The sequence below is a fragment of the Thamnophis sirtalis genome, unplaced genomic scaffold (assembly GCF_051295495.1).
Source record: "Thamnophis sirtalis isolate CommonGarterSnake01/CBP01778 unplaced genomic scaffold, rThaSir2_p1.2 scaffold_3, whole genome shotgun sequence".
NCBI classification, from domain to species: domain Eukaryota; kingdom Metazoa; phylum Chordata; class Lepidosauria; order Squamata; family Natricidae; genus Thamnophis; species Thamnophis sirtalis.
The window spans coordinates 25737270-25881011 of NW_028261383.1; the positions used below are offsets into that span (position 1 = coordinate 25737270).

The 143742-nt window shown below is 45.4% G+C and overlaps 3 protein-coding genes across 3 annotated transcripts in view; 1 reads left to right on the forward strand and 2 right to left on the reverse strand.

Annotated features, from left to right (window-relative positions):
• Positions 1–39501: 39501 nt before the first annotated feature.
• On the forward strand, positions 39502–99346 carry NOTCH4 (notch receptor 4). Its single transcript, XM_087711741.1, has 26 exons — positions 39502–39702; positions 44876–44951; positions 46504–46772; positions 48337–48684; positions 49645–49767; positions 51632–51787; positions 55399–55584; positions 55858–55965; positions 59070–59271; positions 60863–61008; positions 61103–61255; positions 64018–64166; positions 66016–66120; positions 66615–66702; positions 68474–68707; positions 70186–70298; positions 73002–73420; positions 74450–74776; positions 80302–80465; positions 82579–82801; positions 87295–87385; positions 87476–87605; positions 91597–91838; positions 93007–93154; positions 95982–96079; positions 98254–99346. Exons 1-26 carry the CDS (start codon positions 39660–39662, stop codon positions 98599–98601), a joined length of 4689 nt encoding a protein of 1562 aa, XP_087567867.1. The 5' UTR covers positions 39502–39659; the 3' UTR covers positions 98602–99346.
• A 2950-nt stretch (positions 99347–102296) lies between these two features.
• On the reverse strand, positions 102297–109648 carry LOC106553561 (vesicle-trafficking protein SEC22b-B). Its single transcript, XM_087711735.1, has 5 exons — positions 109402–109648; positions 108206–108315; positions 107119–107279; positions 103565–103711; positions 102297–102804 (listed from the first exon to the last, which is right to left on the reverse strand). The coding sequence occupies exons 1-5, from the start codon at positions 109474–109476 to the stop codon at positions 102647–102649; spliced, it is 651 nt and encodes a 216-aa protein (XP_087567861.1). The 5' UTR covers positions 109477–109648; the 3' UTR covers positions 102297–102646.
• Positions 109649–117621: 7973 nt separating this feature from the next.
• Positions 117622–143742, reverse strand: part of GPSM3 (G protein signaling modulator 3) — a 27543-nt gene continuing 1422 nt past the window's right edge. The window contains exons 2-5 of the mRNA XM_087711737.1: positions 136361–136499; positions 134345–134492; positions 124564–124739; positions 117622–118354 (exon numbers count right to left, since the gene is read on the reverse strand). Coding sequence (XP_087567863.1) covers positions 118175–118354; positions 124564–124739; positions 134345–134492; positions 136361–136450 — 594 coding nt within the window. The 5' untranslated portion in view covers positions 136451–136499 and the 3' untranslated portion in view covers positions 117622–118174. The remainder of the gene's footprint in view (positions 118355–124563; positions 124740–134344; positions 134493–136360; positions 136500–143742) is intronic.

Here is a 143742-nt window from a genome sequence, read left to right on the forward strand (position 1 = left end):
GCTTCATTTTGTTAACAAAAATATCTTCCCCCAGAGGGTTTTTTTTTTTTTAGGAGAGATGAGTTGGGGTTAGATTTCCTTCCCCGCTACTAGACCCACAGAGATCGTTTCATTGAAAAGAAAAAGTTCTTTGTACAAGTGAATAAATTAAAGGAAGCAGAATGGAAAGAACTATAGAAGAGGTAGTCCTCAACTTACAACATTTTGTTAAGTGACCAAAATTGCACCATCACTAAAAAAAAAAAAAAGACATGAGCATTTTGCACACTTACAGCTGCTGCATTTGGATACTTGACAAGAGAATCTCATTTATGACGGTTGCAGTGTCGGGGAGTCATGTGGTCACCTTTGGGGATATTCCAACAAGCAAAGTGAAGGGGGAAAACAGATTCACTTAACAACCATGTTATTAATTGAATAGCTGCAGTGATTCACTTAACAAACGTGGCAAAAAAGTCATAAAACAGGGGGGAAATCACTTAACAAATGTTTAACTTAGCAACATAAATTCAGCCTCAATTCTGGTCTTAAGTTGAGGACTACCTTGAAGAATTGCACGAAGCGAGTGGAGGCAAAACCTATGAACAGCCGGAGCCTCCTTGGGTTGACCGGGAATAGAATCCGTGGCTCCTGCTGGAGAGGGGAGAATTCAGGGAAGAACTTGGACAGCTCCTTTGAGGGGATGGAAAAGGCGTCCTTGGCTCAGCTAGGAAGCTGCAGTAGAAATAGGATTTAGAAGGTTCTTCTCTTCCTGCGTTTACTGCCTAAGAGAGTCTCCACCTGCTCTCTGTACATGACCCCTGCCTGCCTGCCTGCCTGCCTGCCTGCCTGCCTGCCTGCCTGCCTGCCTGCCTGCCTGCCTGCCTGCCTGCCTGCCTGCCTGCCTGCCTGCCTGCCTCTCATAAGCAAGGGGATCAAGGATGCTGTGGAGGCTGTCATGTCCTCCAAAAAAAAGGATACAGGAACCTTTTGCGCTCCCGGCAAAGGTTTGGGCCACCTTTGGTGCTTTGGGTGGTGAGTCTAAGGTGGGAACGTCTCAGGCTTCAAGCAGGAAAGCCCCTTCCAGCACTTCCAGCCCTGATCCCGTACAGTGGAGTCCTCAGGCAGCCCAAGGTCTCCATGCACCTCCTGCTCTCTCCCCTTCCTCACTCAAAAGGAAGAGGGAGCCTGGGAGCCTCTTAAAGGGGCCATTCTGCACTCTCCCCCCTCCCCCGCAGAGGCCAGGGCTGCCATGCAAGGTCCCAGGAGGGAGGTCTTCCATCAAGTCCTTCTTGACTCTTCTCCTTCCAAGTCCCACTTTCCCTCCCATCACGACTCCTGGGGGACAGCATGGCTTGCACTGTTTTGATCTTTGCAGGTAGCCTGATCTCTCTTCTCCTTCAATGTCCACCATTCATGGCATGTCCTTGGTTCTCTCCCCTTACAGGGATCCTATTGGGTTTGCATCTTGGTCCCCAGCCTCCCAGCTTCCTCCTCCCCGAAAATACGGGTGGTTGAAAGTGGTCCCTGAAAGGCCAGTGGGAAAAGGACCTTACGTCCCTCTTCCCAGGTCAGGGATATGAAGGCAAAGCTGATAATTGTCCGCACTGTTAGGAAGTTTCTCCTTCATTCCAGGCTGCGTCTCTCCTTGATGAGTTTCCAGCCATTGTTTCTCATTTGGCCTTCTGGTGCTTTGGAAAAAAAGTTGACCCTCTCTTCTTTGTGGCAGAGCCTCAAATACTGGAATACTGCAATCACATCCCCCCTAGTCCTTCCAGGGAATCCAAGCCGCACCTGTCTTTCTACTTGCTACAGCTCAGTTTTCAGCTGGGAACCACCTCCAGCTCTTGCCAGTTATGCAGCTTCCTTACTGTGTCCAGGGAACTAGGATGCCAACTCCATAAGGATGCAATGCCAGGTGACACCTCCACCAAGGAGACACCCAGAGCCCATCCCCTGATTCCACCCCACACGCAGGAGGCAAAAGAAGAGTAAACTTTAATGGAGGAAGTATGAGTTTATTCTTTTTGACTGAAAAATCCTAGCACACAATTGGTCTCAACGACATCTCCAGGTAACTATTTTTTACATCATAAAATGTAAGGCAGGTCTTCGTTTTTTAAAATTGAACAACTGCTGAAAAATTGTTCTTTGAAAGAGCTCTGATACCCCATCGTAATCAAGTCTAATTTTTGTTATAGTTAGAAAGCAAGCAAATATAAATTCATTGGTTTATTTATCACATTTCAGGGGGACGCTGTTGCTCAGTGGCTAAGACACTGAGCTTGTCAATCAGAAAGGTCGACAGTTCAGCGGTTCAAATCTCTAGCACCGCGCAGCACGTAACAGAGTGAGTTCCCATTACTTGTCCCAGCTTCTGCCAACCCAGCAGTTTCAAAGCGTGTAATATATTCAAGTAGAAAAATAGGGACCAACTTTGGTGGGAAGGTGACAGCCTTCCATGTGCCTTCGGCATTTAGTCATGCCGGCCACATGACCATGGAGATGTCTTCGGTCAGCGCTGGCTCTTCGGCTTTGAAACGGAGATGAGCACCGCCCCCTAGAGTTGGGAATGACCAGCACATATGTGCGAGGAGAACTTTTACCTTTTACACGTATCTGGCATTATACGGAATATGGCTTTCACCTGAATTTCTCATATTTTATGGTCACTCTTTTTTGTTTCTGTCAAAATACTTCAACTGTAGTACATTCACATTTCAAGGGAAAGGAAATCCCAGTATAAAAATGAACTTCATGATTCAATTGTTTTCTGTGAATGAATTCCCTGAGAAATTCCCAGCAAAAATGACTTATAAAAAGAATCCCAATTTTCAAGTGCAAATTATTTCTAATAGCAGAATCAAAGATTGAAATGCTCTGAAATGTAACAGTGCAGATTCAAGTAGTCCTGAAGATCGCTATGGGGTTAATTTTGGGAGGTATTAACCCATCAGAGTAGAAAGGCAAGTGATCTTCCCGAGCATACAAAATGTTTCACAGAAAAGAAGTATTAACGTAGCCTTCCTTTTGCAGAGCCCCTGCTGATAAAAGAGCAGGAGTTGTTGGCCTTTCTTCTAACATTGGTCCTGGAGATCCTGAAGAAGCCTAGTTAGCCACCAACTGGATCTGGACATGCAGATGTAGGAGATTCCCTGGAATTCAATGTGGGAGAGGCTTCATTAGAAGGGTTTTGTGTTCCTTTTGGGGTCCCCAAGCGTCATATTTCCTCTGGCATAAAGGTTAGATTCTGAGTGATGTATAGATCAGGGCGTGAGAGGAATTTCCCATGAAAGCTATAAAAGATGCTTTGGATTTGGTAAAAACTCTGTCCTCACAGCTATTTGCTTAACTATGCCATTGATGACAGAGCCTATGACAGAGCCGTGAGAAACATTGGCTTTTGGGTAACTTGATCTCTTTCTCCCTAAATCCTGGAATCCTGTGACAGAGCATCAGCTGAGGGCCAATCTTTGTGCATCAAAAGGACTTACCAGCAAAGTTGGGGAATCTTCCTTGGAAGGCAATAAATACCTGGACGCATCCTGAAATTCTCCTTCGGATGCAAGAAAAGGAGAAAGCAGCGTGAGGCACATCTTGAACTCCAAAGGGAAAATATCCTTGATGCGATTTGAAGGCAAATATTGATCATATCTTTTCTGGATACAATCAGTCCTCAAAATTAAAAAAAATCTGTCTGGCTTCTGCCTGTTTTCATTGTGAAGAAAAAGTCTGGAGATAAGCCCATAAATGCTGACCCCAGAGACCTCCTGTTGCCCCCACAACCATCGAGAAGGATGAGGTGGGTGGATGGATAGATGGATGGATGGATGGATGGATGGATGGACGGACAATGAGAGATAATTCTTCCCCTTTCTCTTCAAACAGATATACCAAGGCTGAAAAGAGCCACTTCCTGGAACTTACCACCAATTGCCGAACAGCCCAAGAGCAGAATAAAATATGCTGCCTCTCTGAATCTGCCACGTCCTGAAAAGGATGAACAGGAGACACACGGAGGCATTGAGATAAATTGGATTTAAATGCTGGATATGGGAATATTTTTCAAACTCATAATGGAAATTGATTGGAGGGAATATCAGTGCTTGGAATGTTTAACTTTGGGCTTTCTACCATGAAATGCTCTATGAATTGGCCCACACCAACATTGGGTCCTCTAGAAATGAAAAACTGAGAATGAGGAGAGGATGGTGAGCTGGGGGTCCTATACAGGCGGTCCTGGAGGGGGGGATTCCCAGGGGAAGAATTTGGGGCAGACCCTTTCCCCACACACAGCGAAGCAAATGGGGGGTCATTCAGAACTGAGTCCCAATTCCGCAGCTGTCCAGAACAGACACCTAATACAGTTATTTAAAACGGGGAGTGGGATTTTCAAAGAATCGCACTTTGAGGACTAGAGAAAGGAGTGAGGTTTACTTAAATCCTGACTGATTCTCAAACCAACCCAGGAAATCTCCCAAAATTGGCTTACTTTTGCCAGAGAAAATGGAAGTTCCAAGGAAGCAAAGCTCCCCCTTGACCTGCGAAGAAACAGCCGTGAGGCACTTGTGACACCTGAACACCCCCCCCCTGAGTTTGAGCAAAGCTGCCCCACAAAAGACCTTCCCTCAATGGGGATAGTGAATTTCCCACCAGGACCCAGCTGTTCCCCAGAGCTCTCTTTGAATCCTCTGGACCTGTGGCTCCCCTTATGCCAAGATCCAGGGGGCTTCTATGTAAGGAGAAGGAGCTGCCAGGAAGCCCTCCCCCCAATTCATGCTGCAAACTATTCCTCTGTAGGGCAAGATCCCCACTTCTCTCCCACACTCACCTCCGATCCCAGGAATCCCAGACTGGATTTGAAGATGGGCTGCAAATTGGAATCCATCCTGACCTAATAGAACAACAAAGAAGCCCCTTCAGACAGCTGGACTCCATCAGCACTCACGGAACAGCTGTGCCACATGGGCCACCCTGGGGACTCCAAACAGCCCATTCTGCACCAATCAAAGCTTCTGAATAGTCTTCAAGGGTGGGCCCAAGGAGAGCCCATTGCAATAGTCCAAGCGTCAGATGACCACATGTTCACTTTTTATGCCTGCTTGTGTAGCCCCAGATACGCAGGGGGTGTTGAAATAAAGTCCACATACAGAGAATATACTGAGGATTTGGGGGCTTCCCCCCCTTTCTGAGTTGTAACCTGTGTTCTGGGTGGGGGAGGGTCTCTTCTGAAGGGGTCCCACCGGCTGTCCAAAGATCTGACCTTGTTGGGCTTCTCTCTTTCTAAGGTAGAGGCTGCCCACCTGTTTCTCCAGGATCCTCTGACCTGCATTGAGACTCTCAAAAATAGGGAGTTTAAGGAAGCCGGAAGTCATTCCCTGCCAAGAGTGTATTTTCCTCATTTGTTCTTGTTGTTTCCCAGCACTATTTTGCTCTGAAGGAGAGGTGAACATTCAAGGTGTAAAATGTGAAATTCTGTGGGAAAGATTGGGAGTCTGTGGAGAGAATTCCAGGCAGGGGGGAACCGGTAGCAGAAATTTTGAGTAATTTGGAGAACCGGAAAATCCCACCTCTGGCTGGCCCCAGAGTGGGCTGGGGATGGAGATTTTGCAGTATCCTTCCCCGGCCACGCCTACAGAACCGGTAGTAAAAAGGCTTGAATTTCCCCACTGATTCCAGGGTGGCTTGCAGGATCTTCTGGGAAGCACTTGAGGGAGCCCAGGGAGGGCGGAGAGCGATTGAAATGTGGATCAGATGCGGATCTATCCCGAGCGGCCCCATTGCTCGGGGCAAATCCATTGATAGGTGGGTTTTGACGTAGTGGATCCCGCCTTTTAAATTACCTTTGTTTTCTTTCTGGAAGTTAGAAACCCGCCCCTCAGTCTCATAGGGACTCTGAGCCACCGCTATAACTGAGCCACCGTTATGACTTAACCATACAAATCAAAAACCAGAAAACAGTACAATGCAATACTTGTCGTTCCTCCTTTTCGGACTTACTTTGTTGCATGGCCTTTTGTCTGTCGATAAAAATCCGAAACTCCACCAGCTTGCAAGTGACTCCCACAGCGGCTCACAGCGGCTCTGTGGTTTTCAGCCTTCTGACTCAAATGTGGAAAACGTTGGCTAATATTGCCACTCAACTCCTCCCCTTTATTTATTTTGACATTGTCACATTCTGTATTTTTTTTTGTTGAAGCGTAAGGTAGCACAGTCTGTATTTTTTTTTGTTGAAGTGTAACGGTAACGTGTAAAAGGCCTGTGGCTGTAACGTGGGAGGAGAAATGAGTCATACATCACACAAAAACACACGCTGCGTTCTATGAGCCAAGGTGGCGCAGTGGTTACCTTACAAGGTTACCTTACGGTGTAAGGTAACACCACCTTACAAGGTTACCTTACGGTGTAAGGTAACACAGTCTGTATTTTTTTTTGTTGAAGTGTAACGGTAACGTGTAAAAGGCCTGTGGCTGTAACGTGGGAGGAGAAATGAGTCATACAACACACAAATACACACGCTGCGTTCTATGAGCCAAGGTGGAGCAGTGGTTACCTTACAAGGTTACCTTACGGTGTAAGGTAACACCGTCTGTATTTTTTTTGTTGAAGCGTAAGGTAACACAGTCTGTATTTTTTTTTTGTTGAAGTGTAACGGTAACGTGTAAAAGGCCTCATAGAACGCAGCGTGTGTTTTTGTGTGATGTATGACTCATTTCTCCTCCCACGTTACAGCCACAGGCCTTTTACACGTTACCGTGTATGCACGGTAGATGCACAAAGATTGGCCCTCAGCTGATGCTCTGTCACAGGATTCCAGGATTTAGGGAGAAAGAGATCAAGTTACCCAAGAGCCAATGTTTCTCACGGCTCTGTCATAGGCTCTGTCATCAATGGCATAGTTAAGCAAATAGCTGTGAGGACAGAGTTTTTACCAAATCCAAAGCATCTTTTATAGCTTTCATGGGAAATTCCTCTCACGCCCTGATCTATACATCACTCAGAATCTAACCTTTATGCCAGAGGAAATATGACGCTTGGGGACCCCAAAAGGAACACAAAACCCTTCTAATGAAGCCTCTCCCACATTGAATTCCAGGGAATCTCCTACATCTGCATGTCCAGATCCAGTTGGTGGCTAACTAGGCTTCTTCAGGATCTCCAGGACCAATGTTAGAAGAAAGGCCAACAACTCCTGCTCTTTTATCAGCAGGGGCTCTGCAAAAGGAAGGCTACGTTAATACTTCTTTTCTGTGAAACATTTTGTATGCTCGGGAAGATCACTTGCCTTTCTACTCTGATGGGTTAATACCTCCCAAAATTAACCCCATAGCGATCTTCAGGACTACTTGAATCTGCACTGTTACATTTCAGAGCATTTCAATCTTTGATTCTGCTATTAGAAATAATTTGCACTTGAAAATTGGGATTCTTTTTATAAGTCATTTTTGCTGGGAATTTCTCAGGGAATTCATTCACAGAAAACATTAATTGAATCATGAAGTTCATTTTTATACTGGGATTTCCTTTCCCTTGAAATGTGAATGTACTACAGTTGAAGTATTTTGACAGAAACAAAAAAGAGTGACCATAAAATATGAGAAATCCAGGTGAAAGCCATATTCCGTATAATGCCAGATACGTGTAAAAGGTAAAAGTTCTCCTCGCACATATGTGCTGGTCATTCCCAACTCTAGGGGGCGGTGCTCATCTCCATTTCAAAGCCGAAGAGCCAGCGCTGAACGAAGACATCTCCATGGTCATGTGGCCGGCATGACTAAATGCCGAAGGCACATGGAAGGCTGTCACCTTCCCACCAAAGTTGGTCCCTATTTTTCTACTTGAATATATTACACGCTTTGAAACTGCTGGGTTGGCAGAAGCTGGGACAAGTAATGGGAACTCACTCTGTTACGTGCTGCGCGGTGCTAGAGATTTGAACCGCTGAACTGTCGACCTTTCTGATTGACAAGCTCAGTGTCTTAGCCACTGAGCAACAGCGTCCCCCTGAAATGTGATAAATAAACCAATGAATTTATATTTGCTTGCTTTCTAACTATAACAAAAATTAGACTTGATTACGATGGGGTATCAGAGCTCTTTCAAAGAACAATTTTTCAGCAGTTGTTCAATTTTAAAAAACGAAGACCTGCCTTACATTTTATGATGTAAAAAATAGTTACCTGGAGATGTCGTTGAGACCAATTGTGTGCTAGGATTTTTCAGTCAAAAAGAATAAACTCATACTTCCTCCATTAAAGTTTACTCTTCTTTTGCCTCCTGCGTGTGGGGTGGAATCAGGGGATGGGCTCTGGGTGTCTCCTTGGTGGAGGTGTCACCTGGCATTGCATCCTTATGGAGTTGGCATCCTAGTTCCCTGGACACAGTAAGGAAGCTGCATAACTGGCAAGAGCTGGAGGTGGTTCCCAGCTGAAAACTGAGCTGTAGCAAGTAGAAAGACAGGTGCGGCTTGGATTCCCTGGAAGGACTAGGGGGGATGTGATTGCAGTATTCCAGTATTTGAGGCTCTGCCACAAAGAAGAGAGGGTCAACTTTTTTTCCAAAGCACCAGAAGGCCAAATGAGAAACAATGGCTGGAAACTCATCAAGGAGAGACGCAGCCTGGAATGAAGGAGAAACTTCCTAACAGTGCGGACAATTATCAGCTTTGCCTTCATATCCCTGACCTGGGAAGAGGGACGTAAGGTCCTTTTCCCACTGGCCTTTCAGGGACCACTTTCAACCACCCGTATTTTCGGGGAGGAGGAAGCTGGGAGGCTGGGGACCAAGATGCAAACCCAATAGGATCCCTGTAAGGGGAGAGAACCAAGGACATGCCATGAATGGTGGACATTGAAGGAGAAGAGAGATCAGGCTACCTGCAAAGATCAAAACAGTGCAAGCCATGCTGTCCCCCAGGAGTCGTGATGGGAGGGAAAGTGGGACTTGGAAGGAGAAGAGTCAAGAAGGACTTGATGGAAGACCTCCCTCCTGGGACCTTGCATGGCAGCCCTGGCCTCTGCGGGGGAGGGGGGACAGTGCAGAATGGCCCCTTTAAGAGGCTCCCAGGCTCCCTCTTCCTTTTGAGTGAGGAAGGGGAGAGAGCAGGAGGTGCATGGAGACCTTGGGCTGCCTGAGGACTCCACTGTACGGAATCAGGGCTGGAAGTGCTGGAAGGGGCTTTCCTGCTTGAAGCCTGAGACGTTCCCACCTTAGACTCACCACCCAAAGCACCAAAGGTGGCCCAAACCTTTGCCGGGAGCGCAAAAGGTTCCTGTATCCTTTTTTTTTTGGAGGACATGCCAGCCTCCACAGCATCCTTGATCCCCTTGCTTATGAGAGGCAGGCAGGCAGGCAGGCAGGCAGGCAGGCAGGCAGGCAGGCAGGCAGGCAGGCAGGCAGGCAGGCAGGCAGGCAGGCAGGCAGGCAGGGGTCATGTGCAGAGAGCAGGTGGAGACTCTCTTAGGCAGTAAACGCAGGAAGAGAAGAACCTTCTAAATCCTATTTCTACTGCAGCTTCCTAGCTGAGCCAAGGACGCCTTTTCCATCCCCTCAAAGGAGCTGTCCAAGTTCTTCCCTGAATTCTCCCCTCTCCAGCAGGAGCCGCGGATTCTATTCCCGGTCAACCCAAGGAGGCTCCGGCTGTTCATAGGTTTTGCCTCCACTCTCTTCGTGCAATTCTTCAAGGTAGTCCTCAACTTAAGACCAGAATTGAGGCTGAATTTATGTTGCTAAGTTAAACATTTGTTAAGTGATTTCCCCCCTGTTTTATGACTTTTTTGCCACGTTTGTTAAGTGAATCACTGCAGCTATTCAATTAATAACATGGTTGTTAAGTGAATCTGTTTTCCCCCTTCACTTTGCTTGTTGGAATATCCCCAAAGGTGACCACATGACTCCCGGACACTGCAACCGTCATAAATGAGATTCTCTTGTCAAGTATCCAAATGCAGCAGCTGTAAGTGTGCAAAATGCTCATAAGTCTTTTTTTTTTTTTTTTTTTTTTAGTGATGGTGCAATTTTGGTCACTTAACAAAATGTTGTAAGTTGAGGACTACCTCTGCTATAGTTCTTTCCATTCTGCTTCCTTTAATTTATTCACTTGTACAAACAACTTTTTCTTTTCAATGAAACGATCTCTGTGGGTCTAGTAGCAGGGAAGGAAATCTAACCCCAACTCATCTCTCCTAGAAAAAAAAAAGGAGAGAGAACATTTAACCTCTGGGGGAAGATATTTTTGTTAACAAAATGGAGCAGTGGGGGGGGTGTCAAGGAAAGCGAGTCAAAAACGAGAACCCTATCGCTCAACCACATTAAATGTTATTGATAATCTCTCTTCTACTCCAACCTGTTGATTCACGTCTTTATTTGACGTATTTCTCCAATTTATATCGCCTCCCACTTTACAGACGCACACGGACTCTTTTCCTCCCCGTTTCCCCCACAATTTCGAAGGCGTTTCCTCCCAAATGCCCCCGCCCTTCTTCAGCTCGGCTTCTTCGCCGCCCAGCAGGCTGGCCGGACGCTGCAAGACAGCAGCAGTAGCAGCCGCAGCGAGGCAGGCGCTCCGAAGGCCGGAGCCAGCGAGGAAGAGGAAGAGGAGGCGGACAGAAGCTCCCTTTCCCATCCACCCAGAGGCTGCCGCGGCGAAGGGAAAGGAAGCGTCGCGACGCTCCGGTTGCCGGTAACCTCTTCGGGAGCACTTAGGGTGAAGCGCCTGGTTTCTGGTCTCCTTCGGGCGCTTCGAGCTCCGAGGACGTTTTCCAGCCTGGGAGCGAAACGTCGGGAAGCTCAACGGGAGGCTCGGAGGACACAGGAGCCGGAATGAAGCCCCGGCTGGCCAGATCGCCCCCGGTTCCATCCCGAGGGAAGAGCCGGGAAAGGAGCAGGCCAGGGGATTCCGTCCCGGGAGCTCCCAGCAACGTCTGGAGGGAATCCAGGGAACGCTGGACAGACTGAGGGCCTCTCGGCCTCCAAGAGAGCTGGGTGGCCCTCGACCTTCCTCCGCTCTTGATCCCGGAGGGTGTTGGATGCTCCGTGGGTTGATTAGCCAATTCCACGTCTGGGACTGTCAATTGTCAAAAACGAGCAGAGTCCAGCTGCCTCCCGAAAAAGCCCCTTTGGGACAAGCGGGACCTGGAGAGGGAGACTCTGCGCAGACTTTAAGGATTAGCGTGGCTTGTTCCTTCCCCTTGCCAAGCAGAAGCTCACTGGGAACCAATGGGCCCTGGACTCCAGCCAATCAGTGAGCTGGCTGGAATGGAAAATTTTCAGCACGCCGCGTGCTGAAAATTTTCCATCCCAACCAGTTCACTGATTGGCTGGAGTCCGCTTAGCTTAGCACGCCTGCGCGAGTCTCAATTTCATTTCGTCTTTTGGTTGCAGCTGCGCTTACTCACTGGTGAGTAATCGTCTTATGGATTGGTACGGGTGGGAATCGGGAGGCGCTGGGGGGAGGAGACAGCCCTCCTCTCCTCCTTCTCCCCATTTGCGGAGTTCATTTCATCTCCTCGCGTCACAGCCAGCCCCTGTGCTGCGCCGCCACGGGCGGCAGAAGCTCCGAAACCGAGTGGTTCCCTGCGCCAGGTGAAAAACAGCTGCCGCTGCCGCCCTCCTCCGCCCATCAGCTGCTAGCTCGCTGGGCTGGCTACGGTAGCGTGTGAGCGGGCGGATGGGCGGGGAACGAGTGAGCCGCTCGTTCGTTCCCCTGCCTGTCAGCTGCTAGCTCGCTGGGCTGGCTACGGTAGCGTGTGAGCGGGGGAACGAGTGAGCCGCTCGTTCGTTCCCCTGCCCGTCAGCTGCTAGCTCGCTGGGCTGGCTACGGTAGTGTTGCGATATACGTGCAGGTATGCATCTGCCATACTGTAACACGTATAGAACAGAAGCAATAATTAACCATATGATTAAATCAGTAAACTAAAAGCAATAATTGGCCATATGATTAGATCAGTAAGACAAACTGTCCAACTCCAAGCGTTGATTAAATCAGTACCCTTAACACTAAGCAGATCAGCAACCACAGACTTGTAACTAAGCGTTGATTAAATCAGGGGTTACAACTGTTTAACTCTCAAACATTAATTAAGCATTGGATGTTTGCATGATGATAAAAGGTTTATTGACTATGAGTGTTCTTCGAGTCTACATGAGAGTAAATGAGTTACCATATACTGTAAACTTGCACAATCATGATTGGTCCGCATTGGCTATGTGAATCCACCCCTCCCTTGTGTATGATCAATAAAAGAAGCCCCCAGACTTCGTTCTGGGTCGGTTTCGTCCCGAAGGAAATTCGTGTCCGAGTCTTCTTTCCTCATTGGCTTCATGAACCACCCGCGGAGAAATCGCACGGTAGCGTGTGATCGGGCGGATGGGGGGGGGAGCGAGTGAGTGAACCACCCGCGGAGAAATCGCACGGTAGCGTGTGATCGGGCGGATGGGGGGGGAACGAGTGAGTGAACCACCCGCGGAGAAATCGCACGGTAGCGTGTGATCGGGCGGATGGGGGGGGAGCGAGTGAGTGAACCACCCGCGGAGAAATCGCACGGTAGCGTGTGATCGGGCGGATGGGGGGGGAGCGAGTGAGTGAACCACCCGCGGAGAAATCGCACGGTAGCGTGTGATCGGGCGGATGGGGGGGGAACGAGTGAGTGAACCACCCGCGGAGAAATCGCACGGTAGCGTGTGATCGGGCGGATGGGCGGGGAACGAGTGAGCCGCTCCTTCGTTCCCCTGCTAGCTCGCTGGGCTGGGGGACGCTTCCTTAATAGCGTTCAGCATCTTCTATATTTGGGTTGGTTTCCCAAACGCTGGAGCCTGCAATCTCGGAGAAAGACCCATGGAGCGCGGTAAGCCCGCCGGCTGAGAGGCGGCGGTCCCTGAGGAGCGGGCATCGCTCGGGATGCTGAGCCGCCCTCTCCTGTCGCGGTTGCCCGGGGGAGAAGGAGGGCGGAGCGGGCCTCTGGGTTAGACGAGCTCCACGGTGGGGAGGGGGGCGACCGTCACGGAGGGGGAGGAGAACCTGATTGGCTGTTTTGATCGGTGTGTTGTACTTTTATTCGGTGTTCGGTTTTTCTGTTTCAATTAAACACCGTCCAGAGTCCCTCAGTGACTGAGGTGCTGGGTATTTAGAGAGAAAATAAATTTAACGGGGGTGGGGAGGAAGGATCAGCCCCAAGCAGTCGGGCTGGGCGCCCTCTTGGAGGGCTATTCTATTCTAAATTATTTACTAAGACTGTATTACTATTCTTCTTCCCATCCTTCCTAGTAGCTTTCTCTTCCCACTTATGACTATAAGCATGTTGTTTGTATCTTTACAATTTATATTATTTTATTTGTTTCCGGGCACGATTGGATTGCTTATTAGTAACCCATGACTATCACTGTTGTATCTTATGATTCTTGAAGAATGTATTAGGAAGGGGGGGCGGTGGGACCGATCCTTGCGAGAGATGAAGCCGGAGAGCAATGGGGCGAGTGTAGTCCTTCAAGGGGGCGCCCACCCACACTGCTCGGGGCAGCTCCTCCCGCAGTGGATCCTCCCCACTCCCGGTTCACTTTATTTTCTGGTTGAAGCTAAATCCCCAGCACCTCAGTCACGGAGGGGCTCTGGGCGGTGGATAATGGAAAGGAAAAACGCGAACACCGAATAAAAGTGCAACACATCCATCAAAGAGCCAATCAGGTTCGTTCCCACTCTGTGACTGCCTCCCCCCCCCCTGCACTTTGGAGCCCCTCTAACCTATCTTGGGCACCAGAGCACCAGGGCGACCGCGGCAGGAGAGGGCCGCATCCCGAGCTATGTCCGCTCCTCCAGGGACCGCCGCATCTCAGAAGATTTGAGAGTCCAGAGTTTGGCACCGCAAATTCAGCCCTCTGGAAATCTATTAACAAAGCTTCTGCGTTGGTTGCAAATATCAAATTGGCTAATCAATCATTCCACCAGTCAATCAATCAACCAACCAATCAAATTGACTAACCAATCAATTAAGCATTTTATACAATCCAGGGTGGACAATGGAGAAAGGAGGAGGATCACCCAGTCCCCCCCCCTCAGTTTTTGGCACCGCAATTGGCATCTCGAATCGAACATTCTGGAACGCTCTTCACGAAGTTTCCCCATTGGTTCCAAATCGGCAGGGGGAAGAACAAAATATGCTAATATTTACATGCGTACTCACCTCATATTGGCTAATCCATTAACGAATCATCAAACACAATCCGGGCTCAACAGCGGAGGAAGTGAGAGTGTTGGCCATATTGGAGGCCGAGAGGCTCTCGTTCAGTCCGTAGACCTGCCCGTAATTCCCGAGATTCCCTGCAGACGTTGCCAGGAGCTCCAGGGACGGAATCCCATCGCCTAGTCCTTTCCCAGCTCTGCCCTCTGGGTGGAACCGGAGGCAATCCTGGTAGCCGGGACTTCATTTTGGCTGGTGTGTCCTCCAAACCTCCCGTTGAGCTTCCCAGGCTGGGTCCCATCCTCAGCGGCCGTTCTGGAGGCCACTGGTCAATGGGTCTCCTGTCAGGAAATGGTTCCTTAGTTCCAGATTGCTTCTCTCCTTGATCAGTTCCCACCCGTTGCGTCTTCTCCTGCCCTCAGGGCCTTTGGAGACTCATGTGGTTCTTTTGATGATGAGCTGAACGCCATGGAGTTTCCCTACCTTTCGCCAGGGAAAGCTCCCCATCAATTCCTCCTCATCCTCTTCCTCGCTGGCTCTGCTGCTGCTGCTGCTTACTGGGAGCATCTGGCCAGTGTGCTTAATGGCGGAGGAGAAGGGCGGAAGGAAGGGAGGCGCTTGCGAGGCCCTGCTGAGACGAAACTTCAAAAATACCAAAAATGGGGAAGAAACGAGGCCTGTGGCTGTAACGTGGGAGGAGAAATGAGTCATACATCACACAAAAACACAGGCTGCGTACCAGGCAGAAAAGTGCTCATTCCTAACTTTTAGTTTGCTTCAGTGGTAGGATTCTCATTTTTTATATGCAGGAGGCCCAGGTTTGATTCCCAACCAATGCATCCCACTTCCTTTGACCTCCTAGTCCAGGGGTGTCAAACTCGATTTCATTGGGGTGGAAATGACCAGCTCGAGGCCCCTCGTGTGAGTGTGTGTGGGGAGGCCCTGGTGGGGCTGAGGGGGGGAATCCAGATGAGATCAGGGAGAGGGACAAGCCCTTGTCCTCCAGAGGAGCCACTTCCCTGCTGGTTTCCTGGCTTCCTGCTTGGCCTTCTGGGGGAACCAGCAGGAGAGATTGCCTCTATCGATCCCAATGGTTGTTGTGGGGCGACGGGCAATAGGTGGTAAGTGTGGATGGGTTGCCAACATCCCGATTGCAATCCCTTGTGAGTGAGGGGGCCGCACAGCCATCACTCTGGGAGACCTGTTGTAAGTCTCTTGATCATATTTTTGTTGCTGAAGGAATGGTCGTTAAGCGAGGACCACCTGTATATTCAACTGAATTGTGTCTTGTGCTGAAACTGAGAAAAGTACCAAAGTGGCGCTTATATTCGGATTGTGATTTGACAATGCTTTGTCCTGTTGCTTTCAGGGGGGTTTGTGCTCAATACAGCCAAAAAATAGTCAGGAGGGGGGAAAATGACTTTACACCTTTTCATCCTCTAACATTAAATACACATTTGCAAATATGGAAATTATGCTAAAGTCTCTGTTTGGTCCACCTAATCACCCTTTTTATCATTTATTTCATGACACGTTAAAATCCTTTGTCCACACTTTATATTACTTTGCAGCCTTGTGATACACCAAGGTCGGCCAAACTTTTGGAGGCAGCGCAAAAGCTTCCTGTGTCTTTTTCTCTGCAGGACATGCCAGCCTCCACAGCATCCTTGCCCCCTTCCTCCTGTGGGAGGCAGGCAGGGAGCATGTGCAGAGAGCAGGTGGAGACTCTCTTGTGCAGGAAGAATGCAGTAAAGAGAAGAACATGTTAAATCCTACTGCAGCTTCCTAGCTGAGCCAAGGATGCCTTTTCCATCGCCTCAAAGGAGCTGTCCATGGTCTTCCCTGGATTCTCTCCTCTCCCGCAGGAGCCCCGGATTTGATTCCCGGTCAACCCAAGGAGGCTCCGGCTGCTCATAGGTTTTGCCTCCATTCTCTTCGTGCAATTTTGCACTGGTAGTCCTCAACCTATGACCACAATTGAACCCGAGATTTTGTTGCTAAATGAAACATTTGTTGTGAGTTTTCCCCTGTTTTATGACTTTTCTTGTCCCACTTGTTAAGTGAATCACTGCAGTTGTTCAATTAATAACACGGTTGTTAAGTGAATCTGTTTCACCCCCTTGACTTTGCTTGTCAGGAGACCCCGAAAGGTGATCAGTTTGTTTGACAGTTTGTTCTGTCTTTTCTACACCAACCTGTTGATTCACCTTTTTATTTGATGCATTTCTCCAATTTATATCGCCTCCCACTTTTACAGTTGCACAAAATATGAGCAAGAGACTTACAACAGGTCTCCCAGAGCGATGGCTGTGCGGCCCCCTCACACAGAAGTCATTTCAATGGGGATGCTTGACAGCCCATCCACACTTACCACTTATTGCCAATCGCCCCACAACAACCATTGGGATCGATAGAGGCAATCTCTCCTACTGGTTCCCCCTGAAGGCCAAGCAGGAAGCCAGGAAACCAGCAGGGAAGTGGCTCCTCTGGAGGACAAGGGCTTGTCCCTCTCCCTGATCTCATCTGGATTCCCCCCCTCAGCCCCACCAGGGCCTCCCCACACACACTCACACGAGGGGCCTCGAGCTGGTCATTTCCACCCCAATGAAATCGAGTTTGACACCCCTGGACTAGGAGGTCAAAGGAAGTGGGATGCATTGGTTGGGAATCAAACCTGGGCCTCCTGCATATAAAAAATGAGAATCCTACCACTGAAGCAAACTAAAAGTTAGAAATGAGCCCTTTTCTGCCTGGTACGCAGCCTGTGTTTTTGTGTGATGTATGACTCATTTCTCCTCCCATGTTACAGCCACAGGCCTCGTTTCTTCCCCATATTTTGGTAATTTTGAAATTTCCTCTCAGCAGGGCCTCGCAAGCACCTCCCTTCCTTCGGCCCTTCTCCTCCACCATTAAGCACAGCTGGCCAGATGCTCCCCGTAAGCAGCAGCAGCAGAGCCAGCGAGGAAGAGGATGAGGAGGCGAGGAATTGATGGGGAGTTTTCCGTGGCGAAAGGTAGGGAAACTCGCTCATCATCAAAAGAACCACATGAGTCTCCATTAAGGCCCTGAGGGCAGGAGAAGACGCAACGGGTGGGAACTGATCAAGGAGAGAAGCAATCTGGAACTAAGGAGCCATTTCCTGACAGGAGACCCATTGACCAGTGGCCTCCAGAAGGGCCGCTGAGGATGTGACCCAGCCTGGGAAGCTCAACGGGAGGCTCGGAGGAAATACCAGCCAAAATGAAGTCCCGGCTACCAGGATTGCCTCCGGTTCCACCCAGAGGGCAGAGCTGGGAAAGGACTAGGCGATGGGATTCCGTCCCTGGAGCTCCTGGCAACGTCTGCAGGGAATCTCGGGAATTACGGGCAGGTCTACGGACTGAACGAGAGCCTCTCGGCCTCCAATATGGCCAACACTTTCACTTCCTCCGCTGTTGCGCCCGGATTGTGTTTGATGATTCGTTAATGGATATTATATGAGGTGAGGTGATATTAATATGAGGTGAGTACGCATGTAAATATTAGCATATTTTGTTCTTCCCCCTGCCGATTTGGAACCAATGGGGAAACGTCGTGAAGAGCGTTCCAGAATGTTCAATTCGAGATGCCAATTGCGGTGCCAAAAACAGGGGAGGGGGACTGGGTGATCCTCCTCCTTTCTCCATTGTCCACCCTGGATTGTATAAAATGCTTAAATGGTTGGTTAGTCAATTTGACCTGGTTGATTGGTTGGTTGATTGATTGACTGGTGGAATGATTGATTAGCCAATTTGATATTTGCAACCAACGCGGAAGCTTCGTTAATAGAATTCCAGAGGGCTGAATTTGCGGTGCCAAACTCTGGAATCTCCAATCTTCTGAGATGCGGCGGTCCCTGGAGGAGCGGACATCGCTCGGGATGCCGCCCTCTCCTGCCGCGGTCGCCCTGGGGAGAAGGAGGGCGGAGCGGGGCTCTGGGTGCCCAAGATAGGTTAGAGGGACTCCAAAGTGCGGGGGGGGGGGAGGCAGTCACAGAGGGGGAGGGGAACCTGACTGGCTCTTTTGATGGATGCGTTGCACTTTTATTCGGTGTTCGCTTTTTCCCTTTCCATTATCCACCGCCCAGAGTCCCTCCGTGACTGAGGTGCTGGGGATTTAGCTTCACCCACTGCTTGGGGCTGCTCCTTCCCACTCCCGTTAAATTTATTTTCTCTCTAAATACCCAGCACCTCAATCACTGAGGGACTCTGGACGGTGTTTAATTGAAACAGAAAAACCCAACACCGAATAAAAGTACAACACATCGATCAAAACAGCCAATCAGGTTCTCCTCCCCCTCCGTGACGGTCGCCCCCCTCCCCACCGTGGAGCCCGTCTAACCCAGAGGCCCGCTCCGCCCTCCTTCTCCCCCGGGCAACCGCGACAGGAGAGGGCGGCTCAGCATCCCGAGCGGTGCCCGCTCCTCAGGGACCGCCGCGCTGCATGGGTCTTTCTCCGAGATTGCAGGCTCCAGCGTTTGGGAAACCAACCCAAATATAGAAGATGCTGAACGCTATTAAGGAAGCGTCCCCGTTGGTTCCCAGTGAGCTTCTGCTTGGCAAGGGGAAGGAACAAGCCACGCTCATCCTTAAAGTCTGCGCAGAGTCTCCGTCTCCAGGCCCCGCTTGTCCTAAAGGGGCTTTTTCGGGAGGCAGCTGGACTCTGCTCGTTTTTGGCAATTGACAGTCCCAGACGTGGAATTGGCTAATCAACCCACGGAGCATCCAACACCCTCCGGGATCAAGAGCGGAGGAAGGTCGAGGGCCACCCAGCTCTCTTGGAGGCCGAGAGGCCCTCAGTCTGTCCGGAGTTCCCTAGATTCCCTCCAGACGTTGCCGGGAGCTCCCGGGACGGAATCCCCTGGCCTGCTCCTTTCCCGGCCTTCCCTTGGGATGGAACCGGGGGCGATCTGGCCAGCCGGGGCTTCATTCCGGCTCCTGTGTCCTCCGAGCCTCCCGTTGAGCTTCCCGACGTTTCGCTCCCAGGCTGGAAAACGTCCTCAGAGCTCGAAGCGCCCGAAGGAGACCAGAAACCAGGCGCTTCACCCGAAGTCCCCCTGATGAGGTTACCGGCAACCGGAGCGTCGCGACGCTTTCTTTCCCTTCGCCACGGCAGCCACTAAGTGGATGGGAAAGGGCGCTTCTGTCCGCTCCCCCCCCCTCGCCTCCTCTTCCTCGCTGGCTCCGGCCTTCGGCGCGCCTGCCTCGCTGCGGCTGCTACTGCTACTGTCTTGCAGCGTCCGGCCAGCCTGCTGGGCGGCGGAGAAGCCGGGCTGAAGAAGGGGGGCCCATTTGGGAGCCCACCTACAGCTACTCACTCCTCCCACAACTCTGCCTCAGCTCACCTACTCCTCCTCCATCTCCGCCCCGGGCCATTTTGTGTGTGTCGGAGGACAAGGAAGTCAAGGGGAGTCTTGGGGTGCCGAAGACTCTTTCTTTCTCTCCCTCTGTCTGTCTGTCAGTGAGGAGCTGTGCTACTCACTCCTCCCACGACTCCGCCTCGGCTCCCGCTCCTGCTCCCACAACTCCGCCCGAGCCCTTTTTGGCCTTTAAATTAGTTAAAAGTAGGCTCTGGTGGCCGCTCCGGCGTTTTGCAAGGCAACCGACAAAAGCCCCTTTCCCGGAGCCGGGCGTTGGGGGATGGTGGCTGTTGGAAGAGGGAAGTGGCTGCCGTTCACCGCTTGTCGCTTTCGGAGTCTCTTTGAGGCTGCCGTCTTTGCACACAGAAGCCAGGAGAGAGCGCATAACGCGTGTCATTGAAAGGGCAAAACTTTATGTGTCATCCATCCCCTAATACTGAAGGCGATTGAAACAGATCGATCTAAAGAGGAGACAGAATGAGATAAAGCGAAAGCACAGTTAGCGAGTCCCCGCCCCCCATGCCTTCCTCCTTAAAACCCCTGGGGGAATACAACTCTTCTCCCGAGCTACCTTAGGAATTGGATCTCTAGGTCATCGGAAAATCCAAGGCGGAGAATGTAGGTAGGTTAGGAGGCTGCTTTCTTCTCCCCCCCCCCACTGTCTATGTGTATTTTTGTGTGTCTGCCTCTTCCTCTCTCTCCCCCCTCCCCCCTCTCTCTGTGAGGAGCTGTGCTGTTAAGAGGTGCAAGGAGAGAAGCGGTAGCGGTACAGAATGTCCACTGCCTCTACTACTGACCGGCTACAGCTACTCGCTCCTCCCACGACTCCACCTAGACTTCTGCTAGTCCTCCCACAACTCCGCTTAAGCTCCCCCTACACCGCCTCCACCTCGCCCTCCCCCGGATCTTTTTGGTGTGAGTGATGGGGGACAAGGAAATCAACGGGAGCCTTGGGGTACCGAAGACTCTGTCTGTCTGTCTGTCCGTCTGTGAGGAGCTGTGCTGTTAAGAGGTCCAAGGAGAGAAGCGGAAGCGGTACAGAATCTCCACTGCCTCTACTACTGACCGGCTACAGCTACTCACTCCTCACTCCTCCCACGATTCCGCCTCAGCTCCCGCTACTGCTCCCACAACTCCACCTCGGCTTATGCTACTCCTCCCACAACTCTGCCCCGCCCCTTGTCACTTTTAAAATATTTTTCATTTTTATAAACAAACAAACAAACACAAACAAAACATAAAACATAAAACCATCTTCCAGTTACATACAGTGTGTCGGTTGGTTACAAACGTTTTGTGGATCCTCTCCATAGTCCTCATTTACAATTTATATAAAATCGCATATAATCAATCTAGCATATAGGTATGCATGATTATCATAATAAATCATTTATTTGACCATATCTGTTATTACACGTTCTGCTGCGATCCCTTCCCGAAAAGAAGGCACGCATATAAGACGTCATTCCCCAAAAGAAGCCTCGCAGAGCAGACGCATTCTGCTGAAATCCATTGCCCAAAATAAGCCTGGCACGCGAGACGTGTTCTGCTGTGATCCATTCCCAAAAGAAGCCTCGCAGACCAGACGTGTTCTGTTGTAATCTATTGCCGAAAAGAAGCCTCGCAGGCGGGACTCGTTCTGCTGTGATCCATTCCCCACAGAAGCCTCGCAGACGTTCTGCTGTGATCCATTGCCAAAAGAAGTCTCACACAGGTTTCTTCAGCCGAGGTGGCGCAGTGGTTAGGGTGCAGTACTGCAGGCCACTTCAGCTGACTGTTATTTGCAGTTCAGCGGTTTATAATCTCACCGGCTCAAGGTTGACTCAGCCTTAGAGAGAGCTGAAAGCCCTATGAAGCGGTATGTAAGTCTAACTGCTATTGCTATCTTCTGCGCTATTCGCAACCTGCATCGGCTTAAATAAGTGTCCGGAGGCTCCGCCCCGGGTCCGTTTCCGACGTTCCGCCTTCTTCTCAGGCTTGGATTGGAGGAGGGATTGGGATTGGGATTGGAGGAGGGATTGGGATTGGGATTGGAGGAGGAGTAGCGGCAGCTTGCGAGGCGGAGTTGTGGGAGGAGTGAGTAGCTGTAGCCGGGGACAGTAGTAGAGGCAGTCGGGATTCCGCTTCTCTCTTCGTTCCTCTTAACATCACGGCTCTTCAGGGTGCAGTACTGCAGGCCACTTCAGCTGACTGTTATTTGCAGTTCAGCGGTTATAATCTCACCGGCTCAAGGTTGACTCAGCCTTAGAGAGAGCTGAAAGGGAGGGGGGAGGGAGGGAGAGAAAGAGACAGAGAGACAGAAACAGAAGCGGTCCAGAATCCCCACTGCCTCTACTACTGACCGTCTACTCACGACTCCGCCTCGGCTCCCGCTACTGCTCCCACAACTTCGCCCCAGCCGTTTTTCGCTTTTAAAATAGTTTTTGTAAACAAACAAACACAAGCAAAACATAAAACATAAAAACCACCTTCCACTTAAATACAGTGTGTCGGTTGGTTACAAAAATTTTGTGCATCCTCTCGCAAAAGAAGACTCATACACGAGACGCGTTCTGCTGTGATCCATTGCCCCAAAGAAGCCTCGCACACGAGACGCGTTCCGTTTCTCCGTTTCTACCCTTCCCGCGGCAGATCAGGAAGTGCAAAATGGAAAGCCCTAGAAGAGAACTGGATCTGCGCGCTGAGGTTTCCTGTGGGCCTTTTTGATTTTGATTTGATTTTGATTTTATTAGTATTTGTAGGCCGCCCTTTTCCCTGAGGGGACTCAGGGCGGCTCACATAAAATCGGGGAAGGGGAATACAGACGTTAAGATAGAGACATATAATAAAATAGTAAACAACATACATTTTCCCATCCTTTTGCTCGAGGTTTCTTTTGAATTGCCAGCCCGTCCACGGGAGCCGTCTGGCAATGCGAGGAGAGAATCTGAAGCGGTCCACAGTGCTCTTTGCCTCTACTTGGACTGAAGTTAGGAGGCTGACTCGTCCAACAAGCGGCGACCATTATTTGGAGGAATAAAAAGTGGAACCAAATTTTTAAAAAGCCTTCTTTTGCGGAATGGATCACAGCAGAACGCGTCTCCTGCGCGAGGCTTATTATGGGGAATGGATCACAGCAGAACGCGTCTATGTTTGCCTTCTTCCGGGGAAAGACGTCTCCTATGCGAGCCTTCTTTTGAGGAAGGGATCGCATCAATAGCAATAGCAGTAGACTTATATACCGCTTCATAGGCCTTTCAGGCCTCTCTAAGCGGTTTACAGAGAGTCAGCATATTGCCCCCAACAATCTGGGTCCTCAGAACGTGTAATAATAGATATAGTCAAATAAATGATTAATCATGATAATCATGTATACATATATACTAGGTTCCACCACAAAACCGCGATGCCCTTATCCGCGCCGACATAAGTGCGGAGGCAAATCCGCGGCGTCCGAAGCGCTAATAAAAAAACGACCCTACCGCCGCGACAACAGCGCGGTGACAGAAGGGCGTTCTACATGCTTCGTTCTTTGCCTCCAAAGGTAGCCCTCCTCCTCCAGCTGACAGCGGCAGCGGGCACGGGGCAAAGCGGGCTGCCCAGCAGCAGCAGCCCGCGGGAAGGGTCCAGCACAGCCGCGGGGGGCATCAGGAAGCGGAGGAGGACGTGGCAGCGGCGGCGGCTGAGGCTCTCCCGGGCCGGCGAAGCGGGCTTGCCCGGCAGAGGCAGGCTGCCCTCTTCTTCCTCAACAACATCTCCTTGGACGGGCGGCCTGCGCCGCCGGCGCCTCCCCCGGAGGAAGAGGCAGGGCGGGCGGCGGCGGCGGCGGCTGAGGCTCTCCCGGGGCCGGCGAAGCGGGCTTGCCCGGTGGCGGCGGCCGCCCATCCAAGGAGATGTTGTTGAGGAAGAAGAGGGCAGCCTGCCTCTGCCGGGCAAGCCCGCTTCGCCGGCCCCGGGAGAGCCTCAGCCGCTGCCGCTGCTGCGTCCTCCTCCGCCGCCAGCGTCGGCGGCCCTGCTCGGGGCCCCCGCGGGCTTCCTGCTGCCCTCCGCGGCTGAGCTGGACCCTTCCCGCGGGCTGCTGCTGCTGGGCAGCCCGCTTTGCCGCGTGCCTGCTGCCGCTGTCAGCTGGAGGAGGAGGGCTACCTTTGGAGGCAAAGAACGAAGCATGTAGAACGCCCTTCTGTCACCGCGCTGTTGTCCCCGCGGTGATGACGCGCGATGATGACGTCGCGACTTTAGTGACGCGATTTAATCTCCGCTATTTTGCGTAGCGCGGTTTTGTCGTGCCACGTATATACTAGATTGATTATATGCGATTTTATATAAATTGTAAGTGAGGACGATGGAGAGGATCCATCCGACACACTGTATGTAACTGGAAGATGGTTTTATGTTTTGTTTGTGTTTGTTTGTTAAAAAAACCTATTTTAAAATCCAAATCCGGCCGGGACAGAGTTCTGGGAGGAATAGCATAAGCAGAGGTGGAGTTGTGGGAGCAGTAGCGGGAGCCGAGGCGGAGTCGTGGGAGGAGTGAGTACCTTTAGCCGGTCAGTAGTAGTGGCAGCGGAGATTTTGGATCAGTTCCGCTTCTCTCCACGTACCGCTTAACAACACAGCTCCTCACCGACAGACAGACAAACAGACAGACAGAGTGTTCGGCACCTCAAGACTCCCCTTGACTTCCTTGTGCCCCCCCCCCAAACACAGAAAAAAGACCCAGAGCGGAGTTGGAGGAGGAATAGCAGAAGCTTGCTAGGCGGAGTTGTGGGAGGAGTGAGTAGCTGTAGCCGGGCACAGTAGTAGAGGCAGTCGGGATTCTGGACTGCTTCCGCTTCTCTCCTCGCTCCACTTAACAGCACAGCTCCTCACAGAAAGAGATGGGTGGGGGAGGTAGAGAGAGAGAGAGAGAGTGAGAGAGCGAAAAAGAAAGAAAGAGGCTGAAGCGGTCCAGAATCCCCAGGGCCTCTACTATTGTGCCCGGCTACAGCCACTCACTCTTCTAACAACTCCGCCTCAGCTCACGCTACTACTACTACAACCCTGCCCCGGGCGATTTTGTCTGTGTAGTGGGGGACAAGGAAGTCAAAGGGAGACTTGAGGTGCCAAAGACTCACTCACTCTGTTTGTGTGTGTGTGTGTGTGTGTGTGTCTGTCTGTCTCTATGTCTGTGAGAAGCTGTGCTGTTAAGGGGGTGCAGGGAGAGGCGCTGAAGCAGTCCAGAATCCCCACTGCTTCTACTAATGCTCCTGCTCTGCTTCAGCTACTCACTCCTCCCGCGCCTCCGCCTCGACTCCCACTCCGCCCCTGGCCTTTTTGTGTGTGTGGTGGGAGACAAGGAAGTCAACAGGAGTCTTGGGGTGCCGAAGAGATTGTCTGTCCCTCTATGTCTGTCTGTCTGTGAGGAGCTGATAAAACATAAAACCATCTTCCAGTTACATGCAGTGTTTCGGTTGGTTACAAACGTTTTGTGGATCCTCTCCATAGTCCTCACTTACAATTTATATAAAATCTCATATTATCAATCTAGTATATATGTATACATGATTATCATGATTAATCATTTATTAAATAAATTTAATATTTTATCACCGCGGACCAGTCAGCCTTTGATAATTTTACCGTGGCCCGCTGAGCGCGCGCAGGGGTGGGGGGGCGTTGTTCTGCAGCGATCATGGCCCCCAGCCATTAATGTCTAAACTGCTGCAAGATATACTTAAATATTGATAAAATGTGAGGGGGTGTACTCACTTCTGTGATATCTATCCATCCATGTCTGTCTCTGTCTCTGTCTCTCTCTGTGTATGTATGTGTGTATGCGTGTATGTGTATATATCCTCTATCTATCTATCTATCATCTATCTATCTATTTATCTATTTATCCATCCATCCATCCATCCATCCATCCATCCCTCTCTATCTATCAATCACCTATCCACCATCTATCTATCTATTCTAGCTGGCTGGGCAATTTGGGGAGTTGAAGTCCAAAAGTGTTAAAGTTGCTGAGATTGAGAAATGAGGATGAAACAAAAGGGAAGAGAATGAAACAAGGTCGTAGAGAGAGATTGCAAAATGAAAGGGCAACTTCTCTTTTTATTTCCTTCCACCCCCACCACCCCCACCACCCCCACCGTGCCTCTCTGGCAATTGGCTGCCCAGGAGGTGGGGAGGGGAAGATGTTTCACAGACAGCTGCCACCCGCCCATCTCTCTCTCTCTCTCTCTCTCCGCCTCCCCATCTGACCTCGGCTGCTCCACGGCGGAGACCCCAGAAGGCAAGCAAAAAAAAAAAAAAAAAAAAGGGCTCAGGAGTGGGGGAAGGAAACAAACCCCATCACGTTCCTATCTGTGAAAGCTCCCCGCTCCCTTCCTGGGCAGCCAATTGCCAGAGAGGCAGTGTGTGTACGTGTGTGTGTGTGGGGGGGGGGGGTTGGCAGCCCGCGGCGCGCCTAGTCCGCTGTGGAACGCGCTGCCACCCACCCAGCGCTCGCTCTCTCCCCCCCTCCAATCTCCCGCTTCTGCTTCGACCGGCCAGCAACTTGTCCCTGCTTGCCCGGGGACTGGCCTCTGATTGGCTGGCGGGGAGAAAGCCTCGCCAGGGAAGGAGGCGAGGACTCCGCGGTGACGTCATGGGGACGGCGCCCCCAGGTAGCGGCGAACCGAACGCGCTCCGTCTCCACGAGCTACCAAGGCGGCCGGGCGGGCGGCCGGGGTGGGAGTGGGGTTTGGACCGGAGAGGCGGCTCTCGGGTTCGAGTCCCGGGGTTGATCTCAGGCTGCGCGTGTGGGTGAAGAGGCAGCAGGGATCATGGCCCCCGGCCGCTGCAGCGATCATGGCCCCCGGCCGCTGCGCGGCCCGGTGCCAGATACTCCACGGCCCGGCACCGGTCCGCGGACCGGGGGTTGGGGACCACTGATTTATTTGACTAGATCTATTATTACAGTTCTGCTGTGATCCCTTCCCCAAAAGAAGTCTCCCACAGGCTTCTTCTTTTCTGCGCAATTCACAACCTGCATCCGCTTAAATAGGTGCCCGGACGCTCCCCCTGGGGCTGCGTTTCTGACGTTCTCTCCGCCTTCTTCTGTCTAATAGCTTCACCTAGGGTCCTAGGATTTTATCTTGTACTAAGTGCTAAGAAGAGTCAGAAGTCAATGCCTTTTTTTTCTTTTTTCCCCTTTATCTCGCAACATTGAATTTATGTTGGAATTTTGAACGAGAGGAATTTTTATCATGCATGATTAAAAGCTTAACCAAAAATGGTTTCAAATACATACATTAATTCAGAAAATTTAAAGCTTAATAAATAACTGAAGCCAGAGATGTTTCTTTGGAACTGATTGATAAAAACCTAGGGGGAAAACGCATGGAACTTAGTTTTTATATTTGATAAAAGAACAAGATTTTTATATGCACAAGAGTGGAAAGATTTGAAAATACCCCAAGGACTTGCTGAGATGGCAAAATTGACCGTTTGGATAAAGACTTTGATTAATTGTAACACTGCTTTGAAAAAATTGATGATTACAAAAGACGGTAGATAAGCGATAAAAAGTAAGTAACAGACACAGTAAGAATTTAAATGTATCTCTCTTATAAAAGAAAGTTGGAAGTTGTTTCTGTGTGTTCTTTTTTTTCCTCGGCTCTGCTTTCTTTTTCTTTCTTTTCTTTTTTTCTAATTCCCATCCTATGTATTAGTTTTTGTTGGCTTTTATTTTCCTAGATTAAAAAAAAAATCTAATAAAACTATCTCTTAAAAAAGAACAACGGAAGATTCGGCCCTATAGGACTCCTTCCCATCCTGTCCCACATGTGAAGGGCGCTGTGGGGGCTGGAGAAGTCACGGCAAAGACTCCCAAAGAATCACCCACCCACCCCCCACATTCAGGAGTGGAGGCAGTGCTGGAGAAAAGAGGGGACTGCAAGGAGTGAGGTGGAGGGAAGGGGAATGCTGGCGGATCCTGAAAGGATAAAGGAGAAGGAACTTTTCTCCCTTGCAAAAAAAGGGGAATATTCTCCCCCCCCCATTTTCCCCCCAATAGCCGAGCAGATCTTTTCGGGAGCCCCTGGAAGAAGCTGCCACGAGTAGCGGAGCCTGAGCGCACCTTTGGTGATCTGCAGAGGACCCCAGCAAAATCCCCCACCGCCCGAGGACTGAGAAGGGGCCAGTCAGTCAGTCGCCAAACCTCGTGGAAGCAAGAAGGAGGGGGGGTCTACTCGGTGGGACCCCTTTTGTCTCAGGGGCCAGTGGATGGATGTCTTCGGGCAACTCTCAGCCCAACGGGGAGGCGGGAGAGCGAGAAACCCATCTGGATTGAAGGAAGGCTTGGCCGTTCTCTGGCCCTTTGCCTGCCTGATTTACACCACCGCGCTGTGATGTTGGTAACAGTTTGGGTAATGAAACGTCTGCAAGAAAACAACGAAGTTCAGAAAGCACTAAGGATCCCTTAAGTTTAAACATGAGCTACAAATATTCTCTGGTCTTCTGCAGTCAGGACATACGCCAAAGATTGAAAATCAGGCTTGTCAGATGCCACATCTTTTCTATCCTGCTCTACGGAGTGGAGAGTTGGTCTCTTGACAGAAAGCCCCTTGAAGAGACTAGAAGCATCTAAAATGTGGGTTTACAGGTGGATGTTACTATAAGTTGGGTTGGCAAAATCAGAAATGAGGAGGTGATAAGCCGCCTGGAAAAGCCAAGAGAAATAATCGAAACCAAAAATAGTGAAAGTTAGAATATTTTGGATATGTGATGCGACACCCGGAAAAATACGCCACTTCATCCTCCAGGGAAAGATTGAAGGTAAATGAGGTCGTGGCAGAAGAAGAACATCATGGCTTCAAAATCTAAGGGACTGGTTTGGACAAAACTCAGCAGAACTTTTTCCTGCGGCTGTTGATAAAAATAGGATCGCCAGTATGATCACCAAAGTCAGATGACGGATAAGGCACAAGAAGAAAAAGATTGATGTCTCTTCTGGGGGAGGAGCGCCATCTAGCGGAGTTTTTTTTAACAAAAGGCAACTTGAGTTTCTTAGGGTTTTTTTTTCTTCTAATTAGAGAAGCGAAACGTTTGCAAAAGGAAAAAAATAGAAAATTCAGTTGTCTTTGGGGGGGGTGCACTTTTGGGACACTTTCTTTCTCCCCTAAGTAATGATTGATACAAAATCTACGCCCCAGTTTCCAAAATTGCATGGATAGAACACACTAAACCTTCAGTTAGAGACTTTTTGGATTACATCAATAATTATTTCAGGAAGTGGGGTCGGTCAATCCAACTGCCTCTGAAAAAAAGTTTTAAAGAGTGTTGGACATCAGAGCTCGGAGAAATAGGGCCACCCTCTGTAAGATTGGCACGTTGGAATGGAGGAGCCGCTTTAAATACCCCTTCCAAACAGTGAATATTTAAACACAGCAATGCAATGCCTGGGCACCTTAAGAGGGTTTTCTCTCCAGTGAGATTTGAATAGTTGGACGCAATTGTGAAATATGGAAGGTTTAACCAACTTCTTTTTGATGAATGTAAGTCTATTTGCAGAGCCTGAGAGATACAGGATACCGAATCCAGCTGTGTTTTTCAACCTTGGCAACTTTAAGACGTGTGGACCCTGCTGCCCCTTTCCCGGCTCTTCCCTCTGGGCTTGGCTGAGCAGGAAGCCTTCGGCCAGGGCCACCGCCTGGGAACAGCTCTCGGCTCCGCACTCCCTCACCCAGCTGGCCATCTCCGGGGGCAGCACGGCCAGCAGCTGCTCCAGCACCACCAGGTCCAGCATCTCCCCTTTGCTGATCCTTTCTTTCCGGCCGCAGCCATTGACGGTACAGCCGGTGCAAGCGGCTGCAAAACTCCCGGGGCCCCTCGGCCTCCTGAGTCCTGGCGGCAGCGATCAAGACCGCGGAAGCGCCGTCGGTGGATCTCTGGGCTGAAGGAGTCCTTGGGAGGCCTTTCGGGCGACTTCTTTCCCCGGAGCCCCCTCCGTTCCCCTTATGAAGGGCGGCAGGAACTTCGACTGCTCCCATACGGTACCCGGAGACTTCTCCGCCGGGTTTTCTGCTCGAGGATAGACAAAACAAGTCCAAGAGCTGCCCTCCAACCTCCACCACGTCCCCTAATCTCCCGGTTTCCAGGAGGAGAAACGGGGCTCGGTTTAATCGAGGCTTCGGCGATTGAGGAGAGCAACTGCCAACCGCTCCCGTCACAATTTCCCTGGCACCTCATCTCCGAGTCCCAGACGATACCGGCTTGCTAGACCGGACCTTCCATTTCCCGCCTGCAGAGGGAGCTCTCGGCGGCAACTCTTGTAGCCGGAGCTGCAGCTGAAAAGCGCGCTGCACAAGCTGCTGAAGATGTGTAGGGAATGCGGAGAAGGTCCTGCGCCTTGCAGGAAAATCGGAGACCCTCCATTGAAAGTTGGGGGCTTTCTTCATCTCCGAGTCTAGCTCAGGACGGACGGGTTGGGGGAGCTAGACAGCGGAAGGCGTCTGGTAGCATCTTCCCCTACTAGCACATTTCTCTAAATAAAAAGAAGCTTCATGAATGCATAGAGGCTAGAATGGTACAGGATTTAAATCAGGGAATTGAGGGTGGGGGAGTTGGATTTGGGGCTACAAACGAGGGAAAGTCTTGCCCTCTTTCCCGCCAAGGTGGCGCAGTGGTTAAATGCAGCACTGCAGGCTACTGCTAGATCAGCAGGTCAGCGGTTCAAATCTCACCGGCTCAGGGTTGACTCAGCCTTCCATCCTTCCGAGGTGGGGTAAAATGAGGACCCAGATTGTTGGGGGCAATATGCTGACTCTCTGTAAACCGCTTAGAGAGGCCTGAAAGGCCTATGAAGCGGTATATAAGTCCACTGCTATTTGAAGTTCGCAGGTGTGGCTGGATCCGTGGCTCGCCTCGTGTCATAAGGGTCCTCTCCCCCCTATTCCCTTCGTGGACACCAGTGTTAGAAACAGTGCACATTCGCATGTGGAACTAGCCAAGACAACAACTTGAAAGCAGCAAAGAAGTTTATTCGCCTATTTGCAAACACTAGTGCACAGAAAGTGGACACCGAACAAAGCGTTCATCAACTTTTATCCCCTTACCCAAGTTCATTTCCCCTTCCCCTTTTTGACACAGCATCCTACTCAATTCTTCCCAAAGCCCCCTCCACCTTTGTTCAAATAATTTTAACAAGTTCACCAACTCCTTCGTTACTAGCATAAGCTGTTATTTTTGTACTTCTCCTTGTGGATGCAGCTGGCATTCAGGCTATAGGCTTGTGGTTCTTAGCTGTTAGTTGCTACATACTGGTAATTTTGAAACAGCTTATAAGTGTTCCATTTGACATATCAAGCTTTTCCTTTTTTAGAAACAATACAAACTCCATTTTCTTATACAAAATTCAATTGGCATCCTTCAGTCTCAAAAGACTATGATATCATGCTCTGGAAAGGTCCTAAATCTTATACAAAATAATAATACATAATTATTCTTTTAAATGACCATTTTCCTTAGGTTTAACACCAGGCTTCATTCCATTCATATTTTTCTGCTTCTCTTGTTTTCTGTGAATAAAATATCCTCTTTATGCATAAGCTCCTGGAAGCAAGCTGCCTGGATTTGGGAAGGGTCTGGTGATCTATAAGTGATAAATATTGGAATACATGGTAGTAATGATACTGCATGGATTTTTGTTCATTTGCTTAAATGGTGCTCCATCAACTATAGAGTTCTAAGCCTTTTATCCAACTGTGATTATCATAGTGTGAATTACTCCAACATTATGTATTGGCTAGGATGTTATGCTGGAATTCCTTAGGGTTGAGTTTGTCCTTGCCTAACAAGCGGCAGAATTGTAGCTCATTGTCTCTGTCAAAAGGTTCAAATATTTGGCATTGTGGCTCATGAGTGAAAACAGTGGCTGGTGGAGGTTAGACCTACAGCACCACTTCAGCAGTGACAGTGAAATCTGCCATGAGAAGACTGAAGGAATTAAAAGACCAGTAGAAATATATTCTTGTTTCAATGCTATCTTTTGTCTCAATATCTGCCAATTAAACACGGCTGTATGAAATTTGCCAGTAATGTCTTTCTGCAAATCATTATTCTATCACTTCAACAACAACAAGCAAGACTCTAACAATGTCAAAATAAATGAAGGGGAGGAGTTGAGTGGCAATATTAGCCAATGTTTTCCACATTTGAGTCAGAAGGCTGAAAACCACAGAGCCGCTGTGAGCCGCTGTGAGCCGCTGTGAGCCGCTGTGAGCCGCTGTGAGCCGCTGTGAGCCGCTGTGAGCCGCTGTGGGAGTCACTTGCAAGCTGGTGGAGTTTCAGATTTTTATCGACAGACAAAAGGCCATGCAACAAAGTAAGTCCGAAAAGGAGGAAGATCAAAACAGTGCAAGCCATGCCGTCCCCCAGGAGTCGTGATGGGAGGGAAAGTGGGACTTGGAAGGAAAAGAGTCAAGAAGGACTTGATGGAAGACCTCCCTCCTGGGACCTTGCATGGCAGCCCTGGCCTCCGCCCGGGGGCGGGGGGAGAGTGCAGAATGGCCCCTTTAAGAGGCTCCCAGGCTCCCTTTTGAGTGAGGAAGGGGAGAGAGCAGGAGGTGCATGGAGACCTTGGGCTGCTTGAGGACTCCACTGTACAGAATCAGGGCTAGAAGTGCTGGAAGGGGCTTTCCTGCTTGAAGCCTGAGATGTTCCCACCTTAGACTCACCACCCAAAGCACCAAAGGTCACCCAAATCTTTGCAGGCAGCGCAAAAGGTTCATGTGTCCTTTTTTTTTTGCAGGACATGCCAGCCTCCACAGCATCCTTGACCCCCTTGCCTTGTGAGAAGCAGGCAGGCAGGCAGGCAGGCAGGCAGGCAGGCAGGCAGGCAGGCAGGCAGGCAGGGGTCATGTGCAGAGAGCAGGTGGAGACTCTCTTAGGCAGCAAACACAGGAAGAGAAGAACCTTCTAAATCCTATTTCTACTGCAGCTTCCTAGCTGAGCGAAGGACGCCTTTTCCATCCCCTCAAAGGAGCTGTCCAAGTTCTTCCCTGAATTCTCCCCTCTCCAGCAGGAGCCCCGGATTCTATTCCCGGTCAACCCAAGGAGGCTCCGGCTGTTCATAGGTTTTGCCTCCACTCTCTTCGTGCAATTCTTCAAGGTAGTCCTCAACTTAAGACCACAATTGAGGCTGGATTTATGTTGCTAAGTGAAACATTTGTTAAGTGAGTTTTCCCCTGTTTTATGACTTTTCTTGCCCCGTTTTTTAAGTGAATCACTGCAGTTGTTAAATTAATAACATGGTTGTTAAGTGAATCTGTTTTCCCCCTTGACTTTGCTTCTCGGAATATCCCCAAAGGTGACCACATGACTCCCGGACACTGCAACCGTCATAAATGAGAGTCTCTTGTCAAGTATCCAAATGTAAATCTTGCTGCAGCGGCTGTAAGTGTGCAAAATGCTCATAAGTATTTTCTTTTTAGTGATGGTGCAATTTTGGTCACTTAACAAAGTGTTGTAAGTTGAGGACTACCTCTGCTATAGTTCTTTCCATTCTGCTTCCTTTAATTTATTCACTTGTACAATCAACTTTTTCTTTTCAATAAAACAATCTCTGTGGGTCTAGTAGCAGGGAGGAAAATCAAACCCCAACGCATCTCTTCTAGAAAAAAAAGGAGACAAAATTTAATTTCTGGGTGAAGATATTTTTGTAACACCCCCTCCTCTCTCTGACAGCCCCTCAAATATTGGAAGACTAATCTCATTCACCCCTGGCCCTTCTCTTCACTAGATTAGCCATTAGCCCAGTGGTTCTTGCAACCTTTCTCGATGGATTCAGTTCAGGTGCCAGTGGGCACTTTGGATACTCTGGAGCAGAGTTGGGTTCCTGCCAGTATGCACCTATTCGGTAGAACCGGTTTGTCAAATCTACCGAACCGGTTAGAAGAGATTCCACCAGTGGACCCGGAAAGCAGGCCACACCTACAGAAGAGGTTCCAAAAATTTTTGAAACCCACCACTGGTCCTTGGATATGATTATTCTACACTATCATGCTCATATTTATAAAACTCAGTGCCTCTGTGAAAGGTAAGGATGACTACTGCGTTTGTGGTGCAATCAGAACATTGTGTGTGTTGAAGTTGTTTTAACGCAAAGCAAAGATGCCTTTTAAAAAACAAGTTTACATCATATTCTTATACATGCCAGTGCTGAGTGTGAGGTAATTTAAAGTGGTTCTGACAAGTGTCGTCGGCATCTTCATATCCAGTCACATGGGCAGCAAGCCACTCCCATCCGGTCACATGGGCAGCAAGCCACTCCCACAAAGGAGGACACACCCACAGAGTAGGTTCGAACAATTTTTGAAAACCACCACTGGTCTGGAGGATCAGGTTAAGGACAGATCCTCATGTAGAAAACCTGGGATCGTTAGGAGCCAGGGAAAAAACCCTGTGTGGGTTGGGGGGGGGGGCAAGTGTCGGAATGACTACTTGTTCTAACTGTCAAAAAAAAAATCTTGCTTCTTGTCCTGCCTTCAAGCGCTTTAGAGAATAGGTTGAACTCCCCCCTTCTTTGTGGCAACCCCTCAAATATTGGAACACTATTAACATCTCACCTCTAGTCCTTCTCTTCTCTAGACTAGCCATGCTCAGTTCCTGCAACCGTTCTTCATATGTTTTAGCCTCCATTCCCCTAATCATCTTGGTTGCTCTTCTCTGCACTCTTTCTAGAGTCTCCACATCTTTTTTCATATCATGGTGACCAAAAATGGATGCAATTTCCCCGTGACCCATCAAAACCGCGGTCCACAAAAGCACGATCGACGAAAGCGCGCATTTGACGTCATCACAGCGCGACGAAAAAAATTAAAAATTGAAATAAAAATAAAATTAAAGCAAGCCGATTCACATAAAGGTAAGGGTTAGGGTTAGGTTAAGGGTTAGGGTTAGGTTTAGAGCGTTAGGGTTACGTTTAGCGTTACGTTAAAGGTTAGCGTTAGGTTTAGCGTTAGGTTAAGGGTTAGGTTTAGGGTTAGATTTAGGCTTAGGTTAAGGGTTACGTTTAGGGTTAGATTTAGGGTTAGGTTTAGGGTTAGGTTTAGGGTTAGGTTTAGGGTTAGGTTTGGGGGGGTTAGGGTAAGGTTTTCGCTTTATTTTTACATTTTTCGATCACAGTGCAATGTTTTCGTCGCGCTGTGATGACGTCAAATGCGCGCTTTCGTCGACCGCGATTTTGTCGTCCGCGGTTTTGTGGTGGAACCCAATTTCCCAGTTCGATACTCATATAATGTCTTGTCTTTGGAATCTGTTATTGCTCCACAGTGTCTCTAAATTAGTAGATTTGTGCAGGCTGCATATTATGAATTGTGTTACAGTTGTTCCAGAGAACCTCAAGCTAACTTCAATCACACACCTAAGTGTGAGCACAGAAATGGGTCTTTTAAGCTTTGCAGCGGTCAATTAAATCTTCAGTGGGATGATATTCCCCAGGCTAGGCTACCTATAGTATGTTACTCACAGTCTCAGTATAATCCCACACTTGGGAAAATATTAACATGCTTCCATCCAAGGCTTTTACCATTTGTCGCTTGGAAGCAAGACAAGGGGGATGGGCAAGTGCTTAAGAAGCTACTCTAAACTTCTCCAGGGTCCTTATCTCTAGTAACCGTCCAACAGGGAGAGCTGGTATCTTCTGTGATTAAATTATATCCGGTCTGTGCTTCAAAACAGAACAAGCTGACTTTTGTCTAGTCCCCAATTCCAAGATAAAACAGAAGCTCAGATAAACAGGAAGAGATGGGTTTTAGTATGGAAACAAATACATATTTTTTTAAAGAAAACCAAACCACTGGATATGTTGAAGGTCAGACAAGGTAACTGATTCAAGTCTGTAAGGCTTGTAATGTAAAAAAAAGTGGGGTAATACAATTACAATTTACAACAAAGATTGTTTCTGAATCCTGCCTATAGCTGGTGTGAGGACTAAAGATAAAGATTCCCCTCGCACATACTGTATGCTCTAGTCGTTCCAGACTCTAGAGGGCGGTGCTCATCTCTGTCTCAAAGCCAAAGAGCCAGCGCTGTCCGAAGAAGTCTTTGTGGTCTTGTGGCCGGCATGACTAAATGCCAAAGGCACACAGAATGCTGTTACCTTCCCACCAAAGGTGGTCCCTATTTTTCTACTTGCATTTTTTACGTGCTTTCGAAGTGCTAGATTGGCAGAAGCTGGGACAAGTAACGGAAGTTCACTCTGTTATGCGGCACTAGGGATTCGAACCGCTGAATTGCCGATCTTTCTGATCAACAATCTCAGCGTCTTAGCCACTGAGCCACCGCGCCTCTTAGTGTGGCCTAAGATGCTCCATATTATGGTTTTCAATTCTAAATTCTCTTTCAATTCAAGAGCCGAGGTGGCGCAGTGGTTAAATGTAGCACTGCAGGCTGACTGCAGTTCAGCAGTTCGGCTGTTCAAATCTCACCGGCTCAGGGTTGACTCAGCCTTCCATCCTTCCGAGGTGGGTAAAATGAGGACCCGGATTGTTGTTGGGGGCAATATGCTGACTCTGTAAACTGCTTAGAGAGGGCTGAAAGCCCTATGAAGCGGTATATAAGTCTAACTGCTATTGCTATTGCTATTAAATCAAATCCATTCTGAAACATTTCGGTTGATCGGCGTTAAGGCTGGGTCACATACAGGTGGTCGTGGACTAGCAACCACAGCTGAGCCCAAATTTCTGTTGCTAAGTGAGACCATTGTTAAGTGAACTTTGCCCCATTTTACGACCTTTCTGGCCTCAGTTGTTAAGTGAATTGCGGCAGTTGTTAAATTAGTAACACGGTTGTTAATTTGGCTTTCCCAATTGCCCTTCCTCATCAGAAGGTCACCAAAGGTGATCACACGACCCCAGGACACTGCAGCGGTCATAAATACAAGCCAAGCATTCAAATTTGGATCATGTGACCATGGGGATTCTGCAACGGTTGTAAGTGTGAAAAACGAACGCAAGTCCCTTCTTTTTCAGTACCGTAGTAACTCTGAACCGTCAGCTAATAAGCGATTGCAAATCAAGGACTAACGGTACCGCTTGTTAAAAAGGAAAGGAGAAAAGATTGTGTTAAAATGTGCATTGAGCTGGTTTGAAAGAAAATTTCATACGTACAATTGGTCATATAACCCCTTATAATCTATTGCGACCATGAAGTGACTCTGTAACCTGAACTGCTGCTTCCAGTTCTGCAGTTCTGGGTTGCAAGAATTTAGACAGTGGGATTCATTGGTTATACTTATCTGGTCGACTGAGTCATCTGAGAGCAAGACAATCTGAATCATCCGATTCAGACAAGGCAAGACACTCTCCAAAGCACCTGAAAGCAGGGCAAGGAGCAGCAGATGAAAACTAGTGAAGGAGAGAAGCAACTTGGAATTAAGGAGAAACTTCCTAACAGTGTGGACAATTAACCAGTGGAACAAATTGCCTCCAGAGGTTATAGGTACTACATCACTGGAAGTTGGACAGCCCCCTGTCTGAAATGGTATAGGGCAGTGATGGCAAACCTTTTCTGTCTGGCCGTGCCAAAAGTGGGGGAAGCATAGGGGGGTCATGCGCCGGCATGTCACACCCATAATGCCATGCGCGCGATCAGCGACTACCCCTCTGCTTTTGCCACAGTTTTTTTTCGCCTTCTCCACACTCCAGAGGCTTTCTAGGAGCCTGGAGAGGGGGAAAACAGCTTCCCTGGATGCCCTCCAGAGGCCTCAGGAGCTTCCCTGAAGCCTCTGGAGGGCAAAAAACGCACCTATGGGGAACCCAGAAATTCAATAATGGTGACTTCCGGTTTGTCCATAGGGCCATTTTTCGACCTCTGGAGCCTTCAGGGCCTTCAGGAGGCCTCACTGAAGGCCCCGGAAGGCGAAAAACGGTCCTACAAGCAAACCGGAAGTCCGTTCTTGAACTTTCGGTTTGCCCATAGGTCCGATTTTGCGCACTCTGAAGGCTTCAGGGAAGCCTCCGGAAGGCGAAAAATGGCCTCAAAAGAAGGCCGAAGTAAGCGGTTCCACCACAAAACCGCGTTCGACTAAACCGCGCTCGACGAAACCGCGTAGCTGACGTCATCAACAGGACGACAACAGCGCGGAGACAGAAGCACGCTGTAAACACTAAACCTAAAATTAACCCCTAATCCTAAACCTAACCCTAAACCTAACCCTAAACCTAACCCTAAACCTAACCCTTAACGTTACCCTAAACCTAAACCTAATCCTAACCCTTAACCTAACCCTAACCCTAACCCTTAACCTAACCCTAAACCTAACCCTAAAGCTAATCCTAATCCTAAACCTAACCCTTACCTTAAGTTGAATCGGCTTGCTTTCAAAGCATTATTTAAAGCGCCCTTCTTTCTCCGCGCTGGCTGTTGTCGCCCTGTTGATGACATCAGCGACGCGGTTTAATCGGGCGCGGCTTAGTCGAGCGCGGTTTTGACGGGTCACGGAAGTCAGCTGGCCAGTGCGCCTGCGTTCTCTGACAAATGGCTCTGCGTGCCACCTGTGGTACCCGTGCCATAGATTTGCCATCACGGGTATAGGGTCTCCTGCTTGAGCAGAGGGTTGGACTAGAAGCCTTCCAAGATCCCTTCCCACTCTGTTGTTCTGTATTCTATCTCATGATCTGATTTCTAACAGCATACAAAGCCAAATTGTAGCAAGATGTAGTATGTGTGATTCTAGACAGCTGTTCTGCTCCTATCAAACAAGTGCTTGGATTTGACAGAATAGCAAACCTGATATAGGAGAGTTAAGAGGGAAAACTCTAAATAATTATTATATATATTTTTAGAGCCCAGCCATCTCCTACAAACTCCCTGCAGGTTCTTTCTCTCCTCACCCTGTAGGGAATTAGCATGCCCTTTTCTTCTTCTAGGGCTTGTTTAACTTCCTCATCTACCCTGATTTCCTAGTAGTTTTCCTTTCAAATACTAAGCAAGTCTGGCCTCACTTAACTTCTTAGGGGTTGGTGGCAGCAATAGCAATAGCAGTAGACTTATATACCGCTTCATAGGGCTTTTAGCCCTCTCTAAGCGGTTTACAGAGAGTCAGCATATTGCCCCCAACAATCTGGGTCCTCATTTTACCCACCTCGGAAGGATGGAAGGCTGAGTCAACCCTGAGCCGGTGAGATTTGAACCGCTGAACTGCTGATCTAGCAGTAGCCTGCAGTGCTGCATTTAACCACTGCGCCACCTTGGCTCACAGCAAACTGTGAAAAGCTGAGAAGCCAGATCTTAGATGGTTGGAGCAAAGATAATAGAAATATTTGCTGGAGATTTCTTAGAGCAATGGCTTTCAAGCATTTAACATGTGTGGACTTCAACTCCCAGAATTCTGCATGCTGGTTGGGGGAATTCTGGGAGTTGAAGTCCATACATCTTAAAAGTTGCCAAGTTTGAGAAACACCATGGCAGTGAGAGGTTAAAAAAAAAACAGTCACCAAATCTTTGGGTGGCTACTGAGATGCTGCTTAGAAGTCCAGTTTTCCACAACATGGCAGGAACCATCACAAGGGGTATTGTGTCTCAGCGGAGATCACCTCAATAGAACCATCGCAAGGAGCATTGATGTGCTACAAGGTTTGGTGGAGCTTCATGCATCTCCCAGGCATCGAGTTCAGATCTCTGCCACTTCACCCCTCGTCCTGATGATGGGACGTCGTTGTGCATAGCCCCGTTTTCCAGCACAAGTACATCATCTTTCACAACTTTCCCACTCTGCTTTTGTTCCTTGGTCTAATGCTCCCTTCTTCCTCATCAGCCACCCACCCTATTCGTTCCCACCCTTTGTCCACTGTTGACAACTAAGCCCTGGGTAACAGGAAATCTTTCCCGTCCCAGGCATTGTGTGGGTCAGGAAGTCTTCGACAATGGAGAACAGAAAAGGCAGGATGTGTCTTGTATTTGTTAAGGGAGGGCAGTGATGGGGTGTCACACAGAGTCCTAGATTGTGTCTGAAGAAACTGGGGTGCTTATCCCGGGGTGCTCCCTCAAATAGCAGTCACCCTCAGCCCTGGCTTCAATTTGACCCCAATTTTTTTGGGGGGACACCCAGATTCTGCCTCCCAGGTCCTCTCCTAGTGTCAGATCGGATGGAGTGATGAGGGCATGAAAGAGAAATCTAAAAGAGAATGAAACCGTTGCTACTGCTCATGTTGATCCCATTTGCTGGAGGTAAGTTAAAAAGAGGAGCATAAGTAGAATGGAGTAGATTTTTTAGATCAAGGCTTTGCATAGCGTCCTTAATGAATCATCTCTTCTTCTGGGTCTGTCCAATACTTTGGAAGCCTAAACTCATCTTATGGACTGATTTCCTGCCACCCAAAAAAATCTAACCACCCGGTTTGCGTCCCGGTTTCTCGCTTACCCAATTTTTGTTAAATTTTAAGGCTTAATGTTTAAATGTTTTTAACGTTTCAGTGTTTTTATAGTCTTGTTTTTATGATGTGGTGGGCTGCCTAGACTTGCTGGAAAGTGGGATGGGTAGTATATTAAATACTTAATTAAATAACCAAGATTAGTGTATTGCAAAAATACGACCACTAAGTCTTGATCTGGTCTGGGTTTATTTGTTTGCATGTTTATCAAATTTATATAGCCAGCCATCTCATGGAACACGACTCTGGGTGGCATACAGGAATCAAATAATGACATCATTAAAAAGTAGGCAATATAAAAATATATAATGAGCACCTTGCTATGGAGCCATTTAAGCATATCTCCAGTTTCCTGGGAGGCCCATGTCTGAATGACATAACCAGATTTGGAAGGACTTCTGGAATATCAAGCATATCAGATAAGATAGATTGCAGGCTGCTAATATCTCATCTGACCTTGGACACCAGTTTCAGTGCATTTTTCAGCAGTGTGTGTGTGTGTCTGTGTGTATCTGTGCTTTCTAGTTTTGATGTCTACAAAGAGCTTGCTGGATCTATCTATTGTTAACCATTTTATGGTAACTTGTAGACTAGTACAGTTGTTATTGTGTAAATGCTGTGGATGGCAATCCACCTCTCGGTATGTTCACAATCTTTTGTACAATTGTACCACTGCTTTTTTTGGTTTAAAAAAAAAGAAGCTCTTGGCAGAATATGGAGCAGAGCAACCTGGAAGATAGAATGTTTAAGGTGTTGTCTTCTTTGTTGCTTCTGAAATATTTTTCTTAACAAGGTTTGCCTAGCAGCACATTCGGATAGCTTCTTTGCGAATCTAAAGCCCTTCTGTTCTCTTACACAATTACAATATTTTGGAATTCGAAATGTTGATATTTTTATGATGATTGGACGCAGAGTCAGACAGAAGTTTAGACCGAGTTTGGTAGCTTTATCTGCTCCACCTGGGAGAGGCAGATGTTGAGTTTTGTTGGTGTTAAAGGGGTCCTAAAGCTCTTCCAATTAAAGCTGCCTTTGGCAATTGACTGAGGATGTTTTTGTCAATGCTGATGGTGCTCAAATGATACTCCAGATGTTTTGGGATTTCCCCCAGGGTGCCTGTTACTATTGGTGCTGCCTTTGCTTTCTTTGTCCACAGTTATTCTATTTCTATTTGCAGGTCTTTGCATTTTGTTACCTTCCTGGTTTGTTGTTATTATAATATTATAGGATTATCATTCATTGCACAATCAAGCAGATGGGGAGGCTGTGACAGTCATAAGTGTGATGATTGGTCTTAACCAATCTTAAAATAACGCCATTTTTCAGAGTTGTTGTAACTTTGAATGGGTCACTAAACAAATGGTTGCAGTTGAGGACTCTCTGTAGGTGAAGATCATTCAGAACGCACACAGATAAACAAGTGTGACATATTGTCTATTTACAGGAGAAAGCACTGCTCTAGCATTAAAAAAAAGCCCAGATTGTGCTTAAATTGCATCGAGTATAAGTTAGGAATGAAGTAAAGGTAAAGGGACACGGTGGCTCAGTGGCTAAGATGCTGAGCTTGTCTATAAGAAACGTCAGCAGTTTGGCGGTTCAAATCCCTCGCTCCACGTAACAGAGTGAGCTCCCGTTACTTGTCCCAGCTTCTGCTAACCTAGTAGTTTGAAAGCACTTAAAAAATGCAAGTAGAAAAATAGGAACCACCTTTGGTGGGAAAGTAACAACATTCGGTGTGCCTTTGGCATTTAGTCATGCAAGCCACATGAACATGGAGACTTTTTCGGACATCGCTGGCTCTTCGGCTTTGAAACAGAGATGAGCACCGCCCCCTAGAGTCAGGAATGACTAGTACATATGTGCAAGGGGAACCTTTACCTTTACCTTTAAAGGTAATATGTTAAATTTATTGGCCACCCAGCGTCACCTTGTAGTTAAGATGAGCGCCAAATAAATTTAATAAATAAACAAAATAAACAAAAAAATTAACAAAATAAACAAATAAATAAATATCAGAAGAGCAGAAAGATAGAAAAAGACCCCAAACTGTCAGGATATGTTTGGGATGAAGTTAGGGGAAATGGGAGAGACTCTTACCCTGTCTTCATTTACTATGTTTTCCCCCAAATAACGCGCTACCCCAAAAGTAAGTCTTAGTGTCAGGTTCCGAAGGGTTAATGAAACCAGCCAAACACAGAAACGGTTTGTAAATGCAGTTTGTATTCTTCCTTCGGCAGGAACTGACCAACAAAGCACTAAGGCAATGAATAAATTGTCAGAGCTGCCATCCTGTGTTTCCCACCACCTTTTATAGCTACATTGGTAATTAAGATAAGCCACACCCAGCGCCTGCGCACACCCATCACCTTGTGACGCAGAGCAAAAACCACCCGGCAATTAATCATGGATTGTTAGCAGGAATTTCTTCAGTTTGTGTAGGTGGGATGGTGAGCCTTGGCAGCTGGCCCAGTCTTCTCCCCTGAATGGCAGTTCCAGGCCTCTGAGCTGGCAGGAGCTGACACCTAGCTTGATTTTTACACATGTGCTCAATATAAGCCCTACCCCCAAAATAAGCCCTAATTAAGATCCCGCCCACTCCAGGGTGCATGGGTAAAAACTAAGCTAGGGTGGGGATGGGGAGGGGTAGAGCTTCCCTACTACTTATCCTGTTTCCCCTGAAAATAAGCCCTCCCTGGATAATAAGCCCAATCTGGCTTTTGAGTGCAAGTGCTAAAATAATTTCTCCTCCAAAATATTGCAACACAGCAGCAGCCATGAGGTGACCATGCCCTCTCCCTCCTGCACCTCAAAAATAATACGACCTCCTCGAAAATAAGGCCAAGTGCTTATTTGAGGGATCAAAAGAAAATAAGACCCTGTCTTATTTTTGGGGAAACATGGTATCTTTGGAGAGTTGCATCCAGGCCTCCCATCTGCATTATCTGCAGCCGATAATAGAGTTGCGGATTGATCTGGAGCTCTGTTATTGGCTCCAGAAGCCTTTAGAAAAGCCTTGCAGGCCTTGGTGGCCACAGAAGAACTTCCTGAAGGCCTCTGACAGTGAAAAGGAAGCTGAGGGAGACACATGCAAGTGAGGTGAATCAGTGGATGGCATCCCTTCTCCCGAAAATAAGACCTGATGCCCTTTTTGGGTGGCAAAAATAAATACAGAATAGCAGAGTTGGAAGGGACCTTGGAGGTCTTCTAATCCCCTGTACAAGCAGGAGACCCTGTATCGTTTCAGACAAGTGGGTGTCCAGTCTCTTCTTAATAGCTCCAGGGATGGAGCATTCACAAATTCTGGACGCTGGCTGTTCCACTGTTTAATTTTCCTTGTTAGGAAACTTCTCCTTAAGTCCAGGTCGCTTCTCTTTTCATGGTTTCCTGTCTTGCCTTCTGGTGCTTTGTAAAATTGGTTTGTTTGTTATTTATGGCAGCCCCTCAAATATTGGAACATTGCTGTCATGTTACCGCTCGTCCTTTCTTAAACGTAATTTGATTTCTTACAAAGTTTGCAAACTTTGCACATGTTTAAATTTGAATGCACTTGTTGTGAGGGTTGTTTGATGCGGGGTGAATCATGGTTTTCCTTGGAGTATACTCTATGATTAAGCAAAATAAACCCGAGGTAGATTCTAAGAAAACATATTTTTATTATAAAATAAATAACAAACAAACTTACTGGCTAAAAACTACAAAATTCCTAACCTACCTCCTGGTGGCAAGCAAACAAAAAGAAAGAAGAAAGCAAAAAAAGACATTCGTAGTAGGCTTACAAGAGAAGAATCAGCCTACCGTATGTCTTAGAATATAAGCACAGCTGGCAAAAGAAAAAAAAACATCATGACACTTGGAGCTTGGAGCCCAGGTCAAACAAGCCTGTTAGTTCCTCCTCACCCATGACCTGGTCTTGCTTGTTGGGCATCCTGCTATAAAAAGAGCATGCACAATATGACCTACTGGGGGAGGGGGGAGAGAGAGATTATACTACCTGATCAAATCTCTAGAATTAAGGAGAAATTTCCTGACAGGACAATTAAACCATGGAACAACTTGCTTCAAGAAGTTCTGTTCATCACTGGAGGATTTTTTTTTAAAATTAGGGCATTGGTTGGAACCCTGTCAAGCCATTTGCCTGGAATGGTATCGGAGCCTCTTCCCAAAGGTGCTTTTTCAAGAAGCAACTGGACTTTCTGGTTTCTCGCTTTTCATCCAGGAGAGTGGAACACAATGGCAAAATTCATTTTTTTTAAACTAACGGTTCTGTGGGCGTTGCTTGATGGGCGTGGCAGGGTAAGGATACGGCAAAATCTCCATTCTCACCCAATTCTGGGGCCAACCAGAGTTGATATTGGCCAGTTCTCCAAACTACTCAAAATTTCCACTACCGGTTCTCCAGAACCTGCTGAATTTCACCTCTGGTGGAACACATACTCCAAGAGTTAAATTGCTTCCACCAACAGTATTGGAACAGGTCACAGAATTTATAAAGAAAACACAAATAACAACAACACAACAAGAACCAAGAACGACAAAAGGGCAAATCCAGAGCAGCTGAAGAAGCTTCTTGGATGAGAAGCGAAACATCTTCAAAGAAAAAACCAGAAAGTCCAGTTGCCTCTTGGGAAAAAAAGCACCTTTGGGACAAACCATGATCTGGGATGATGATGAATCTCCATAGACATATTGGGTCTCTTCCTTGAGGAAGGGGTTGGACTATAAGACCTCCAAAATCCCCTCCAAGTCTGTTGCTCTGTATGCTGTGTCCCTTGTCTCTGGCCCCCCCAAAAAACCAATTGCTCTGGGCACCTGATCCCTAGCTCGACATTTGGCAAAACAATGCCTCCAATTTGTTCAGTGATATGGTTTATTTTGTACTCTGGATTTAATTCCCCCAGACACACATTTCTATCTGAAACAATTAAGGTAAGATCTTTTTTTTTCTGAACCTCTTGGTGTTTACATTTTTCTAGCTGAATCTTGTCCTCGGTTGACTTGCAAGAACGGCGGGACTTGCTTGAAGCACTCCAATGGGACGTCTTCCTGCCTGTAAGTTTTATTTATTTTTTAAGTTTCCCATAATGGTCCAAATTGAAGGACAAGCAGAGCTTCGACAGGTAGAGTTTTCCTCTTTCTGTGGACAGGAAATTGCCGCTGCTATTTCTGTCCCTCATAAGAAGGCAGAAGGGTGGAGCCGAGCGAGGAATTCAATTCATGATTTTTCTGGCAAACGTTGGGCAGGAGAAATAATGTTCAGCCTATTGTACAGCCATGATCATGGAGATACCGTATATACTCATGTATAATCCCACCCATGAATAAGTTGATTCTCCGTTTTTTTAACCAACTTACAACCACAATTGAGCCCAAAGTTTCTGTTGCTGAGCGAGACAGTTTTACAACTTTTTTTGCCACAGTTGTTAAGTAAATAACTGCAGTTGTTAGTAATACTAACTTAACACTAACTTAACTACTGGACATAAGAACAGTTTTTCCCCGAATGCCACTCTGCTAAGCAACTAATTCCCACAATACTGTCATATTATTTACTAAGACTGCATTACTATTCTTCTTCTCTTCCTTCCTAGTACCTTCATATCTCTTTCCTAATGCCGATCTCTTTTCACTTATAACCATGCTGCTTGTATTTTTATGATTTACATTGTTTTATTTGTTCCTAGTGCAATTTGATTGCTTATTAGTAACCTATGACTATCACTAAGTGTTGCATCTCATTGTAATTTGTAATTTAATAAATTTATATGCCGCCCAATCCCGTAGGACTTATGATTCTTTATGCATGTATTTTATTTTTCTTTATGTACACTGAGAGCATATGCACCGAAGATGAATTCCTTGTGTATCCAATCACACTTGGCCCATAAAGAATTCTATTCTATTCTTTCTACAACACCTTACAGTCACTATGTCAACATTGTTATGTCATCATACCTGTACATGTATATAATATTTTGCTTCTATATTTACACACCTTTATACACAGTTCTATATATATTTATATATATTGTTTTGTAAGGTGTTGTAGAAGGGAAAAAATAATTAAAAAGTCTGCTAAAAAATAATTCTATTCTATTCTATTCTATTCTCTGCTCTGCCATGCCATGCCATGCCATTCTATCTTAAGTGAATCTGGCTTCCCCATTGACTTTGCTGATCAGATGGTCACAAAAGGGGATCCTACAGCTCCCAGGACACTGCAACGGTCATGAATATGAACTATTTCCCAAGCAGCTGAATTTTGAACACAGGACCATGAGGATGCTGCATTGGGCCTAAGTGTGAAAAAGGATAATAAGCCACTTTTCCCAGTACTGCCATAACTTCGAACCATAACTAAATGAACTGTTGTAAGTTAAGGACCACCTGTATTTTCCAGATCAGGTATAAATGCATTTACTTCCGATGTTTCTACTCAGCTGGGCAGCCTGAGAGAACTTGCATATACTCTCTGTACTTTCCCTAACTCCCAGCTCCAGATTAAGTTCAGATCTTCAAAAAAACATTCTGTTTCTAACAAGGCTGTTTCTTCTCCCTCCTCCTTTGGCTTCTCTGTTTCTTTCCCATCTTCTGGCTGCCGCAGGTGCCCTCCTGGCTACGTAGGAGACACGTGCCAGTTTGCAGACCCCTGCACCCCTGTGCTTTGCCAGAATGGGGGGAGCTGCTCCTCCAGGGCTCTTCCTCCTCCAGCCGCCCCCGAGTACGTGTGTGCGTGCCCTCCTGGTTTCACTGGGGAGAAATGCCAGGGCGTGGTTGGGGATCCCTGCTTCCCGTCACCCTGCCAACATGGAGGGACATGCCAGCGGATCTCCGGGAAAGAGCATCAATGCCAATGTCTACCAGGATGGACGGGTAAGGCAATCAACTGGGAACTTGGAAGTTGTCCTAGTTCACGTGTTGCAGTGCATGTAAAAAAGCCCTCCCCCGAGAAGCTTAGAGTGTATGAATCAGGGGCGGGTTTCAATTTTTTTTTACTACCAGTTCTTGGGGTGTGGCTTATTTTGTGGGCGTGGCTTGGCAAATGTATGTTTCAGATTGGGAAATAAAATAGGCTGCAAAACTTTTTTTTTTAAAAGACCAAACAAAGCAGCAACCCGAGCCGCGCCGAGCTGAACGCAGGAGAGCTGGAGGGTCCGAAGAGTGCGTGGTTTTGTTCCCTGCCTGTGAGCTCCACGGGGGCGGGGAGGGGGCAGCAGCCGAGTGAGCAAGCCAGCAATCTGCCGGCTGCCAAGCACCCTGCTCATGAGTAAACTTGCAGGTTAGAGGCAGCCGGCAGATCCTGGCATGCTCACTTGGCTGCTCGCAGCCCTCCCCCAGCTTGCAGGCAGCAAACGAAACTGCTGCCTCTTGCCTCTGTGCATCGAGGAGGCGGGGAGGCTCGATCCCACTTAGGAGGTGGTGGTTCTGAAGTCTCGGGGCTCCCTGAGCAGCCCATTCTGCTTACCTGTGTGTAGGCACTAGGAGGCAGTTGTGTGGATGCACGTGGCGAAGACGAGGCAGGGCGAGTGTTGGAGTGAGCCAGTTCAAGGGCGTGGCCAGCCAGCCATCACTACCAGTTTGACGACCCACACCCAATTACCAGGACCGGTTCTCCTGAACCGATCCGAACCGGGAGCAACCCACGTCTGGTATGAATAAAGGAGAATATTTGTACCTCAGGGTTGACATGAGGGGTCCTTGGTGCTCTCTGAGCTTGCTAGTTTTCTTGTGGACGTTTCATTACCCAAACTAGGTAACATCATCAGAGTTCATGGGGGGCAGAGATTATTTGGTTGGGTTGTTTACTGATGGCTCTTTGGCAGTTTCTTGATCGAGGTACTGTTTACTTGATTTTTGGTCTGATGTTAGCTTTGGAGTTAATGTATGTGTCACCCATAATAAACAGAACTCTGAGGCAGGTAGATTCCTCAAAGAATAGCTTTATTGGATATATCATATTGGCACAGGCTGGTGAAAACCGAGTCTGAATATTCCCACGGTTTTCACCTAATTGAAAGTAAAGATTTTCTCCCTTCCCCAAACAATCAGTCACATGGTCCAATCAAGGTGCTACCCAGTTGCCTGGTAACTTCACTCTTCCTCTCTCTGTTCCCCTGTGGAAATGTCCTTGGTTCCCAGGAGAAAGTATTTTGTTTTGGCTACAAAACCCAAACTATCTCTATTCCCCCCCCCCCGCCAGTCCCTGTCCCTCAGCTCCAGTATGGCAACACTGAAGCTGCCAAAAATGACTTCAGTCAGGTCAGCTTCAGGGCTGATGCCACCTGTAGTAAGAATGATGGTCATCTCCCGTCCTTCTGGGGACTTCTTAGAAGTCACTAATTGTTAGAAGATGCTGGATGAACTTGTCCTCTGATCTTCTCTTCTCCCAGGCTGGAGAAGAAGCTGTGAATCCCGTTGACTTCGATTTCTCTTCCAGGGAAGAACTGCCAGTTGATGGATTTCTGCCCAGCCAACCCTTGTAACAACGGTGGGACCTGTGTCATTACTTACCCTTTCATCGTCTGCCAATGCTGGCCAGGCTTTGATGGGCACACCTGTCAACATGACATCAACGAATGCTTTGCGTCTCCCAGCCCCTGCCTCAACGGGGGCAGCTGTATCAACAGCATCGGCTCCTTCCGCTGTTTGTGCCCATCCAACTTCTCTGGTCCTCTCTGCCAGTACCGACGGGGGCCTTGTTCCTCTGAGATCTGTCTCCACGGGGGCACCTGCCGTCACGTCGATGGAGGATACCACGGCTGCCTCTGTCTGCCAGGGAATTACGGTTCATTATTTATCAGTGTTGTTATCGCGTTTGTTGGCTAAAAGGCATTGCACCTCTACCCCAAGAGTATTCAAAAAGTAGTTTGAGACACCCAAGGAAGGAGATGTGAATGGATGCTCTTTCTCAAAGATCGAGCAAGAGGATAAATGGGATTGGGAAGGGAGACCCAGTCACTGTTTGGGAGCTTCATGGGAGAAAACGTCTCAGTCTGGTCAGCAATTGAGACCTTGCATGGGGGAAGTCGTGGGTGTTACCTCCACTAGTTTGCATAGTCTTTAGTATCCTGGTATGTTCGTGGTGAGATAAACATCATAAACATTCATGGGTTCAAGTTATTAATTCAGGTTGCAGATGGCAAGTTGGTGAAATTAAATTCTTCTTCCTCCTCTTCTTCTTCCTCTTCCTCTTCCTCTCCTTCTCCTCCTCCACCTCCACCTCCACCTCCACCACCACCACCACCACCACCACCACCACCACCACCCCTCCTCCTCCTCCTCCTCTTCTTCTTCTTCTTCTTCTTCTTCTTCTTCTTTTTCTTCCTCTTCCTCTTCTTCTTCTACTTCTTCTTCTTCTCCTCCTCCTCCTCTTCTCCTTTTCCTTCTCCTCTCCTCCTCTTCCTCTTCCTCCTCCTCCTCCTCTTCTCCTTTTCCTCCTCCTCCTCCTTCGATTCTCCTCCTCCTCTTCTCCTCTTCTTCTTCTCATTCTCCTCCCCTCGTCCTCCTCGTCCTCCTCTTCCTCGTCCTCTTTTTCTTCTTCTTCTTTACGGGGTGTTTTTTTTTTTGCAATGAAGTCACTCCATGTCCTATTTCTCGGTGTTTTGAGGTCAACAGCTATGCCAATGATCCCAAGTCTTTTTCAGGTTGTTTTGTGAAGAACTGTTTCATCTGGAAGTCTCCCTTGTTCTTGCTTGATGGCCATGTCTTTTCTCCCCCAAAATGAAGTTTATTGTTCTTCCAATAGGCTACACTGGTCAGTACTGCGAGGTGAATCCAGATGACTGCGCAGGGCATCAATGCCTCAACGGAGGCACCTGCCAGGATGGTATCGGGACGTACACCTGCCATTGCATCCAAGGCTGGACAGGTGAGACGCAAGCAAGAAACAAAGAAGCAAATCTGCAAAGGTTTGTTTGTCTATGCCAAGAGATATCGAATTCAGGACTTACAGAACAAACCTATAAACATACCTAATCAAGACATTGGCCTTATTGCAGAAGAACCTTCCTAACCTTTCTTTTTCTTAATCAAAGCTGCCCTGTTTATTAACATATTGCCATAACCTTTGAAAACGGCCCCCAAATAGAATATCACAACTGCTCAATCCATTCATTTGATCAGCCCAATTCGATGGGCTGTATGGGATTGCACCAGAGGTGGATTCCTACTGGTTCATATCGGTTCGGCTGAATAGGTAGTAACTTGGCCTGATACGCCTGCCAACCAGTTCTCTCGGTGGCGCCATAGGCACCGCCATCTTGGTTTTTTGCTTCTGCGCATGCACAGGAGCATTTTTTAAATACTGGCACATGCGCACGCGCAGCGCATCCCTCAGCGAACTGACAGTAGCAGCAGCCGGAACCAATCCCTGGATTGCATGGATTTTTATCAGAGGTTTTCGGCTAGAAATAGCAAGGAATGGACTTGGAATCTGGCTGGCGTGAAGGAGAAGCGCCTGTTCTTCTAAGCACGCGGCCCTCAGGCCCAGCCCCTCCAGAGTGAATGGCGGGAAGGAGGTTTGGCGGCAGCAGGAAAGGAGAAATAGGTTTTATCCCTCACCACTCACGCATGTCACCAGAATTGCCTGGCTTGTTTCCATTGGTCACGAGTGACCTTTCCCATCTTGTAAACCGGGGTGGTGGTGGTCTTCAGACTTGACACATTTAAAACTTGTGGACTTCAATTCCCAGAATTCCCCATGGCTGGCTGAGGAATCCTGGGAGTTGAAGTCCACGAGTCCTAAAGTTGCGAAGTTTGGAGACCTCTGTGTAAACTAATGCATATACAATAGGTAGTCCTCAACTTGCTTAGAGACAGTGGTGGGTTTCAAATAATTTAACAACCAGTTCTCTGCCCTTACAACCAACTGGGTAGGCGGGGCATAGTGGTCATGTGACTGGGTGGGCGTGGCCAATTTAGCGTCACTCAGGTCGATGGGCGCTTCACCTTAGCTGTTACAATGTAATAAGGGTTAACCGGAGAGGCAGTTTCTGTAAGCAGGGCAATAAAGATTAGGCTAGAAACAACACCAGAATGTTTCCTTCCTGCCTTCATTACAGGATTAGCCCTGTAAAGTGGAGAAAAACAAAAGGAGATTTCTTCCAAAAACCGGTTGTCCAAACTGCTTAGAAAGTTAACAACCGGTTCTCCCGGATAGGTGCGGACTGGCTGAATCCCACCACTGCTTAGAGACCATTTAAAGTTTTGATGGACCTATCTGTGTATCAGATTTGAAGTTCTGATGGTCCCCCTCCATAGTCACATGACTGCAGTTTGGGCATTTGTGAACATTTGCAGTGTCCCCTGGTTACATAAGCACAATTTACGATGGCTTTATCCAAAACTAGCCTTACTTCAGGGTTTTGGCAAAACTGCGCCTATAGCAAACCATTGGTTTACTTAACGACTATGTCATTCACTGAGTGACCATCACAAAAACGGTCACAAAATCTTTTTTATGGTTCATTTTAAGGTCATTTCATAACTGTCATGAATTACGAGTTATGACCATGATAGGCAGGCTCCATTATGGTTGTAACTTGAGAACTGCCTCTATATACTATACATTCTCTGACATCTCAAATAGCAGCTGGTAACCTTGGTTGGAGCTTGGGGATATGGTTGCAATGCAGGGAGTTCATTTCGAAAGACCCCAAAAGATGGATTTGAAGGGTGGGATTTATCTCTGGAGACAAGAAGATTTTGTTTATCTTCCCTACCTCTTTCTTCAGGGCTTCTTTGCCACTTGCCTGATGCCTGCCTCAGCAATCCGTGCCATCCTGATGCCCACTGTGACACAGACCTCCAAACTGGCCATGCCATCTGCACATGCCAGCCAGGCTACGCTGGAGCTCTGTGCTATGAAGATATAGACGAGTGCCGGATGGGTAAGACGGGCTGAAGGGAGAAGGGACAAGATATAAGATATAAGATGAGGGGGGGAGATATAAGAGATGCCACAAGATATGATATAAGATAAGCTATAAGATAAGATAAGGTAAGATAAGGTAAGATAAGATAAGATAAGGTGTAAGGTAAGGTAAGAGAAGATAAGAGAAGATAAGGTGTAAGGGAAGGAAAGAGAAGAGAAGGGGTAAGGTAAGATGAGATAAGGTAAGGTGTAAGGTAAGGTAAGGTAAGGTAAGGTAAGAGAAGAGAAGAGAAGAGAAGAGAAGGGGTAAGGTAAGGTAAGGTAAGTTAAGAGAAGAGAAGATAGAGCCGAGGTGGCACAGTGATTAAATGCAGCACTGCAGGCTACTTCAGCTGACTGCAGTTCTGCAGTTCGGCTGTTCAAATCTCACTAGCTCAGGGTTGACTCAGATTTAGATTTTTTTAGATTTTATTTATTATTTATAGGCCGCCCTTTTGCCTGAGGGGACTCAGGGCGGCTTACAATTCATAGGAGGGGGAGTGCAAGACAAAACATAAGACAATACGTGAGTAAAAATAGAAATAAAATAATAAAACACAACATTCATTCAACATTCGGGTGGGGCGGATTAAAATCTTTATCCCCAGGCCTGACGGGATAGCCAGGTCTTGAGGGCTGTGCGGAAGGTCTGGACGGTGGTGAGGGTGCGAATCTCCACGGGGAGATCGTTCCAAAGGGTCGGAGCTACTACTGAAAAGGCTCTCCTCCGCGTAGTCGCCAGTCGGCACTGACTGGCGGATGGAACTCGGAGGAGGCCCAATCTGTGCGATCGAATAGGTCGAAGGGAGGTAATTGGCAGGAGGCGGTCTCCCAAGTCTTCCATCAGCCTTCCATCCTTCCGAGGTGGGTAAAATGAGGACCCGGATTGTTGTTGGGGGCAATATGCTGACTCTGTAAACCACTTAGAGAGGGCTGAAAGCCCTATGAAGCGCTATATAAGTCTAACTGCTATTGCTATTGCTAAGATAAGATAAGACAAGACAAGATAAAATATAAGATAAGGGGTAAGGTAAGGTATGAGAAGAGAAGAGAATTCTTTATTGGCCAAGTGTGATTGGATACACAAGGATTTTGTCTTTGGTGAATATGCTCTCAGTGTACATCAAAAGACAAGATACATTCGTCAAGAATCGTAAGGTGCAGCACTTAATGATAGTCACAGGGTACAAATAAGCAATCAGGAATCAATATCAATATAAATCCTAAGGATACAAGCAATAAAGTTACAGTACCTGCAGTCATAAGTGGGAGGAGATGGGTGATAGGAAGGATGAGGAGCTTAATAGCAATAGTAATGCAGCCTTAGTGAATAGTTTGACAGTGGTGAGGGAATTATTTGTTTAGCAGACTGATGGCGTTCAGGAAAAACTGTTCTTGTGTCTACATAAGATAAGGTAAGATAGGTTAAGCTGCAAGGTAAGGTAAGGAACAATAAGATAAGATAAGGTGTTAGGTATGGTACGATAAGGTAAGATAAGGTAAGATAATGTAAGATAAGTTGCAAGATAAGCTACAAGATCTGATATAAAATAAGCTACATTATAATAAGGTAAGGTAAGGTAGGATAAGATAAGATAAAAAAAAGATATAGGATAAGCTACAATATAAACTAAGCTAAGCTAAACTAAAATAATCTTTATTATCACTTTATTGTGTACACAATGGCATACTTTGTAATGAAATCCCGATACCTACTCATGAAAGAAAAAAACCCCATCCACCAAACTATGTCACCATCCGAAGGATTACAATAATAATATAATAAACGGTTCCACCACAAAAGCGCGTAGGACAAAATCGCGCTTGACAAAAGCGCGCTGTGACGTCATCACAGTGCGACGAAAAAGTTCGAAAAATGTAAAAATAAAGCGAAAACGTTACCCTAAGCCCCCCAAACCTAACCCTAAACCTAACCCTAAACCTAACTCTTAACCTAACCCTAAACCTAACCCTAAACCTAACCGTTAAAGTAACGAAAAACCTAACGCTAACCCTTAACCTAACCCTAACACTAACGCTAACGCTCTAAAGCTAACCCTAACCCTTAACCTAACCCTAACCCTAACCCTAACCCTAACCCTAACCCTAACCCTTACCTTTATGTGAATTGGCTTGCTTTAATTTAATTTTTATTAATTTTTATTTGAATTTTTCAATCTTTTTCGTCGCGCTGTGATGACGTCAAAGGCGCGATTTTGTCGATCGCGCTTTTGTCGTCCGCGCTTTTGACGGGTCACGATAATAAACAGCAGCAACGGCAGAGTCCAAGATGTATCACAACCCAGAAGTTTACATTGTTCTTCTGGAGGGGGAAAAAAAATACTCAGACACCCAAAAGTGAGCAATACGGGTAGTCCTCATTTAGCAACCATCATTTAGTATGAGCAACGTGGATGTTAAGTAAAGCAGTCGCTCAGCGAAACCGCGCTTTTGCTTGCCGTCTTACTTCAGCTCTCCTTTGCAAAGGACACAAATGTAAGGATGGGTTGCCAAGTTGCCTTTTTCATTACTGTGAATGGGCATTAAACGAGGTCGTCACTAAACGAGGACTACCTGTTGCTGGACCAGACCCCAAACACCTTCATTGCTGCCTCAGACAAAAAACTGCCTTGGCTTTTGTGCCGAGACAAATTTCGCAGTGCACCAGCGCCCTCTTGTGGTAGAATACGATTTAAACGCCACCTCCTCCAAGAAAATGTTTGGCAAACTTTTCTCCTTGAAATATAAAGTTAGCAGAAGACTAAGGCTTAGAATAACTTTATTGTCACAAAGCAATCTCTTTTCTACCCTTTTTCTCCAGTCCTGATTTTCTTAACTATTTTGCTTGAATAAGAAATCCAGAGATCTTTAACCCCTGCATATTTCTAATGGCATTTTTTTTAGGTGGCTTGTTGAAAATACTGCTCTTAAATGAATAAGATGTATGTTCACCCACTACTCGGCATACATTAAAATGAAATTTTGTTGCATACAACTCTCAAAGGGTCTCCTCCTCTAATATACACTACCTAAACATGAATGAATGAATAAATGAATGAATGAATGAATGAATAAACAAACAAATAAATAAATGCAATGCAATGTAATGCAATATAATACAATGCAATGCAATAGAATAGAATATGATATAATAGAATAGGATACAATAGAATAGAATGCAATATAATACAATGCAATGCAATAGAATAGAATATGATACAATAGAATAGAATACGATAGAATAGAATAGAATATGATACAATACAATACAATAGAATATGATAGAATACAATAGAATAGAATAGAATAGAATAGAATACGATAGAATACAATAGAATACAATAGAATGAATAGAATACGATAGAATACAATAGAATGAATAGAATACGATAGAATAGAATACTATACAATACAATAGAATAAAATAGAATCGAATACGATAGAATCGAATACAATAGAATACAGTACATTACAATACTATACAATACAATGCTATGCATATACCCACAGATATTAAATGACATGAATTGGGCAGATCAGTGTTTTTCTCTGGACTCTTCCTCTTCCTCTTCCTGTCTCCTGCTCCAGGGAGCAACCCATGTGAACACAGAGGAAGCTGCTACAATACGCCCGGCTCGTTCACCTGCTCTTGCCTCAGGGGCTACACAGGCTCCAGGTGCGAATCGAACCTCAATGAGTGCCTCAGCCAGCCTTGCCAGAACGGGGCCTCCTGCTTGGACCTGCTGGACCGTTTCCAATGCCTCTGCCCCTCCGGTAAGAAGGCCTTGGCTCAGGCGAAAATGCAGATGGATTCCATGGATCTCTTTTTTTTAAAAAAATTTGAACAGATAGGAAATCAGTCTTTCGTTCGAAACGAACGAAACGAAACGAAACGAGAATCGCTTGACTCCCTCTTCTTCGTGGCAGCCCCTGAGATAGTGGAAGACTGTTTTAGGTTTAACCGATAGACATGTATGCAGCACAACATTTGACAGACGCTCGTTTGGTCCTCCTCCTTCTTGGTCTCTTAAGATCTTTCCTTTACAGGGTTTGGTGGGCCGTTGTGTGAAGTCGAAGAGTGTCTCCAAGGCCACTGCCTCAACGGGGGAACCTGTGAACTCCAGAGCCATGGCACTGCCTGCCTGTGTCCCCCTGGTGAGTGAGGATGATGAAGAGAGCCCAGAGAACGTGGTCCAAAGAGGAACCATCCCTCCATCTTCCCTAGGGAGGATCCTCTCTGGACTACCATCTTTCAGCTTCGTACCCAACTGCATAGATCCATCCTGGGCCACCTAGGATCCTCCAGCCTCTGCTTCAGGCCTCTGTACCCATAAAGGAGAATATTTGCAGCTCAGAATTGAAGTGATGGGTGCTTTCTAAGCTTGGTTGTTTTCTTGGAGATGTTTCATTACCCAAACTAGGTAGCATCATCAGTGCCATTAGTATGAGCTGTGGGGTGGCTCCAGTGGTGGGATGCGGGCGGTACAGCCCCGTATGGCTGTATCGGAAGCGGCCAGGAGCAGCGGCCACCATACCAGTACGGTGGCTCGTTTGGCCCATCCGCCCGCCCATGTTCCATAGCTGTTAATAACGCGACTGGCCAATTGCACACATGCTAACAGTGCGCAGCGCCTGCACGACCTCTGGCAAGCAGCTGGGTGTTGCAGGGTGGTGGCGTGTGCATGCGTGTGCAGCGCACGTGCCTGACGAGGACGCCTGGCCCCTTGTTCAGCCTAACGGTTGCGACAGGATCCAGAACCCACCACCGGGTGGTGCAGTGGTTAGAATGCAGTATTGCAGGCTGACTCTGCCCACTGCCAGAAGTTTGGACCTGACTGGCTCAGGCTTGACTTAGCCTTCCATCCTTCCGAGGTTGGTAAATTGAGGACCCAGATTGTTATTTTCCAAAGCGCCAGAGGGGCGGGAGAAGGAACCATGGATGGGAACTCATTGAGGGGAGAAGCAACCTGGAATTAAGGAGAAACTTCTTAACAGTGAGGACAATTAACCAGTAGAACAGCTTTGCCTTCAGAAGTTGTGGGTGCTCCTTCACTGGAGGTTTTTGAGAAGAGACTGGACTGTCTCTTGTCTGAAATGGTAAAGGGCCTCCTGCTTGAGCAGAGAGTTGGACTAGAAGACCTTCAAGGCCCCTTCCAGCCTGTTCCTGATTGATTTGAATACGCTGACTCTGCAAAGCGCTTAGAGGGGACTGTAAAGCACTTTGAAGCTGTATATAAATCTAAGCGCTGTTGCTGGGTGTTACTGGATAGTGTGTCACACGACTTTGTGGCTGAAAGTTACAGATTTCCTTCTGCTTTACAGCAAGAAACCGAGACAGAGATTGTATCTTAGACACCCTTTGAATGCCTCAGCCTGATAGTGCCTAAGATTTTTTCTAAGGTTGGCTGGAGTTCAGCATTTATTTAACAGATTTACTATATAACCACTCATCTTTTAAACATCTCTGGCTGGCTCCGTTGCACTGATCCCCAAAGTAATTGTATATATGGATGTGGAGATTCTAGAAAGAGTGCAGAGAAGAGCAACAAAGATGATTAGGGGACTAGAGACTAAAACATATGAGGACACCAATTTTATGGTTGGGGGTCACCACAACATGAGGAACTGTATTAAAGGGTCGTGGCATAGGGAAGGTTGAGAACCACTCAGTGGTGGGTTTCAAAATTTTTTAGAACCTCTTCTGTAGGTGTGGCCTTCTTTGTGGGAGTGGCTTGTTGGCCATGTCACTGGGTGGGAGTGGCTTGGCAGTCATGTGACTGGGTGGGCATGGCCAACTTGTAAAATGTGGTGAAACTCATTTAATAACGCTCTTGCTTAGCAACCAAAATGTTGGCTCAGAAACTCTGGCATTTGAGGCACGCAAGTCTTAAAGCTGTCAAGTTACAAGACACTTGCACCCCTAACCCTTTAGGAAAAAAAAATCCAGGGATGTTCAAACTTGACAGCTTTAAGACTTGTGGACTTCAACTCCCAGAATTCCTCCTCTCGCTCTTCATCTTGATGATGTGCGGACAGTCAGGGGGAGGGAGCTGGAACCGGTTCTAAACGGCACTGTAGATTTGTGGAACCTCTTCTATAGAAGAGGTTAGAACTGGCAGGAACCCACCCCTTGGACCACTGCTCCCAGGGGTTGTGCAAGTAGTGAGCCTTGTGTCTTTTGCTATTCTAATGGTGACGAGCTAATCTTATTATACCCTAGAGGTCCTTAGAATTTGGGTTGAGGATGTAAATTCTTAATCCCAACAGCTGGAGCTGGAGCTGTTTTGTTTGTGAATAGGCTAGCCCAGTCTTTCTCAATGGGCACAAAATATCCATCTGTAAAGACTTCAGGGATCTACTGGATGCTATTAAGATAGACTGGGGGCTGCTTTCTGTCTTTAAGAGCATGTTTCTCCATTCCTCCTTTGGGAAAATATAATATTTTGCCTCTATTAATATTAAGAATAAAGAATATTTAATCTAGGGAGGGGAGCTTCCTACAGTTGTTTAGCAGAGCAATAGCAAGGGGGGGGGACTGTCTTTGTGTCTGGTTGTCTTGGCATGCAATTCCCTATAATGTCATCTTGAGGGAAGAAGTTGAAACAATTTATGTCCAGGGTGTGAGGGGGTCTGTGAATATTTTCACAGCCTTCTTTCTGGCTCGTGCCGGATACAGGTCCTCAATGGAAGGCAGGCTGGTTGCAATTGTTTTTTCTGCAGTCCTAACTCTCAGTTGAAATCTGTTTGCCTGTCCTGTTTGGTTGCTGTGCCAAACCAGGCGGTTACAGAGGTACAGATGACAGACTCAACAATTCCTTTGTTAGACCTGTATCATCATCACCTCCTGAGTTGGCTCACAATAAGCTTTGGATAAGGGTAATGTAAAACGCGGTGTCTCAGTGGCTAAGGCACTGAGCTTGTCGATCAGAAAGGTCAGCAGTTCAGCGGTTTGAATCCCTAGTGCTATGTAACAGAGTGAGCTCCTGTTACTTGTCCCACCTCCTGCCAACCTAGCCGTTGGAAAGCCCATAAAAAAACACAAGTAGAAAAATAGGGACCACTTTGGTGGGAAGGTAAAAGTGTTCCGTGCGCCTTCAGCATTTAATCATGCCGGCCATGTGACCATGGAGAGTCTTTGGACAGCGCTGGCTCTTTGGCTTTGAAACAGAGACAAGTACTGCCCCCTAGAATCGGGAACAACTAGCAAATATGTGCGTAGGGAAGGCAGAAGATTGATGGTGTCAACATTATGTCTCCAGGTTTCGAGGGACTTCGGTGTGAGAGAGATGCTGATTTCTGTCGCGGTGCCCCTTGCGAGCATGGAACCTGCGTGAATGTCCCCGGCTCCTTCACCTGTGTTTGCGCTCCGGGGTTCACAGGAGCCCTCTGCAAGGAATTCAATGACCCTTGTTGGGCGTTTCAGTGCCTTAACGGAGGCAGTTGCCATGGGACAGAATCTGGGTAAGGATGGATCCATCAGTTCTTCAAGGTAGACTGGACTAGAAAACCAACGTCTAAATATAAATTTATTTTTATTAAACTAAAATAAACATGCCTTTATTATAAGATTATAGGAAGAGAACCCTGCAAGTGTCAGTGGCGAGCTTTCCTCCCTCCCTCTAACTTTGTGAGAACTAGAATACACCAAAATTTGTAGATCACATTGTTCAAATTAATACCCTTCATTTATACAATAATGCAATAGCATTAAATGTCTTGATTTGAACAAGGAGAGAGAAAGAGAGAGAGAGAAGAGAGAGAGAGAGGAGGGAGAAAGAGAGAGAAAGAGGGAGAAAGAGAGAGAGGGAGGGAAAAGAGAGAGGGGGGGGGAGAGAGAGATTATATAGAGATAGCTATAGCTACCAAGAGATTGATATACTATAGATATTATTAAATAAATGAATAAAAATAAAATAAGTAATTAAATAAAAAATCAAATAGAGAATAATAAAACAAAATAAAACAAAAAATATAATGTGAAGTAAAACATCAAATAAAAAATAAAATAAAAACAAGATTTTAAAAAATAAAACAAAATATCAAATAAAATATCAAATAAAGGAATAAAAATAAAAGAAAATAAGTAATAAAAGAAAAAATCAAATGCAAAATAATAAAATCAAATAAAACAGAATCAAATAAAAAGAAAACAAAATAAAAGTAAAGTAAAACATCAAATAAAAAACTAAAATAAAATATCAAATAAAATATTAAATAAAAGAATAAAAATAAAATAAAATAAAATAAATGATAAAATAAAAAATCAAATGCAAAATAATAAAATCAAATAAAACAGAATCAAATAAGAAGAAAACAATAAAAAGTGAAGTAAAACATCAAATCAAATAAAAATAAAATAAGATATAAAAAACTAAAATAAAATATCAAATATTTTAGTTTTTTACATCTTATTTTTATTTTATTTGATGTTTTACTTTACTTTTTCTTTTCTTTTTATTTGATTCTGTTTTATTTGATTTTATTATTTTGCATTTAATTTTTTATTTTATTACTTATTTTATTTTATTTTTATTCTTTTATTTGATATTTTATTTGATATTTATTTTATTTGATAAAATAAAATAAAAATAAGATGTAAAAAACTAAAATCAAATGAAAGAATAAAAATAAAATAAAATAAGCAATAAAATAAAAAATAAAATAAAAAATAATAAAATAAAATAAAATAATAAAATAAAAATAATAAAATAAAATAAAAACAAAATAAAACAAAGTAAAATAAAATAAAATAAAACAATAAAAAACAAAACAAAACAAAATAAAAAGCAAAGTAAAACATCAAATAAAAATGAAATGAAATAAAAATCAAATAAATAATTAAATAAAAATAATCAAATAAAAATAAAATAAAATAATAAAAGTAGTAAAAATAAAATAATAAAATATCAAATAATCAAATAAATATCAAATAAAAATCAAGTGAAATAATAAATATAAAATAAAATAAGTAATAAAATGAAACATAAAAGATGAAAAATAAAATAAAATAAAGTAATTTTCTCTTTCTCCCTTCCCCTCCCTTTTTCCCCAGACCGCTGTGTATCTGTTCCCCTGGATGGACCGGCCAGAAATGCGACACAGAGATCAATGCTTGCAATTCCAACCCATGCCACCAGAGGGCTACTTGCTTGAGCCGCCAGGGATCCTTCCAGTGCATATGCCCCAGCGGCTACGTAGGTAACACGGTCTGAATCTGCCAATTCCTCCTTTGGGCAGCCAAACACAGTTGCTCCCTTCCTCCCTGGATCACTGACTCTTCCCTCCCTCGCAGGGGCAGCGTGCGATGCAGATGAGGACGAATGCTCATCGGGCCCCTGTTTGAATTCTGGAACTTGCCTTAACAGCCCTGGAAGTTTTCACTGCCTCTGCCCCAGGGGTTATTCAGGACTCAAATGCCAGATTACTCTGGACCTCTGCTCAGACTGTGAGTATCTAAGCAGCAACAGCAGCTCTGCACAATATCTAAAAAAAGCCCCTCTTGGCTGATTCTCTCACATGTCATTGCTGCTCTGTAAAGTACATGTTAAATGTGAGAGTCCATTTTTTGGGGAATATTTCTTGTATGTCAAGTGTTTTTCAAACTGGGCAACTTTTTAAGATGATTGGACCTCAACTCCATGCTGACTGGGGAAGTCTGGGAATTGAAGTCCACCAATATGGCTCAGTTCGGGAAAAAAAAACACCCATTGCTTTAAGCGATGGAATACTCACTTTGAAAGTACCAAAAATTGGAGAGGATCCCAATGTCCATTTTATTACTTTTATTACTATTTTATTAGCGGTTCTAGTCACCAATCCTTAGTATCCATAAGGGACCTCTAGATCAATGTTTCTCAACCTTGTCTATTTTGGGATGTGTGGACTTCAATTCCCAGAATTCCCCAGACAGCATGCTGGCTAAAGTATTCTGGGAGTTGAAGTCCACACATCAAAAAGATGTCGAGGTTAAGAAATGTTATATATGTCTCATACAGAATGGTGACCTAGGATTCTTGGAATATGCAGGTACATTAATAGGAAATTTTGACAGAGAGAACAGATAGAAAGCAAATGATAGGTAGTCCTTGATTTACATCCTTAATTGAGCCTGGATTTACAATTATAAGTCATGGTTTGTTTATTTACTATTCAATTCTTATAGCTTCCCATCTCAGTCAATGACTCTGGGTGGCTTATAAAAAAAAATACAATTAAAAACATTTTAAGACAATAAAAACACTAAAAACATCCAGATTAAGTATACATCTGGCACCCTAGACACAGGAAAATAGCCATGCTTCATCAAGCAGATCACCATATGCCCAATTTTGCCACTGCTTTTGCGGTGGTTGTTAAGCAAATACCGCAGTCATTAAGCAAACTCGCCTTCTTCAGTGGGCAATCTTGGCGGGAAACTAGAAGTAAACACCAGAACTTGGGGGGAGGGGGGGGGAAACAACAACAACCCACTGAAAATCACAGGGTGCTACAAATAGCATCACACACAGAGTTGCACGTTTGCATTTTGGATGCATCCAAAATGCAAACATGCACCTCTGTGTGTGAGTTTTACACAAGGCGGGATGGTTCATAAGTAGCCCTGAGGAGGTCCATTGTAACTTTGGCTGGACACTAAGCAAGTACTGCTTGTTACCATAAAGGAAGACGCCTGTGTGAAAGCATGACTGATATAGACACAGTTCCAACTCAGCTTGAGTTCTGATTCTAACTATTCACAGTTCATGTCCATTTTCAGTATATCACAGAAGTAATATGTGGACATTATCACGTAGGGTTCTACTCACATTTGTTGCCAGCAGTTTAGACATTAATGGCTGTGCGTTGCGTTATTTTGAGGGGACAGCACATTTACACTGTTATACAACCTGTATACTCACCACTTTATATTGTAGCCAAGTGTCATTTCTTCAGTGTTGTCACATGAAAAGATATCCTTAAATATTTACAAAATGTGAGGGGGTGCACTCACTTCTGTGATACTGTAACAGAGCTAGTCAGACTGACATTCAAATGTTCTGATCCAAACTCTGCTAAATAAATGATAAATTAAAGGACACATTCCAAATTTAGTAGTTTTACATTCTTTAAAACCATCATTCTTGTTCCATTGGAAAGTAAGGCATTTATTTACTCTTGAGAATAAGAATTACCCGTATTTTTCTGAGTATAAGACACACTTTTTTCCTTCAAAAAAGAGGCTGAAAATCTCGGTGCGTCTTATACACTGAATACAGCATTTTTTTGACTCCTGAAACCCCACCCCCTTCACAAAAATGGCCATGCAAAGCTCTTAGGAGCCCTGCAGAGTGCTCCGGGGCGGGGGGAAATGAGCGAAGAATGGGCTGTTTTTTGCTTGTTTTGGTCCCCCCTCTGGCCCAGTGGTGGGCTACAACCAGTAAGCCCCAGTATGTGCGTACCGGTGCCTGCTGGGAGCACCAGGTACCATTCCGGTACGGTGCTCCGGAGGGCCCACCCTCCCGCCAGCACTCCTTAATGGTATTTGAAGTTTTCGGGGCTTCCGCGCATGCGCACAGAGCGTACAATGCCTGTGCGACGCTCGGCTGAATAGCTGGAGTGTCGCGGAGCATCACAGAAGCATTGCAGAGTGTCGCGGGTGGTAAGTATGCATGCCCAAGCTGTGTGCAAGTGTACGTGCTGCGCACATTCATGTGGTGGACGCCTGCCCCCTTTCCACTGTACCAGTTGCAATGGGATTCGGAACCCACAACTACCCCAGTCCACTCTACAAGCCTCCTAAAGGCTATTAATGCCTCACTTTTTTGGAAAAAACCAGGCCTGTTTCCCCGAAAAACGCATCATTTTTGAGAGGTCTGCAGAGCACAAAAACTTTTTCTTTTATTTGCCTCTTCAAAATCTTGGTGCGTCTTATACTCCGGTGTGTCTTATACTCCGAAAAATACGGTATATAGAATTGGCAAGGATGCTACTTTCTTTGCACCCCTGCCCCTGTGCCTTTAACTCCATTGTAACAGAAATAGAATAGGTAAAGCTTTTCTTATTATCACCCAGAGAAAGGCTCAAACGCTGAAATTCTGCATTTGGGACACTTTTTCTGCACATTACAGAATGCTGCTGAATAAGCAGGTGGCATCTCAAAATCCTTCCTGAGCTAAATGCCTGAAAACCTGGGTCTCCCTATCTGTTTCTTTCTACCACATGCCACAGACCCTTGCAAGAACGGAGGCCAATGCAGAGTGAAGGAGTCTTCCCCCCACTGCCTCTGCCCTCCCGGATGGGGTGGCCCCCAATGCCAACACAGGACCCAGCAGAACAGAGACAACTGCACAAACCAGACTGAGGAAGGTGGTTGCCAGGTGAGTTTAGAACACAGAGGTCACAGAATAACAGAGTTGGAAGGGACCCTGGAGGTCTTCTAGTCCAACCCCCAGTTTCTGAAGCAGGAAACCCTACACCATTTCAGGCAAATGGTTGTCCAATCTCATCTATCAGGTGGGTGATGGCATCTGCCTGATGGATCACTGAGGGTGCGGTTTTGGGGCTTGGCATCTCAAAATTTTGGAAAATGCCTTATTTGACTCTGCTGTTGTGTGTCATTCCTCGCTCCTCCAAACAAGAAAATTCTCTATAATATCATTTATATTTTAAAAAATAGTCAAATCATATGCTAGCAATAGCAATAGCACTTAGACTTATATACCGCTTTACAGTGCTTTTACAGCCCTCTCTAGGCGGTTTACAGAGCCACCATTCCCCCAACAATCTGGGCCCTCATTTTACCCACCTCGGAAGGATGGAAGGCTGAGTCAACCTTGTGCCTGGTGAGATTCGAACTGCAGGCAGCCAGCAGTCAGCAGAAGTAATCTATACTACTGCAATCTAGCCACTGCACCACCACAGCTCCTGCTATGTACTTTATACAGAACTATCAGATAATTACAAAAGTGACATATAGCTGAAACAAGCTCATTTCCAGGGCTCTGGAGGTTGCATGAGAACACGATCCTCTCGCACAAATTCCGGACCGTTTGAAGGCGGTGCAAGACCTTATCTCATTCTCACATGGCCTCCTTGGCCTCCAAAAATTGTGCAAAGGCATGCCCCATTCTCACACAATTTTTAAAGGTTCTGTAGGCCACATAAGAGCATACCCTATCCTCCCACAGCTGCCACAACCTCCAAAAATTGCATGAGAACATGCTTTGAGAATAGTCATCGGGTGTGGATGATCGGTGGCCTGTCACCCAAATGTGGCGTGTCACTTCTGACATGTGTCATAGCTTCGCCATCACTGTGATAGATCCTTGAAAGTCTCAAGGAGGGAATATAACCCTATCAGAAGTGGTGATGGTGGATAAAATCTTTCCTTTTAACAGTAGCTGCCCCTCTTAGAATGAGCAAAGAAATGTCATTGCTTGAAACTCCCATTCAAGAATCTTTGATCAGAGGTGGCATTCAGCCGGTTCAGGAAAACTCTCAGCGAAGATCATGGTTGGGCCAGGGATGGACGATCAGGGCTTCATAGGAGTTCGGGAGAACTTCTAGATAAGATTCTGTGCAATTTGGAGAACCCTCAATTCCCACTCCTGGCTGGCCCCGCCCACCCCACCCCTCCCAGGAGTCCCCACACAGCCCGTTGTAGATACAGGTAAGTGCAGGGTACGTGTGGAGACTCGTGGAGGGTGAAAAAACTTACCGCAAGTTTCCGAAGGCTGGAAATGGACCTGTTTTGGGCCGCCAGAGCCCGGGGAGGGCAAAAATGCCCAGCCATGGTGCAGAAGGCTGACTTGGCCACGCCCACCATGGCCACGCCCACCCAGCAACCGTCAGAGAACCCGTTGCTAAAAATTTTGAAGTCTACCCCTGGACTGGGCCCGCCCTCCACCCCACCCCACCTCGACTCTATGCTGTCCTATTTAGCCACGTTTTTTAGGCCGGGCGCATACGTGGAAGGCGAACGCGTGAGCAAAGCACAGGTGTGGAAGGTCCGTGTGTGGGGTGAACCGGTGGTAAAAATAAGTGAAACCCACTGCTGTCTTTGATGTTGGTTTGCCAAGCTAGCAGCTGTTAAAAATGCCTGGGGTTGGTGGTGTGACTTGCTCTGCCCCACGCAGGGGACACGTCCCGTTCCTAATTTCCAGTCCTCGTTTCGGACTCCATTTTCTTCCCAGTCGTTTGTGTTGCTCAATTTGGCTTAAATTCTAGGTTAAACGTCCCAATCCTAAGATCAGATCCACCATGGAACCGAGCGATAAGGGAAAGAGGCTCCCCTTTGCTGGGCGCGTCCTTGGAGAAGCTGACCAGACTTCTGTAAGTGAGACTTGAACTGCCTTTGTTTGCTTAAATACTGCAGTAACCAGTTCCAGGGTTCTCGGATTTTATCGCTACTGCAGGTAGTCCTCGAAGTACGACCACAATTGAGCCCAAAATTTCCATTGCTAAGTGAAACATTTGTTGAGTGACTTTTGTCCCATTTTACAACCTCTCTTGCCATGGTTGTTAAGTGAATCACTGCAGTGGTTAAGTTAGTAACATGGTTGTTAAGTGAATCTGGCTTCCCCACTGCCTTAAGGTCATAAAAAGTGTTGGCATGACATCCCTCCCCAAGACACTGCAATCGTTGTAATATGAGTCAATCGCCAAGTATCACATGGCCATGGGGATGCGGCAACAGTTGTAAATGTGAGAAATGGTCATGTGTCGCTTTTTTCACTGACTTGTGACTTCGAACGGTCAATAAACAAACTGTTGTAAGTCGAGGACTACCTGTAGTGACGAATCTACTCACCACTGTCTCCTTCCAGTGCCCGCCAACACAAAAATGTCTCAATGGAGGAACCTGTACGAAGACGGCAGGCGGTTTTCGATGCTTGTGTCCGCCAGGAACAAAAGGTGAGGGAGAGATTTGTGTAGGCTTGAGCAAAACATACACAGCCAGGAACAGTCAACTGCCTCCCACAATCCAAGTGGCAGAAGGCTTGGGGGGGGGGGTCAAGCCTCAGGCGGAACACCCCGTATTAAGATAAATTGAGGTACTTTTTCAAAGTATAAGACGCACCCAGGTTTTGAAGAGGCAATTTTTTTAAAGTAGGTAGGTAGAGGGATAGAGAGGGAGAGAAAGAGAGAGAAATACAGTAGGTAGGTAGGGAGAGAGAGAGAGCAGTTAGGTAGGTAGGTAGGTAGGTAGATAAAGGGGTAGAGAGAGAGAGAGAAATACAGTAGGTAGGTAGGTAGGGAAAGAGCGTGTAGATAGGTAGGTAGGTAGAGGGATAGAGAGAGAAATAGAGATAGAGAGAAATACAGTAGATAGGTAGGGAGAGAGAGAGAGTAGGTAGGTATGTAGGTGATAGAGGGGGGAGAGAGAGAAATAGAGTAGATAGGTAGGGAGAGAGAGAGTAGGTAGGTTGGTAGGTAGATAAAGGAATAGAGAGAGAGAGAGAAATACAGGAGGGAGGGAGGGAGAGAGCATGTAGATAGGTAGGTAGGTAGGTAGAGGGATAGAGAGAGAGAAATAGAGATAGAGAGAAATACAGTAGGTAGAGAGAGAGTGAGTAGGTAGGTAGGTAGGTAGATAGAGGGATAGAGAGAGAAAAATAGAGAGAAATACAGTAAATAGGTAGGGGAGAGAGAGAGAGTAGGTAGGTATATAAGTAGCTAGAGGGGAGAGAGAGAGAGATAAATGCAGCAGGTAGGTAGGGAGCGAGAGTAGGTAGGTAGGTAAATGTTTCCAGGTGTATTTATCCATGTGCTGGAGAAGGAAATCGCTGACAACCTGTAGCACCTAAAACTCATCAACCATTATAATAGCTTTCCGAAAGGGAAAAAAAAACATTTTGCACTGCAAACCTCCCCAAAACGTCCTGTTTTTTGTGAAAACTGACCGTTTTTTGTAAAAAAAATAAAAATAAAAATAAAAATGCACGCATAGCCTTATGGAGGCTTATAGAGTGCGGCTGGGGGCTGGGGGGCAAGAAATGGCCCATTTTTTGCTCAATACTGCCCCCCCCCCACTCCAAGGAGCACTCTGCAGAGCTCCTAAGGGCTCTGCACGGCCATTTTGGTGAAGGGGTGGGGCTTTAGGAGGCAAAAAAATGCTGTATTCGGTGTATAAGACGCACCCAGATTTTCAGCATCTTTTTAGAGGAAAAAAGGTGTGTCTTATACTCCAAAAAATATAATTCTATGGCCCCAAAGAGCATATGGGGCTGGGAAGGAGCTGCCATGTCAGCCCAGGGAAAATGGGATGTGTGCGCCCCACACAATATGAAACAACCAACACTTGCAGGACACTCCCCAGAGAGGGATATATCACTTATAATACAATATATCACTGATGTGATGGATATGTATTTTGTATCCATCCAGAGCGATTTACTGACGTGATCAGAGCAGTGATTCGCAACGTCAGCCATCTTAAGCTGTGTGGACTTCAACTCCCAGAATTCCCCAGCTGGCTGAGGTTGAGAAACGCTGGATTAGAGCCGCTCTTCGTGCTGGATCACACAACTGCGTTGCCAGTTTGGACCCACACTGCTTCTCCCAACCCAGCCTCTCATCGTTTTAATTTTAAAGGACCTTTTGCCTAAAACAAAAATGAAAACTAGTGAGGTTGACTGTGTGGGCGAAGAACAGAGGACTCTGACGGTTCTTTTTGTCCTTCCAGGACCCAATTGTCACCTGGACTCCTGCTCTCTAGCCAGCCCCCCCTGTTACTATGGCGGGACCTGCGTGGCTCAGCCGGAGGGGTTTTTGTGCATCTGCCCCCCTGGATATGTGGGGGAAAGGTGTCAGGGGGTGGTGGATGCCTGCTTCTCCCAGCCTTGCCACCGGCCCGGGTCCCAGAGCTGCCAATCTGATGAACATGGTTTTCATTGTCTCTGCAACCTTGGATATTCAGGTAAGGTAATAGCACTATAGCAATAGCACTTATATACCTCTTCATAGTGCTTTTACAACCCTCTCTAAGCGGTTTTACAGAGTCAGCATATTGCCCCCGGGCAACCTGGGTCCTCATTTTACCAAATTTGGAAGGCTGAGTCAACTTTGAGCTGGTCAGGATCGAACTCCTGGCATTGGGCAGAGTCAACCTGCAATACTGCATTCTAACCACAACTCCAGTCTTTTGGCAAAACCGGCCCATACAGAACAATGATGAGGACTTGATGACCACAATGGTCCTTGGACGGATGTGGTGTTTGCTTGACAACTATCACAAAAAAGACCATAAAATCAGATGAGTCATATGGGCGACTTGCTTTACGACCATCCCAAGTTATGTCCGTGATGGGCTAGATCTGTCATGGTTGTAAGTCAAGGTCTATCTGTACTTTCTTACCCAAAATAACATTGGTTCCTTCATTATCTGTGCGTGTCAAATTCCAGCTGTGTGTGTTGTAGATGGTCAAAGCAGAAAGTTGGTACAAGAAGTCCTTGTGCCTTGTATGCGCACTGAGAGCTTATGCGCCAGAGACAAATTCCTTGTGGATCCAATCACGCTTGGCCAATAAGGAATTCTAATTTTTTAAATATTTTTTCTCGACTTGTAACCATTCGTTTAGCGATCTTTCAAAGTTACAACAGTACTGAAAAGAATGACTTAATGACCATTTTTTTTCACACTTAACAACTATTGTAGCATCCCCACGGTCACATGATCAAAATTGGGATTCTCTTGCAACTGACTAGTATTTATGAGTGTCCCCCAGGGTCATATGATCCTCTTTTGCGACTTTTGGATAAGCAAAGTCAGTGCAACCCTGTTACTAATTTAACAACTGCAGGGATCCACTTCACAATTGTGGGGAAGGAAGGTTCTAAATTGAGACAAAACTCACCTCATAGCAGGGGTGGGTTTCAACCGGTTCGCGGCGGTCCCTGCGAACCGGTTGGTCGCCGAACCCGGAAGTAAGTAACTTCCGGGAACGGCGAAGGGCGCGCCCGCCCGCCCGCGGTCCTTACCCGGTTTTGACGAGTTCTGCGCTTCCACGCATGCGCAGGACGCATACAGCGCCTGCACGATCGTCCAGGAGCAGCTGGAGCGTCGCGCAGACGCTAGTATGCATGTGTGCACCGTGCGCGTGCACGAGGACGCCGCCGGCCCCGTTCCAACCGAACCGGTTGGAACGGGGCGAGAAACCCACCCCTGCCTCATAGCTATCTTGCCTAGCAACCAAAATGTGGGTTCCATTGTGGTTGTAAGTGGAGAGCTACCTACAAACCACCAGAAACTGACCTTGTAGCAGAAACTGCTAAGATCAAATTTCCAGACATTTAGACCAAAGAAAGGGACAATGCTGGTAGATTGCAAAGAAGAAACCAACTGAAATAAAAAAATCAAAACGAACTCTTTGGCACCGTGTTTGTTCTTCCCTCCAGGACTTCTGTGTGAATCAATGATTGACAGTTGCCAATCAAATCCTTGCCTTAATGGTGGAAGCTGTAGTGTGCTGCCCAAGAACCCTCTTGAATTCATCTGCCATTGTATACAGGTATGAATGGGATCAAGCAAAAAAATAAATAAATAGTAGAATTGTAGAGCAGAAGTCTTCCAATAACTCAGGGGCTGCCACCAAGAAGAAGCAGTCAAGCTATTCTCCAAAACACTTGAGGGCAGGACCAGAAGCAATGGGTGGAAACCATGAAGGAAAGAACTTAGCTAGAACTGAGGAGGAATTTCCTGATAAGTGAGAACAATTAATCAGTGGAACTGCTCACCTCCAGAAGTTGTGGTTGCTCCAACACTGGAGGATTTCAAGAAGAGTTTGGAAAAGTCATTTGCATACAATTCATTAAACTTAATGAAAAGAAGGACTAGAGGAGACATGATAGCAGTGTTCCAATATCTCAGGGGCTGCCACAAAGAAGAGGGAGTCAAGCTATTCTGCAAAGAAGCTGAGGGCAGAACAAGAAGCAATGGGTGGAAACTAATCAAGGAGAGAAGCAACTTAGAACTGAGGAGAAATTTCCTGACAGCTAGAACAATTAACCAGTGGAACAACTTGCCTCCAGAAGTTGTGAATTCTCCAAATACTGTACGTTTTTAAGAAGGGATTGGACAACCATTTGTTTGAAATGGTATAGGTTTTCTTGTTTGAGCAGGGGGTTGAACTAGAAGACCTCCAAGATCCCTTCCAACTCTGTTCTTCTGTTAAGTTAGATGATTGGGTATTAAAGTTTAATAAAAAAGTTAGTAACTTTTCACCCATCAAGCTTGCAAGAGGCCCAATCAATCACTGTGAAATAAATCAATGATGTCCCTTAACATTCCAAAATCTCATAAGACATCATGCAAATTTACAGTATTTATTTGGGCATAATGTGGACACAAACCCAGCTATTGGGTTTGGATGATCTGGGTTTAAGGTTAAGCATGTTGTGTGGACTCAATCATAACCTAGTTTATAGAATCCTTTTGCTCAAATAACTCAGGTCTCTTCCTTGCCCAGATGGATATAAAAATAGTGGCTAATTCTGCTTGCTAATGAAACTTTTCCTGGGTGATTGACTCTTGTTAATTAACACTGAGGACCAGATGGAGATTTAACGAGTGAAGCCATAGAAGGAGGGAGGTGAAACAAAAAGCTCTTGAAGAGACAAGGTTGGTGGCCATTGGTCAGACAGAACTGAGAAGGACCATTTTCCCAAGAGAAGCTAAACCAGGTGCCTCCTAAATATTTTGGACTCCAGTTCTCTACTTTCCTAATCACACAGTCCTACATCTGTACTGACTAGGAATGATGGCAGCTGCTCATCGGTAACAGAGTTGGAAGGGACCTTAGAGGTCATCTAGTCCAACCCCAGGCTCACGCAAGAGACCTATACTATTTCTGACAAATGATTGTCCATTCTCTTCTTAAAAGCCTTCAGTGATGGAGCATTCGCAATTTCCAAAGGCGATTTATTCCACTGGTTGATTGTTCTCACTATTATAAATTTTCTCCTTAGTTCTGGGTTGCTTCTCTCCTTGGTTAGTTTCCATCCATTGCTTCTTGTTTTGACTTCAGGTGCTTTGGTAAATAAGTTGAACCACCTCTTCCTTGTGGCAGCCCTTCAAGTATTGGAAGACTGCTATGGTGCCCCTGATCCTTCTTTTCACCAGGCTAGACATACCCAGTTCCTGCCATAGTTCTTTATATGTTATAACTTCTAGGCCCCTAGTCATCTTTGTTGCTCTTCTCTGAACAATTTCCAAAATTTCAACATCCTTTTTGTTCCAAATAACATAGTCCGGTATCATATAATCAGTTCCGTTAGCAAACTCAAAGTTTGCTAACAATTGCAAAACTTACAATAGCTCACGGCACTTTCTAACAGCCAGCTTCCAAAACACTCAGATCAGAGCAGCCCAGCATCTAATGAAACAGAGAGCTAACAGTCATTCTGGCTCCCTCTTATGGCTGATTGAGGAAAACAGCAACCAATCACATTTTACAGTATGATTTAAAGGAAACAGGTATAGCATTGTTACATGGTTTATATATTGCCAACCCAACTGTTAAATTATATTCCTAACAATTGGGGTGACCCACACTGGATGCAATATTCTAAGTGTGGTCTTTAGGGCTTCATAAAGTAGAACTAATACTTTGCATGATCTTGATTCTATTCCTCTGTTAATTCAACCTAGGGTTACATTGGCTTTTTTGGCAACAGCTGCACACAATGGGCTCATAGTTAGATGGTTGCCCACTAGGACTCCAAGATCCATCTTGTAGTTACTACCGTTGAGCCAGAATTCACCTAGTCTGGACTTGTATAGTATAGCCTTTATTGTCATTGTACATCATGCGTACAACAAAATTGGTTTTAGCCTCACTGGTGCAATCCATGACCAAAAATACATAAATAGCATAAAGAATAATCCCTATGCAAGTAATTAGGGGGGAAATACTGTACTTTTGGTTTTTCTTGCCTAAGTGTAAGACCTTGCTTTTCTCTACATTAAATTTCATTTTGAAATTGTTCATTTCATCACCCAGAGAGAGGTCTAAGCTTAGGGAACGCTGAGTTAAATGTCTGGTAAGAAGATGGGATGTTCTTTGGTTGAATGGGTCAAGAATCTGATCTAGCATAAGGTTGCTTCTGCCTCCACCCAAGAGCTAAGTGGGAAAAATTCAGAGGTGCCACCCAATTGCCAGTGACTTGAATGAAAATAATCCAGCAAGACTGAGAAAGGATCTCCTCTACCCCAGGGTTATGATGGACCAACTTGTGATCTGCCCGCCCCGTTGTGTGGGTCCTCCTACTGCCACAATGGAGGAATCTGCATTGCCCGTCCATCTGGACCTCGATGTCTCTGCACGGAAGGCTTCTCTGGGCCAGACTGCCGCCAGCCTCCATGTTCCTCGGCCTCCTGTCCTGCTGCCAATGTCACTGTGCTCTCCAGGTGCCCATCGTTGGCCGGAGATGCTCACTGCGACCGGATCTGCAGCTCTCCAGAGACCAGCTGGGATGGGGGAGACTGTGCGCTGGGGTTGCTCGATCCTTGGAAGAACTGCCCGAAACGAGATGTGTGCCAGCGGGTTTTCCGAGACGGTCACTGCCAGCCCCCTTGTGACAACGAGGAGTGCCTGTACGATGGATTTGACTGCGTCCCACAAAAGGAGTGCAAGTGAGTTATCCCCAGATAGTACCATGAATTGCGGGGAGGGGCATAGGTGTGTGTGTATGTGCAGCCAGGAAAGATTTCCCCCTGCCACAGTATCAACCATCCTATTTGTCACCTCCAAAAAAGGGTAACTCCTGGCACTTAGAAATACCAAGAGTAAAACTTTATTGAAAGATCCATTAGGCAGAGCAGAAACAAAGTTCAGCTCTGAGGTTTTCCAGCGAAAACTCAAATAGCTAAAACTCCCTTTTCACCTCTGGACCACCCACGGTTCATTGTCCACCAATCACACTCAGTACTTTTGGTTTGGGAAAACAGTCTGTGCCAGCTGGTAACTCCAAGAACCTGCCCTTGGAGGCTATCTCCTCTCCGGGCAGCAGAAGGCTCTCATGCGTTCCTTAGCCTCCCCCCACCCCAGCGTAGGAATTTACCGACCCCTTCCCTCCTGTTTCTGTTTGGCAAACTGCAAACTGGAAGTTGATGCAGGCAATGATGAAAGCAAATCAGCTTTGACACACAGCGGGAAACAAATGCACACCTACCACTGGTGCTGTGTAAAGGTAAAGTTAAATGTTTCTCTGTATAATTGTGTCTGACTTGAAGGCCCAGAGCTTATTTCTATTTCTTGGTTGAGGGAGATAGCATTGTCCAAAGACTTTTTCCATGGTCATGTGGCCAGCATGGCTATGTGTCAAAGGCACCTGGAATACTATTAGCTTCTAGCAATAGCACTTATATACTGCTTCCCAGTGCTTTACAGCCCTCTCTAAGAGGTTTACAGTGTGAGCATATTGCCCCCACAACAATCTGGGTCCTTGTTTTACCGACCTCGGAAAGATGGAAGGTGGAATCAACCTTGAGCCTGATGAGATTCGAACGGCCAAGTTGCAGGCAGCCGGCAGTCAGCAGAAGTAGCCTGCAGTACGGCACTCTAACCACTGCGCCACCACAAATTTCATAGAGGAGGGAATGGAAAGGATGTATGTCTGCCTTTGCCCAGTGCGCTCCCCATTAAGGACCCCTTCTCCTTAGCCCTTCCTACGCGCGATATTGTCGGGACCGCTTCTCGGACGGATACTGCGACCGAGGCTGCCACTCGGCATCCTGTGGCTGGGATGGTGGGGACTGCGCCTCTTCTGTTCCACCGGCAGAGTCCACGTTGGCGCTGGTGGTCCTGCTACCCCGGGAGAGCGTGCCGGAGCTCCTGCGTTCCCTGGTCGTCGCCACGCGGGCGGAGCTACGGATTCAACGGGACCGTCAGCAGCGGGAGCGGATTTACCCTTACACAGGGAAGGAAGAGCTGGGCAGCCAGAGCAACTGGACAGGGATTCGGACAAAAGATTTGGCAGAGACTGTCGGGTAGGATGGGTTCTCTTATTTCTCATTGATACCTTTGCCCGAAACTCCCTCGATAGGGCTGCCACTTAAAGGGGAAAAAATTACAGTCCTCATTTAGTGACCACAATTAAGACCTACAATTCAGTCATTCAGTTGCTAAGTGAGGCCACAACTGTGCTTACAAAATGACTTCATCTTTTCCTTGGCTTTACAGAACTTCATGGGCTGTTAATTGCAAAGTATTATTATTTTTAAAAAGTTTTTTATTAGATAAACATTAAAAACATTGGACATAGTGTGACATTTCTGGCATAAACGTTTCCATATAGTGATTAGATCTTACAACAATTACAATATCCATTACTGTTCTGACCCCCTTCGTCCCACATCAACACACTCCGAGTCAAAGATATTTTACGGAATTTATTAACAGACAGACAGGTCCTTGGCAGCAAACTGGCACAGATAAGCCTTGGCAGCAATCCAACACAGATAAGCCATAGCAGCAATCCAGCCTGCCAGACTCACAAGACTGTTCTCCAACATTCCTTCCTGCGTTGACTTCTGCAAGAGGGGCGTGTGCACAAGCAGTCTTTTTATAGTCTGGAGAGGAGCCTAATTACCACCAGCTGAGTGCAATTACCTCCTGTACTTGCGCAACTGTTCCTGATGCCTATTAGCTCTTCGGTGCTGGGCATCCAGGAACAACTCACTGCTGATGTCAGGAACACCTTGCCCTTGTCACCTCAAGTCTGGATTATTGCAACGGGCTCTACATGGGGCTACCCTTGAAAAGCATTTGGAGACTGCAGCTAGTCCAGAATGCGGCCGCACAAGCGATATTGGGTGCACCGAGGTACACCCATGTTACACCTGTCCTCCGCGAGCTGCACTGGCTACCAATTGGTCTCCGGATGCAATTCAAGGTGTTGGTTATTACCTTTAAAGCCCTACATGGCTTAGGGCCAGCGTACCTTCGAGACCGCCTACTGCCACATACCTCCCAGTGGCCAGTAAGATCCCACAGATTGGGCCTCCTTCAGATGCCATCAGCCAGACAGTGTTGGCTGGTGGGCCCCCGGAGGAGAACCTTCTCTGTGGCTGCTCCGACTCTTTGGAATCAGCTACCCCCAGAGATCCGGACCATACCCATTCTCATGGCCTTCAGGAAAGCTGTAAAAACCTGGCTGTTTCCGGCAGGCCTTGGGCTGTTGACTTCATTGTTGAGGTCCAGCCCCGATTAGAACGAATGTATGTGGTGTTGTGATTTTAAACTCTCTTTTTTTTTCCTTCTCTTTTTTTTCCCTCTTTTTTGTAAGCCGCCCGGAGTCCTTCGGGATTGGGCGGCATATAAATTTTGATAATAATAATAAATAAATAAATAAATAAATAAATAAACAAACATACTCCCTTGTCTCCTCCCCACTGGTCCAAGGCTCGGGCACCTCCTGGTGGCCAACTAGCCTCTCTGCGCCCTGCTCGGAGTTGGAACCCTGTCCAGGGTTCTCCACATCCTCCAAAGCCGACTCATAGGGCCCCTCGCTGTCAGAGTCTGGTGGCAGCTTCAACGGCTCCTGCTGGGCCACAACACATTATATAGGTGTATGTAGTCAGTCCAATTACCTGTCCGTTGATCCTTTCTTTTGTATAATTACTAATCATACAAATGCATATCCAATTCCTACCTATCACACATTCTTAGTACCATATTTTCCAATTCTTAACTTGCCTGTGTTTTTCTGTCCCGGCCTCTTTCCCTCATTTCTAACCATCGGTACCATTTGTCCCAGATTTCGTGATATTCCATCTCACCCTTGTCTTTGAGCTCTAGAGTCAAAGTTTTTTTTTTTTTGTCACCATTTGTAAATGAATGGTCATTAAATAAAGAAGTTGCTAAGTGAGATCTACTTGTAGTTGAAAAACTAATTATCAATCAATCAATCAGAATAGAGCTGGAGGGCACCTAGGAGGTCTTCTAGTCCTGTTCAAGCAGGAGACCTTATACCATTTCAGGCAAGTGACTGTCCAGCCTCTTCTTAAAAACTTCCAGTGATGAAGAAGCACCTAGAATCTCTGAAGGCAAAGCTGTTTCACTGGTTAATTGTCCTCACGGTCAGGAAGTTTTCCCTTACTTCCAGCTTGCTTCTCTCCTTGATTGGTTTTTATCCGTTGTTTCTTGTCCATATTTTTTTTATATTTTTTTTTATATTTTATTAAGATTTATAGGCCGCCCTTCTCCCCTAGGGGACTCAGGGCGGCTTACAATCACAGGGAAGGGGGTGCAATAATAAAAGACAAGCAGTGAGTGAACAAAATAAAATAATAAAACACAACTTGCATTCAACAGTCAACACTCGGGCGGGTAATTTAAGAACTTATCCCCAGGCCTGCTGGGAGAGCCAAGTCTTAAGGGCCGTGCGGAAGGTCTGGATGGTGGTGAGGGTACGAATCTCAACGGGGAGATCGTTCCACAGGGTCGGAGCTGCAACAGAAAAGGCTCTCCTCCGTGTAGTTGCCAATCGACATTGACTGGCAGATAGAATCCGGAGGAGGCCCAATCTGTGCGATCTAATTGGTCGAAGGGAGGTAATCGGCAGAAGGCGGTCTCTCAAGTACCCAGATCCACTACCATGGAGTGCTTTAAAGGTGGTCATCAATACCCTGAAGCGCACCCGGAGATCGACAGGTAGCCAGTGCAGCAAGATGCTGGCATCTTGCAAAAGAAAGTGTCAGCCACACATCTTAAAGTTCCTGAGGTTGGAAAACACTCAACTACTTCAAAGCAGTTCAAAAACAAGTTTGTATAATTTCAGCCTTGTTACAATGCGGACGATCATGAAATGCTCACATGCATATCCAAAAGGTGCTTTTTTTCAAGAGGCAAGTAGACTTTCTGATTTTTTTTCCTTTGAAGACATTTTGCTTCTCATCCAAGGAGCTTCAGCTCTGACTGGATGGTGGGGAATGGAAGGACGTATGCTCCTTTCGGACAGCTGGTCATTTGCATCCTTTTTAGAGAGTCATTGAGGCCACCTGGAGGTTTATCTGTGTCGTCCAGGTCTCCTCAACGACTCGCTAAAAGGATGCAAATGACGAGCTGTCTGCAAGGAATAAAAATCCTTCTATTACCTAGCATCCAATCAGAACTGAAGAAGCTGCTTGGATGACAAGCAAAACATCTTCAAAAAGAAAAAAAAAAAACAGAAAGTCCGGTTGCCTCTTGAAAAAAAGCATCTTTGGGACAACCATGACCTGGATGACAGAGAATGGATGACTGAGAATCTCCATATACACATGGATGGTCGATCAAATGATGTTCTTAGGTCCTAGCTAGATGCAATTGCGATAAAGTTCAGGTCAACATTTATTTCAGGATTTCATCATTCTCAGTAATTTATAAAGAGCAATGCTCTTTATAAATAGACACGTCTTTATGAGGTTTTCCAAGCAGGGCTGTTTTAATGCATGGGCCTGATGGGAACTTGCCTGTGGCCCTACAAGCATAGGGCCACCATACTAATCTGTGTATCAGGCATGAAATCCTCTTATCTTTCCTACCGGTTCAGTAGCAGGAGCGTACGTGCATGTCTGGGTATGCACAGAACCTTCTGCGCATATGCAGAAGGACTGTGATGACATCAGGGTGGGTGGGTGGAGCTTCATGCCGCTGCCACTCCCGGTTCACTCAAACCGGTGCAAACTGGCAGAATGCCACTTCTGCTGTGTATGCACCTTCAATGCACCTTGTGTCATATAAATGCAGAAATGGCTTACTGAATATTATTTTTTTAAATGTTTAAAAAGTTTTTTATTTTTATTTTTCAAAACAGACACAACACACAAAAAATTCTCTTTCATTACATACTGTAGAAAGTGTATCAGTTGGTTACAAAAACTTTTCGTGCGTTTCTTTCACAAGTCACCCATGATTCATATTAATTCTAGTATTTTAAATCAAATAAATTTGTTCATATTACCTTCATCCTACCCCCATTCTAGTTTGACTATAATTGCTTAAACGTCCTTCATCATAAAACATACCAAAACTCAATGCTGGCATCTCATTTGCTATTTCTAGTATCCCAATAACACTATTCCTTATGGCCTATTCTAGCTAAACATCAATAATATTTAGTAAGCTTACTGAATATTATTAAGGGTGAAATTCAGCAGATCCTGACAGGTTCTGGAGAACAGGCAGTGGAAATTTTGAGTAGTTTATAGGAATGGCAAATGCCACCTCTGGCTGGCCCCAGAGTGGGGAGGGAATGGGGATTTTGCAATATCCTTCCCCTGCCATGCCCACAGAACCGGTATTTAAAAAAAATTGAATTTCACCACTGGTATTATTGTGTTTATTAAGCTTTGTGTATTGTTCAAATGTTTATCATGTTGATTACCCATATTTTTCGGAGTATGATGCACCAAGGTTTTGAAGAGGCAAATTAAAAAAAAAGTTTTTGCACTCTGCAAACCTCCCAAAAATGGCCCGTTTTTCGCAAAAATGGGCCTGTTTATTTTGCAATAGCAATAGCAGTAGACTTATATACCGCTTCATAGGGCTTTCAGCCCTCTCTAAGCGGTTTACAGAGAGTCAGCATATTGCCCCCAACAATCCGGGTCCTCATTTTACCCACCTCGGAAGGATGGAAGGCTGAGTCAACCCTGAGCCGGTGGGATTTGAACCGCTGAACTGCTGATCTAGCAGTAGCCTGCAGTGCTGCATTTAACCACTGCGCCACCTCGGCTCTTTTCCAAAAAAAGGAATGAATAACTTTAGGGGGCTTGCAAAGTGCTCCTGGGGGTGGCCCCCCCAAAAAACGAGCAACAAATGGCCCATTTTTCACAAAAATGGGCCCGTTTTTTGTAAAAAAAAATTGCATGCATAGTCTTTAGGAAGCTTATAGAATACTCCTGGGGGCTGGGGGGGGCAAAATTGAGCAAAAAACAGCCCATTTTTCACTCATTTCTGCCTTCCCCAGCCCCCAGGAGCACTCTGAAAGCTTCCTACAGGCTCTGCATGGCCATTTTGGTGAAGATGGCAGGGTTTCAGGAGGCAAAAAATGTTGTATTCAGTGTATAAGACCCAGATTTTCAGTCGCTTTTTTGAGGGAAAAATGTGTGTTATACTCCGAAAAATACGATAGTTGTTGCTGCACAGCATGTTTTTAATGTTTCCACACAGATTTCATTGGAAGGGCCAATAAAATAAATATATGTTTAATTTTATTCGACCATTTCACATTTTTATTCCTGTGAGTAGTTGTCATAGGGGCGCCAGTAACTGCTTTGCCCGGGGTCCATAATGCTATTGAGACGGCCCTGTTTTCAAGCTCTGTAAAATATTACGAAACTTCCCCTCTGCAGGGAGAGAGCGTTCCACATTAGCCTCCAGAAATCTCCCCTAAATAGGGGTGGAAAACCCCACAGCTCTGGCTGTACCAACTGCTGGAAGGACAAACACTTGGTTGATAAATGGAGGAATTTATTCCAGGAAAATATAGTCACTGTATTGATCAGTCACCTTGGTTTCTTTTTTACTGCAGATATACCGTCTTCCTGGTTGTGGAGGGGAGCTCGTGCCAAGGGCAATGCCCCACTTCTGCCAAATCTGCCTGGAACCTTTTGGCCTCCTTGATGGCCAAAGGGATTTTATCATCCCTGATCCCGTACCAAGTGGTAGCAGCCTGGCTTGAAGCTGTGGAAAACAGTATGTGTGAACACAATATGAGTTTCTCAGAGAGAGACAGAGAGAGACAGAGACAGAGAGATGCACAGAGAGAGAGAGAGAGAGGGAGAGGGAAAGGGAGAGACAGAGACAGAGAGAGAGACACACACAGAGACAGAGAAAGACAGACAGACACAGACACAGACACAGAGAGACAGACAGAGACAGACAGACAGAGAAAGAGAAAGGCAGAGAAACAGAGGCAGAGAGGCAGAGGCAGAGACAGAGACACAGAGAAAGAGAGACAGAGACAGAGACAGAGACACAGAGAGACAGAGAGAGACACACAGAGACAGAGAAAGACAGATAGACAGACAGAGACACAGACAGACAGAGAGACAGACACACAGAGAGAGAAACAGACAGACAGAGACAGAGAGACAGAGGCAGAGAGACAGAGAGAGGGACAGAGAGAGAGACACACAGAGACAGAGACAGAGACAGAGAGACACACAGAGAGAGAAAGACAGAGAGACAGAGGCAGAGAGAGACACAGAGACAGACAGACCGACAGACAGAGACACAGAGACAGAGAGAGAGAGAGAGACAGACAGAGAGACAGAGAGACACACAGAGAAAGACAGACAGAGGGAGAGAGGCAGAGGCAGAGAGAGAGAGAGAGAGACAGACAGAGACACAGAGACGAGACAGAGAGAGATAGAGTCACAGAGAAAGAGACAGAGAGAGATAGACAGACAGACGGGACACAGAGACAGAGACAGAGAGACAAAGGGAGGGAGGGAGAAGATGTGACATGCTCCCCAGCACACACGGTACCTCCTGCACACTCCTCTAACACTCTTGTATACAAGTAGTCATTGACTTACGACCACAATTGAGCCCCAAATTTCTGTTGCTCAGCGAGAGACATTTGTTAAGTTTATTTTGGCCCATTTTACAACCCTTCTTGCCACAGTTGCTAAGTGATTCACTGCAGTCGTTAAGTTAGCGACACGGTGGTTAAGTGAATCTTGTTTCCCCATTGACTTTGTTTGTCAAATGGTCGCCCAAGGGGATCACGTGACCCCTGGACATTGCAACAGTCATAAATATGAGTCAGTTGCCAAGCATCAAGGTTGAGTCAGCTTTCCATCCTTCTGAGGCCAGTGAAATGGGGACCCAGATTGTTGGGGGACAGTAGGCTGACCCTCTAAAGCACTGTGAAGCGGTATATAAATCTAAGTGTTATTGCTAAGCGCTATCTAAATATTGATCGCCTGACCATGGCGATGCTGTAATGGACTTGAACTCACGGTCTTGTGCCTTAACCACTAGACAAAACTATTGCCCACCACTTTGGCTGACCCTCTTTACGACTGCAATGTCTTACGAGTCTATTACAATTGTAAGCTGAGGACCATCTGTACAGGTGTTTTATTCTGTGTGGAAATTCAACAAGGTTATTTGACAGGGAATTCTCAACAGTCCCTCAAACCCAAATTCTTGGCTTTAGAAGAAGAAGCTTTGATCATTGAACTACTATGAAACTGAGCTAAGGTCTGTAGTGTAGATCAGCAGTCCCCAACCTTTGGGACACCAGGGAGTGATTCCATGGAGAGATGTGGAGTGGAGAGGCCCTTGGTTTCGTCTGCTGCCTGCATCCCGCAGGTGGAGCTTCACTTGTTTACCTGCCCCAGTGGTGGGTTATAACAGTACGCCCCGGTACGGGCATACCGGTGCCTGCCGGGAGCACCGGGTACCGTTCCGGTACAGTGCTCTGGAGGGTCCGCTTGCCCACCCGTGCTCCTTACCAGTATTTGAGCTCTTTGGGGCTTCTGTGCATGCGCAGGGAGCGTAAGGCACCTGCGCGACGCTCCTCTGAGCAGCTGGTGTGTCGCGGAGGCGTCACAGAACGTCGCAGGTGGTAAGTACGAAGGTGCGCGCTGTGGTGGATGCCGGGCCCCGTTGCACCATACTGGTTGCACTGGGATCCGGAACCCACCACTGACGTGCCCCCAATTTTTGGCCTGCCACAGACCAGTGCTAGTCCACACACTGGGGATTGGGGACCCCTGATGTAGACAGGTTCAAAAATGAGGGCAACGGGGAAGAGAATGAGACAGACATTTGACAATCTTCTTTTTCCCTCAAACAGATTCCCAGGTCTCCGTCTCCCACTTTTCTGGGCCCCTCATTTATTGCGTGGGTGTTGGGGTGCTCGTGCTAGCTCTGGTGATCTTTATCGGTGTGTGGAGAATCCGTCGACCACAGCCACGGGAGCACGGATCTCTTTGGCTCCCGCCAGGATTTGCACCCCGCCAAGGCAAGAAGCGTCGCTGTAGGAGGGATCCGGTAGGAGAAGATGCGATCAGACTGAAGTGAGTATTGAAAAGCGGTTTGGGTTTTTTTCTTGGAATGGAGCATAAGTAAGTCCTTAGGTTACGACAGCAATTGGGACCAGAACTGCTATTGCTAAGTTACGCAGTTGTAAAGCATGACATCTCATGACTGCATCATTTAGCAACGGAAATTTTGGCAGTCCCAGTTGCTGTCATTAAGGTTGTTAAGCAAGGACATAATGTGACCGCAATTTCCGATTTCCTGATGGCTTCCCCACTGACTTTGCTTGTTGGAAGCCAACAGAGAATGTTGGAAATTGTAATAATACGACCATGGCTCACTGCAATGTTGTAATTACAAGCTGGAGAATCACCATCACACGACCAGAGGGACGCTACAATAGCTGGAACTCTTGACAACCCCTTGTTCAGCACCATCACAAGTTTTAACAGTTGCTGAATGATGGTAATAATCCAAGATCCATGCAGATAATTAAAATTTCCCTCCAAGTCCGGGTGAATTTAGGGTTATGTCCATGTCTTCTTTAAAACCATAAGGAAGTGGCTGTAAAGGTATATGGGAATGGCTTTGGAACAACGGATCAAGTAGCAATAGCAATAGCATTTAGACTTAAGTGTATTTTTCGGAGTATAAGATGCACCAAGATTTTGAAGAGGTAATTTTTTTAAAAAAAGTGTTTGTACTCTGCAGGCCTCCAAAACTCTCTGCACACCTCATTTTTTTGTGAAAAACAGGCCATGCAGAGAGTTTGAGAGACCTGCAAAATACTCCTGGGGGCTGAAGGGGGGGGCAAAAATGAGCAACAAATGGCCTGTTTTTTGTAAAAAAAAAAAAAGGCATGCATATCCTTTGGAGGGCTTGTAAAAAACGGCCTGTTTTTTGCTTGTTTTTGCCCTCCCCAGCCCCCAGAAGCACTTTGCAGGCCTCACAAACCCTCTGCACATCCATTTTTGTGAAGGGGACGGGGTTTCGGGAAGCCAAAAATGCTGTATTCAATGAATAAGATGCACCCAGATTTTCTCTCTCTTTTTGGGGGAAAAAGGTGCATCTTATACTCCAAAAATATGGTGTATTCCGCTTCACCCTCTCTAAGTGGTTTACAGAGTTATCATCTTCTCCCAATAGTCTGGCTCCTCATTTTACTGACCTCAGAACAGGGGTGAGTTGCTGCCAGCATTACTGCCGGTTTGGTATGCTGCCACCAAACCACTAGCAGTTCGGTCAAACCGATCGGAACCGGTAGGGACCCACCACTGCCTCAGAAGAGTGGAAGGCTGGGTCAACCGGCAGTCAGCAGAAGTCAGCCAAAGTAGCCTGCAGTACTGCATTCTAACCACCACGCGGTGCTGCCTAGGGCGGAGATCTCCAAATTTGGCAACTTTAAAACTTGTGGACCAACTCCTAGAATTCCACAACTTTTAGACCACAAGTCTTAAAAGTTGCCAAGCCTAGAAATGTAGCTATATTGTGAGGACAGCTGAGAAGATTATAGGAAGCTCTCTTTCTGTCATTCAGGATATGGCCTATAAGCGCTGTGTGCTTAGAGCTAAAAGCATTGTTAGAGACCCCGCACGCTTACTTCACAGTCTGTTTCTGTTGCTATTTCAAAGTATCTATCTGGAGCATACAAAACCTTTGCCAGACCAATTCTCAAATACAGTTCATCTGGAACTGCACTGCATATTGGACATTAAAACAATTGAGCGAGTCCAGAGATATTTCATGAGAAGAGTCCTCCACTCCTCTGCTCGCAACAGAATACTTATGCCACCAGGCTTGAAATTTTGGGCTTAGACAATTTGGAACTACGTTGCCTTCGATCTGACCTAAGCATAGTGCATAAAATTACATGCTACAAGGTCCTACCTGTCAATGACTACTTCAGCTTCAACCACAACAATACATAGCACACAATAGATACAAACTTAAGTAAACTGCTCCAAACTCAATTGCAGAAAATATGATTTCAGCAACAGAGTGGTCAAAGCCTGGAATGCTCTACCTGACTCACTGGTTTCTTCCCCAAACCCCCAAAACTTTAACCTTAGACTGTCTACTGTCGACCTCACCCCATTCCTAAGAGGTCTGTAAGGGGCGGACATAAGCACACCAATATGCTTACCATCCCTGTCCTAATGTCCCCATTTATTCGTATCCATTTCATGTATTCAAAATCATGTTTATACTTATAACTGTTATCTTATACATGCTTGACAAATAATAAATAAATTAAAATGAATAAATAAAAACTGTAGCAGGACTGCCAGATTCTCTAATAGCTCTGCTCCCTATGCCACCCATCTGGTAAATTCCAAGATTCATTTTGTTGCCATATACACGGATACATCCAAACTAGACTGTGTCTTTTCTCTGTGTCGTATAATATATATTTATTTTATTTTATTTTATTTATTATTTTATTTTATTTTATTTTATTTTATTTTATTTTATTTTATTTTATTTTATTTTATTTTATTTTATTTTATTTTATTTTATTTTATTTTATTTTATTTTATTTTATTATTTTATTTATTTATTTATTTATTTATTTATTTATTTAGTTAGTTAGTTAGTTAGTTAGTTAGTTAGTTAGTGTACATGACAGGTGGAGACTCTTTGAGAGCTGTATGCAACAAAATTTCTTTTTAATGTATGCCAATCGATGTACATTCAAAGTGACAATAGTTATTCTAAGTCTATATTGCCCCCTTGTGGATTTCTTAAAACATTGCCACAGATTGCAATTTCTTTTTGGTGGTCCATTCAAGAATTAACCTTTCTTTTTTTGAAGATCAAACATAAATACATTTACTTCCAATGTTTCTACTCCATTTAGGAGGCTGGGTAGCCTCCTAAATGGAGAAAAGGTGCTTTTTTCCATTTAAAATTAACCAGAATTTGCAGTTTGACTCCCAAATCACAGCCACCCCGCATGTTTGGACTCTTTAAGTCCTATAGAAAGCCTGGTTAATATCATCAGGAAAACATCTCTCTGGGGAAGGCAGAACCCAAGCCATTTATGTAATAATGGCAAAAATAAAAATGCAGCTAATGACTTAATATTTCTGGTATTTAAAGAAGAAAGTGATTTTTTCCCCTTGGGAGGAAGGAATTAGACACCTAATTTCAAACATATTTTTTGTAAAACTCGAGGGCTGATGAAGTCTCTCTTGCAGGCTTTGTTTACAAGTTTGTATTTCTACTTTTTTTAAGGTGGAAAAAAAGTGGAAGAGTCATCAAAGGTGCTCTAAAAAATTTCCCTAGTTCAGATCTGAGCAGCTTCCACTTGAAAACTCTCCAGCGACTATCATGGAAAGAGCTTTTACTGTTAGAAGCCAAAAGAGAGTACTGATGTGGATGAAGAAGATGTTTTGGCCTAAATTAAGATGGTTTCAAATCTTCTAATCCAATATTTCTCAATCTTGGCTACTTTAAGACATATGGACTTCAACTCCCAGAATTCCCCAGCCAACATGCTGAGTTGAAATCCACATGCCTTAAAGTAGCTAAAGTTGAGGAAATGGTACTGGTCCAGAGGTGGTATTCAGCAGGTTCTGACCAGTTCTGGAGAACCAGTAGCAGAAAATTGGAGTAGTTCGGAGAACTGATAAATACCACCTCTGACTGGCCCCGCCCCCATCTATTCTCTGCCTCCTGAGTCCCAGTTGATCGGGAGGGAATGGAGATTTTGCAGTATCCTTCCCCTACCATGCCCACCAAGCCCGTGACCCGTCAAAACCGCGGTCCACAAAAGCGCGCTCGACGAAAGCGCGCATTTGACGTCATCACAGCGCGACGAAAAAAATTAAAAATTGAAATAAAAATAAAATTAAAGCAAGCCGATTCACATAAAGGTAAGGGTTAGGGTTAGGGTTAGGTTAAGGGTTAGGGTTAGGTTTAGAGCGTTAGGGTTACGTTTAACGTTAGGTTAAGGGTTAGTGTTAGGTTTAGTGTTAGGTTAAGGGTTAGGGTTAGGGTTAGATTTAGGGTTAGGTTAAGGGTTAGGTTTAGGTTTAGGTTTAGGGTTAGGTTTGGGGGGGGTTAGGGTAAGGTTTTCGCTTTATTTTTACATTTATTGATCACAGCGCTATGTTTTCGTCGCGCTGTGATGATGTCACGTACGCGCTTTCATCGAGCACGATTTTGTCGTCCGCAGTTTTGTGGTGGAACCCACCAAGCCACACCCGCCAAGCCATGCCATGCCCACAGAACCGGTAGTAAAAAAAAAAAAATCCCACCACTGTACTGATCCCATTTCATTGATAAAAGCTGACTGAAAAATTAGAATTTTTCTTCCAACTTTCTGCATTACATCTGCAGACAGTGAGCAAATTTAAGGGGTCCGTGGCAATCCCAAGATGTGGAGAACAATTTTTCTGCTTTGGGCGGGGGGCACCCATCATCTTCTGTTGCTCAAGGCAACTGCTCTGCTATCTGAAGACCATGCTGTCCTTCATAAAATAATAATCTTTCTTCTTCTCAATTTCTTTTGCTCTCCTTGCAAACACAGGCCAACAAAACTCAGTACTGAATTTGCAGAAGATCATGATATCTTCTCCAACCCTCAATTTGATGGGACTTTGAACCCCAAAGATATACAGGTATTTATGCTGGATGAAGAGGACGTGGGAAACGTCCATTCCACAGATATTTTTGGGGGGATTTTCTTTACAATCACCTCTTCTGTGCAGGAGGATCTTGATCCCGTCCCGATCTCTGATCAAGGCCACGTGAAACCAAAGACACAGATGTTGGGGAACATCGCGGTCCCAAACCTGGGAAAGGATACCAGGCCAAAAGCAGCCAGAAATCAAGAGCCAGGTAAAAGAAGAAAGCTAATTAATAATGGAGAATTCTTATAGCCCAGGAGTTGACATGAGAAATCCTTGATGCTCTCTGAGCTTGGTTGTTTTCTTGCAGACGTTTCATTAACCAAACTAAGTAACATCATCAGTGCTTGCAAGGAATGGGTCTTGCTCTCCGTTTATATTCTAGGGCAGGGCTGTCAAACTCGCAGCCTACGGGCTGGATGCATCACGTAAACCCGCCCCCGCCAGGTTTTGCAAAGTGTGGGAAAGTCCCGATATATCATGTGACACCACATGACGATGCGAGTTTGACACCCCTGTTCTAGTGTCTTGTCCTGTTAGTCTTTGTGGGAGTGGTGTTGGAGGTTCTTTGGTTGGGCTGTTTGCTGTTGGCTTGTTTGCTAGTTCAACAATCCAAGAAATAACCAAAACCCCAATCAAGGAACTTTCTGACTGGAGAATTCTGGGAGTTGAAGTCCATACATCTCAAAATTGTCAAGGTGGAGACATTGTCAAGGAGAGAAGCAACCTGGAATTAAGGAGGAACTTCCCAACAGTGAGGACAATTAAACAGTGGAATAATTTGATGCCAGAACTTGTAGCTGCAGCCTCACTGGAGATTTTAAAAAGACTGGACAGTCACCAGTCTGAAATGGTATAGGGCCTCTTGCTTGAGCAGGACGCTGGACTAGAAGACCTCCAAGGTCCCTTTCAGCTCTATTCTGATTGATTGATTGATTGGTTGGTTGGTTGGTTGGTTGGTTGGTTGACACTGTTCTTTTTTCCCCCAATATATTTTTTATTATTTTTACATTTAAAACAATGCAGTACCACGAAGTCGAAGTGACCATACATTCACATTATATACAGCTAATCTCAACCATTAACAATTAGCCTACTTAATACATTGTCCATCCTTCTGTCCAATCACAATATACGCAGTTTGTTCCAGTCTTGTCACCTTGTCTTATACCAGTCATAAAATCTGCTCCAGACTTCAAAGTATTCTGATTCCCCTTTATTTTTAAGTTCAAGAGTGAGCCTATCTGCTTCCGCACAGGCCAACACTTTTTTGATTATATCTAGATGGTGTATTTTCTTTTTTCCAATATTGTGCATAAGTTATGCGTGCCGCAGTTAGTACATATTATACCTAGGAGAAAGATTTCCGGTTGAAACAAGATTTGGTGGTTGACACTGTTCTAATCCCTTTGTGATCCAAAACCTACTGGGCAAACCCAGGGAATTCAGGAACCAAAGGTAGAATTGTGCAACCTGAGTGAATAAGCAGCATGCCAAATGTTGTCCCAGCTTTTGCTGATGGTGTGGTAACAAGCCAGCATTTCGGCTACGATTTTATACAAATCAAGCTACATTTTTCATTGTCCTGTTTAGTAGCCAAGGAAGAAGAACATCCATTTGCTTCCTCCTCCAAAAACCCAAATCGGGTGTACATTTGAATTATTTTCTTTGTATTTACAATACAGTACACCGAACAGGAGTAAGATCTATAAAACAGGACCACTTAGTTAGATGAGATCAGATCATGTTGTACTTGCCTAGGAGGCATTGGGTTTGTTTCTTTGTGAGTATTTATGATGGGTGGATCTCAGACTGTATTTTGTTGTTTTTTGTTTCTGGTGGCAAAATTCAGGAAATTGGCAGCCATTGCATTGCATAGATTCCAAGAACAAATTGCTAAGCATATATACTTCAAACAGCCAGACTAGCAAACGATTTTGTTCACTCCCCAGACTAAATAATAATAGAATGAGATTTTGGCTTAGAGCCACATGTGAAACAAATTATTGTGGTTTGTAATTTAGGGATTTTGGCTGAGTTTTACATGGAAACACCTTGTTAAGGATACAGGGACTGTGTTTCCCCGAAAATTAAGACAGGGTCTTATTTTCTTTTGACCCCCGAAATAAGCACTTGGCCTTATTTTCAGGGAGGTCTTATTATTTTTGAGGTGCAGGGGACGGTGAGCGTGGTCACCTCATGGCTACTGCTGTGTTGCAATATTTTCAGGAAGGGCTTATTTTTGGGGAGGGCTTATTTTAGTCCATGTGCTTAAAAGCCCCATTGGGCTTATTATCCAGGGAGGTCTTATTTTCAGGGAAACAGAGTAGTCCTTGACTTACAACCACAGAACTTCTATTGTTAAGCAAGGCGTTTGTTAAATGAGACAGGCCCAATTTTACGATCTTTTTTGCCTGTTGTTGTTAAGCAAATCACTGTGGTTGTTAAGTGAATCATGTGGCCATTAAGTGAATCTGTCTTCTGACCCATTGATTTTGCTTGTCGGGAGCCTGCTTTTTCCTATTTCTACAGTGACCGTATTTTGTTGGAATAAAACATGAATTAACAACAAACAATGAACAAAATTGAAAAATAGAAATCTTCAAATCTGAAACATTTTCATAAGGATTAAATGTAAAGAAATTAAATGTTTATTTAATTTATGTTTATAATTTTGCTTTAAAAAGAAAAAATTAAGATGAAAACCAACACTGCAACACTGAATAAAGTGATTTAATGCCATTGCCATGGTCATCTGATCAGAAATTTGGCAACTGACTCGTATTTATTACATACTCGCATTGTCCTGAGGTCACGTAAACATCTTTTGCAAACTTCTGACAAGCAAAATCAATGGGGAAGCCAGATTCGCTTAAATAACTATGTTACTAACTTAACGATGGCACTGATTCGCTTAACAGCGGTGGCAAAAAAAATGTTGTAAAATGGGGCAAAACTCATTTAACAAATGTTTCACCTAGCAATTAAAAATTGGGAGTTCATAAGTGGAGGATTACCTGTAAGAGACAATTCTTTGGAAAGGAAAAGTATTGTTTAGTTTACTTTACTTTGCTTTATTGTCATTGCACCTTGTACAATGAATTTAAATGCGATCTTCAGTGTACAATGAGAGTTTAGGTTGTGATTGTTAAGGAATCATGTGCAGTCAGTAAGCACAACATCAGGTGGTGGCTGGTTTCCTCATTGACTTGATTTATTGGAAGCTGGCAGTGAAGATCACAATTGGTGATGATGTGGGAAGCTGTGACCATTGTAACTGTGTGCCGGTTGAGAAAGAAAAGAATAATATAAGAGGTAGCAGAGGGAAATTCACATATTTGTTGTTATATCCTATAAAAGTAGAATCAAATTCCTGATCTGGTCTACTTCAATTGAGATCGCAATTGAGATTCACATCAGATCAGATCAATAGACTAACAGAGTTGGAGGGGACCTTGGAGGTCTTCTAGTCCAACCCCCTCCCCAGGCAGAAACCCTATAGCATTTCAGACAAATGTCTTCCCAACATCTTCTTAAAAACTTCCAGTGCTGGAGCATTCACAACTTATGGAGGCAAGTGGTTCCACTGATTAATCATTCTCACTGTCCAGAAATTTCTCCTTACTTCTAGGTTGCTTCTCTCCTTGATTAATTTCCACCCATTGCTTCTTGTTCCAGCCTCAGGTACTTTGGAGAATAGCTTGACTCCCTCTTCTTTGGGGCAGCCCCTCAAATATTGGAACACTGCTGTCATGTCATCTCCAGTCCTTCTTTTCATTAAACTAGATATACCCAATTCCATAACTTTTAGCCTTCAGTCCCCTAATCATCTTTGTTGCTCTTCTCTGCACTCTTTCTAGAGTCTCAACATCTTTTTTACATCATGGTGACCAAAACTGGATGCAGTATTCCAAGTGTGGCTTTACCAAGGCCTTATAAAGTGGTATTAACACTTCACGTGATCTTGATTCTATCCCTCTGTTAATGTAGCTTAAAACTGTGTTGGCTTTTTTGGCAGCTGCAGCCCACTGCTGGCTCTTATTTAAGTGATTAAATCCCATTCACAGTTACTACTATTGAGAGACCAGAATGAGAAAGCTCTCTATCCAAAACCTTTCAAAGTTGGCTAAAGATTGCAAACCGAGCTAAAGTAGACAATCCTATCTTCATGTGTGCTTCATGTATGCTTTTTATGCTTCCAGTTTGTGGCCTGACTCCACCAATGTCCTTGGCTTGTTCTTCCGGGTTGAAGGTGGAGAGTTCTTGGACAGACAAGCAAATGGAGAACTTCGGAGAGACGCCTCTTCACTTAGCAGCTCGATACTCTCGCGCAGATGCTACCCGCAGACTCCTGACAGCTGGGGCCGATGTTAACGCTCGGGACCAGTGGGGACGGACCCCCTTGCACAGCGCGATAGCAGCCGATGCTTTGGGGGTATTCCAGGTCAGAAAAAGAGAAAATAGTATTAATATAAATAGAACCGAAAAACGCTTGGTCAGGCCTTCCAGATTCTGTTGTTATATATATAGCTAGTCCTTGATTGAACCACTGGTAGCTCAGGGGCTAAGACACTGAGAATGTCAATCAGAAAAGTTGGCAGTTTGGCGGTTCGAATCCCTAGCGCCGCATAACAGAGTGAGTTCCTGTTACTTGTCCCAGCTTCTGCCAGTTCAAAATCATGTAAAAATGCAAGTAGAAAAATAGGAACCACCTTTGGTGGGAAGGTAAAAGTGTTCTGTGCGCCTTCGGCGTTTAGTCGTGCCGGCCAAATGACCACGGAAACGTCTTCGAACAGCGCTGGCTCTTCAGCTTTGAAACAGAGATGAGCACCACCACCTATGTGCAAGGGGAATCTTTACCTTCACCTTAATTCTTGACTTAATAGTCAGTTGTTTAATGACTGATTGAAATTGTAGTGGAACCCCCAAAAGGGGGGGAGCCAGGTCATAAGTACCCCCGAAAGGTACTTATGACCTAATTCTGAAGTTCTGATAACTTATGACTAGTCTTCATATTTACAACAGCTTCTCCATCATCACCTGAACAAAATTCAAGTGCTTGGCAACTGGCATGTACTTATGACAGTTGCAACATGCCAGGATCATGTGACCACCACTTCTGACTTAATAGCGTCCAAAAACAAGCAAAAAACAGCCCGTTTTTCACGAAAACGGGCCCATTTTTTTGTCAAGAAAATTGCATGCATAGCCTTATGGAGGCTTATAGAGTGCTGCTGGGGGCGGCCGAGGGAGCAAAAAGGGCCCGTTTTTTTGTTCATTTCTGTCCTCCCCAGCCCCCAGGAGCTCTCTGATAAGCCTCCATAAGGCTATGCACGGCCATTTTAGTGAAGGGGCGGGGCTTCGGGAGGCAAAAAATGCTGTATTCGATGTATAAGACGCACCCAGATTTTCAGCCTCTTTTTTGAGGGAAAAAGGTGCATCTTATACTCTGAAAAATACGGTAACTGTAATTTGATTTCCCACATAGAATCAATGCCGAAGTGAATAATTTGCTGAAAATTGAGATTAGCTCCTCATGAGGTAAAGTGATTTAGCAGTAAAACTTCACCCCTCAAACATTGTATTTTGCTCTTTGCGCTTGCGTCCATCAGATCCTTCTCCGGCAGAGACAGACAGACCTGGATGCTTCGGCAGACGATGGCACCACCCCTCTTATTCTCGCCACACGGCTCGGGGTCGAAAATATGGTAGAAGAGCTGGTAGCCAACCACGCCGACATCCATGCCATAGATAAGAGAGGTGAGGTTCGCGGGTAGCTCCAAGATGCTGGCTGAGTTATAAGCTGAGGTAGTGTTAATGACAACTCTTCAAGGGAACTGTGGTTTCCGGCCTTTGGAACTTCCAGGAGGTCCATTTGTCTTCTTCCCCGAGCCTCCGCAAAGGCCCTGCACTTACTTCGCATCAGGCCACGTGGAGATTCCTGGGAGGGGTGGGTAGGGCGGCGCAAGCCAGAGATGGGATTTGGAGGTTCTCTGAACTGGCCATAACGTTGGCTATGGGTTCTCCCAAACCTGGGTGAACCCGTAGCAGCCCACCCTGGGCAGAAGTGAATGGTGATTGTCTTTCTCTTCTCTCTTGAAGGTCTGTTAGGTTCCACGTTCAAAGACAGCAACCTTCAAAATTATCAGAGTGGGTGTTACATAGACAAGAGATGGGTTTTATTTTCTGCCCCAGAAGACAGAATGAGATTTAATGGTTGTACATTATCTCTCTCTCTCTCTCTCTCTCTCTCTCTCTCTCTCTCTATCTATCTATCTATCTCTATCTATCTCTCTCCATCCATCCATCCCTCTATCTCTATATCTATCTATCTATCTATCTATCTATCTATCTATCTATCTATCTATCTATCTATCTATCTATCTATCATCTATCTATCTATCTATCTATCTATCTATCTATCTATCATCTATCTATCATCTGTCTATCTATCTCTATATCTATCTATCTCTATCTATCTATTTATCTATATCTATCTATTTATCTCTCTCTATCTCTCTATCTCTATCTATCTATCTATCTATCTATCATCTATCTTTCTGTCTATCTATCTATCTATCTATCTATCTATCTATCTATCTATCTATCTATCCATCCATCCATCTATCTATCTATCTATCTATCTATCTGTCTGTATGTCTATATCTATCTATCTATCTCTCTCTCTCTCTCTATCTATCTATCTCTATCTATCTATCTATCATCTATCTATCTCTGTCTATCTATCTATATCTATCTATCTCTATCTCTATTATCTATCTATCTATCTATCTATCTATCTATCTATCTATCTATCATCTATCTATCTATCTATCTATCTATCTATCATCTATCTATCTATCTATAACTATCTATATCTATCTATCTATCTATCTATCTATCTATCTATCTATCTATCTATCTATCTAGCTATCTAAAGATATATCTATATCTATATCTCTATATCTCTATCTATCTATACATACATTCATAATACATAATAACAGAGTTGGAAGCGACTTTGGATGTCTTGTAGTCCAACACACTCCTCAGGGAGGAAGTGCTCTATAACCACCTATTCACAGCATTGATAAACCAACTCATTTGGCCGATGCTGGAAAGAACACATGAGCAAAACAATCCAGAATGTTCTAACAATTTATAAAAACAAACTTCATGACACAACACATAAGTTCCTCTAATTAATCACTATAGGATACAGAAGTCCATTGAAATAAGACTGTTTAAAGACCTTCCTAGATATCAGGGAGTAGGTGTTAAACACACCTTTGAGGGAGGTATAATATGGAGGCTACTACCAAGAAAATCTGCCTCCTTGTGTGGAGGTAAAACATTATACAAGAAGAAGTTTATTCAATCAGATTCAATATTCTTCCATTTACATGTCCTCCAGTGTGCGGACTTCGATTCCCAGAATTCTCAGTAAGTAATGCATTTTATGGGGAATTCTAGGAGTGGAAATCTAACACATCTGGAGTGTGCTCTAATTGGAGAATTTGCTCTTGACAATGAAAGCTATTGAATAACTGAATCCTATTGATGCAGTAGTGTTATTTAAGCAATGAACGAGTCAAGGATCTTAGATTTCCTACTGAGGTAAGACAGTTTTCGCCCTCCCAGAAGCTCGAGGAAACCTTCCGGAGCCTGGGGAAGGTGAAAACCACCTCCTCCTCCCTTCCGCAGTGCTGCAGGAGACTAATTAGGCCATGCCCACCATGGTCACACCTACCCAGCAACTGAGCAGAGAAGCCCACCCCTGCTTCTGCCAATTTGTAGTCTGAAAGTATAGTTAACCTAACATGGGGACATTTTGAAGCCAGAGCCATCTGGAATGTGCCAGGTTGAAGGTCTAGCCAACAGATATGCTTGGCTAGGAGCTGTGATCTTTGAATGCCAACCTCTCTTGGGAGACCAGGTTGAGAAGGGTCAGTCTGGGGGGTGGGCGGGCACCATTTTCCATTATCTACTTGTTCTACATTAGAATCCAGGACAGGATTCTAATCTTTCTCAGAATTTCTCAAAGTAGTAGAAGGAAAAATTCAGAGATGGTTGGCCCACCATTATTGAATCAAGTCCAATGTCTAAGGAGATTCTCAGTCATCCAGGTCGCATTTGTCCCCAAAAGTGTTTTTTCAAGAGGCAACTGGACTTTCTGTTTTTACTTTTGAAGATGTTTCACTGCTCATCCAAGAAGCTTCTTCAGCTCTGACTGGATGGTAATGGAGGAATTTATATTCCTTGCAGACAGCTGGTCATTTGCATCCTTTTAGCGAGTCATTGCGGGGACCTGGATGACACAGATAAGCCTCCAGGTGACCTCAATGACTCTTTAAAGGATGCAAATGACCAGCTGTCTGAAAGGGGTATAAGTCCTTTCATTTCCCCACCATCCATTCACAGCTGAAGAAGCTTCTTGGATGAAAAGCAAAACGCCTTCTAAGAAAAACCAGAAAGTCCAGTTGCCTCTTGGAAAAAAAGCACCTTTGGGTGAATCAAGTCCAGTTTCCCATCCACCATCCTAGACACAAATTCTTTGCTTCATGCCTGGATTTCTCCTGCCTCGCAGGGAAGAGCGCTCTCCACTGGGCTGCCGCCGTCAACAACGTCCGGGCCGCCCTCATTCTGCTGAGCAACGGAGCTGAGAAGGACATTCTAGATAATCAGGTAATGTTCCTTTGCTCGCTTAACACCTGTCTCGCTTAGCAACACACATTTTGAGCTCCACCGTGTCCGTAAGTCGAGGACTACCTGTATTGACGACGTTTAAGCAAAAACGCCATGCAATAAAATTGCTTGAACTTGAGTGACAGCGAGTGCATCATAATTCAAAAATCCATTTATTCCTAACCTGGACTATTGCAGTTGGGTTTGGTAATCAAGGATGTGGTCCCAGATCATATAGGCCTCTCTTACTTAGAAGAAGAATAGAACAGAGCTGGAAGAGACCTTGGAGGTCTTCTAGTCCAACCCCACTCAAGCAAGGGACTCACTACCATTTCAGATAAGTGACTGTCCAGGCTCTTCTTAAAAACCTCCAGTGATGGAGTGCCCACAATCTCTGAAGGCAAAGCCGTTTCACTGGTTAATTGTCCTATTAGGAAATTTCTCCTTAATTTCAGATTGCTTCTCTCTTTATTTGGTTTCCAACCATTGTTCCTTGACCTCCCTTCTGATGGTTAGGCTGAAAGAATCCCTTATAGGAGAGAAAAAGATGTCATCATTACATCATTAATTTATACATTGTTGATGTATTAAGTACATTATTGGGGGCTTTATGTGGGTTGTGCAGTCCCCTCATCTAACTGCAATCATTGAATAAACCATGCCTGGGAATAGAGCGCTTCAATCAATTAATCAATCAATCAATCGGAATGGAGCTGGCCTTGGAGGTCTTCTAGTCCAACCCAGCTCAAGCAGGAGACCCTATACAATAGCAATAGCAATAGCAGTTAGACTTATATACCGCTTCATAGGGCTTTCAGCCCTCTCTAAGCGGTTTACAGAGTCAGCATATTGCCCCCACTAACAATCCGGGTCCTCATTTTACCCACCTCGGAAGGATGGAAGGCTGAGTCAACCTTGAGCCGGTGAGATTTGAACAGCCGAACTGGAGAACTACAGTCAGCTGAAGTAGCCTGCAGTGCTGCATTTAACCACTGCGCCACCTCGGCTCACAGGTGATGGCGAACCTTTTGTGGCTCACATGCCAAAAGTGGGGGGAGCGCAGGGGGTCATGCGAGGGCCTGCCACACCCATAATGCCATGCGCATGATCCCAGCACTCATACACGCACGACCAGCACTCCCCCCCCTCTATTTTGGGTGTGCTTTTTTTGCCCTCCCCAGGCTTCAGAGGCTTTATAGGAGCCCAGGGAGGGCGAAAACAGCTTCATCTGCCCCCCCCTGGAGGCCCTCCGGAAGCTTCAGGAGCTTCCCTGAAGCCTCCGGAGCGCGAACAACCAGCCCTATGGGCAAACCAGAAGTTTGGGAACAGACTTCCAGTTTGCTCGTAAGATCGTTTTTTGCCCTCCAGAGCCTTCAGGGAAGCCTCCTGACAGCTCCGGAGGGCTAAAACCGGCTCTATGAGCAAACCAGAGTTATGTTCCCAAACTTCTGGTTTGCTTGTAGGGCGAGTTTTTCATGCTCCGGAGGGCGAAAAATGGCCTCAAAAGAAGGCCAAAGTCAGCTGGCCAGCGCACGCATGCGCGCTGGCCAGCTGACAGGGTAACGCCTCATGTGCCTGGACAAATGGCTCTGCATGCCACCTGTGGCACGTGTGCCATAGGTTTGCCATCACAGCCCTATACCCTTTCAGACAAGTGGCTGTCCATCTTAAAAACCTCCAGTGATGAAGCACCTACAACTTCTGAAGGCAAAGCTGTTCCACTGGTTAATTGTCCTAATTACTAAGTTTCTCTTTAATTCCCAGTTGCTTCTCTCCTTGATTAGTTTCCATCCATTGTTTCTTGCCCTGCCCTCTGGTGCTTTGGAGAATAATTTAACTCCCTCCTCTTCATGGCAACCTCTCAAATTTATTTATGAGACTTATATACCACTTCATAGGGCTTTCCGCCCTCTCTAAGCGGTTTAGAATTTTTTTAGCAAATTGAGTCAGCAACTTGCCCCCACAGTCCGGGTCCTCATTTCACCCACCTCGGAAGGATGGAAGGCTGAGTCGACCTTGAGCCGGTGAGATTTGAACCGCTGAACTGCAGATCACAGTCAGCTAAAGTGGCCTGCAGTACTGCACCCTAACCACTGCGCCACCTCGGCTCGTACTGGAAACCTGCTTTCATGGCACCCGTAATTCTTCTTTGTCCCATTTCATTCTGTCTGCAGGCCCAGACCCCTCTATTCCTGGCTGCCCGGGAGGGAAGCTATCAAGCAGCAAGTCTTCTTCTGCAACACGGCGCCAAGCAGAACCTCCGCAACCATACGGGTCGGCTCCCCAAAGACATAGCACTTGAGCGTCTGCACCACGATATCCTCTCTCTCCTGGACACATCCCGCCCTCCTCCTGGGACTGGCCAGCTTTCCCCACACAGGCCCCGCCCACAGCCTTCCTTCAAATTGCACAGGTGGCCGTACCCACACAAGCCTTCCCAGCTAACTCCCGTTCCAGAGAACGAGGGACCTTGTAAGGATGCCACCCCATCAGAAGAGGCCACGGGGCAGGCGGTGGAGTGAATCCTCACCCTCTGTGTGAGGACACTGTGGGTCAGTGGTGACAGCCTTGGGCCCAGCGAAATTCGCAGGGCGGTGGCTTGGCTTGGTGGAATATCCAAGGGCAGTGTGGAGAGATAAGGAAATTCCAGCAGTGACCTCAAAGAGCTCCAGATGTTTCTGCTGTCACATGTGTGACTCCTAAGGTCACCTTACAAAATCTGAAACAATATAGCGGGGCAGGTCATCCCACCTTGCTAGATCTTCCCCAGAACATCTTCCAGATGTGTTGGACTTCAATTCTGAGAATTCGGGGCAGTGGCCCCGACAGCAGGATTTCAGCCCATTTGGGAAGGAGGAGAAAGGAAAAGACCACAATTCGGCCATTGATCGGAGAGGACGTCTCTTCAAACTCATTGAGACTTGCTACTAGGCTGTCTTCCTACAGCGGCCTTCAGAGTTGCTCTCTTCGCAAGGAAGGATTGAATAACCTGGCAATTTAGGCTGCTGAGAATTCTAGAAGTCAAAGTCCAACATATATGGAAGGCAGAAAAAGCAGATGTGGGATGGAAATGGATGATCTCAAGAAGTTTTCCTCAAACCTTCCACCCCATTTTTTCTAATTTGTTCATTCCAGCGTTTTGCCATTCAGCTCACCGTCCACTGAGAACGTGCCAGGTGGACTTCTCTAAAGAATGGAATGTTACTACCGATTATTACATTCAATGTGCAAAAGCCTACGGGCACGAAATAAAAAGTTAAAACTTCCCCCAAACTGAATTCAGTTCCTGGTGATTTCATTTGTATACAAGATTCCTTAGGTCTGTGATGGCAAACCTAGGTGGCCTGCAGAGGATGATCTGTGGGCGCACGCGCCGTTGCCAGCTGCACTTCTGGGTTCCGTCACGCACATATGCACCGGCCAGCCGCTCTCTTCTGGGTTCTGTGCGCCGGCCAGTTGGTCTTCACGCATGCGTGCAACAGAATCCAGAAGTGCAGCTAGCAACGGCGTGCATATGTTTGAATGTTTATTTCATTTATATGCCGCCCTTTTCCCCCGAAGGGGGACTCAATACATGATTTAAAAACACACAACAATCATACCATTCGAGGTGGGTTCTTTAGCCCCAGGCCTGTCGGAACAGCCAGGTTTTAAGGGCTTTGCGGAAGGCCTGGAGGGTGGTGAGGGTGCGAATCTCCACGGGGAGTTCATTCCAGAGGGTCGGAGCAGCCACAGAGAAGGCTCTCCTCCGGGTAGTCGCCAGTCGGCACTGGCCGGCGGATGGAATTCGGAGGAGGTCTAGTCTGTGGGATCTAATCGGTCTGGTGGAGGTGCGTGCAGCTAGCCTCTCTCTTCCGGGTTCCGTCACGTCCATGCGCAAAGACCAGCTGGCGGGTATGCATGCATGCGACAGAACCCAGAAGTGCAGTTGACCATCCTGCGCACATGCACACCCGCCAGCTCTCTTCCAGGTTTTGGTGCTTCGGTGCACTGCCTTAGGTGAAAATTTTCACCTGTTTTCACAGTAATAATTACCATATTTTTCAGAGTATAAGATGCACCTTTTTCCCTCAAAAAAGAGGCTGAAAATCTGGGTGCGTCTTATATACCGAATACAGCATTTTTTGCCTCCCGAAGCACCGCCCCTTCACCAAAATGGCCGTGCATACCCTTATGGAGGCTTTCAGAGAGCTCCTGGTGGCTGGGGAGGGCAGAAATGAACAAAAAATGGGCCGTTATTTGCTCAAATGTGTCCCCCCAACCCCTAGGAGTACTCTATAAGATTCCTAATGACTTTTTTGATGAAAAATGGGCCCGTTTTCGCAAAAAACAGACCATTTTTTGCTCGTCCCCCCCCGAATAGTCTACATGTTTCCTAAGAGCTATTCCTGCCGTTTTTTTTAAAAAAGAAATGGGCCCGTTCTCGTGAAAAACAGGCCGTTTTGGGGAGGTTTGCAGAATGCAAAACCTTTTTTAAAAAAATTTGCCTTGCGTCTTATACTCCAGAGCGTCTTATACTCTGACAAATACGGTACTCCATCTCCATCTCCCAGCTTGCAAACCAGGATGTCAACTTCCTTGCAAGCAAACAAGACAGCTAGCAAATGCATTTGAAATGTTATATCTGAGGTGCATCACACGAGGGATTACCAGCAAGAAAAAAATAGGTCATACTCCTGCTATATACAGTTTTAGTCAGACCTCAAGCGTCCAGTTCTGGAGGCCTCACTTAACAAAAGATATTGATAAGACTGAGCAAATCCAGAGACGGGGAACAAAAATGGTGGAAGGTCTGAGGGATAAAACGTATCAAGAGAGATTAGAGGAACTGAAAAATGTACAGCCTGGAAGACAGGAGGGAAAAGGAGGAGAGATAATGGAAACTTGTAAATATATTAAGGGTGTGAATAAGGTTCTACAACTTAGTATTTTCAATATTAACCAATAAATCAAGAATATGGGGGACATGACCTCAAACGGACAGGAAGTTCAAAAATAATGTTAGAAAGTATAGCTTCACAGAAAGAATCGTGGAAGCTTAGAACCAACTTCCAGCAGAAGTAATGGGCCAATAATCAGTAACTGAGTTTAAACATACTTAGGATACACATATGTCTTATCATCAGGAAAAAAAAAACAATAAAAACTAAAATAGAAATAAGTAAAAAAAATTAAAAACAATAAGCTAAAAAGGAAATAAAAAATAAACTCAAAGTGTTACCCTGTGGTAAAATGGGCAGCCATCTTACTACAGGGTACCTCTTTGATAAATTTAATATATATTATATGATATTTAATTTAATAAGTAAAAATAATCTATGTATATAAATGGCTGTGTGTGTGTGTATGTGTGTGTTCCAGCATAACTTTGGAACGCCTCGAGCAATTTCAAACAAACTTGGTACATAGATACCTTAGTCTCTGGAAAAAAAATATTGTGGGGGTAAGACACGCCTAACACCCCTCGGGGAGGTGTGCATTCTGGTAAGATACAGCCTGTTGTACCTTCTTCTACCAAACTGCTGTAAAATGGCTTTTACTGTACAGTGCTGTGGAGTTGCCATGGTAATGGATTCACAATACTCCGCAAGGGGGCTCCCTCTGGTAAGGGAGGAAATCCAACATAGGCTCGGTGTTGTAGCCCAGCATGATCTGGTTGACCTCGGATAGCAAGGAACCATGAGTCTGCCCTGGAAGATGTGGAGGACCCTGGGCAGGGTTCAGACTCAGAGCAGGGACCCGAGAGGCTGGTTGGCCACCAGGAGGCGCCTGAGGCATGGAGCAGTGGGGAGGGTCAAAGGCAGCTTGTCCCTGATGCTAGATTGAGAAGGGCTGAGAAATGGAAGATCATCTCACAGAAGATCATTAAGCACAGGTGGTTGTTGATTGGCCCCTCCCAAGAGAGATTATAGGTGAGGCGTTGGGAGGGGACATTTGCAGGAAACAACCATTCAAATTAATAGTTAAGAAAATCTATCTCCGTATTCTAGCAGTGTCTGTTCGTTTGGACTATCTGGGTTGCTGCAGAGCTACTCTATTGAATGTGAGTTGCCTGGGCCCTCAGCCAAAGGATTCATTATCTCAGTAATTGAACAGTGGCAAACAGCCAAGCCTGTGTTCTGGTTTATTCACAGGCATGGGGGGTGGGTCAGAACAGCTCGGTATGCTGCTAGCAAAACAGACTGGGAGACTTGTAGTATGATAAAAAAACACATACAAAACTACAGATTTATTGTGGCAGGGGCCTATGACACTATCAACCTGCTAGCCGTTGACAACACTGTAGGGTTTTGTTTGAAAGAAAAGCTGATCTATGGAAAGCCACAAATTTCTCCTTGTTTTCGAAAGGCAGGCCGGACAGCTTCCCCCCCCCCCCCCCAATTATAAATAGTCATAGATCCACTTGGCATCTTGCACTGCCATTCAACGGCCAACCACGTGAATGGAGGTGATGCCAAAAACAAGAACATCGTCCCGAGTGGTGAACTTTGGGGGTATTTCCATGTTTCTCCTCAAAGGAAAAGCCCAAGTCACACGGGGCCTTGGAAACAAGAGGGGGAGACTGGGTCACACCAGCCACCAGAAGCGGACGTAGAGCAGGAGGACCATGAAGATGAGGCCGGTGGCGGCAGCTTTGGCGTAAGCGGAGCGGCTGTTGAGGAGCTTGGCATCATGGCGGTATTTCTTGGAGAGGGTGGACAGGTTGCTGGCTTTGGAGTCCAGAACTGAAGGAGGAGAGAAGACAAAGAAAACACAATGGCCTCAGTCATCGTTCCTCCTATTCAGCCTTGCCAGGAAAAGCTGCTTGTGGTTCCCCACTTCTGAGGGTTCGAGGAGGAGGAGGAAGGAGGGCAAGGTTTGGAAAGGGGGCTGCTCAAGAGCAGCATCAGCCATTTTGAATGGCCTCCCCAGACAGATTTAGATCAGGGGTCTCCAACTTTGGCCACTTTAAGACTTGTGGACTTTAACTCCCAGAATTCCTCAGCCAGCAAAGCTAGTGTTCTCTCTCTCTCTCCATCTCTCTCTCCGTCCTTCCCTCCCTCTTTACACACACACGTGCACCCACACACATATATTCTTTTAATGACCCTTGCATTGAGGTGGAGTTGGGAAAACTGAATGAAGCCGAGTGTTTACTGGCCCAATGCCCTTCCTGTTGCCAATGCGGAATTCACAGTAGATACTGTATATTCCCACTGTGTCTAGAGAGAGAAATATCTGCCTCTCTCTAGGTTCAAACTCACAGCCTGATTGTGAAGCGAGAGATTCACCTCTAGGTTACCGCACTACTCTACACACATACATGTGTGTGTGTCCCCATGTGTGTGTGCAGTTTGTATCCCAATGCTCTTCACCACCCAATCACTGTTTCCATTTCTACTCCTTCAAGATCAAGAAACTTTTATCCAAGAATCACACTTCTCTTCTTGGAGTTACATCCTCAAGATAGCTAAGATACTCTTCCTGTAGGTCTCCTTCCTGTACCTGATAAGGTCTCCCCTCTTTGGAGGACTTCTTCAATGTTGGTCACCATGATCTTCTGAACGTCCTGGAGCTCCGTATTGATGCTGCTTAGATGGCGCTTTGACCAAGTGTCTAGGTAAGATTTCTTCAGCTTCTGGATGTAAATGTCTGATAAGGAAAAGTAAGAAAATTCATATCTTTGCATTCCAAGTATTTTGTTCCATCTAGATCAGCCGAGGTGGCGCAGTGGTTAAATGCAGCACTGCAGGCTACTTCAGCTGACTGCAGTTCTGCAGTTCAGCTGTTCAAATCTCACCGGCTCAGGGTTGACTCAGCCTTCCGAGGTGGGTAAAATGAGGACCCGGATTGTTGTTGGGGGCAATATGCTGACTCTGTAAACCGCTTAGAGAGGGCTGAAAGCCCTATGAAGCGGTATATAAGTCTAACTGCTATTGCTAGATCAACCTTCCACAACCTGGCATCCCACAACCTTGTCATGTCCTGCATTCATGGCAGAGGTCTGGATTTCAACTCCCAGAATCCTCCCCAATCAGCATAGCCAACCATAGGGCATCTGAGTTGGGAAGACTTTGAGTACCCTTGAGCAAGATCTCAACAGTGAGCAAAATCTGTGTTAGATACAGTTGTGTTTCCATTTGAATGTCCCACTGAAATCAATGGGCAAATGACAACATCAATCCCATTGATTGCAAGGGAAACACAGTGCAAGCAACTTGGTTCTAACCCTGGTCTTTTAGCATGTCAAAGCAACCCACGCTTAAACATGGATTTGTTGATTTCTGCACGTATCCATGGTCCTGATATTCCTCCAGAGATCGATGGAAAAATTGACCCCTGGATGAATATTCCTCCATTGGTAAAGTTTTTTTCCACCTCAACCCCACTCCTTTTATCCTCACACAATCCCAACAGGTCGATATAGATGAGAAATAATGACTGGGACCGACTCGGTGAATTTACCTGCTAACCCACACCCCTTTTCCAGAAAACTCAAATCAATCTGCAGCCTGTCACTGTAGGCAGCCTTCACTCTTTCAGCTATCTAGGCCAGAGCCCCCCCCACAACCTGTTGAGCACTAAAGAGGTTTTTCTATGGACTGGAGGAGGTGTGGTTTCATGTGCAGCCTGCATCCCACAAATGGGGCTTTGCTTGTTTGCGCGGCCCAATTATTGGCATGTAGCAGATCGGTGCCAGTCCATGGACAGGAGGTTGGGGACCCCTGATGTAGGCAATTGGTGGTCTGACCAAGATCCTGTCCATCCAACTTTCATAACTCTACACACTGCTTCCCTGCTCGTCTGCCCTGCCAACCAGGGGTGAAATTCAGCAGGTTCTGACAGGTTCTGGAGAACTAGTAGTGGAAATTTTGAATAGTTCGGAGAACCAGCCAATACCACCTCTGGCTGGCCCCAGAGAGGGGAGGGAATGGGGATTTTGCAGTATCTGTCCCCTGCCACGCCCACCAAGCCACGCTTACAGAACCGGTAGTAAAAAAAAAATTTGAATTTCACCACTGTCGCCAACAACTGGAATTCAGAAACAGAAATATACAGGAAAGGCTCATCATAGGGTATTCTGGGCCTAAAGCACAGCTTTATGAAAACCACATTGGATGGCAGTGTGTTATTTTACTCCTTCTAATCTAAGGGAAACTGGGAGATGATTGTTCCAGATAAAATTTTGCACCCCGCGGAGGAAGTGAGGAGAAATAGTCAACACAAGTGTTTCTCAATCTTGGCAACTCTAAGAAATGTTTCTGGCAATGAATCCTGCGGCTTTTACACACTTCTGATGGGCCGCTCATGCTTGTAGTCGAATGGGAAGAAAAACACCGGACAAATCCTTCTTGTGATGAACTCTGGCCCCGAGCAATGCCCGGGAGGCTTTTTTATTAGTCCCAAACAAAGGAAAGGTGTATACAATATTACATCAACAGGCACATGACTAAATAATCCAATGATAAATATACAGCGTGGCAAAAAGCTTCGTCTCTGGGCAAAAGAGGGGGTGCGTGGCAAGGGGGGCTGCTTCTTCCCTGGGCAGGAGAAGTGAGATAAGGAATAGGGAGGGGGGAAAGTGAGCAGCTCCGCATTCCTGTCTTTGAAATGCTAACTGCTAGATAGATGTTGGTACAGAAAGGCACACTAATTAATAGGAAGACTTACGTATTGCTAGCAAGAATGTTTTTGTTAGTATCCATCTCTGGCCTATATTTTCCAGACAGCCTTAGCTGTCCTATATACAGAAATAGCAATGGATCTCAACAGAATCCCATCATAAAGAGGTCTGCAATGTGGCATCTCTGGGCACCAGGGTATCTAGCCCCACCCTGAGGAATTCTGGGAGTTGAAGTTTGCACATCTTAAACTACCAGATTGAGAAATTCTGATCCAACACAGTGAAATTGTGGGAACTGAGGAAAGATCATCTCTTAGGGGGTTGCCCAAGTCAAAAACCAGACATGGGAAGAATTCTAGGAATGCTGTTTACATGGTAGTCCTCAACTTACAACCACTTGAGGCCAACATTTGCTAGGTGAAACATTTGTGAAGTGAATGCTGCCCCATTTTACAACTTTTCGCGGCAGTTGTTAACCGAATCACTGCAGTAAAGTTAGTAACAAAGTTGTTAAATGAATCTGGCTTCCCCATTGACTCTGCTTGTCAGAGGGTGATCACTGTTCTGACCTAGGCTTCCCAGCAGCACGAAGCCGAGGCCTCGTCCCGATAAGCCTCTTTTATTTAATTTATAGTCAGAGACCTTATCTGGCCGGGGAGATATCTTCAAAAATTGGCAAGGAGTCTCGGAGAGTCACGAACCAATTAAGCGAACTAATTGTCTCCTGCAAACTCCACTCCCCTTTTGCTCCTCTTTTATTTCCTCTGGGAGGGGCCATTCATCATCCACCTGTGGCCTTACTCCCAAGTCGACCCCTGTTCTTTAGCTGTTCCCTTCGTCTGGCAACTCTGTGCATGCGCACACTGGGAACAGGCTCCAATTGTTCATCTGCCTCACCGATGCATGACTCTGAAGGCAGCTGATAACTGTCAGACGGCTCTGGCCCCCTCTCTGCCTCCAACACAGAGCCTTCCCCAGACTCCAGGACTGGCCCCTGATCCTCCCAACCTCCTCACTGTCCGAATCTCCTGCCAGCTCCAGTGGCCGGCCATAACAATCACATGATGCCAGGACACTGCAACTATCATAAACCTGAGCTAATTACCAAGCATTTGAATTTGGATCAAGTGACTACAAGAATGCTGCAATGGTCATAAGTGTGAAAAGCCGCTGTAAGTCACTTTTTTCAGTGCTGTCACTAAATGAAAGTTTGTAAGTCGAGGACTATCTATATTGCAGAAGAGTAGAACATCAGGACCATGAAAACCCATGGTGTAACGTCTTTGCTCCTGTTTACATACAAGAAAATCAAGGCAGGATCATTTTGAGACTTCAGGTGACTTTGAAAGATGGGGACAGACAATTTGGGGCCCAGGGATGCCATGTGGCAGACCTCTATACGATGGGATTCCTTGTCATTCACCTTTACACTCACCAAACTCAATGAAGGCGTAAGGCCGCGATACCGATGAGATTTTCTTCCCGTAAAGTTCCCAGAACTCCGTTTGCAGCTCCTCCAGAAAGGAGAAGGCCAACTTCTTTGAATAGTTAGCTTCGCAGAGTGTCAGGTAACAAATCCCCTGGCTGATCAGGTAACTGTAGGGAAAAGATGCAGCAGAAATTAAGGGAAACGAGAAGAGAAAGGCTGTGATTTGAGTAGTAAACTTGTATGTAGGTTTGGAAACAGTAATGTCCATGGGTTCCACCACAAAACCGCATTCGACTAAACCGCGCTCGACGAAACCACGTAGCTGACATCATCAACAGGGCGACAACAGCGCGGAGACAGAAACACGCTGTAAACGCTAAACCTAAAATTAACCCCTAAACCTAAACCTACCCCCCCCCTAAACCTAATCCTAACCCTAACCCTTAACCTAACCCTAACCCTTAACCTAACCCTAAACCTAATCCTAACCCTTAACCTAACCGTAAAGCTAACCCTAAACCTAATCCTTACCTTAAGTTGAATCGGCTTGCTTTCAAAGCGCTATTTAAAGCGCCCTTCTTTCTCCGCGCTGGCTGTTGTTGCCCTGTTGATGACGTCAGCGACGTGGTTTAATCGGGCACGGCTTAGTCGAGCGCGGTTTTGACGGGTCACGATGTCCATGGAGATTCTCAATCATCCAGGACAGGGGTCGGCAATCTTAAACGCTCAAAGAGCCACAAAGGTCCTAACCAGAAGCCCCCACCTCCCACCCTTTAATTCTGAAGCCAACCGGAAGTCCGGTTCCCCCACCATAGAGTCTCCTCCTAGCACAGCGTTCTTTTTCCTCTACCTGTTCTAACCGAAAGCCCTATCAATTGTGGAGCCAATTGATAATTCTTTTTAATTTTTTTCATTTCTGTAAGCCGCCCGGAGTCCTCCGGGATTGGGCGGCATAGAAATTCAATAAATGAAATGAATTGTGGAGGGAGCTGCAGCAGCAGAGGGATAAAAGGTGTGTCTTGTATTCTGAAAAATACGATAAATTGAATCCCTAATTTTCTTCTCCACCTCACTATGAATCGGAAAAACTTACTGAAAAGTCATCGTTCCAGCCTGCAGAGAACACCGATTTGGCGAATGATCCCCAAGTTTTCGGAAAAGCTGCTTGGCTTGATTGTGATATTCTTGGAAGTTCCTATTTGACTTCGGATACAGGAGAGTGGGGGAAAGGTTTGTCATTCAAAAAGCCAGAGTAGAAATTATAATCCCTCACAACGGTGAACAGCAGCAGGCCGGAGGATCCTACCGTAATTTCCCCTAACGTAAGCGACGAAGGGGAAATGACATACTCTGCTTTTGCAGGACAGGCAGTCCTCGACTTATGACAGTTCTCTTAGTGACCATTCGAAGTTACAACGGCACTGAAAAATGTGACTTCTTATGACCGTCTTTCACCCTTTTGCAACCACTGCAGAATCCCCGTAGTCACGTGATCAAAATTCAGCTGCTTGGCAACTGACTCATATTTAGGATGGGTGGGAGTGTCCCCGGGCGTCACGCGATCCCCTTTTACGACCTCCTGACAAACAAAGTCAAAAGGGAAGCCAGATTTGCTTAACAACCGTGTCACTGACTTAACAACCGCAGTGATTCACTTAACAGTCAAGAAAGCTCGTAAAATGGGAGCAGACTTCACTTCACCCGTCTGACTGAACCACAGAAAATATTGTGGCTCAATTGTGGTTGTACGTTGAGGACTAGCTGAATTTAGACTACCCTGGTCATAAGTCGAGGACTTCCTGCATTTAGCCAGGAAGAGCAAGGGCCCACTTTGCTGGGTCCTAACAGAAACCTAAGCAAAGAAAACGTGCCAGGAATAAAACACCTTTTGCTGTTCTCCTGCATTCCCGCAACTCTGCCTAAGGGAGGGGCAAACGGTAACCCCCAAATTGACAGCAAATAAAATAGCAGGGAAGGTGGGGGGGGCACACAGATACGTCTAAATAAAACCAAGCACGTTGTTTCCCCAAGGCTGGTAAAGCCGCCTTTTACTGGCTTCAGAATGAACTTTAAAAGCCAAATAAAACTGCGGGAGAAAACCCATCCATTCTCTTTCCAATAAAAACGGTCACCTGCCTGTCTGAAAACAGTGAGTTTTCTTAAGCAAATCGCAGGTGCGCTCTAGAACAACCGAGGCGGCTGAGCAATCGGAGGGGGTGTTAGAAGCCGGGGTGGGGGTGCAGGACGCCCCTCTTCTCCCGCCCCCCACTTCCCCCACTCCCCATTTACCTGCTCCGTTTCTTGCATGGAGGCAGCCAAAAGCAGCCCGTCTTGAACCCGGCTGATCATCGTGAGCAGAACCATGCTGGCGGGAGGGGGGAGGGAGAAGAGGGCAAGAAGGGGGGTGATGGGAAAAGGATCTTCTGCCCAGGGCAGGTCAGGGGGCAGTGTCCCGGGTCGTCACCCCCCCGCCACCTCCTCTTCCTCGCCTCCGCGAAGTCTTGCTTGCGGGACTTGAGTCTCCCGCTGACGTGGCTGATCCGGGGCGGGGGCTGGTGTGGTTGGGGGGAAAAAAAGGGGGTGGAGCGAGACAGGCGAGAAGTTTACTTTTGCGAAGTTGCCGGGGCGGTGCGTACTTGTGCGTGTGTGTGTTTTTGGTGTGTGTCGGAAAAGCGGAACCGCAAAAAGTTTTCCCTTCCCCGATCGTCCCCTCTCCGCTTCGGCCGAGCGCCTTTGTGGAGGGGGGGGGGGATTGTCTTTGGACTGGAGGATGCCGTGGGGAACGAGAACTGCGGAAAATATTACGGCTCTTGCGCTTTGCGCGATGGGGTGGCATTGTTTCTTTTTTAATCGCGTGTGGAAGTTTTGCTCGTGGGTCTTGGGGGGGCTGGGGTGCGGTTGAGGGGGGGCGAAAGAGCCGCGATTTAATCGCGCAACCATTTGTACGTCGCTCGTTAGAACTCGAGCCGGTTTCGCGGTAGAATGGAACGTTTAAAAAAGAAAGGAACGTTCCGTTTGTGACGTCACAATCCCACTTGTTGAACATTCTCTCTCCCCCCCCCCCCCTTGCAAAGAGGTCAGAGGGAAAGCCACGTCGTAATCCACCCCAAGATAAGATCTCGAACTGCACACGCGCACACACACCAGACCTGGATCGTTTGGTAAATAAATGTATACGCTCTGCTGCCTCAAAAGCTTTTTTAGCTTTGTTGGAAGAAATGGCCTTCTGGGTTCGGCTCCAAGTGGGGAAAAAGACACTGGAGACATGGAGGCTACTTGGAAAGATGGTTTAATGGTGGAGAGGACCACTTGGCTTGAGTCCTGAACAGAAAAGGTGATCACATGCTTCAATGTTGGTAAAGAAAAAAAGAAGGAAGGACTGAGATGCTGAGTCCCTGGTTTTATGCTCTCTCTGGCCATTGATCTTGAGCTTGTATTCTGATTGGTTGTAAGACTCCCATGGGGCCATGCAGGGACAACTTCTAGGCTGCGTTTTGAATCTAGGTTTGGTTGAGTTCTCAGATGCCATGTCGTCAGTTGAGTAAAGGGTCAATATTATCATGCCTTAATCCCATCACTCTGAAGCTGAAGGGGAGAACTCTTTATTATATAAAGGGACTGGCTTGGCCTTCTTAATGGCTCATTGTCAAAGTGCGGGATGGGCAGGAAGCTACAGGCAGCTATTCCGTCTCTTAAAACATGTTCCTTTCTTTTTACATCCAGAGAAATATTCTGCCTTTTCAATATTTCCTAGGATATTTCATTTTTCTAGGAGAGGGCTGGGTGATAACTTCCTACAGCTTTTCAAAACAAGGCAAAGATCCATAAATGTTAACCTTTCTGATTGTGTATCAAGAATATCGTCAAGAAATTAAGGCTTGATGCTGTGGGAAGCCCCCACCCATCCACAGAAGAATGATTTTTTTTGGTGAAATATTAAAAAAGGAAGAATATTATATTTCTCCAAAGGGAGAAATGGAGAAACATGCTCTTAAAGGCAGAAAGCAGCCCCCAGTTTTAATAGCCCATAGCAGATGCCAGCACTTAAGGAGATATAGGAAGTTAGCACCCACTTCTGCTAGAAAATGAAATATTTTAGGAAATATTAAAAGGGCAGAATATTTCCCCCTAAAAGGGAGGCAGAAACTCATTCCCCCCCACCTTTGTTAATGAGGAGCCAGAGAAACATGTTTTTAGGCAGGAAACAGACTCATTCTTAATAGCCCCTCCCACCTTTGTCAATGGGCCATTAAAAGGCTGAGCCAGTCTATTCTACATAACAAAGATCTACCTCCTTCAGGCAGACCCATCTGCAACAGAAACTCACCACATCGCATCTGGGAACTCAACCAAGCTTGGGACTCAAAAAACACACAACCAACAGAAGTTAGGCAAGACATTCCCCCTCACCCTAGGAGTCTGACAACCAATCAGAATACATTTCTTATACAGGAACAGGAAACAAGAGATGGGACCGAACAGAGAGTATAAAAAACTCAAGAACTCTCAACAAGCCCCCCCCCCCTTTTCTTCTTCACCCAACATCTGGAAGCATGAGATCCCTCTTTTCTGTTCAGGAGCTCAAGCCATGTGGTCCTGTCCACCATTAAACCATCTTTCCAAGCAGCCCCCATGTTTCCAGTGTCTTTTCCCCCACTTGGAACTGAACTCAGAAGGACATTTCTTCCACCGGAGATAAAGAGCTTATTGAAAGAGGAAGACAACCATCTAGATCAGAGGTGTCAAACTCACAGCCCTGGGATTGGATGTATCACATGCTGGCCCTGCCCGATTTAGCGAAGGGGGAAAAAGTCCCAATACATCGGGTGACATCACCTTGACGACACGAGTTTGCACACCTGATCTAGATGGTTCAATTGTGGCCGTATGTTGAGGACTACCTGTATTTAAGGTCTTGGGGGTACAATTTGCGTGTGTATTAAATGCACTTTATTTCCAAAAATTACATTTAAATCCAGTTCTCAGATGGGAAGAATTAAAGTCACTCAGAAAACAGTGATTTTGTGTTCTGCAACTCAATAGCAGTAGCAGTAGACTTATATACCGCTTCATAGGGCTTTCAGCCCTCTCTAAGCGGTTTACAGAGAGTCAGCATATTGCCCCCAACAATCTGGGTCCTCATTTTACCCACCTCGGAAGGATGGAAGGCTGAGTCAACCCTGAGCCGGTGAGATTTGAACCGCTGAACTGCTGATCTAGCAGTAGCCTGCAGTGCTGCATTTAACCACTGCGCCACCTCGGCTCTATGGGGGCAGACTGAGGAGTCAACTCTACCACCCCATTTATTCTGCTTTTCACAATCTGTTTTAATTGTTTTCCCCATTAATTTTCACCTCCGAAGAAGTGGATTGGTCAAGAACAGGTAGCCCTCACCTTATGACCAGTTGCTTAGTGACGGTTTGGAATTATGACAGATGATAATGGGCATAATGAGTTCATTTAATCACCACTGCAAAAAAGTTCATAAAATCGAATGCAGTCATGGCACTCCCTGATTTACAACCGTAATCACAGGCTCAATTATGGCTGCAAATCGAGGACTGTTTATAGCCAGCAATAATCCACAAGCAATTCTAATATGTGGCAAGTGCCTATCTTCGTTACACATCTGTAAAGGGCTGGTATGAGATATGGTCAAAAAAGTCAAAATGACAAGCACAACAATATGATTGAAATACTGCCTGTTTTAAAATGTGTGTTAACTGGCCACATTCAGATAGAATAAACCTAAATTATTCCAGATGCCCTTGTATAAAGTTTAGTGGTGTACATTCTTGTTTTACATATGTCATTCATTCAAATAGTAGATGAAGAAACTAGAAATAATTTAAATTTGTGATACACGTGTCACTTTGGTTTGTGATATCTAAATTAATTCTATTCATAATTCCAGCTTCTGCTTAAAAAAGAGGAATCCAGGTTCAGATAGAATTCTAAGCAAGCCATCCCTAGTTTATCTGGAACAAAACAAGAATAAATAGTTTGCTTCCACCCATACATCACTCAGTCTAAATAAATCAGGAATCGGGGCTAAGCAAGTTCTAAGCAAACACAGGCACGCTATTCATTATTATTTTCCTGTTAGACAACCTGCGACACTATGGTTGTCTAAAAGAAAAAAATAATAATGATATTGTTATTTTTCAGAGATATTTCTTGACCAGATCTCTCAATGGCACAGCTTCTAATGTACTTTAAAAATTCTTTAAAAATCCAGGGAGACCTTCAGAGATGCACCTGCCTTGAAAGTAGACCGTATTGAATTATACAGCAGTCAAATATTAACAGAGGAAATGTTTTATGACGTTTTGTATTATGGCCTAAACTTCTATGATCATTTTTATGTCATGAAATATTTAATAACATTTCCAATTTTCAAATCCAGAGGAGTCATTTTGTATGCATCCTGCAAGTTAGCCCATTTGAGATACCTTGGTTAAAAAAAATTGTTGCCCTACAAGGTACCATTTTACCCAGTTAAAAGTTATGGGAATTTTTAGTGGTTAGCATCACCCCATTTGTTCATTCCTGATTCACTTTCCTGCCACATGCTCACCTGTGTTTGAACTCTCTCTTGCACAGAAACACAACACCGTAGCTTCACAACAAAATTTATTACGACCGCATTAAAGCGCAATTGTGCATGAAGAATGAGAAGCAGTCAACAGCTGCAGGTTTTGTTAGCTTTTTATGTGCTAAATATGTCAGGGGGAGAAGTAGTTTAATTGGTGAGAAAATGCAATTACGGTTCCACTTCTAGGCAAGCATAAATGTGCACACACAAAATGTGGAAGAGTGGCCACCGCATAGCCTTTAAATCTAGATAAATCAGGATAACACCAACTCCCTAGGCTGCATAAACAGAGGGATAGAATCAAGATCATGTGAAGTGTTAATACCGCTTTATAATGCCTTGGTAAGGCCACACTTGGAATACTTCATCCAGTTTTGGTTGCCACGATGTAGAAAAGATGTGGAGACTCTAGAAAGAGTGCAGAGAAGAGCAACCAAGATGATTAGGGGACTGGCGACTAAAACATATGAAGAACAGTTGCAGGAACTGGGGATGTCTAGTTTAATGAAAAGAAGGACTAGAGGAGACATGATAGCAGTGTTCCAATATCTCAGGGATTGCCACAAAGAAGAGGGAGTCAAACTATTTTCCAAGGCACCTGAGGGTAGAAGAAGAAGCAATGGGTGGAAGCTAATCAAGGAGAGAAGCAACTTAGAACTAAAGGAGAAATTTCCTGACAGAAAAATTAATCAGTGGAACAGCTTCCCTCCAGAAGTTGTGAATGTCCCAACACTGGAAGTCTTTAAGAAGATGTTGGATAGCCATTTGTCTGAAACAGTAGAGGGTTTCCTGCCTAGGCAGGGGGTTGGACTAGAAGACCTCCAAGGTCCCTTCCAACTCTGCTATTGTATTGTATTGTATTGAATTGTATTGAATTGAATTGAATTTGGGGAATTATACTTTCAACATATTGACAGTAAAGATCAGACTTTAAGATCTGTGGGCTTCTACTCCCAGAATTCCCCAGCTGGGAGTTTAAGTGTACACATCTTAAAGTTGAGAAACACTGCTAGAAAGAAAAAAAAGTGAATTGCACGTAATACATTGCACTGAATTAGAGTTTTTCAAACTGCGGCAACTTTAAGATGCGTGGACTTCAACTCCCAGAATTCCCCAGCCAGCCATATTGGTTGGGGAATTCTGGGAGTTGAAGTCTACAGATCTTACATCTGTCAAGGCTGATCAACTCTGTTTTAATGCCTTCCCTTCAAATTTTATAAATTCCAAAACTTCTCTTGTGCACAAACACCGTATTTCCCCCAAATAGGACTACTATGTCATTTCAACCACTCTTTTTTTTTAAATATTTGGAATGAGATGTACCTACATATAGTTTAATTATGAAAGGAATTGACATGGCTATCTATCTCACAGCAGAGACTTCGTACCTAGACATTGTGTGAGAGACTGCCAGGGGGCCCAAGATCTGAAAAGTCCTGTGACTTGGGAGAAAGAGGAGAAAAAGGCGCTTGTTCTCCAATCTAGGCTTGTAAGCTTCCCCAACACAGCGAATAGGCCACAATGTGACTCAGAATGCAGGTTTGCATGGGTTGACGGCCAGACCCAACAATTCCTAAATAAAACAGGATCCATAATATGTTTAAGAATTAGAAGTCCACATCAACCTGTCTCTTTTCTTCTCAGGCAAATGAAAGCAGCTACATCTATTTCATCATTTTCAAATAAATTCTAGGTCTAATTTACTAGGCCTGCTGAACTATTTCCCTAGGACAGTGATGGCGAACTAAGTGCTGAAAAGGTCACGCAGAAATGTTGCGTGTGCTCATCGGGGCCACGTTCCAGAAAAGCCGGTGCGCATGCGCACACTGATTTCCGGCACTGCCCCGCATGCAAAGGACAGCTGATTGTCGCCTGTGCGTGCACGCCAGAAACCCGGGAGACAAACGGGCAAGGCTTCGTGTGCCGGGCAACATGGCTTCACGTGCCACTTTGGCAGAGGTGGGTTCCTACCAGTTCGCACCAGTTCAGTAGAACCGATTCGTCAAATCTACCAAAGCGGTTAGAAGCGGTTCCGCCAGTGGACCTGGAAAGCAGGCCACACCTACAGAAGAGATTCCAAAAAATTTTGAAACCCACCACTGACACACACACACACACAGACTCACACAGAGAGAAAAAGAAAAAGAGAAAGGAAGAAAAAAATAAAAAAAGAAAAAGTGAGAGATGAAAGAAAAAAAAGGAAAAAGGGACAGAGAGACAAAAGGAAGGAGAGGGAGAGAGAGAGAGAAAGAAAACACATGGCCGCCAAGCCACTCCCACCAGGTCACATGGCTGCCAAGCCACTCCCACAAAGGAGGCCACACCCACAGAGTAGGTTCGAACATTTTTGAAACCCACCACTGCACTTTGGGCATACGTGCCACAGGTTTGCCACCACGGCCCCAGGATGTCTTTGCTCAGGACAATTGGGGGGGCTCCAGACTCAGAAACATTGCACTAAACATCCAATGATTTAGGAAAAGGGCTAACTGAAGAGCTCTTTCACTGCAGGGAGGCATTAGCTGAGACCTTATGCGTAGTGCAGCGGTTCTCAGCCTGTGGGTCGGGACCCTTTGGGTGTCGAATGATTCTCACAGGGGTCGCCTAAGACCTTTAGAAAAAACATGTTTTTTAAAAAAATAAGGAAAACATAAAATAATTTTAGGGTTGGGGGTCACCACAACATGAGGGACTGTATTAAAAGGGTCGCGGCATTAGGAAGGTGGAGACCCACTGGCATAGGACTTTGGGGATAAACATGCTAAGCTTAAATCCAGAGTCTCGTAGCATCTTAAGACCGTCGTCTATTGCAAATGGAGATTTTCCCCATGCTCTTAGTCAACGGTACATTCCTTTTCATGCCGCCCCGAAACCGTTAAAAATCATGGCACCGCTGTACCTTTTTCATTGGCCCTCTATATAAACAAGTGGTCTTCAACTCACCATTTAGAGCAATGGTAGTCAACCTGGTCCCTATCGCCCACTTGTGGGCGTTCCAGCTTTCATGGTGGGCGGTAGGGGTTTTGTCCGATCAGGGGTGGGTTTCTCGCCCCGTTCCAACCGGTTCAGTTGGAACGAGGCCGGCGGCGTCCTCGTGCGTGCACGCGGCGTCCTCGTGCGTGCACGCGGCGCGCATGTGCATGCACGCGGCACGCGCATGCGTACTAGCGTCTGCGTGATGCTCCAGCTGCTCCTGGAGGATCGCACAGGCACTGTATGCGTTCTGCGCATGCGTGGAAGCGCAGAATTAGTAAAAACCGGGTAAGGAGCGGGCGCGGGTGTGCGGGCACGGGGGGTGGGCTTCGCCGTTCCCGGAAGTTACTTACTTCCGGGTTCGGCGACCAACCGGATCGCAGGGACCGGTGCGATCCGGTTGAAACCCACACCTGTGTCCGATACTGAAGCCCTTTCCTTTTTTTAATTTAATTGACTTCCCTACTTTATAAATCACCATTACTGTGGAACCGGTGGGCGGTTAGAAAATTTTGCTACTAACAGAGATAGAAAAGTGGGCGGTAGGTATAAAAAGGTTGACTACCCCTGATTTAGAGACTGACCATTCAAAGTTACAAAAGTGTTTTACAACTAGTCCTTGAACCGATGACCATTGCAGTATCCCTGTGGTCATGTGATCAAAGTTTGGGCGCTTGGGAACCAGCCAGTGGTGAAATTCAATTTTTTTTAAACTACCGGTTCTGTGGGCGTGGCTTGGTGGGCGTGGCAGGAGGATACTGCAAAATCTCCATTCCCTCCCCACTCTGGGGCCAGCCAGAGGTGGTATTTGACAGTTCTCCGAACTACTCAATATTTCCGCTACTGGCTCTGTCGGAACCTGCTGAATTTCACCCCCGCCGCAATCAACAGATTTACAACAGTTGCAGAGTCCGGGGGGGGGGAGGGGGTGTCACATTGCCTTCCCAGGGGACGTCCGACAGGCAAAGTCAGTGGAGAAAGCCGAATTAGCTTAATGACCATATGATTTGCTTCGTGACTACGGCAAAAAGGTGAAACCAGGCACGACTCCCTTAATGACCATCTCACTTAGCGGCAGAAGTTTCAGTACCGATGGTGGATGTGAGTCGAGAAGTACCGGTACTGTCACTATTGGCTTTTGGCAGGGAGGAGGCAGAGAGGGATGGGCGGAGTCTCCGTCGAGCGTTAGAAAGGATAGACGGCAACCCCACTCCCTTCCAGCGTTGATGACGTTACCTAGTTTGGTAATGAAATGTCTGCGAGGAAAAACATACATGCCATAGATAGTATAAAAATGAGCCATTTGCAAAGCTGTGTTGTGCTGGAACGTGAGTTTTTCTCATCCTTTCCTTGCACAGCGTAGTAACTTCCCTGAAAAAAGTCTTCCGACGCTGTTTGATTTCTCAGTTCCCCCATGTTGAGGTCAACTCAGTTCCAGCTTCTGACCAGGTCAAACGTCATTTGAACACCCAAACGATGAAGGAAGGAGGAGTTTCATACTCCGTGTAGAAAGGAAGGCTGCCTTCCTAACAAGGGTGGGCCAGCAAGGCCCGGGGGAAGGGTAGAACGCTGGTCTTCCATTCGGGCCCCTTGAGCTGAGAGCAGTAAATCCAGCAGCCCTTGAATTCCCACCGGGATAGGCGGCTCCGTGCGCTGATCCTCAAGACGCTGGCTCTGCAGAAGAGGGAGAAGGAGTTAGAGCCCTGATGGCGAAACCTATGGCACACTTGCCGGAAGTGGCACGCACAGCCATCTACACCAACTATTACCTGTTGCTCTTCCGGGTTCCGACAGCTGGTCTTTGTGCTTGTGGGAGTACCGGAAACCGGAAGATCAGCTCCCTGGTGTGCATGCACATGACAGGAAACTGAGCTTCCTGTTTCCAGCACGCACATGCGCGCTGGCCAGCTTTTCTTCACGGGCGCATGCCCACCAGAAACCAAAAGTCCAGGTGGCAGGTGTGCATGCGCACACTGGAAACCGGAAGTTCAGTGCACACCCGGGAACTGCTCTTCCAGTTCCCGGTGCTCCTGCGTGTGCGTGCTGGTGAGCTGTTCTTCCTGTTTCTGGTGCTCCCGTGCATGTGTGTGCGTGTTCCCATTTCAGCACTCTGTGCCAAAAAGATTCACCAACGTTGAGTTAGAGGTTACAGGTAGTCCTCGACTTATGAACACAATTGAGGCCAAACATCTTGTCGCTAAGCGAGACATTTGCTACATGGGTTTTGCTCCATTTTACAACCTTTCTTCAACTGCAGTTGTTCAGCTGGGGAACTCATCAAATGAGCAGATGACACCAAGCTGGCAGGAATAGCCAACACTCCAGAAGACAGGCTTAAGATACAGAAGGATCTTGACAAACTTGAACATTGGGCACTATCTAATAAAATGGTGAAAATTCAATGGTGAAAAGAGTAAGGTTCTACATTTAGGCAACAAAAACGAAATGCACAAGTACAGTATACGTGGTACCTTCCTCAATAGTAGTAACTGTGAGAGGGATCTTGGAGTCCTAGTGGACAACCATTTAAATATGAGCCATCCGTGTGCAGCAGCTGCCAAAAAAGTCAACACTATTCTAGGCTGCATAAACAGAGGGATAGAATCAAGATCACGTGAAGTGTTAATACCACTTTCTAATTCCTTGGTAAGGCCACACTTGGAATACTGTGTCCAGTTTTGGTCACCACAATGTAGAAAAGATGCAGAGACTCTAGAAAGAGTGCAGAGAAGAGCAACAAAGATGATTAGGGGACTAGAGACTAAAACATATGAAGAACGGTTGCAGCAACTGGGTATGTCTAGTTTAAGAGAAAAAAGGACTAGGGGAGACATGATAGCAGTCTTCCAATATCTCAGGAGCTGCCACAAAGAAGAGGGAGTCAAAACTATTCTCCAAAGCACCTGAGGGCAGAACAAGAAGCAATGGGTGGAAACTAATCAAGGAGAAAAGCAACCAAGAACTGAGGAGAAATTTCCTGACAGTTAGAACAATTAATCAGTGGAACAGCTTCCCTCCAGAAGTTGTGAATGCCCCAACACTGGAAGTCTTTAAGAAGATGTTGGATAGCCGTTTGTCTGAAACGGTATAGGCTTTCCTGCCTAGGCAGGGGGTTGGACTAGAAGACCTCCAAGGTCCCTTCCAACTCTGCTATTGTATGGTATTGTATTGATTCCTATCTCATTTTTTACGCCCAAGACTGCACTTCACTTCCTTCTGAGAATCAAACGCTCCCCAGAGAAGCTATCTATATATCTATATATCTATATATCTATATATCTATATCTATATCTATATCTATATCTATATCTATATCTATATCTATATCTATATCTATATCTATATCTATATCTATATCTATATCATCTATATCTATCTATCTATCTATCTATCTATCTATCTATCTATCTATCATCTATCTATCATCTATTCATCTATCTATCTATCTATCTATCTATCTATCTATCTATCTATCTATCTATCTATCTATCTATCTATCTATCTATCTAAACTTTGTGAGGTCTTAGGGGCTAGAAGCTTGTTTCTGCAAAAGAAAAGAGGGTCATCAAGTGCAAGGCTCAGCACCCAGTCAACCTTATTTATGGAGGAGTTACAAATTACACAAGCCGAAAAATTTATCCAGCTGTAACGAGAAAGCCACAACGCTGTTGCTGCAATTAATCAGTGGAACAACTTGCCTCCAGAAGTTGTGAATGCTCCAACACCGGAAGTCTTAAAGAAGAGATTAGACAACCATTTGTCTGAAATGGTATAGTTGGCTTTGCTTGTCAGAAGGTTGCAAAAGGTTGCAATATATATATATATATATGTTTTCTGAGGTTTTTGCGGGTGTTAGTATGTAGGTCTTTGGTTATTCGGGTTTTCTCCCGCCAAGACACCTCCAATTTTACGCGGGAGAAAACCCGAATAACCAAAGACCTACATATATACATATATAAATACATACTTACATACATACATACACACACACACACACACACACACACACACACACACACACACATACACACACACATACACATACAGATACAAACACACACATACATATGAAGAATCTGCTTTAAATGAAAGTCTATGGAGATTCTCAGTCATCCAGATCTGATTGTCCCAAAGGTGCTTTTTTCAAGAGACAACTGGACAGAGCTGAAGAAGCTTCAAAGAAAAAACAGAAAGTCCAGTTGCCTTTTGAAAAAAGCACCTCTGGAAATTTAAATGAAAGACATCTCAACTGTATCTTCTCCATCTTCTTGTGGTGTTTGTTTTTTTCATAGCCCTCACTGGCTGCCCTCAGCAGATGAAAAAGAAGGGGTTGGGGAAAGGCAGGAGTGAATGTGTGAATGTGTATGTGTACACACACACACACACACACACACACACACACACACAGGCAAACTCATGGTGTCCCAAAAGAGCAATTTGTGTAGTTTTAAAGGTTTTTTTAAATAGCGATAGATGTATGCTTGTGAGATTCACTATACTGCCAAAAGTATTCGCTCACAACTGAGTCTGAGTATATGGATGGTTGAGCGAATACTTTTGGCAATATAGTGTAGATAAATCTCCAAGAAGCAGTAAATTGTTCGAACAGTTATGTAGCTATTTTTATTTTACACTTAGTTACATTTAGTTTACTCTCTTGTTTCATAAAATTCACTGCTGAAGACAACGACTCTGAAATCGTTTCCAGCTCAGGCCCATGAATCATAACACTAAACATTTGCAGAGCCTTTGAATGCACTCAATAAAACCCACACCTGACTCATTTTATGGGTTAACAAATCCTTTCCAAAGAAGAAATGTGTGTGAGATAAGTTTAATTTATTTGCCACCTTCAGACATACATAGTTTATATTGGGTTACTCAAACTGTGTGTAGGGAGCCAAGGGGATGACTTCAGAGAAATAATCTAGAAGCTTTTGGGGGGAGAAATCACTTAACCAAAAATTGGAATTCAGAGAGGTGGGAGAATATTCCAGAGACTCATAAAAACCCATTGCGGTACAGGTAATCCTCAACTTATAACCATTCATTTAGTGAAGATTCAAAGTTACAACAGCATTGAAAAAAAGTAACTTATGACCATTTTCCACACGACTGTTCCTAGGGTCACCCGATCCAAATTTGGCTGCTTGGCAACTGGTTCATATTTACGACCGTTGCAGTGTCCCGAGGTCATGTGATCAACTTTGGCGACTTTCTGACCAGAAAAGTCGATGGGAAAGTCAGATTCACTTAACAACCGTGTTGCTAAATTAACAACTGCGGCGATTCACTTAACAACTCTGGCAAGAAAGGTTTCAAAATTCACAAGTGTTTTGCTTAGCAACAGAAATTTTGGGCTGAACTGCGATTCTAAATCAAGGACTACCTGTATAAGAAGGAGGGAAGAGAAGACATGGGCACACTGTCTATGGAGATTCTCAGTCATCCAGGACATGGTTATCACCCAAAGGTGAAATTTTTTCAGGAGGCAACTGGACTTTCTGGTTTTCTCTTTGAAGATGTTTTGCTTCTCATCCAAGAAACTTCTTCAGCTCTTCTCGGAGCTTCTCAGAGCTGACAAAGCTTCTCGCATGAGAAGCGAAACATCTTCAAAGAAAAACCAGAAAGTCCAGTTGCCTCTTGAAAAAAAGCACCTTTGGGATATGGCTAGACTTGCGAGATTTTCTTATTATAGCCTACAAGAAGTCCTCAACTTATGACCAGTTGTTTAGCAAAAATTCAAAGTTACAATGGACCTCCCCTCAAAAGATACCACCTTGTTCCCTAGTTCTGACGTCTATTCCCCCAATCATATGATGGCATTTTGGGCACATGGCAAGAGGCCAGCACTTTTGGCCATTTGCAAATGTTCTGCAGTCACATGACTGTAATTTATGACATTTTTGCAGAAAACTGGTGTTTACTTCAGGTTTTCTGGGTATGTCTAGTTTAATAGAAAGAAGGACTAGGGGAGACGTGATAGCAGTGTTCCAATATCTCAGGGGTTGCCACAAAGAAGAGGGAGTTAAACTATTCTCCAAGGCACCTGAGGGTAGAACAAGAAGCAATGGGTGGAAACTAATCAAGGAGAGAAGCAACTTAGAACTGAGGAGAAATTTCCTGACAGAACAAATTCATCAGTGGAACAGCTTGCCTCCAGAAGTTGTGAATGCCCCAACACTGGAAGTCTTTAAGAAGATGTTGGATAGCCAACTGTCTGAAATGATATAGGATTTCCTGCCTAGGCTGGGGGTTGGACTAGAAGACCTCCAAGGTCCCTTCCAACTCTGCTATTGTATTGTATTGTATTGTATTGTATTGTATTGTATTGTATTGTATTTTCAGCAAAAACAGTGGGCTCGCTGAACGGTCACCACAAAAAAGGTTGGAAAATTCGGTTGGTCCTGTGGGTGATGCACTTTATGTCCACCATGAGTTATGACCGGAATGGGAAGGGTCCATTATGGTTGCAAGTTGAAGACTGCTTGTATCTCAAGAAAGAATCATTCTAGTTGTTCTATAGCAGTGATGACTAACCTTTTGGTCCTTGTGTGCCAAAAGCGTTCGTGCATGTGCGACAGCTTGCACGCACGTGCCCACACCCATAATGCAATGCGCGTACAACACCTCGCCTCCCCGCGTGCCCCATTTTGGGCCTCCCAGGCCTCCTTGAAGCCTCCTGGGACCAAAAATGGTGCCTCCCCCCCATGCATATGACCCACACACAAGCATGCATTTGCGTCTCCCACATGCACTGCAGAGACCTGAAAATCAGCTGGCGGGCAGGAGGCGCGCAGGCATGCATGGTGAAGCTGAGCTGGGTGACAGCTCATGTGCCTTTAGAAAGGGCTCCGCGCGCCCCCTATGGCACATGTTGGCTTTGCCTATTGGTTCTGCTTTAAAAAAAACCAAAAAACTAACAGTTTCTATGACCTGAAAAAGTTGGAAAACCCCTGCCTTATGCCATGCAATAAAAACATCAGACGATTGATACCTAAAAACTGACTGACTGCGTGACCGGATACTTGTGGATTAATAATAATGAATCTTTATGAAAAAGAAATCCTCTTTTAATCCTCCAATCATGATTGGAGTCCTTGAAGAGGACAATATTTTTCTTTCCTAATTTGCATTACTAACCTCTCTGAAACATATTCCTGATGTTAAAAAAAGAGCAAATTGCAATAAAATGAAAATCTAAGGAATGCTTTAAAATGCTGAGTAGATACTCCTCATTTGGGCATTTGGGCTCGTTTTGGCTTTTTGTTTTTCTCAAAAAATGCTTAGTTTTTCTGCAAAACTTTAAGTTCCATCAAATCTCCAGAAACCTTACTCCTGATGGATCCTGCTCATACCAATTTTGTTTAAATAAACAATGGCATTTCCATCCTGAATAAGCTAGGTGGTTGTGTAAGGGTGATGTAATTGTAAGGGTGTAAGGGTGATGTAATTGTCATTGTTAACTGTTCTATATTGATTTCGCTTTTCCTTCCCAGCGTGGAGGTCTTGCATTGTTACAGTCAGTTGATTTATCTTTTCATATACTGGCCAGAGTTTCTGGTGAGGGGGAAGCCTTAGAAATAGACTAAATAAATAAACTTTCACCCTGGAATTACTATTCATTTATTTTATTATTTTTGCATATATGACAGTACCTATTTTTCCTCTGCACCACGGTAATTCCAAAGTAGAGACCAACAAGGGGATTGCAACCATAAAAGTAGGGTTTGATGAAACTGTAAAACCATCTCATTAGAACAACTTAAATCCTAAATTCTACAATTTTGAGTGTTTGGGAGGAGGATGACCCTGGAAAGTTTTTTTTTTTTTAAAAAGAGTCCTCCAGCCAGGAGGACCAGAGGTTGGGGGAATAAACATACCTGGTGAGCTAGAATAGTGTCATAGAGTTGGTCCTCCGATATCCCAGGATTCTCTTCGCTTGCAACTTCAGCCTCTGCAAAATCCGCCCGCTGGTCGTTAAGCCTCCGGGCCTGGATTGTGGCCACCATGTCAAAAAACTCTTCAGCCTGGAGGGAAGTCAGAGAGGAGAAAAAGACTGTGCAAAAGGAAGAAGGAGGAGAAGAGGAAGGAGAAGAAGACGGAGAAGGAGGAGGAGGAGGAAGAGGAGGAGGAAGAGGAGGAGCAGGAGGGAGAGGAACAGGAGGAGGAGGAGGAGGAGGAGGAGGAGGAGGAGGAGGAACAGGAGGAGAAGAAGGAGGAACAGGAGGAGGAGGAAGAGGAGGAGCGGGAGGGAGAGGAACAGGAGGAGGAGGAGGAGGAGGAGGAACAGGAGGAGAAGAAGGAGGAACAGGAGGAGGAGGAAGAGGAGGAACAGGAGGAGGAACAGGAGGAGAAGAAGCCGGAGGAGAAGAAGGAGAAGAAGGAGGAAGAGGAGGAGGAAGGGGAGGAGGAGGAGGAAAGGGAGGAGGGGGAGGAAGAGGAGGAGGAGGAGGAGGAGGAAGTGTAGGAGCAGGAGGAGGAAGAGGAGGAGCAGGAGGAGGAAGTGGAGGAGCAGGAGGAAGAGGGGGAGGAGCAGGAGGAAGTGGAGGAGCAGGAGGAAGAGGGGGAGGAGCAGGAGGAGGAAGTGGAGGAGCAGGAGGAAGAGGGGGAGGAGCAGGAGGAGGAAGTGGAGGAGCAGGAGGAAGAGGGGGAGGAGCAGGAGGAGGAAGTGGAGGAGCAGGAGGAAGAGGGGGAGGAGCAGGAGGAGGAAGTGGAGGAGCAGGAGGAAGAGGGGGAGGAGCAGGAGGAGGAAGTGGAGGAGCAGGAGGAAGAGGAGGAGCAGGAGGAGGAAGTGGAGGAGCAGGAGGAAGATGGTGAGAGGGAGGAGGAGGAGGAAGAGCAGGAAGACGAGGAGGAGGAAGAGAAAGAGGAGGAAACAAAAACAACATCGGATGAATTCATGCCCCAAAATTATCAACCTCCCTTTTTCTGATTTTGCGCAATCCACTTCAACCGTCGTTTCTCCAGGAGGTTGAACTTATGCATTACGACAATGCAAAACAACAAGCCACATTAAACCTTAACTAGATTTGTTCGTGGTAGGAAATGCTGCCACCACTAAGCCCTGTGTGTCGACTTGGATAAGCATATAGTAAGAACTGAGACAAGGGATCCGACGACTCACAGCCGAAACTGCCCCTGAGGGAATCCTGGATTAAGAATCAGAGCCACATTCCTGAACAGCCATGCACGAGGAAGATGAGCTTTCCGACAACACCGAGACCAGACCAGCTGCGAGTCTCCCCTGCCTTTCTCTCCTCCAGCCCCCCTCCCTCCTGTCCCTTGCAAGGAAGGGTGTGCGGACCTCCAGCAGCCCCCCCTGATTCTGCTGGCTTCCTCTGCAGAGCACAACCACCTGGGGGGGGAAAAAATCTATCCAAATTTTGAGCGAGTTGTAGGCCACTTGACTGGGCCTACAAAAACGAAGCCAGGCACAGCAAGGCCCACGGGTCTCGCCAGCAATGTGCGAAGGTTTTGCCAGAAAGGCCACCGGTGGAGCCGACCCAGAAACCTTGGCAAGATTTTTCAGAAGTGGTTTGGCCATTTCCACCTTCCTGGGGGCTTGGAGAGAGAATGTCTTGGGTGCAAGTGAACCAGGAAGAGGAGCAGAGTTCAAAACATTTTAAAAAATTATTATATGCTACCACACTCCACAAGAATTTGATCTTCAAGACAAACTGGCGCTAGATAAGGATTTCACACCTTCCAAAGAAGCCTCTTCAACACAACAGCAACGTGTTTGTGTGTGTGTGTGTAAAGCGTTTCCTTGAAAAATGGGACTCCCCTCTGTTTCTGGGCTTCCTAAAAGTTGGACATTTTAAAGGAAATGACCTTTCTCGGCGTGATTTCTGGAAAGAAATATAGAAGGGCGAGTTGGACATTTCTGAGTTTTTAACATTTCTCTGTCTCCTTCATCGTGACCATAATTGTGTCCTTGGAGATTGTTGCAGAGCCCAGGTTGATATTTACAGTGAAGATCATTCACAATAACAACTGGCATTAAAATGAAGACATTTGTTGTGTTTCACTATAGTAGTTGTGTTCCTCTATGGTGTTCCTTAGGTGGGGTTTTCAGATTAACACAGTTTATTCAAAGAGAGTAAAACCGCCATCCGTTTAGCAATCATTTGAGTTACAATGGCACTGAAAAATGTGATCTATGGCCAGTCTTCAAGCTTACATCCATCTCAGCATCCCCATGATCACGTGATAATAATTTGGGTGTTTGGCACTAGCCTGTATTTTTGATGATTATACCATCCTGAGATGATGTGTTCACTATTTATGACCTTTCCAGCTGGTTTCTGACAAGCAAAGTTAATGGGGGAAGCCAGATGCATTTAATGACTGCATGATTCACTTAACAACTGTAGTGATTCACTTAACTGTGGCAAAAAAGATAATAAAATCTTAACAACTGCCTTGCTTAGCAACAAAAATCCTGGCTCCAATGTGGTCATAAGTCGAAGACCATCTGTAACTCATAGATGGCTTCTCACTAGAAATAAAAACAGCCTCTCCTTTTAATTTCAGAAATTCCTACTAATATAACGGGGAAGAGGGGGATGTACCATCTGAATCCTTTTTCTGTGGTCCTGGACACCTTCTGCGGACTATTGTGGATTACTATGGACCACATGTAGTCCTCGGCTTATGACCACAATTGAGCCCAAAATTTCTATTGTTAAGTGAGACATTTGTTAAATGAGTTTTGCCCCATTTTACGTCCTTTCTTGACACAGTTGTTATGGGAATCACTGCAGCTGATAAGGTAAGTAACATGTTGTTAAACGAATCTGGCTTCCCCCGTTGATTTTGCTTGTGAAAAGGTTGCAGAAGGTGATCGATCATATGAGCTTGGGACGCAGCAACGGTCATAAGTGTGAACCGGTTGCCAAAAATCTGAATTTTGATCTCATGATCATGGGGATGCTGCAAAAATGGCAAGTGTGAAAAAAAATGGTTGCAAGTTATCTTTTTCACTACCGTTTGAACAGTCACTAAATGAACTGTTTTAAGTAGGGGGCTACCTGTACACAAATTCCTTGTGTGTCCAATCACATTTGACCAAATAAAGTTATGCTGTTCCTGTTCCTATTCCTATTCCTATTCTATTCCACTCCACCCCATCCAACCTAACCTACCCATCCTATTCTATTGTTAAAACTCACACCCTTGTCTTTTTACATTTTGGGGTACCAAACTGCTAATCCCTGCTAAGTAAACCAGATCAGGAAATCAACTTCCTAAGAAGACTAAGGCTACTTTTTATTGAGATGGGCTATAACAGTGAATCTGGCCCATCCCTCCTCTCTCTCTCTTGTACACCAGTGAATCGGGAAGGTGTCTGCCTGAGTCGCTTCTGAATGACATCTTGTTGCTCTGGACTTCAAAAATGTTTTGGCCCCTTTTACCTAAGTCAGTGGTTCACAACCTTTTCTTCATCACAATATCCTTTGTGACGACAGACTATGGCTACGGACCAGTGGTGGGATTCAGCCGGTTCGCACCTATTCAGGAGAACCGGTTGGTGACTTTCTAAGTAGTTCAGAGAACCGGTTGTTGGAAGAAATCTCCTTTTGTTTTTTTCCACTTTACAGGGCTAATCCTGTAAGGAAGGCAGGAAGGAAACATTCTGGTGTTGTTTCTAGCCTAATCTTTATTGACCTGCTTACAGAAACTGCCTCTCCGGTTAACCCTTATGACATTGTAACAGCTAAGGCGAAGCGTCCATTGACCTGAGTGACGTTGAGTTGGCCACGCCCACCCAGTCACATGACCACCGAGCCCCGCCTACCCAGACGGTCATTAGGGCAGAGAACCAGTTGTTAAATTATTTGAATCCCACCACTGCTACGGACCCCAAGATTTAACTCAACATTTAAATCATAACATTTCTACAAGGTTTCGTGGAGCCCCTGTGACATCATCCCCCCCTTCCGGGGAATCCGTAGACCATAGATTGAGAACTATTGACCTAGGCCATTGTTATTACCGACTTCCATTAAGATCATCTTCCTTACTCTCTACAGCAGTGGCCCCCAACTTTTATTGCCCCAGGAACTGGTTCCGTAGAGAGAGGTTTTTCCCCGGACCAGAGGGGACGTAATTTTGGATGCTGCCTGCATCCTGCAGATTGGGCTTCACTTCTGTGGCCCGTTTTTTGGCATGTCACAACCCGATGCTGATCCAAGGAACCCGGGGGTTGGGAACTCCTGATCTATATGACAACTGGACTTCAACTCCCAGAATCCTGAGGGGGGGGGGGACGACTGAAAATTACAATCCCAGCTCCAGATACCTCTGAGATAGCTCTACCCCCAAAGCTGTTAAATACAATCCTCAGACATACACAAAACCCTCTTACTGTCAGCGTTCCAAATACCATGTAGAATCAAATCAGAATTGAAGGCAAAACTATGCTTAAAGTTCCAATTTAATAAAGCAGGCATGTTGGCACATAGCTGTGGGGATCCCAACTCTGGAAGTTACATCAGAATCCCACCCAGTTAAAAGTTCATGATCTTGTCCCCACACCCACAGTCCATCACATGGTCCAATCTCCTTCTTCCACGCTGGCGTCCATGCCCAGCTACTTCCGGTCAGGTGTGAAAGTGCGGAGACAAAGGATGACTTTGACTTCTACAAAAGAATGAAAAACAATACGTTCCAAAATCCTACTCCTTCTAATCCCCCTTCCCATTGACTATACTTAAAGAAACAGCATAATGAAATAAGAGAAAGTGTGGCAGGCCAAAATTCTAAAAGGAATATAAATGCAGGCCTGACACTTATTTTTGTAGAAAGTTAGCACCCACCCCACTCCTAGAAGAATGAAATATTTTAGGAAATATTAAAAAGGCAGAATATTATGTTTCCCTGGATGAGAAATGGAAAAAAATGCTCTTGGAAAGCAGCTCCCGCCTTTCATAATAGCTCTCAGTAAATGTCAGCACTTAAGAGATAAAGCTCTATTCATAAGCAAATGCCCTCACCCAAGATCCAACGAAGGTAGGATTAGCCCTCAGCCACAATAGGAAATGCCCAAAGCCCTTCATTGCATCATCTCAGCTGCACCACCCCAACAGTTCAAACTTCAGAGCCTTCATTGCATTGCAGGATAATCTCTCCAGGCTGGGAGTGGAGGTCAGAGTCAGGGAATGGAGGAGAAACTCCCAGCCACATGGCACAGATGAAAATTTGGACACCAGAACAAGAAAGGCTGCAATACAATACAATAGCAGAGTTGGAAGGGACCTTGGAGGTCTTCTAGTCCAACCCCCTGCCTAGGCAGGAAACCCTATACCGTTTCAAACAAATGACTATCCAACATCTTCTTAAAGACTTCCAGTGTTGGAGCATTCACGACTTCTGGAGGCAAGTTATTCTACTGATTAATTGTTCTAACTGTCGGGAAATTTCTCCTCAGTTCTAAGCAATAGCAATAGCAGTAGACTTATATACCGCTTCATAGGCCTTTCAGGCCTCTCTAAGCGGTTTACAGAGAGTCAGCATATTGCCCCCAACAATCTGGGTCCTCATTTTACCCACCTCGGAAGGATGGAAGGCTGAGTCAACCCTGAGCCGGTGAGATTTGAACCGCTGACCTGCTGATCTAGCAGTAGCCTGCAGTGCTGCATTTAACCACTGCGCCACCTTGGCTCTTAAGATGCATAAAAACCATCCTCCAGTTACATACAGTTTGTTGATTGTTACAAAACCTTTGTGCTCCCTCACCACAGTCTTCGCTTACAATTTATATAGAATCTCATATTATCAATCTAATATATATGCATACAATTATTATTTTTAAACATTTATTTGATTACAACCATTATTATTTCCTCTTATGTGAGATATTCTAAGTTTAGAATAAATTTACATTATGGCATTTCATTACATCATCCCAAAACCATCCAGTAATATTACATCTTTATATTGTATTCTGTATAAAGTTGTTTATCTTTGGTTACAAAACTTTTATGTATCCTCTCCATAATCCTCACTTACAATGTATATAAAATTTCATGTTATCAATCTAGTGTGTGTGTGTGTGTGTGTGTGTGTGTGTGTATACACATTATTATTGTTAATCATTTATATGACTATAACTATTATTAATTCATTTTATGCGTAATATTCTAAGTTTAACTAAATTTAAATTAATTTTTATTATAGCATTATAGCATTTCATTACATCATCCTGTATCCATCCAATAGTAGTACGATCTTATATCTCTTGCCATTTGTAGTATTTGTGTTCTAATTGTTTTCTTAGTAGATCTTATATGGACTTCTCTTGGCAACTTGTTTTTCACTGCATATCTTGTAAAGATTCAAAACCCCTCATCTATTCCTTCCATTAACTTCCCTTTGGTTATCACCGATGCTTCTGCCAGAATTTCTATCATTACTTCTGCCAAATTGTCTCCCTTTTCTTCTTCTATATTCTGGAATCTGAGATAAAATTCTGATCTGTCGCTCTCGCATTCCAATATTCCACTCTTGTCTTTTTCAACCACACTCAATCTGCTGTCAATATCTCCAATTTTCTTATCTCTTTGTTCATCTTTTTCTTAAATTTTTTGAAATCTGTCTTCGTATTTCATCATTTGGTAAATATTCTCATTTTTTCCATCTATTTTTCCTGTTCTTTGTTTAATATTCTCCATTTTCTTTTCGATGATCTCTGTTCTTGTATTTTTTTAATTTCTTGCATAATCATCTGCAAAGTCACTTCCTTTTCTTTTTCGTGTTGCAACATCATCTGTATTGGTGTTTTTCTCCAGATAGTAAACACTGCCACTATATAAAATCCAAGGCTTTTTTATTAAGTTCCAAACAAATTCACTGCAATCTTCTCTCTTTCAAGTCAAGCTTCTTTTCACTCCAGTCCAGCTACTGATAGTACCCCGGAGGAGCACCTGTATAAACAATCCGTGCTCATCCCGCTATCATTTTCAATAAATAAAGCTTAGAGATCTTGAAATGTAGATCAAATACTCAAAGGGAAAAAAAGAAAAATAATGTTTCCAAGCCTCCAAGCCTCTAAGTGGCAGTGTTACTTCTTTTCCTCTACTTTTACTTCCCTATTTATATTCCAAACTTAAGGAGAAAAAGAAAAATTCTTAAAAAGAAAATGCAATAGAGTGTTGAAAAAAGAAAAAGAAAGAAAGTCTTAATAAATATTGAAAAAGAGAAATAGCAGAAAAAAATCAAGTAGTTTAAAAAATAAGAAGCGTTTGTAAAAAATTTCATCAATAAAAAGATTAAAGAAAAATAAGTTTTGATTCAGGCTTAATCTCACCACTTAAACTCTTCTGTCTTCAATTTTAATTTTACTTTTGATCTTTTTGAGTATTCTTTTCTTTAATAATAAAATTTATCTCATCAATTCGACACACTTTCTCTCCCGCTTTCCTTCCATTCTGGATCTGTCCCAACTTTCAGCAGCTTTAATGGCTGCTTCTCTGTCACCGGAAAAAAAAGGGCTTCTCCTGGATCTAACAGGGACTTTGCGATGTCCCTGGGATTAGCAGGATGTGTCCTTCTCTATCACCGTCTCTGTGGGGTGGTTTAGGTTCAAAAGGACTGTGCAGTGGCAGAGATATCGACGGCGATCTTGGAGCTTCAAGATCGCACATTGTATCATCGCGACATCAGCAATGCCTCCCCCCACCCACTGCTTCTTGTTCTACACACAAGTGCCATGGAGAATAGCTTGACTCCCTCTTCTTTGTGGCAACCCCTGAGATATTGGAAGACTGCTATCCCCTAGTCCTTCTTTTCATTAAACTAAACATACCCAGTTCCTGCAACCGTTCTTCATATGTTTTAGTCTCCAACCAAACCTAGCTCAGACAAACTCCTAGGATTTGTACATGGCCCCGTGGGAGTTGACAACATCCAATAGAATACATATTCTTGAATAGGAACAGGGAGTTCAAGTGCAAAACCCAAGAGAAGGTATAAATACTGCCCCACTCTCAACTCCATGTGGTCAGTTTCACCAGAACCACAAACGTGGTCTTGTTCATCAATATATGGAACCTCTTTCCAATCAGCCTCCAGCCTCCATTTTGTCTCCAGTGCCTTTCTCCCAGCTTGGAACTGAACCAGATGGATGTTTCTTCCAACACTTCGTTGCGCATGAACAAATTCTTTGAGAAAAACAATTGTGCAAGAAAAAGTGCTGAAACTAGCGTCAAAGTTGCGTCTTGTGGAAATTCTAATCACTCTCCTTTCTAAACTAAATTGGTTTAGTCCACATTTCATACCAAGTGTTGGAAGTGTCTGTTGCACAATTGAAGAGAGTTCCCCAAAGTTCTTGTTTTTTGTTTTTAAGTAAAACTGAGCTTATGTTATAATTAGGAAGTAAGAAAATAACGGCAGCTTATTTTGTCAGGCAGTTGGCTTTTGGCTTCTGTCAGATGCCAAATGCAAAAAAATAGAAGGAAAAGGATATCCATCACACACATAAAAAGGCTTCTACAATATACCGTAGTTACGACCACCATCTTGACTTTTTTGACTCCTTGGGTGTTCTACTATCGTTGGGTTAAAAATTGAACTTTGGCGGAGGTCTTGTTCTTTACCACAGGGGGGCAGTGCTGAGCAGACATCCAATTTTCTCAGCTAAATCACTGAACCACAATCGATTTTCTACTGTGGAAAGCGTGCTTATAGTGTACTTATACAACCTAAGTACACAACTTTTCTCCTGATGTGACACAGATCAGGTCCAATTGGTGAAGAAGGGCAAATATATCTGCCTTTTGAAACCCAGCACTACTTTACCACCCCAGCCATTTCGTTTCATGATTGTTAAAGTGGCGTCAAACTTCTATACTCATAAATAGCATACATTACTGAATTAAAGGAATGGGGGTGTCCTAATTCTTTTCCCTGCTACCAGAGGGAAAAAAAGAAATAAAATAAGTGGAAAATACCCTGAATGGATCTTCACTTTGTAAACTTGATTCCTGGATCCCCACAATTTTCTAAATTAGTGAAACACATTGGATTATAAACAAGAAAGAAAAAATTTCAAACTTGCTGTTGTACGTTCACTAAATGAACTGATTTACAGATTAAAAGAGTTGGAAGGGACCTTGAAGGTCATCTAGTCCAACCTCCGCTCAAGCAGGAGACTCTACACCATTTCTGACAATCAAATCTCTTCTTGAAAGTCTCAAGGGGTGGAGCTCCTACAACTTTCGAAGGCAAAGCTGTTCCATTGGTTGTTTGCTCTCACAGTCAGAAAGTTACTCCTTATTTCCAGGTTGAATCTCTCCTTGGTCAGTTTCCATCCATTATTCCTTGTCTGGCCTTCAGCTGCTTTGGAAAATAGCTTGACCCCCTCCTCTCTGTGGCAGCCCCTCAAATATTGGAACACTGCTATCATGTCTCCCCTGGTCCTTCTCTTCACTAGACCAGCCATGCCCAGTTCCTGTAATCATTCTTCATATGTTTTAGCCTCCAGTCCCCTAATTATTCTGGTTGCTCTTTTTCTAGAGTCTCAATATCTTTTTTATAGTGTGGTGACCAAAACTGGATGTAGTACTCTAGATGTGGTCTTACTAAGGCTTTATAGAGTGGTATTAGCCGAGGACTAGCTGTATTAGGAAACGAGAGAGAGGAAAAATGCAGATCTCTTCTTACCTTTCTGGTCTTTTTCCAGTAATCCCGAAGGAGTGGGAGGCAGAGATTTCCAGGGACGGACAAGGGCGTGTTTCTGAGTTCGTGGCTTTGAGCGCAGAACTGGGCCCTGGCTTGGCAGAGCGCTGAATTCAACTTCAGAAGAGACGCTCTGGATTGGGAAAACAATGCACACAGTTACAATGGTCACAGCCTCCTATAGTCACACCATCACCACTTGCGATCTTCACTGCCAGCTTCCAATAAGTTCAACTCAATGAGAGGAAACCAGCCACCCCTGATGTTGTGCTTAATGACTGCACGTGATTCCTTAACAACCACAACCTGAACTGTCATTGTACGCTGAAGATCGCGTTTAATTTCATTGTACGAGGTGCAATGGCAATAAAATAAACTAAACAAGAGAAAGAAAAGGCAGAAGTGGGTTCTTATCTGAATCAAGTCTAGCACAGTGTCTCTCACTCTTGGAAACTTGAAGATGGGTGGACTTCAGCTCCCAGAATTCCCCAGCCATGCTGGCTGGGGAATTCTGGGAGCTGAAGTCCACCCATCTTCAAGTTTCCAAAGTTGAGAAACACTGTTTTAACTGGTTGCGTTCTAATTAGAATATTGTTGTACGTTTTAACTGTTTTAGAATCTTACTGAAGGATTACAGGTAATCCTCGACTTATAACCATTGCTTTATAGTGACCGTTTTAAGTTACAACGGCATTGAAAACAGTGACTTGTGTGGTCTTAAAACCATTTCAGCATCCCCATGGTCCTATTATAAAAATCCAGACACTTGGTAACTGGCATGTATTTATGACAGGTAGTGTCCCAGGGTCATTTGGTCAGCTTTTGATAAGAAAAGTCAACCGGGAAGCCAAATTCACTTAACATCCGTGTCACTAATTTAACAGCTGCAGCGATTCACTTAAGAACTGTGGCAGGAACAATTGTAAAATGGGGCAAAAAGTCCCTTAACTCTCTTGCTTAGGAATGGAAATTTTGAGCTCAGTTGTGTTTGTACATCGAATATCTGTAAAATATTGTTGCATACTCGAATTGCTTTAGAATGTTACCGAAGGACTTTATCTCTGTTCTAGCATGGCTTATTGCTTGGGAAACCTAGTTTGGAAAGGCAGGATGCACATTTCAAAAACCTAAAAATAAAAAGGCATGTAGGCCCTTGCTGAAGGATGGGTTGGTGATGCTAAGAAGTCACAGATGCTTTAATGCAGGGGCATCAAACGCAAAGCCTGGGGGCTGGATCCAGCCCATGGAGTGCTTAGATCTGGCCAGTGGCACCGCCGTGGAAACAGTGAAGGCCCAGCCTGTGGTAGGTCTGCCAGAGGAAATGGAGCTTGGGACGGTCGCAGGTGGTCCTCCAGAGCTGTTTTCGCTGGCAGAAGGTTGCAGGAGGCCATTGCAGTTGAAAACGGAGCTTGGAAGCCCATTTTTGCTGGCAGAGTGCACGGGCCACCACAGACGCCCCAACATGAGTAATGTTGAACTGGCCATGCCCACCCCAGCTCCCCGAGGTCAAACACAACCCCGATGCAGCCCTCAATGAAATCGAGTTTGATGAGTCCCTTTAAAGCAGCTGCATCTTTTTCCAGGCTCCCCCCAGGAACATGCTGGCTGAGGAATTCTGGGAATTAAAGTCCTGCATCTTAACATTGCCAACACCGGCAAGCACCACTACAGATGTTCAAGGGCAGCTGTCACCAGATGACTAGCAGAATTACAGGAATTAAAATCCGGCCACATCTGGAAGGCAGGACACCGAGGAAGGCTGCTCTATGGTTTTTTCTTAAAGAGCCAATTCATTCTCCTCTTCCTGCTTTTCCAGCTGCATTCCATCTCTCCCATTAAGCTCATTCCCTACTACTATTCAGATAAGAATTGCCTCTTTCTATGTTTTTAACTTGTACTTTTCCATCCTGGGGGTTGATTCTATGCTACAGCTTCCCCCACGGTGATAGGGACTGATAATGTTTGCCTAAAATGCCTTTGCTTGACAATTGGGCCCCTTACCTGGTTTTCTGCTGTTCCTGGCATTCCTGCATCCGAAGCATCACTCTTCTGTGTCTGTTCTTCTCCTATTGCATTCATTTCATGCTCCATTTTTTTTTACTTGCTCCAAATGAACGACTCTTCTATGTGGAAGGATTTTCTGCTTTGTTAGAAGAAAAAAAGAAACAGATTTAGTTCTATTTGAAAATTTCAGGTAGAGGAGTTCCAACGGGATCCGGAACCCACCACTGGCGGGTTCCTACGCAAACCGGTACCGGTTTGCTTTGCATGCGCTTTGTGGGCGCACATCGCTCGTGCATGCGCAATTTGCTGTAAATAGTTTTGCACATGCGCAAAAACCATTATAATATTTTTCGGAGTATAAGATGCTCCAAAGTATAAGACACACCTAGATTTTGGGGAGGAAAACAAGGGAAAAATATCTGCCTCTCAGCAATTTGCCTCTTTGCAACAAACAGTACAGACAATATACACGGTTTGTAGTGTTATATTTCAGACTATACTTGTACAGATGCTGTTAAAATTGATGTGCTTTCTGGAAGCATAGTTATTCTTTGCTATTTAAAAGAATAGCACTTTAAAAAACAATAACACTAGGCCTCTTCAGATCAAGCATTTATTTTAAAAAGCTTCTTCATTTTGTTAAGTTGTCTAGAATAATAATAAAGCAGGCTTTAAAAAATAAGTCTAATAATATGAACATTCTATAGGCATTTATAGTTGTTGACTTACCTCCTTGCAGCAAACAGCCTGATTAGCACAAGAAAATAAAAATCTGCCTCCCAGCAATTTGCCTCGTGAAGCAAACAGCAAGTTTCACTTTCAATTTCTCCCAGGCTGCAGGGATTGCTATAGTTTATTGAAACTTCCACAAGCCCACGTTTGTTGCAACGAGGTAAAATGCTGGGAGGCAGAGGCCGAAGGGTTGGGGCCGGTGGGTAGGTGGGGCTACATTCCCCGGTTCGGGTTGTGAGCCGCCCTGAGTCCCCTTCGGGGGAAAAGGGCAGCATAGAAATTTAATAAACTGAACTGAACTGAACTGCATTCAGTGTATAAGATGCATTCAAATTTTCACCCTCTTTTAGGGGGTGGTGGTGCATCTTATACACTGAAAAATACGGTAAAAGCTAATAAAAAAGATGCCAGCAACGCAACGGAGCCCGGGGTGTGGCCAGCCTGGATTGCTGCTGGTTGTGCAACCCAGGCCAGATCACCACTACTGGTTCAGCTGAACCAGGCCAAACTAGGAGCAACCCATCTCTGCCCCAGTCCTTCTTTTCACTAAAATAGAACTGGGTATGTCTAGTTTAATGAAAAGAAGGACTAGGGGAGACATGATAGCAGTCTTCCAATATCGAGGTGGCGCAGTGGTTAGGGTGCAGTACTGCAGGCCACTTCAGCTGACTGTTATCTGCAGTTCAGCGGTTCAAATCTCACCGGCTCAAGGTTTACCTCAGCCTTCATTCTTCCGAGGTGGGTGAAATGAGGACCCAGATTGTTGTTGGGGGCAATATGCTGACTCCGCTTAGAGAGGGCTGAAAGCCCTATGAAGTGGTATATAAGTCTAACTGCTACTGCTATTGCTACTGCTATCTCAGGGGTTGCCACAAAGAAAAGAGAGTCAAACTATTTTCCAAGGCACCTGAGGGTAGAACAAGAAGCAATGGGTGGAAATTAATCGAGGAGAGAAGCAACTTAGAATTGGGGATAAATGTCCTGACTGTTAGAACAATTAATCAGTGGAACAACTTGCCTCCAGAAGTTGTGAATGCTCCAACACAAGTTTTAAAGAAGATGTTGGATGACCATTTGTCTGAAGTGGCGTAGGGTTTCCTGCCTAAGCAGGGGGTTGGACTAGAGCACCTCCAAGGTCCCTTCCAACTCTGTTATTCTATTCTAAAGGTGTCCAAGAAGCAAGTACTTGAACCAATAAAGGATAATATTTGTAGCTCGGGGTTGAAATAAAGGATCCTTGGTGCTCTCTGAGCTTGTTTTCTTGCAGACGTTTCATTACCCTAACTAGGTAACATCATCAATGCTAGTGAAACGTCTGTAAGAAAACAGCCAAGCTCTGGGAGCACCAAGGACCCCTCAAGTACTTGGACACATAATACCAGACATGTCACTGGAAGGCAAAATCAAGAAACTGCATCTCATTAGTTTTGACCGTATCATGTGGAAGAATTCACTGGAGAAAACAATCGTGCATGGGAGAGTTAGCAGTAAAAGGAAACTAGGCCATCAAAGAACACAATGGCTGGACACCACCAAGCTGACACCAGCATAGAAAAAAAATCAAAGAAGTTCAAGATCAGAAGAATAGCAATAGACTTATATACCACTTCACAGTGCTTTACAGCCCTCTCTAAGCTGGTTATAGAGTCAGCATATTGTCCCCCAACAATCCGGCTCCTCATTTTACCCACTTCGGAAGGATGGAAGGATGAGTCAACCTTGAGCCCGTGGGACTTGAACTGCCAAAGTGCTGGCAATCAGCAGTCAGCAGAAGTAGATTGTAGTACTGCACTCTAACCACTGTGCCACCACGTCTCTTAGATGTGGAGACACTCGGCCCATTGAATCTCCGTTCACGACTGAATGGTAACTTCACCACCATCATCAATAATTATATGGTTAAAATTATTTTTAATTAAAACAATTTGGACTAGTATAGATCTATTTCAAGCTATTTAGCTGTCATCAGCTAGCCCTACCCTTACTGGGATTCAAACCTGGGATGATTTTTACATATTAGGCAGTTATATTAACCTCTAAGCCACAAGATCTCCTCCCTTATCAGCTGAGCCAGGAGAATGATTAAGTGTTTTTTTTTTCTTTTGTCAAAGCACCTGGTATGCCCAAATATGGGAGGAAGCATACTGCTTACCTGTGTGTTTGTGTGTGTGTGTGTGTGTGTGTGTGTGTGTATTACATAAAGGCAGGTTATAAACACACAAATAAAAAAATAAGATAAAGTGTGAATAAATCAGGACTGTTTTTAAGTGCATTTAATTCAGACATATATTACCATCAGCACTTAGGCATTTAAACATAAACATAAATCATATTCTTTGTTTGCGGGTGGGGGAGAGAAATATACACGAAGAGATTGTCTTCTTGTCTTGTAAATTTACCAGTGGAACGATTAGGAAGACAATTAATGGAAGGGCGAGGCAAGACTACAAAGAAATGGAATTTGCGTTGCCAATTTACCAAGGGAAAAAGTCATTTCCTGCTCCTGGGACTTTTAATAGTGATTCACTTGGGAGAAAAGCAGCAGTGGCCAAGTCTTTTTTATTATTATTATTATTTGAAAGATGTGGGGGGGGGGAAGTACTGTCTGTTAAAGCTGCCTCTCTAAGTTGCTACAGGTCAGGGGTGGGTTTCCTGCCAGTTCTAACCTCTTCTATAGAAGAGGTTCCACAAATCTACAGTGCCGTTTAGAACCGGTTCCAGCTCCCTCCACCCGCCCAGCCACACATCATCAAGATGAAGAGCGAGAGGAGGAATTCTGGGAGTTGAAGTCCACAAGTCTTGGAGCTGTCAAGTTTGAACACCCCTGTTTTTTTTTTTTCTAAAGGGTTGGGGTGGAAGGGTCTTGTAACTTGTCAGCTTTAAGACTTGCGTGCTTCAAATGCCAGAGTTTCTGAGCCAACATTTTGATTGCTAAGCAAGAGCATTGTTAAGTGAGTTTCATCACATTTTACAAGTTGGCCATGGCCACCCAGTCACATGGCTGGCAAGCCACTCCCACCCGGTCACATGGCTGGCAAGCCACTCCCACCCGGTCACATGGCTGGCAAGCCACTCCCACCCAGTCACATGGCTGGCAAGCCACTCCCCACAAAGCAGGCCACACCTACAGAAGAGATTCTAAAAAAATTTGAAACCCACCACTGCTCCACTTACAACCATTTGTTTGGTGACTAACAACGGCTCTGAAAAAAAGTGATGTATAACTGTTTTTCCACATCTATACTGTAAAGCAGGGGTGTCGAACTTGTGAATGCATCACACACTGGCCACACCCACCCCCGGTTTTGAGAAGGGAGGGGAGAAGTCGTGATATGTCACATGACAACAATGTGACGCTGGGAGTTTGACACCCCTGCTTTAAAGCATTCCAGACTATGGCTTCAGATTAGACCACACTCAAGAATATTGCATCCAGTTTTGGTCACCCTATTATAAAAAAGATGTTGAGACTCTGGAAATCGTGCAGGGCTGAGCAACAAAGATGATTAGGGGACTGGAGGCTAAAACATGAAGAAGGGTAGTAGGAATTGAGTATGCCCAGTCTAGTGAAAAGAAGGACTAGGGGCGACATGATACCAGTGTTCCAATATCTCCGGGCCTGCCACAAAGAGGAGGAGCTCAACTTATTTCCTAAAGCACCAGAAGGCAAGACAAGAAGCAATGAATGGAAACTAATCAAGGGGAGAAGCAACCTGGACCTAATGAACAGAAGGACTAGGGGAGATATGATAGCAGTCTTCCAATATCTCAGGAGTTGCCACAAAGAAGAGGGCATCAAACTATTCTCCAAAGCACCTGAGGGCAGAACAAGAAGCAATGGGTGGAAACTAATCAAGGAGAGAAGGAACTTAGAACTGAGCAGAAATTTCCTGACAGTTAGAACAATTAATCAGTGGAACAACTTGCCTCCAGAAGTTGTGAATGCCCCAACACTGGAAGTCTTTAAGAAGATGTTGGATAGCCATTTGTCTGAAACGGTATAAGGTTTCCTGCCTAGGCAAGGGGTTGGACTAAAAGACCTCCAAGGTCCCTTCCAACTCTGCTATTGTATTATTCCTGACAGAACAATTAATCAGTGGAACTGCTTGCTTTCAGAAGTTGTGGGTGCTCCATCACCAGAGGCTTTTAAAAAGAGACTGGACAGCCACTTGTCTGGAATGGTATATACTAGGGTCTGCTGCTTGAGCAGTGGGGATGGACTAGAAGACCTCCAAGGTCCCTTCTCACTTTTGTTATTCTGTTTGCCTAGCTGCCACTTGGACTCCTACTACAATTTTGCAGCCTGATTCCTGTTATGCCACTTCTCTCTAGTTAAGAGCTAAAATATGCACCACAAAGAGTTTTAGTTTCATCTGTAAGTGTAGGTGTGTCATAACACTGTGTGTGCATCTGTGTGTGTGTGTTTTAATGCAGATGTGTCTGTGTATCACTGTTGGGTTTCAAATTTTTTTAGAACCTCTTCTGTATGTGTGGCCTGCTTTTTGGGAGTGGCTTATTGGCCATGTGACCAGGTGGGAGTGGCTTGCCAGCCATGTGACTGGGTGGTTGTGGCCAACTTGTAAAATGTGGTGAAACTCACTTAACAACGCTCTTGCTTAGCAACCAAAATGTTGGCTTAGAAACTGGCATTTGAAGCACGCAAGTCTTAAAGCTGTCAAGTTGCAAGACCCTTGCACCCCTAACCCTTTAGAAAAAAAAACAAACCCAGGGGTGTTCACACTTGACACCTTTAAGACTTGTGGACTTCAAGTTGAGCCGCCCTGAGTCCCCTCAGGGAAAAGGGCGGCCTACAAATTCTAAATTCTAATAAAACTCCCAGAATTCCTCCTCTGACTCTTCATCTTGATGATGGACAGACAGGCGGGGAGAGGGAGCTGGAACCGGTTCTAAACGGCACTGTAGATTTGTGGAACCTCTTCTGTAGAAGAGGTTAGAATTGGCAGAAACCCACCCCTGCTGTGTATATATGCACAGCAAATGAAACAAAATATTTAAAAGTTATATGTATGTATTTACTTTACCAAGCACATCTAAATTATATTAAAGTAACCAAAATATCTTTGCAATCCCCAAGGCGCGTCACAGCTTTTGAGCACTCCTAATGTTTAGAAATTGAAAGTTGAAAAATTATTACATATGATGTACGTATGTTCGTGTATGTGCAGCCATGTAGTTTTTATGATTGCGTTACTTAATGATGAAGTTTCTGGTCCCAATGAGCATTATTAAGCAAGGTCTATAGTACCTGTATTCTGAACACATTTCACGGATGGTTCTCTGCAAATTGCCTGCTTTCTTCTCTTTAACCCCATTTCCATAGACAGAAATTGCTGTATGCAATAGAGACAGGGGCAAGGATGGAAATATATCATAATATATCATAAAAAGGGGAACAGCAACAAAATGTTGCCGTATAAAATATCCAAAAGCTCAGAAGACTAAACCTCTGGTCCCGGTAACCAACTTAGAATGGATGAGTATGAGATATTTCTGCAAGTGACCAATTTTGCAGAAAAAAATCGCCATCCACAAAAAAAAATGTTCAATTCTCTTTTTTTTCCTCCTGCTAGTTTTAAACTAATCTTAATAATAGAAGATTTTAAAACGATTTTACTTCTGGTTAAATTCTCTCGCCTCCCCTTTTTATAGATGGGGATAATTAGTCCTGCAAAGCTTCAGTTCTTCTCCAAAGCAGCTGTTGGTTCACCTTGTGGCCTAGCTAGAATTGTTTTCCCCACATTAGGGTGTCACACTCAAATTAGTTCCCTGTTAAGGCAAACTTCCTCAATCTAATTCTGTCTGGGCTCTGCTGGCCTACAACATCAATGATATCCACTCAAATGCCTATGTGGGCTTTGTTCATGGGCACCGTAACAGAAAAACAGAACTGGAGGGGACCTTAGAGGCCTTCTAGTCCAACCCCCTGCTCAATCAGGTGACCCTATATACCATTCCAGACAAGTGGCTGTCCAGTCTCTTCTTAAAAACCTCCAGTGATGGAGCACTCACAGCTTCTGAAGGCAAGCAGTTCCACTAGTTGATTGGACACTGAGCTTGTTGATCAGAAAGGTCAGCAGTTTGGCGGTTTGAATCCCTAGTACAAGTCTCCAGCGTGAGCAGGGGGTTGGACTAGATGACCTCCATGACTCTGTTGCTGTTAACTGTTCTCACAGTTAGGAAATGTGTCCTTAGTTCTGGGTTGCTTTTCTCCTTATAAACCAAGGTGTGTGTGTGTAGGATAACAAGGTTCCAAAGCTTGCATTCTCTTTAAAATACTGCAAACAGACACAAATAATGACCGAAATATTTGCATTTTTACTGCCTTATTTTTTTATGAAAGGGAAGTGTTTTTTGAATGTGATCAGATCTTAACAACAGCCAAAAACAACTCCTTTGGGAGGGGAAATCCATAAGTGATCTCGCCCAAGAGGGTATTCAGCGTTAAATTGTCAGAGTTTTGAACCCTAAAATTCAGGTTTCTGGTTTTCCTTTGCTTCATTCTCAATATAAGATAGATCAGAGCTCCCCTGTCACTTAGTAGGTTATGCCATGACATTTGCACAGATGTACAGTATATTTTAATGGGGACATGCTAATGGCTTGTTTGGCCTTGTTGCCATAATGAT

Excerpts from the sequence above, each read along its gene's own strand:
- NOTCH4 (XM_087711741.1), top strand. The coding sequence starts at position 39,660 with ATGAAACCGTTGCTACTGCTCATGTTGATCCCATTTGCTGGAG. Across the intron at positions 46,773-48,336 it reads ATGTCTACCAGGATGGACGG|GGAAGAACTGCCAGTTGATG; the intron begins GTAAGGCAATCA and ends TTTCTCTTCCAG. Across the intron at positions 59,272-60,862 it reads TGCCATGGGACAGAATCTGG|ACCGCTGTGTATCTGTTCCC; the intron begins GTAAGGATGGAT and ends CTTTTTCCCCAG.
- LOC106553561 (XM_087711735.1), bottom strand. The coding sequence starts at position 109,476 with ATGGTTCTGCTCACGATGATCAGCCGGGTTCAAGACGGGCTGCTTTTG. Across the intron at positions 108,316-109,401 it reads CCATGCAAGAAACGGAGCAG|TCAAATAGGAACTTCCAAGA; the intron begins GTAAATGGGGAG and ends CTGTATCCGAAG. Across the intron at positions 103,712-107,118 it reads TTACGCCTTCATTGAGTTTG|ACATTTACATCCAGAAGCTG; the intron begins GTGAGTGTAAAG and ends TTTCCTTATCAG.